Source organism: Anabrus simplex, chromosome 11 (genome assembly GCF_040414725.1).
Source record: "Anabrus simplex isolate iqAnaSimp1 chromosome 11, ASM4041472v1, whole genome shotgun sequence".
Taxonomy (NCBI): domain Eukaryota; kingdom Metazoa; phylum Arthropoda; class Insecta; order Orthoptera; family Tettigoniidae; genus Anabrus; species Anabrus simplex.
Window position 1 is genome coordinate 46,555,856 of NC_090275.1, and position 118,812 is coordinate 46,674,667.

Here is a 118,812-nt window from a genome sequence, read left to right on the forward strand (position 1 = left end):
TAGCTTTGGAAGGAGCAAAAGCCATCAGGGCTCATCATGCAGTGTTTCTTCTCTGTGTCAGGAGCAGCCTAGCTTAAACCTGGTAGCAGATATAAAATGCCTTTGGGAGTAGTGAACCCCCCCCCCCCCCCCTGCAAATAATAACAACCTACAATTAATTTTTATTTGTATTATTTATTCACTTATTACAATTAAGGGCTGCCTAAGTGGTATATAGCTCTAATATTCATCCAGCCTTGTCCTTTTATGTTTCCAAGTTTGTCCTCTTCTCCTATTTCTGTTGCTCCTTCTTCTTCCTACACTGATCTGCTATTGTGTTCCTTTCTTACTCCTCTCTCTCTTTCTTTCTGACTTATTTATCCTATTATGCATTCCTTTTCATGTTCCTATGTTATATGACTGATACGCCAGATATATTCCATTAATGATTTTGAGTAAAAAGATGTCATTCTCTCCCCAAAATAATGTGCAACTGAACACTTCATTCTCTTTCTTTAGCACATCGTAATGGGATCGTCTAAAGTTGGAATGCTGGTCCCCATGGCCATTATCATGCAGTTTGTGGGCATAAAAGCAGCCAATATACTCGCGATTCTAACCACACCAACTCGCAGCCACCACAACTGGAACACGCCTCTGATGCTCAGCCTGGCTAGTCGAGGACATCATGTTACCATCGTTAGTCCAGTGGCTCTTACGGTTCCTGTGCCGAACATAACTGACATTGTTCTGGAAGGATCTTTGGACTACACAAATGAAGAAGCTGACTATGCCAGTATGACTAAAATAAATATTTTAGAAAAGCTGAGTCTTGTAAAGGACTGGTATTTATCTTCATGCCAATACTCTCTTTCTACAAATGGTGCTAAAACGCTAATGGAATACACCAAGAATACAACATTTGACCTTTACATTATAGAAGCATCTGGTGGAGAGTGTTTCTTTGGATTTCTGCATAAATTTGGAAGAGCTCCCATTGTAGCTATCAATGGTTTTGGAAGTCCAGAATGGATCAATTATAATATTGGAAGTCCCTATAATCCTTCCTATATTACTAGCTCATTTCTAAATTATGACTACCCTTCAGGTCTTTGGCAAAGAATACAGAATACATTAATATATTCAGCTGCAATGTTCTTATACCATTATTCGTATCTACCAAGTCAGGACGCTCTCATCCGCAAACATTTCGGTGAAGGTGTTCCACCAGTAAAAGAAACTCTAAATAACGTCAGTGTGCTCCTGGTGAGTTATCACCACAGCTTCGACGGGCCGAGACCTCTCGTACCAGCCATGATACCTGTTGGTGGGATTCACATCAAGAAACCCAAGCCACTTCCAAAGGTGAGTTCACATTGTTATGACTAGACCCAGTAGCGTAGCCAGGATCGGCCGACGGGGAGGGATCTGTAGTTACAAAATGATGGTATAATATAATAAAGGTACATGAATGACTTGTCATTATAAGGGCAATGATACAAGTAGAACACAATGAAGGTACACGAATGACTTGTCATTATAAGGACAATGATACAAGTAAATTACACATCTCTTGGTTCAACAGTTATGTCTCTGAATGTTTATTTAGTTTATTGTCAGTTTATGTATATTTTCTTTCTGTAAAAGTTCCATGGGGGGGGTGTTCTAACTCCCAGTAACCCCCACCCTGGCTATGCCACTGCCTACACCTAAGATTTTAGGCAAAAACCTACTTTGTTCCTGAACAAATAACTTAAAATTGAAGTTGTATTTACATGTTACATATATTTATAAGGTTAAAAAACGGTGGTCTCATCCATCCCATCCATTATCTAAAGGCTAAGCCTTGTTGCTGCAGCCACATCCCATGGTCTTCAGCAGTCCTTTCCATCGCGACATAGGAAGCAAAACCCAGCTGAGTGATTATTGTTCATAAGGTATGAGAGACGTGGTCTTCTTCTCGACATCTTCCCTAGAACCTTTCCTTCAAAGACATTCTGGAGAAAGGTGTCATGTTGTAGGATGTGTCCAAGGAATTTAACTTTTCTCTGCTCTATAAAATAAATTAAGGCCTGTTTCTCATTAATCTCATTCAAGATCTGGATATTAGTTTTTTTTCTTCTGTCCAACTCATCCCTGTCAATTTTCTCCAGAACCACATTTCTGCAGCTTCTAGTACTGATTGTGCTTGCTTTCCCAAAGTCCAGGTCTCACAACCTTAAGTTAGCACACTCCAAAAAATGGTCTCATAGTGCCTAAAAATGCCTAAATTGACATTAGAACCATTATTTGCCTATACACCCAACTCTCGATTAACCAGGATAATGTAGAGTTAAGGCTTCTCAGATAAGTAACATCGCGGCTAACCCGCAAAAACTTAAAAATAGAACAGGCGTACTGAAAGTACAGTAAAAAATGATAATAAATGATACTATTGTATTGTTTTTTTTATTAACTTACCCAATACGTTACAGTAAAAGTAACACTCTGCACAAGTAATAAGTGGAAAAAATAAACAGCACTTTTCACAGAAATGAATAAGGTAAAAGAAAAATATTCAGACTACCTAACTTTACTGTTTCTGAAAACAATCAGTCATGGTTTTCTGCTTTTGTACCAAGAAACACTTTTTCTTTATTTTGCTCCTCAAGTTTCTCAAAACAAGTTTCTCGGTGATGAGAGCATCATCCTGGCAATACTATCCCGACCCTTTGTAATTCTGTATTACTGTAACTCCTAACACTTATGCATTTTTAGTGTTTTCGATATTGCGGTTAAGCCAAGACGCAGTTGATCCGATTACGGTAAATCAAGAGTTAAGTGTATTGCTATAATTCCTTCCCCCTCCCCCAAATTATTTCAAAATGTTTTTAATTTATTCTGAGAAACTGAAATATTTGCCAACTCGTTTTCAGTATCTTGAACAGTATAACCTTGAAATACTTTTCAAACAATATCTTAAAAGCAGGAAGCTGTAAACCACACTCTGTGGAGGTCCTTAAGAACCTCTCGTGGTAAACACAACTACAGTCTGCGTGTCACGAGGTGGAAGACAGTGTTCATTGACCTGCTGGAACATTTCACTGTGTCCGTTTGTTCAGTGTGTGCATTATGCAAGACCGACCGACCAACACTTATTTGCATTTAGGGCAGTCCCTTGGTAAATTATTCCAATCCCTAACTTCCCTTCCTATAAACAAATATTTGCCCCAATTTCTCCACTTGAATTCCATCTTTATCTTCATATTACATCTTACCTGCTTTTGAAAACTCCACTCAAGTTTACTCTTCTACTTACATCATTCCCTGGATCTCTCCACTGACAGCTTGGAACGTGCCAATTACTTGAAAAAATTGTTTAACAGGTACTCTGAGGTTTTACCTATTCAATACAACTGATATTCTTTATTTTCTTTTAATATTAGCATATTAATATAGTTACAGTTTAATATAATTAAACAATTTTTTCAAGTATTATTCTATCAATACGGACCCAAAAATGAAGTTGATAGTATGCACGTATCACTTAGTCGAGCAGCTCATCTCCCTTCTCTCAAGTCTTCTCAGCCCAATGTTTGCATCATTTTTGTAACACTACTTTACAATTGATAATCTTAACCATAATGATCAATAGTAAATTGATCCATATTTACAACCAGTATAGGTTATACCGTTATAAATAAGTTCTGAGATTTCTAATACTGTAGTAGTTTATACAAGTAAGTTCTGAGATTTGTAATGGTAGTTTATACAAGTAAGTTCTGAGATTTGTAATGGTAGTTTATACAAGTAAGTTCTGAGATTTGTAATGGTAGTTTATACAAGTAAGTTCTAAGATTTGTAATGATAGTTTATACAAGTAAGTTCTGAGATTTGTAATGGTAGTTCAAGCCGCTGAAGAAGAGAACTTTGGTTCTTGAAACATTTTCAGTGTATTGAAATTGTAATAAATTTCATATTAGTGTTGACAAGGTGGACATTTGTGTTGAATTGATCTTTAATGTGATAAACTACTCCTTTGTCGGAAATCACCCAGAATAAATCGTGCTGCCATTTTACATCAGATGGTAAAATTTATTCTGTGATATTTGCAGCAAAGAGGTGAGTGAAGTTGGTTTTATATTTCCCCCTAACGATTCATAATCAATTTAGCACAATAAAAATTGTATTTTAATTGATAAATGCCTAATAAAACACGTAAAATTAAAGCTGCCCAAAATATATTTTCAAAATCTATTTTTTCATATTTGAGAGCCTCTTTTCGGCACCTAAAACAAAAATTGTACAACTTAAAAATCTGAGGTCTAGTCATGAACAGAACATTAATTATGCGATTTGTGTCACAAAAATGAGCTAATTTTAACAAATTACAGAGGGCATCTTTTAAGTAAGGACCATCTGGAAATAACTACTGAAAGTCCATATGTTCAGGACTTGGCAGCAAGTCAGGGAGGAGGGAGGTGGTTTCGCGAATAAATCCTGTGACTCCAGTTTTAAAGACCTCTATCACATGGACAAAGTGGTGTGGTTGTTCCTGGAGTAGGGTATGTAGTTGATTGTTATTCATGTGGAAAAGCAGAAAAGTGTGCACAAAAAGGAATCTCTATTAAAATGTTTGAAAAATGAGTTCAAATTGGTACAATGCTATATTTGGATGTAGTAATACCGAAAGGAAACAATCCAGGCCAACATTTTTGTTGATTTTTGGAGGGAAGAATATGAGGTTAAAAATTAATATTTCTGCATTTATAAGGAGTAAAAGATGAAAATAAATAAGTCCAGAACAAAAGTAATGGAGTGCAGTCGAATGAAGTCAGGTGACGCAGGCAATATTAGATTAGGTAATGAAGTATTAAAGGAAGTAGATCAATATTGTTACTTCGGTAGTAAAATAACTAACAATGGCAGACGTAAGGAGGATATAAAATGCAGGAGACTAGCAGAGGCAAGGAAGGCCTTTTTTAATAAAATCAATTTGCTCACTTCGAACACTGATATAGGAATTAGAAAGACGTTTTTGAAGACTTTCGTCTGGAGCGTGGCATTGTATGGAAGTGAAACATGGATGATAACTAGTTTAGAAAGAAAGAGAATAGGTGCTTTAGAAATGTGGTGTTACAGAAGAATGCTGAAGGTGAGATGGACAGATTGAATCACGAATGAAGAGGTACTGAATTGAATGGGTGAGAAAAGATTGATTTGGCTAAATTTGAAGAGAAGAAGAGATAGAATGATTGGACACATCTTAAGACACCCAGGACTTGCTCATTTGATTTTGAGGAAGTGTAGACAGTAAGAATGGCAGGGGTAGACCAAGGTATGAATATGACAAGTAGATTAGAGCAGATGTAAGATGCAACAGTTATGAAGAAATGGAAAGGTTAGCACAGGATAGGGTGGCATGGAGATCTGCATAAAACCAGTCTATGGACTGATGACTCAAATAACTTAATAAAAATTTATTTACAAAATCGTCCCACAGTTGAAGGTTGCCACAGTGTACAAGACAATGAAATTTATAATTTTAGCTTACAATGGTAATTTTGGTTATTACATTATTCTTGTAATGTTGTTAAGATTTTCATATTCTAAATGTAACATCGAAATGATGCAAACTCTCTCATCTGTCATTTGCTATCCTTTTCAGTTTCATGTAATTGTCACATTCCAGTCTGTCCACATTGTCTTCTTCCAAGACTGTTCTTGGCCTTTCTTCCGCAATGCTTACCCTTTAAGAATGTTAATGATGATGTATTTCATTATTTGTCCAACATGTTGTTAAGATATAAAAATCATAATTGATACCAATGATTTCTCAGCAATGAAATTGAACCTCATAAAGCTAACAGTGTTATAGTTAGCAATTCTAGAAGTCAATTAAACCATTTCCGAAAATTCACTGTGAATTGTAGAATAGTCTCCCAAGCTCCTATCACTAATCCTTTCTTTTATGTTTCTTGATTTTCAATTCAAATTTATCTTTGTCATAAAGCATGTTCAGCTTTTTCTTAATCACTGTCTTCTGGCTGGTCTGTGGAGATCTCAAAACAAACTGTGGGGGTCAATATTTTAATATTTATAAAAAAATCATGGTTTATTTTATATGTCATAATACTATCGCAGTCATAAAGACGCACACACGAGATGTTGTCAACAGTGTGCACTGTTTTATTTACAAATTATACACTCACTCCACTCCGCTCCGCTCCCCTCCGCTCCGCTCCACTCCACTTCACTCCACAACCCAACCCAACCCAACCCTATCACATACCTTGCCCGGCCAGGCTTCTAGAAAAGTATGACACAACATACTTTCTCGTATCTTCTCGAGTCTCCAATAACCTATGTATGAACATTCTGTAAAACTCGAGTGACAAAGGTGCGTTGTTTTGGAATCTTATCCTGTATTGCACAACATTACATTGCATTTATACTCCATATTTACAGGCAATTATAAATTATATAATATTTATTTTATATTCGTACTTTAAATAAAGTCGTATTAATATACATACAGCAGAAGTATCGTGACATAACCTCACATGTTTTGTTACAGAAGACAGATCATACAACACACAAATACTAAATGATACAACTATGATTTATACCAAATTGAGCCCATACTGACAAACTGCCGTACATAACTACGTAGATAATAATAATAATCATACCTACAAATCGAGCTCAATATTTTCACTATTTACCCATGGGTTTAGAGAATTGTTTCCAAGTTATACCAGTCCATTATAAACTTGCATCAATACTCATTCTTTCTTCCTTTTTTTCATTTATACTTACTGCTTAACCTTTAATCCTCAACTATAGATCTGTCTGTGTGACTGTGGCATCAGTTATACCTCTCAGTGTTTACTAGCGTATAACACCTTCCTGACTTAATCATGTCTCTCACCCATGTTCATTTTGTTGCTGTTAGTATTAATGACTTCTTCTTCTTCCCTAAGTCGTAAGTGAACGGAAAATTGATTTTTGTCCTTGCGAGCGACGTGTCTGAACCACATCAACTTTTCTTCGACCATTTTATCAGTTATTGCAGAAACTTGCATCGAGTTACAAATGTGATCATTTCTGATCTGATCTTCCCATGTCACAATCACTGACCAACGTAGCATTATCATTTCAGCAACATGCAGTTTCTGATTATGCTTGACCCATGTATTTTCACTGTATGTCATTCCTGGTCTGATAACAGTGCTATAAACCACCTCCGCGGGCATTCTTTTATCATACATCACACCTGTTACTGATTGTTACTTTAGCCATACGACATTGATTTGGTGTCAAACATCAGCATCCACTGTTGTCTTGTTGTTGAGATGGATCCAAGGTACTTGAATTCATCTACCTATTTTAATGGCTAATAATCCAGGAAAACTATACACTGTGGACTGGAAGAGTTTATGTGCATATACACCATCTTTGCCCTACTCACTCGGAGGCTCTGTGCCTCCATCTCTCATGAACTTCTTCAACCTACTCTCTTGTTTCAGCAGTCATGGCTAGGTCATCCACACAGGAAATGCTGCATGCTAACTCATGCATGACCTGTTCAAGACCAAATTAAATAACAACGGGCTAAGCACTGAACCCTGGTGAACACCAACCTTAACAGGGAAACTCCCCAGCTTTGCTCTTGATCTTAGTAAGTGGCATTTTGTAAGCCTTTTTCACAGCATTTACCAGCTTCTCCAGCACATTTTGGCTTTGTAAGGCATTGCAAGCCAATTTTCTGGGATCTTGATCATATGCTTTTTCCTAGATCAACAAACACTTTCTTTAATTTCCCTCTTCTTTTCTGTTATGGTCTGAACTGCCTGGATCACATCAGTAGTTGACCTTCCTCACACAAATCTACATTGGTCTTTTTATTCAGCACCATTAAACAAACTTAATAACGATTATCATATGGCCTCAGTTACTGTGTTAAGGCATTTTAATTTGGTGCTATCTGGCAGCCTCCACATCAATTTTAATGTACGATTTTACTCCAGGCCTAGTAGATAACAGAGTAAACCGAATCTCTCTTGGGTATCTTCGCCTACATTTTAATTCATTTTGTCGGGTGAACACCAAACGTGTTACCAGAGATCTTTTATATGCCAACATCGTACGACATGGAGTGTCGATTGGACTTTGGTCCGCCCTTCAAAAACCTGACTACAGTACCTCTGCCAGGTCTGAACCCACTATCTTAGGATCCGGAGGCCGACACTCTACCACTGATCCCTGATCCACAGAGGGAGCTAGCTACTAACTTTTATTTTACAAATCCATTAATATCCAAGTAGTCATAATCAAATAATTTTTAGTTTTTTCTCAAATTAACTTGGGATTTTGCAATTAAAGGGGCAAATTTTTTCTGTTTTCCTAAATGTAGGGGTATTCTGTACCGTAGTGCAGGGGCTGGTGAAAGTCAATCACAATCTACCAGTAGATCATAAAATTAAAGGTGAGAAGAAAGGTCTAAAAAAAAAAATTTTTTTAAATCCCGCTCGCTGCAAGCGCTAGGAGAGTTTGATTTCCATTGTGATTTTCACTTCTTTGCAGATGAACAGGTTCTTCCCTTGCTTATGTAATGTGATAAGGTTGAACTTTATCCATCTTGCCTTAATTTAACCATTCTAAACAAACGAACAGTAAACAAAGCGTAATGATAAGTCATCCCATGATTTTTCATAGTGTGAACTGACACTGTGACTTTGTGATACTTTAATCTGTAACATGATCACAGAAGAACACAGCAATACTCGTAAATGAACAAATTATGTAAAGTTTTTCCTCAAGAGAAGGCATACTTCGTTAGCTTCAACTTTTCTTCGAGAATATTTAGAACAAAGAATTTCCACAAGGAATTTTTTTTAAAATAAACATCTACTGTTCAATACTGTACAACTGGCTTAGTTATAAAAATAGTCAATACAATCTCAAATTAGTACATGTTTCGGTCCTTGTATGGACCATTTTCAGTGGATATCAACAATACAAGATAAAATTAAAGCTTACAGAAGCATTCAAACAAAAAAGATACATTTTAAAAATCTTATAAAATAATTGCTGTTTTATGTCTTTGATGTTATTTGAAAGTCACAATAAACAAAGTATAAGGACAGTTAAATGAAGGACAGGTTCAGAACATCTTTTAACATTTCTTGCTGAATATTGTCTAGAAAGAAGATGAAAAGGGAGGATAAAAATGAATGCTTATGACATTCAAAACATTACGATCACAGGTGAAGAGATTGAAGCTTAAATGTTTCTTTGTTATGGCTAAACGTAATTGTCATTATGTAACACTCCTGCTGGTTCTTCAATATGGAACATTCGAGATGATCATTGTTTAAAATCCATATATAAAAAAAAAAAAAAAAAAAAAAAAAAAAAAAAAAAAAAAAAAATTGAGAATCCTAATTTTCAAACATAAACTTAAAACTTAATTTAAAAGAGGTGCAGAACTACGTTAACCAATTAATATTTATTATTGCACATTTGACTCCAGCGTTACCAGTTATTCACCCAACACAAAGGCTACTGTTGAGAAGTTGTGGCAAGTTTCACACTGAGAATGGTAATTATAAAATTGTATATTTTTGCAACATTTTGCCGTACAATTTATTTCCATGTATAAATCTTAGGATTTGAAAACAAATTATAGAATATGTGCAAGGGATGTATACAAAAATTGTCACGGGGACAAAGGAAAAATATGAAGACAGGGAGCTGAAGGTAATGCTGTTTGCATATTATGATATAGTTGTGTGAGGAGCAAACAGAGAGGAAATACAAGGGCACTTCAACACATTGAGTGTGATTATTGAAAATTGTGGAATGAAAATCAGCATGAAAAAGAGTGCAGACTAGAAGAGAAACAGAAGGGAAAGAAATGAATCACATTAGGGGATAAAACCATGAAATTGTGGAGAGCTTCAAGTACTTGGGAAATGAACGGTTGAAGGACGTGGAGATCAAAAAAAAAGATTCAACAGGGAAATACATTCTACCAGAATGTGAGAAACCTGGTGTGGAGGAAAGGAAGTACCAATGAAGTGTAAAGAGGTGATGTACAGTATAAAATGTACTATTGCTCAATACTAGCATATGCAGCAGAGACCTGATCACTGACAAAAAAAGACAGGAGAATAAAGTTCAGGTCAGTAAAAGGCAATCTTTAAGAAGTATGTTAGGGAAAATAAGAAAGAGCCGAGTAAGAAATGAGAATGTCACGAAGAAAATTGGAGTGGAAAAGCCATACAACAGAATGGAAAAAAAATAACTTAGATGGTCTGGACATAGAAGAAAGAAGGATACCGAAGTGGACAATGGAGACCCAGGTAGAAGGAAATATGGCCACACTAAGGTGGTTGGAAATGATCAAGAATTGTACAATTAGAAGAAACCTCGAGGAGGAGGAGGAGGAGGAAAGATAGTGGTTGGACAGAGGAAAATGAAAAGGTGTCATATACATCCCAACCCAACAGGAGCTGGACAAGGGAAATTGATGATGATGATGATGACGATGACGACAATAACGATGATGATGATGATGATGATGATGATGATGATGATGATGATGATGATGATGATGATAAAGAAAAGGAAGATGTAAAACTTAATTTCATTGTCTAGATATGTTATACTGTTTCATTAGTTGACTTTTTTTTTTAAGTTGTAATTTGCAGTTGTTTAAAAGGTAAAATGTAAAAACTTCCCAGTAAATCATTGAGATATCTAGGTTGCTGAACTCTGCCCTCCTGGCCCCTGAAATATAGAAAGGTACGGGGGCAGCTGAGGACAACTTTAACCCTGCCACCATGAATAATGTCTCCACCATCAATGCCAGTATCCCTTGCACAAAGACACCATTATTTTGTAGCTATGGTGGCAGTGCATGTGGTTGATACTGTTTTGTTTACTGCTGTTTCAGGATATACAAACTTATCTAGATGATGCAAAAGATGGAGTTATTTTCTTCAGTCTGGGTTCGATTGTACGCAGTGACAGGATGTCAGAAGATAGGATACAGCTATTTCTCGAAGCATTTGCTGAATTACCACAGAAGGTGTTATGGAAATGGGAGTCTGATTCATTACCTGGTCAACCCAAAAATGTGAAACTTGGAAAGTGGTTACCTCAGAACGACATTTTAGGTGAGAAATTATTCTTATTACTTTTTTTTTGAGTTTGTTTGGGACACCTAAGGACCACAGTGTTTGTGCTTTAGCTGTGTTGTTATTTTCGATGGTTGTCGCTTCTGGTGTTATTAATGGTAGACTTGGCTGCTGCTTTCTTCCAGGTACCTTAACCTTTTCTGTTGGCCCAGTAATCCTTCATTTTTTATTATTATTATTATTATTATTATTATTATTATTATTATTATTATTATTATTATTATTATTATTATTATTATTATTATTATTATTATTGGCTGTAACATTGTGAGAACAGCAAGCCATTCCATTTTGCTTTCCGGGACTATGAAAATGCCTTTAATGGTGTAATGCATAACCTCATATGGCTAGCACTGCGAGAGCATGGCGTACCAGAATACCTTGTCAATTCGATGCAGTGCTTCCTTGTTAGACAGGCAAGGAGAGAGGATGCACCACTGAGCTATTCACTAAGATGAGTTAAAGGATATAAACAGAATTTAAACATAAATGTTTTTACATTTCTGAACAATTTTCATTAATTTATAATACTTAAAAAAAACGGCATAATTTGATAGAATCTAAATAAGTGATGTAATTTCAATAGTCCACCTTGGTCAATACACAAAAGTTGATTAAAAACATGATTAAAGATAGGTTCATGTTTCAGCTCTATTTCTGTTCTTGTCATAAGTTATGGACTTTTAGTGTGGTGTTCTTTTTAGAACATTACTATAAATTTTATATTCTTTTTCAAGACAAACATAACCATTTCCTAACTTTTATACAGCATGATATTTCTGATACAATTGATACTTTCCTACAAGACTTCAAGAACATTTTTTTTTTTTTCCTTTTATATATTCTCCTTCAAGATTTTTTGTTATGTTCGTGTTTTTTTCATTATTACAAGTTGAAACCCTTCGGGAACAATTCTTTCTTATGGACTTTTAGTGTGGTGTTTTTTCTAGAGCACCCATTTCTATAAACCTTATATTCTTTTTCAAGACTGAAGAAGGATAAACAGGCACAAAACATGTATCTTTAATTCTGTTTTTAATCAACTTTTGTGTACTGGCCAAGGTGGACTGTTGAAATTACATCATTACTTTACTGTACAGACAATACGGAACAATTATGAGATTTTTAAACTGACAGAATCTGACGATGTTCTTTTAGGAACAAAACATGTCATTCTTTGTTTGATAGTTTTTTGTTTGCAGGTATGTTATAGTGTTGTAGAAGTTTTGATTGGTGTTTGGCAAACAGAAAAGCATTAAAGTTGCATTAACTGCATTGACACTGGAACGTGTGGCTTCAATTCTGGACTTCAGCCCTTTTAACATATAATGTAATATAATGCAGTAGCCACTAAAGAATGAATGCATATGGGTTCTGGCAACATAAAACGATGCAGCTATCGTCAAAGAACATATTTCAGCACAAAGGTGAATTTCAAAACAAATGTGACTTTGGCCCTTTTAAAAAATGGCTGTATGTCTATCTCTTAGCTCTGTTTCCTACTGTGGGGTCGGGGATGAGGTGAGGTGAAGCTGTATGGCAAATTTTTACATCCGGATGCGCTTCCTGACACCATAAAAATGGCTATTCAAATATATGGCCCAATTATGAAGGAAACATTGTATCTCAGGTCCATTTTGAATACCGTAATTAATGAGTTCAATATTGCTTATTTAGAACTAGTCTTTATAATGAGACAGATTATGGAAAAGAACTGAGAATAAGGGGAGGACCTGGTGATAAAATGAAATGGCGTATGGCTTTTAGAGCTGGAAGTGTCCGAGGACAAGTTCGGCTTGCCAGGTGCAGGTCTTTTGAATTGACGTCAGTAGGCGACCTGCGTGTCGTGATGAGGATGAAATGATGATGAAGACAACACATAGATCCAGGCCCTGTGCCAGCGAAATGAACCAATTATGGTTAAAATTCCCAACCCTTCCGGGAATCGAACGCGGGACCCCTGTAACCAAAGGCCAACACGCTAACCATTTAGCCATGGAGCCGGGCGATCTAGCAATGACTTTTATTGAAGTAGAAAAGGCCTTTGACAGGGAGCCCACAGGAAAGGTTTGGGAAATAATTGATGGAGACAAATCTGGGTAAAAATATAATAAGATATAATTAGAACAATGTATTACAAATGTTGGAGTTGTGTATAAATGAAAGCTGGGAACACAGAAGGGTTTAAAGTAGAAACAGGACTGAGGTAAGGAAGTATTCAGTTACCATTGTCATTTATATTGGTAATGGGACAAGATTTTGAAGGAAGAAATAAAAGCCTATAGGAGAACAAAAAATGAATGTAATGCTGTTTGGTGATGATAGTGTGATCTGGAAAAAGGATAAGTCTGAGGTACAGGAACAGATGGACATCATAAGTGGAAAAATTGACCAACAGGGAATGAAAATCAGTGCATAGAAGAGTAACCCCTCCCCCCCCCCATGGTGTAACAGCCCCAAAGGACCATGGCCTACCAAGATACCGCTGCTCAGCCTGAAGGCCTGCAGATTACGAGGTGTGGTGTGATCAGCATGATGGATCCTCTCGGCCGATAGAAGAGTAAAACAATGATAATAACAATAACCAGAGAAACTAGGAAAGAGGAAAGAAATAAGGGGAATAAAAGCTGATGGCAAAGATCAAGAAGTAATAGAGCATTTTAAGTACTTCACAAGTGAACTAATGGCAAATGCTCGACTGGATGTGAAGAATAGTGTTACAAAAATGTTTCAAACTTCGGACTGGGAAGACTTGGGAGTAAGGAGGCAAACTGGTTGACTAAGCAGTATGTTCCAAGTCGTCAATGGAGAGATGGCTTGGCATGACTTTAGTAGATGAGTAAATATGAATGGAGATTTTAACAGTAGGAAAGATTATAATATGAACATAAAGTTTGGAATTCAAAAGGACCAATTGGGGCAATTATTTGTTTGTCGGAAGAAGAATTAGAAATTTTAATAATTTACCATGAGAGATGTTCAATAAATTTCAAACTTCTTTGAAATCACATACACTTTCGACATATTAGGTTGAAAATTAAATATTCATTCTTTGAAATAATTTATGAAAAGACTACATAAACAACTGATAGGGAATCTGCCACCTGGGCAACAGCACTAATGATTGACTCGGCAGCAGAATATAAATGAGAAGTTCTATTACAGTGTAAGAAACGTACTGTTGAATAAAGATATACTACTGAAGGCTAAAGAAATAATTTACAGGACATATTTCATCCCTATAACAACAGATGGCTTATGACAAAAAGGATACGAAAGAAATGAAAAGAAGTTTTCAAGGAGCTTGGTTCAGAAGATGAGACAGTGTTAAAAATGAGAGCAAAAGAAAAGCAATTAAAGTGAAGAAGTTGTACATTAAGACAGAGAGGAACAGATTGAGATGGTTTGTACACACAGAAGAGATGAACAATGAAAGGATGACAAAACAGGGTTTGGAACTGCAACCAGAGAGGGAGAGAGCTCAAAGAAAATCAAGAACAAGATGGATGGATTTAATGAAAACACAACATGCAGTGAGTGGGGAATGGTGGAACAAATGAAAACAGTGCAGAAGAACCATATTAGCCCCAACCTTGAAACAAATGGACAAGGAAAAATAATGATGATGATGATGATGATTATTATGTCTGAAATTAGCAATCCTACTGTAAACTAGTAATTTTTTAATTTAATAAGATTCATTTCTGTAATATGTATTAGGAACCACGATTAAATAAAGTGATCAATTTTTGAAGCATATAACAACCCCATTAATAATGCTGTATCTATCTGTTATGTAGCACATCCTAACATTCGGCTGTTCATCTCCCACTCGGGCTTGCTCAGCACACACGAAGCAATTTACCATGCTGTGCCTGTAGTTGGCATGCCCTTTATAGTGGACCAACATACTAACATCGAGAAGATCGCCAGTCTTGGTCTAGGAGAAAAGTTGGACTACCTCACACTCACCAAGGATATGATTCTCTCAAAAATACGCAAGGTCATAGAAGACCCAAAGTAAGTAAAAAACTTATAAAATAGATCATATCTATGAAATGTTCATGTCAATGATACACTGATTTGAAGATGCATAAAACTCTCAAATATATGTATGGTATTCACTACATTCAATACATAAAAATTAAAACTTTAAATTTAATTTGGAGTGTCTGGAGTGTTGATTAGAGAAAGTCTTTTTGTTCGCTTGTATAGGCATACATGATACACTCTTGAGTGATGTGGTGGACAGTTTTGTCTAGCAATACCACATTCGCACTGTGGATGATATTTTTTTTAACATGAATATATCTCATGGCTGGGGGTCTTCCGAACATTTGTATAATGCAACGTGACAAAGGGTGTGACGGAAGTGATGTCACATTAGTTGTTACCGTAGGCCTTGGTTGCCAAAGATGGTGCGGCTATGGATTTGTATAAACAGAGTGTGATGAAATAGAAAGTGTACCATCAGTGACATTACATTACTCGTTATGTACATCATGATGGCAGTGCGTAGGCCTTGGTCGCCAAAGATGTTGCAGCTGCAAGTTAAATACCTTCGACACAGAGTTGCAGTTCTCCTTGATATAACATTCAGATTCATTTACTGAAAGACATAATCATGTTTACTTGCTTTTCACAACGGGAAACGTGATTTTTTTCTCCTCCCACCCCCACTTAAACAGAAAATCTCAACATCTCCATGCACAGTTAAGAGTTGACCAAATTCTTTGAGGTAGATCAAGTTCAAGGATATATTCCATGACGCAAGGCATACCATGAAGTTCCAGGGATAAGAATATTTTCCATGCACATGAACATTGGTTGTTTAGGCCCAAATTGTTGCCAATAAGGTCCTTACTGAATTGAAGCCAAGGATGTCTCGAACACAGTCTGCAAGGCGTATGCCTGTAAGATCTTCATGAATATGTTGAGTGCTCATCCCGGAAGCTGGTTTGAACCTCAAAAGCTCCAACATCACCCATCATAGGCGGCCCAGGCGTCACTGAAGAGGCGTACTCGGGAGATGAGGTTGTTTCCCGTTGTTTTCCTCACTGAGCCTGAAGTTGCCATTACATATCAGTCTGCCAAGCCCACTGAAAAGCCTGCACCAACTGACCTATGAGCAACATTTTCACATTATTCATAATAGGGACTGGCTGTATAAGGAATGGCATTACTAGCATTGCTCATACCTCAGTCACTTTCATATTGTCAAAGCCAAGGATGAGACTGAGACAGGTCAATGGAAGTAAAAAATTTGTTCTAGCCCATACAAGAAGACATAGTGTACTGTAAACACTAGGTCTTCCCAGAAAGGGCGTTTTTATGAATGGGGAGTTGTTATTGTTAATTATTTTAAGATATTCTGAAATTTGAGCATTGCTTCTGTGAAGGTACAGAGGAAAGATATATGCCAGTTCTTGATAATTCCAATGATCAAACACATGGAGTGTTTCAGCTGAGTGTCAACCTTCTTCACATAAGGACTGTTTAACCATATTTTTCAATTAGAAAGTTTCAATGCCATACGTGCAGTACCGGTAGTAGCTGATATAATCATTAAATTAAAAATCACTCATTTGTGAAGATTGTAACATGTAAAATTCCCCCTAATAATGTCGTATCTATCTGTTGTGAAGTTGGGTTGAAGTTGCTCGTGTCTATAGCTATAGTCTAAAGTGGCTTACACGTGCTATCTGAGCAACAACAATTTGGCACCCAGACTTGCAATCTCTTGGATACAGTAGGTACATCAGAATGCAATCCATAAAATGTTCTTTTCAGGCCACAAACAGTTGAGGACACTTGGTTCTAACATCCAAAATTTCCAGTTAAATGTAGAAGGCATGAGTAAACCAAAATGACAGTGTTGGTCAAAAATATTACTAGGATAGGGTGATTTAATCAAAATTGATTATAGTACATAGACTATATTTTTGTCACAAGTTGGTAGCATTCTCTTCATTTGTAATCCAATCTACCCACCTCACTTTCAGGATGTCTGACTCATTGGCTGAATGGTCAGCATACTGGCCTTCGATTCAGAGAGTCCCGGGTTCGATTCCCGGCTGGGTCGGGGATTTTAACCTTCATTGGTTAATTCCAATGGCCCGGGGGCTGGATGTTTGTGCTGTCCCCAACATCCCTGCAACTCACACACCAAACATAACACTATCCTCCACCACAATAACACGCAGTTACCTACACATGGCAGATGCCGCCCAGCCTCATCGGAGGGTCTGCCTTACAAGGGCTGCACTTGGCTAGAAATAGCCGTACAAAATTATTATTACTTTCAGGATTCTACTGTAATACCATATTTCAAAAGCTTCCATTCTCTTGCTTTCCTCACAAGTTATTGTCCATATCCCACTTCTGATCTTCTTCTTCCTCTTCTGTTTTGGCTGACTATAGACCACGTTAATTCAAACTCAGCTTAATCTGTTTCTAGGCTTTGATCCTTTCACTCTGCAATCTCCTCCTCTCTTCTGTCCACAGTGCTTGGGTACAGGATCTAACTTTGTCTAGAAAACTCTTGGTGTCCATGATCCTCAACTTGTGAGCATCCCTATTGCTGATTTCCATTCCTTGGATTTCCATTTCTTCCAGGTCCTTCTTCACCTCCTCATACCAAGGCACCGTAGTATTCAAAATCTTATTATGCTCGACGATGCCAAAATATAAATATTATATGCCAGAAAACTGAATTTTAATGAGGCTCACTATAGTTCAAGTTTCATTATGATACAGGTTCTCCACCAATCAGAGTTCAGATTTTCATTATGATTCAGGTTCTCCACCAATCAGAGTTCAGATTTTCATTATGATACAGCTGTTTGACCAATTTGGTAAGGATAGCATCGCACCTGCATTCAACGCACTAGCTTCGCACTTGTGATTACTTGGAAGGTTTCAAATTACTCAAAATCACAGTAACTCTTGTAGATTGGCATATGATATAATTAATGCTGGCAATTCATATTTAACAAATGCATTTCCTTGCTTTGCAGATATCGAGAAAACATGAAGAGGATATCAGCTCAATTCCGAGACAATCCCGAACCTCCACTAGAGAGAGCTGTGTATTGGACGGAGTACGTGCTCAGACATCAGGGAGCGGAGCATCTGAGAGCAGCGTCACTAGACATGCCTCTGTACCAGTATCTTCTGCTCGATGTGGTGGCTGTTCTCCTCGGAAGTGTTGTTGTGGTTCTGGTGGTGATATGGCTGGCAGCAAGAACCATTCTGAGAGCAATTCTAAGAACTGACAAAGTGAAGCAGCAGTGAAAGTGTTAAGATACATTCTTACTATAAGAGTATTGCAGACACAAAAAGATACACAGCATTATAGGCAAAGATTCTACTTCATGGTCTGTACCTTATTCCACACTACACAGAGCATGGATGGCAAACCTTTACCGACTAGCATGTCAATTAAGGTCGTGTATATTATTTTTTTCTGTCTAGTGTGCAATCGGTTATTTTCTTTTAAAATCATCATGAAATCCCTCATTTGTCTTCAGTTAGGTATTAGATTGGATAACATATAAATGAATGTTTCATGATATTATTTTTCAAAAATCACTGAAAAAACACGTAAATTTTAAGAATAAGGTATATTTTTGCTTTAACCTAATAGCATTTGTATAAACATCTTTCTTTCTTAATCTGTTTACTAGTGCGGCGTAAAGCAACTAGCAAGAAAATAATTTTAAAAAATCTGTTTACCCTCCAGGGTTGGTTTTTCCCCCAAACTCAGCGAGGGATCCCACCTCTACCACCTCAAGGGCAGTGTCCTGGAGCGTGAGACTTTCGGATAAAACTGGGAGGAGGACCAGTACTTTGCCCAGGTGGCCTCAGCTGCTATCCTGAACAGGGGCCTTGTGAGGGGATGGGAAGATTGGAAGGGGTAGACAAGGAAGAGGAAAGGAAGCGGCCATGGCCTTAAGTTAGGTATCATCCCGGCATTTGCTTGGAGGAGAAGTGGGAAATCCCGGAGAAACCACTTCGAGGATGGATGAGGTGGGAATCGAACCCAACTCTTGACCTCTCGAGGCTGAGTGGACCCCGTTCCAGCCCTCGTACCAATTTTAAAAATTCGTGGCAGAGCCGGGAATCAAACGCGGGCCTCTGGGGTGGCAGCTAATCATGCTAACCACTACACCACAGGGGCAGCATTTGTATAAAATACGGCCGATAATGAATTAAGACATACTTTTTAATAAAGCGTAATGTTAAAATAGGCTATATTGCTAAATCTTTTACCTATTTATTATATGTTAAAAACATTCAAATACATGGTATGTATGCTCTATCCCACAGAAGTCGTGTTCGCGTGTCACCTAGTGACATGGGTTGGCCATTCCTGACTTACTTGTTAGTGTCTCTTCCATCGCCCTCCGTTGTGGGCTACTTCAATATTCCACCAGATACACACACCCACTTGTTCTTTGTGATGGAAAGAACAATCAAATGCAAATCAAGTTATATATCAATCAATCAATCAATCAATCAATCAATCAATCAACATTTAGTCTGTCATTACGCAAAGAATATACAATAGATGTCGTCACATAAATGTTGTATAGGTACACATAAATAGCGTGATTGGCAACAACGCGAACCGGGTATGTGAGCATTAGAACGTTGGTCAAACCGATAGATATGATGATGATGATGATGATGATGATGACGATGATGATGCCTGTTGTTTAAAGGGACCTAACATCTAGGTCATCGGCTCCACTGATAAATAAATTGAAAAAAGTCTGTTGTCTCGCACCGTTGTTATTTTATCAGCTGAGGAACAAGATCGTTCGGAAATTGTCTGGAACCAATTGGGGTACACATCCAACATGACGAGAACTACAGTCCTGGCTCTGTGTTACTCCGCTGCAGAGTACGCTTGCCCTGTATGGTACAGATCCAGTCATGCTAAATAAGTTGATATTTCTCTAAATGAAACATATCGACTTATCACTGGCTGTTTGAGACCAACACCACGAGATATAATCTACAGTTTGGCTGGAATCGCCCCACCAGATATTGGAAGAGAAGTTGCATCCATGAATGAGAGAACTAAAAAGCACTTGCCTCTTGTGCACACCCATTGTACGGATATGAACCTGCCGACTGACGATTGAGGTCTAGGAGGAGTTTCCTCAATAAAACCGAAGATCTAAACGAATCTGCTCAATCCACAAGGTTGAGATTATGGGGAACTAGAAATCCTCAACTTGCTGGCTGGATGCTACCAATTGAACATCTCCCTCCAGGACACGAGGAACACTGGTCTACTTGGAAATCGTTGAACAGGCTTTGCACTGGGTTTGGTAGATCAAGAATCAATATGGTAAAGTGGGGCTTTCCTGGCACATCCGGGCTATGTAAATGTGGTGAAGACCAAACCGCAGCCCATTTCATGAACTGTAGTAAGTGCCCTGTAAGTTGCACAATGGAGGACTTGATGGCTGTGAATACCATAAATAACATGCCTGAAAACACGAATTGAAGAAAGCTTGCGTTGCAATGTAAGTCCAAGTCCACTGTACGCATGCAGTAAATGACCGATCGCCTAGCAGTTACCGATGCCGAGAAATCACCAGCAAACCCAAACACACTGTGGGTTTCAGTCGGAGTCACCGTAGCGCACTTGCTACGGCGAGATTCTGTCAACTCAGAAGCCCGTGTTCAAATCTCTACCATGGCTAAGTATTCTTCCTTCGATTGGTGTTCTCAACCCGGTCTTAAGCCATGAGCAGATTTAGTAACACGGCCTCGCAAAACCCATTTGAATTCACTGGCTAAGCGATCTGATTGGCTAACTTCAGTACCTAATAATATTACAATAGCGCGAGATATCGAATTATATTTTTCAAATTATTTATCAGTAAGTTCAATCGTCTAACACTCACCCGGTACACACTCCTTGTGACCACCCAGTATGGTACATAATATGTACAGTATTCTACGATTAAATACTGATTATATCCATTTCAACAAACTCCATTGTTGATTAAAAAGGATGTTGGAACATCCAATGCTTCAGTATAGTTTGAAGTATATTATTAGGAAGAAACTGTACCCTGATTGCTACTCTGTTGAAGAGCTTCAAAATGGATAAATTAGATGTTCTGCCTTTGTTTTCTGTAATCTACAATAGGGTAGATCCACCTGGTTTCTACTCCTCATGTTGTGATTGTGGAAATCGTTTTAAAATTTAATATCTATGATATGTTTTACTTAAAATATGCATTAAAATGTACAGATTAACTATGGTCATAATATAATTATCAGTTATCAATAAGCAAGAATTTACAGTGAGTACTGGTGGAGATTTGGATATGAGACGTAGAGCTTGCTTTTAGATTACAAGAACCTCTGAGATTCTACTGCAGTTTCCCCATAGTAAAATTCCATATTGCACAATGCTATGAAAAAAAATGCAAAGCATGCATTTATCAGGACCTTCATTGGGTCTGTAGAAGAAAGGGCCTTTAAAAAATACAAAATATTTGACAAATTCCATATGCATTCGAAGTCAGCTTGGCATCCAAATAAAATCTACCAACTGAACTGAACTCGCTCCCAGGAAACTGCTTGCGCGTCAGTATGTCCTTGCCCGACTTCACGCCGTCTGATGCGGCATGCAAAACCATGCATGCTGTTCTTATTTGTATGTCAAAAAGTAATTGTTCGATTTTGAAAATACTTGCATATATGAACTTGTACGCAGTTGAACTTTTAGGCCAGCTGTATGAATTTGTATCATTCCATTTAAAAATATGGAGTTAGTATAAATATCTCTGTTATCAATCACCCCATGAGACTAAGAAGCGCGTTATTTTACAAGATCCTGGGTACCATTAATGAATATGAAACAGAATGTCGATATCTTTAATGGTTTAGAAGTTATTTCCGTGTAATATGTTAGGTGAATAACCCTGTATAATGACAGTTCAGTGTGGGAAGATGAAAACCTAGAATGAAAACACAAAAGAGAAAGGACAATCTCCATATCTTCAAATAGATTGGCTCGCTTCTCATCAGTTCCTATTATTTTGCATCCATGTCTTATCAGACTTCAATGAGCTGTTTCCGCTTCTCAGTATCATTAGGACGGGAGGCTTCAACTCTCTTCACTCTCGCATCTTGGTAGATCTTCAGTCTTTGTTTGGGAAGCGTGAGATAAGGAAAAAATGCTGAATAAACACAGGAAAACGGAGGATACAAAATGATAGAGATAAATGCAGGTGGTTTAAGAGTAGGAGCATAGAATAAACACAAAAAGGGAAAAGGAATCCAACGGCTCAATAACAGCAACAAACAAGTGCAAATCACGTCATACATAGAAAGGTAGGAAAACATAATTGATAAACACAATGACAGGTCAGCGTGGACAGAAAAAGATAAAAGAACAAGGACAATCTCAGAAGCAGGAGGCTGAGCAGAAATTCGTTAAGAAGAACTGGGATTACTGAGAGGAGAACCAATCTATATAAGATGGTAGTGTATGAAGATATGGAGATCATCTTGCTTTGATTCCACTCCAACATCTCCATCCTGGTCTGCAATCGATCCCAAGTAACACGACTCAGTAACCATCTTGATGGCATCACCTTGCATTTCAAGGTCTTGAACTTGTCTCTCTTCTACTTTAAGCAAAATGCTGTGTGTTACTTCGGCTCTACTTTATAATATACACCTCCCTATTTCTTCTACAACTCTTCTCCAAAACATATTATTTGACAGTTCTGCAGTGCAGATGTGAAAAATATTATAGACTGTCGAGCGGTATTCAACCATTAGTCTTGAGTTCATATTTTGTTGTGGAAGGTTCGTTTAACGTTTTGTGCATTTGGCAGTTCATATATTTAAATAGAAACTTCATAGAGAGTGGATTCGTCATGTCAGTTGCTTTCTCCAGCCTTGGTGAGTTCAGACAGATAAAAAAGCCTTTATTTTCTGTGACTAAGTTAGGGCTCCTGGCCCTTTCTTACACTTACCACACACATATTATTACTCATTAATACAATGGCACTGATAAACTTAAAATACTAAGAACTACAAAGAACACTAATGTTTAGGATAAAAATATGATTATATACACATAAAGAAGAAAGAAAGAAAAAAGGAACTGCCTAAATAACACAGATTTGAAAAAAAATACTCATTTCAATACACAACAAAATACGAAAGTAAAAATACTAGTAAATTTAATTCAAATATTAAATGAAATTTAACTAATAGTGTATTCTTGCAATACTAGATATAAGTTAAATACTGTAATTACTACTATCTATGTTTACTTTTCATTGGTAAATACAGTACGGATGTTTTTAATTTAATTAAAATATCATATTAACCCAATATTTTATTTAATTGTACAATAATTTCATAACATCATTTTCACGCACAATCACTCGTTCCACTCATACAGGTACCTTGCTGGAAGCACTTAACGAGGAAGTGCTGGTAAGAGGTTTTACATATACTTTTTCATGCAGCATCCTTCATGTATTTGGGAAGAGCATTCCACCATCCCGAAGCGGTGATAGTAAATGATCGATGGTATGTGGTTGTTCGGTGGACAGGTATTTCTAAGAGGGACACTGAGCGGGTATCATGGAGATGTACAGAACCAAGGTGACGAAAATTGCTGGAGAGATAAGCAGGGATGTCTTTCGTACCTGGTATACAAGAGTATTTGAATGTAGTTTACGCCTGTTATCTAATCGTAACCAAGATAATTGTTTATAGTAGGGATAAACTCGAGCGACATACCGTAAATCCATAGCATATCTAAGGCAAGCATTTTGAGAGCATTGTAGTTTCAAGCTTAACTTATTTGTTATATCTTAAAAATTGCATCACAGTAGTTAAAAATGGGAAATAATAAAGACTGAACAAGTCGAATATTTAGTAATCGAGGGAATACATTTCTGAACCATTTTAAGGGGTGCAAGCCACAATACACCTTTTTACAGATATTCTTCACTTGCGCTGACCAGTTTAGAGTTTCCATTATAATAACTCCAAGGTTAGAAACTGATTCACAATAAGGTATAACAGTATTATTTAAAGTTACGAGAGGAATGCAATTTTGTTTTAAAATGCGAAGATACTTTGATGTACCGATGATAATGGCTTGCGTTTTATGGGGGTTTAATTTAAGGCTGTTTTTAATTGCAAAGCAATTAATTAGCTCAAGGTCAGCACTTCCATTACATATTGCTCGTTGTATATTATTAGTTATAGTGTAGTAATAAATATGCAGATCATCAGCATAAAGATGGTGCTTGCAGTGCTATTTGATCTGGTGATATAATTTATATATATTAAGTGAACAGGAGAGGGCCCAGGACTGACCCTTGTGGGACGCCAATATTTTTTGTTCGCCACGTTGATTTATTATTTTTGCAACCATACACTGCCGGCGGTTGTTGAAATAATAGAAAATTTCCAGCACTATCTGGCTAAAGTTTATTATACTTCTTACCCATCAGTACCTTCCAATGGACTCGTCCACACTTCTGTCACACCATTGTTATCCCTCTCCACTCCTTCAGTGAGTGACAAACAAGCTATCCGGTCGTTTCCTTCGCACGCGACTCCTCACGTTACCTGTATATGTTCTATTCAACCATACGCGACTCATGGAGTGGAATTATTTATATTGCGGAAAGTGCATTGTTAATATTTATTGTTGAGTAGAGGGAGAAGGAGCATGGCCTAGATGTGTCTTAAATGAACATCATTTTAAAAGTATTTTCCATAAATTATTTTCAATTTCATCAGCAAAAGGCAATTGCATAATTACTATGTTAAAAAGTGCTTGTCTGTGTTTAAATAGTATTATCTTATATTATTGTAACAATATATAGCGTACCGGTATTAAGTAAGAGTTTGGTGTGTTATTTATTTCCGGTCGAAACGACCGTACGCGACTCCTGACGTTAAACTCGGCACGCGACCCCTCGTGCGTAAAAATAACTTGAAATGACTATTGCATCCTTTAATTTAGTTATATTACAACATTTCAGTGCTTAAGAAACTACCAACATTTTCATTAAAACTCCCGAAATTTTTACGTACAATCTACCGATTATGTATTTGTAGACTTGGCAACACTGTGCATGCCATACACGCAACCTGCATTATGTCTATCATCATTTTGTAACTATAACCTTTCCTATCGGTACTGCTCAAGATCTGTCAGGGTGGCCACTCAACGAGTGTTGATGTCCGCCGTCTTCGAAAGGAGAAACTAGCTCGTCGGAGTTGAGAAGAAATGAGCTGGTTTAGGTGAGAAGAGTATCTACTATGCAAACACAGCGGTGTACGAAGATGCGGAGACGTTTTCCAGCTCTCATTCCTATTGTAGACTTAATTTGTCACTTGCTCTTTTGTTCCCATTGTTTTTGCTTATAAACCAAGTCACACGTGAATGAACTTCACTCTCTGCCCCCCTCTCTTAACCAAGGACTGCTGAGAACCTTGGAAGTGGAAGAAAGAGAGAACGATTATTGCAGTTTACTTTTTGCTCTCAAAGCAAGTAACTTTCCCATTCAGGAAGCACGTCACACTTTTCCAGTGCAACGCAGGAGCTCAGCCGGTGCAGAGTGTACATTCAGTATGTGACAGCTGTAAGTACAGTATTACCAAATATTCTATTACCTAGATCACAAACACACTGATCAGAATAATATACCACATCTTCATATAATTCATTAATGAGTTTAAGTGCAAGCTATTTTCTTTCCAGTTTTAACACAGTTAATATCTACTACATGTCCGCCTCTGTGGTGTAGTGGTTAGTGTGATTAGCTGCCACCCCTGGAGGTCCGGGTTCGATTCCCGGCTCTGCCACGAAATTTGAAAAGTGGTACGAGGGCTGGAACGGGGTCCACTCAGCCTCGGGAAGTCAACTGAGTCGAGGTGGGTTCAATTCCCACCTCAGCCATCCTGGAAGTGGTTTTCCGTGGTTTCCCACTTCTCCTCCAGGCAAATGCCGGGATGGTACCTCACTTAAGGCCACGGCCGCTTCCTTCCCTCTTCCTTGCCTATCCCATCCAATCTTTCCATCCCTCCACAAGGCCCCTGTTCAGCATAGCAGGTGAGGCCGCCTGGGCGAGGTACTGGTCATTCTCCCCAGTTGTATCTCCCGACCCAAAGTCTGAAACTCCGGGACACTGCCCTTGAGGCGGTAGAGGTGTGATCCCTCGCTGAGTCCGAGGGAAAAACCGACCCTGGAGGGTAAACAGATGAAGTAGTAGTAGAAGAAGAAGAAGTAGTAGTAGTAGAAGAAGAAGAAGAATATCTACTACATTATCCTTAAGTTTCCAGTCTGTCGAAACAAATAAATAAATATAGCCTGAAAGTTGTCCCAAATAGTTTCGACAGACTGAATATATTAATTAATGCATTATTATTATTATTATTTACTTGTCATCTCCGTACAGTCCATGAAGGCTCTTGGAGGGGTGGAAGATAAAGGCTTCCTCTATTTGTAACCTTGGCACTTGAAGGGGTAGAGTGGTTAGCTCTACACCCGGCCGCCTTTGCCCCCAGGAATTAACCCGGTACTAGTTTTTGGTGTAGGCTGAGTGAACCTCAGAGCCATATGCACCTGCAGAAGTGGAAATCCCGTTTCTTAAATTTTAGGACTTCCTGACGGGGATTCGAATCCACGTCCTTCCGGGCGAACCGAGCACACCTTTACCAACTATAATAATAATAATAATAATAATAATAATAATAATAATAATAATAATAATAATAATAATAATAATAATGTCCGCCTCTGTGGTGTAGTGGTTAGTGTTATTAGCTACCAACCCCGGAGGCCCGGGTTCGATTCTCGGCTCTGCCACGAAATTTGAAAAGTGATATGAGGACTGGGACGGGATCCACTCAGCCTCGGGAGGTCAAATGAGTAGAGGGGGTTTCGGTTGCCACCCCAGCCATCCTCGAAAAGGTTCTCCGTGATTTCTCACTTATCCGGGGAAATGCCGGGATGGTACTATTTAAGACTACGGCCGCTTCCTTCCCTCTTCCTTGTCTACCCCTTCCGATATTCCCATCCCCACACAAGGACCCTGTTCAGCATAACAGGTGAGGCCACCTGGGCGAGGTACTGGTCCTCCTTCCCAGTTGTATCCCCCGACACAAAGTCTCACGTTCCAGGACCTTGCGCTTGAGGCGGTAAAGGTGCCCTCGCTTATTCCGAGGGCAAAACCAACCCTGGAGGGTAAATAAATAAATAAATAAATAAATAAATAAATAAATAAATAAATAAATAAATAAATAAATAAATAAATAAACACTTCCTTCTTCTTATGAGGGGGGAGATGAGTTCACTGGCCATCTGAACTAAGGTAAAAGCAAACGAGTGGGGACATTTCAGTACCTCGGCGAGTGGATTGAACCCAGCTTGTCAGAGAAACCAGCTCTCTCTGCGAGAGTGAACAAGCTGGATGACTCTTAAGATACCTACAACAAGCAATGCCTGTCACGCATTCTGAAGTTGAAACACTAGACAACAGACATCCGCCGGGGAGACCCTATATGCCATTAAATTAATGAACTTATTTATCAACTAAATAAATAGAAAAGTCATGACTGAAAGACTGGAAGTCGAAGAGTGAATAATTCTGCGGCACTAAGAGTGATAGAGTGATTAGATCTATACCCAGCTTCTTTGCCCCCAAGATTTAACGTGTTACTCATTTCTGGTGCAGGCTGCGTGGACCTCAGGTCTAAGTGCCTCTCTGGGAGCGGCAGGTTCACTTCAAAAGCGAGAATGGAACCCATATCCTGCCAAGTGAACTGAATACATCTTCTGCCCCCTTGAGTAGGTACTACCGCTCTTCGATCCATCCATCTATCCACCCATAGGCGGCTATAAAGTGGGGATGAGGGGTGTCTCCCTTTTTGTATACTATATATTTATTCATGTGTAAGAGTGAAGTTTTTAAGGTTGTCGAAACTAATATTTGAAATGTATAACATTTTATTAAAAATATAATGACATGTTTCATTCTCGAAAGAAGATCATCAGATTCCATAAAATGTGCTTACCATGAGACACAGGATAATACACAAGTGATTTACATGCCTTTGTAATCAAGTTTCGAGCCATAGGTTCAAGAGGTGTGATATCCGTTCGGATTATTTCTGACGATTACTACTGTGGATTTTATTATGATTGTTAAAATCTGATACTGAAATTGTTTTTCCAATTTATACGTTTACCTCCACTCTACAAATCGTTTCAGAATCGTTCTTATGGCTCCTAAGAATAGGTTTATTACGGTTATTCTGTCGACGCTATGTTTATGATCTTTGAAAGAAGTGAATTATTGACTCATATACATTTTGACATAAGTATGTTTTACGGCTGGATGGGTGAGGATGGGGGAGGGGGGGGTGTCATTTAAAATTATCGATACAGAATGTTTGACGCGATATTACCTATAGCGCTATAGCTCATTCCACGTAAGAAAACAGTATTGCTCTTACAAGGAATGAACACACCCCCTCTTAGACACTCTTAATTCCTCGCGATTAAGGAATATTATAATGAATGCACTTTATATTGTATTATGAAAGAAAGAAAATGGATGGGGTATGTTTTTGTCCACGAGTTATTAAAATAACTACTGAAGATTTTCTATTTCATAAATACATTCGCAGGGAGGAAGCACAATGGCTGGAACAGCCATCGCTTTGTTGCCTTCCTTCATTTTCCTTCTGAGTTACTCTGGTACATGTAAACGTCTAATCCGTTACGCTGTGAATCGCCCGGAGCTTATCACTGTTGTAGAGAAGTCATCTATTCATTTGTGTATGTTTTCTATTATTCTCGTACTGTACAGCAGTGGTTACTGAAGTTTTTGATGCTGTGGTGTGCAGCGATACATCAAGGCATGACTTGTACTGATCCAGGCATTGGCTATTTTTTATAAGCGCTTGGTTTTGTTATTTCGCTTTTGTTTCTTACGTGCGTTTTTTTTTTTTTTTTGGCCACAGCTTTACCACTTCTTCATAAGCGCATTTAATTGTTATCATTCTTTTCGTGGGACGATATGTCGACACAGTAGCACACGGCGTTGCCTGGGCAAATTTATTAGATTTTATTAACCGCATCTTCCACCCCGAGCCTATAAAAATATCTGTTGTATATTTTCTACCAGTTTGACTTGAACTTCAATACTAAGGTTTTCTATATGCAGTAGTTTACCCATGTTGCTCTAAAAACACAAATAACCGCGTCCGAAGCCCTGTACCTTAGATGATTAAAAATGCTGCTTAGTTTTCCCCTTTTATTTTGAAAAATATTGAGTTTCATACCAATATGTACATCCCATCGTTTTCCTTAATGCTGTACAACAGAGCCGTTCGATATGGCAACTCTGTTGTCATAAGAGCAATACTGTTGGAAAGACCTTGTAGCACCGGAAGAGTTGGCCGAGCGGTTAGGGGCGCACAGCTGTAAGCTCGCACCCGGGAGGTAGTGGGTTCGAACCCCACTGTCGGTAGCCCAGAAAATGGTTTTCCGTGGTTTCCCATTTTCACACCAGGCAAATGCTGGGGCAGTACCTTAACTAAGGCCACGACCGCTTCATTCTCACTCCTAGCCCTTTCCTCTCCCATCGTCGCCATAAGACCTATCTGTGTCGGTGCGACATAAAGCAAACAGCAGTGAGTGAGGATACCTTATAGCAACCGTGCAGGCTGTGATGTGAAGTAATGATGGATGGCCATGACTGAAAGACACCTCATCACATCATATTGTAGAGAACTGAGTATTTGTTCGTAGAAGTTGTATAGGCCATAAATCAGTTTCCTCCACTCCCCCCTCCCCCACCCCACCCCTTTCGACGCTCTGAATACTACACTTGTCTACCCCAAATTCCATATACATGTCTCTCGAAAACGATTCGTTAGATGCAAATAAATTAATGGTTATCAATTTGAGTTTCATTTATTGATATATATATTTATGAACATTTGAAAACGATTCGTTAGATGCAAATAAATTAATCGTTATCAATTTGAGTTTCATTTATTGAAATATATATTTATGATCATTTGAAAACGATTCGTTAGATGCAAATAAATTAATCGTTATCAATTTGAGTTTCATTTATTGAAATATATATTTATGATCATTTGAAAACGATTCGTTAGATGCAAATAAATTAATCGTTATCAATTTGAGTTTCATTTATTGAAATATATATTTATGATCATTTGAAAACGATTCGTTAGATGCAAATAAATTAATCGTTATCAATTTGAGTTTCATTTATTGAAATATATATTTATGATCATATGAAAACGATTCGTTAGATGCAAATAAATAAATCGTTATCAATTTGAGTTTCATTTATTGAAATATTTATATTTATGATCATTTGAAAACGATTCGTTAGATGCAAATAAATTAATCGTTATCAATTTGAGTTTCATTTATTGAAATATAGTCTATATATTTATGATCATTTGATTGTCCCAAAGGAAAATTTGACACAATTTCTTTTTTCTTTCTGTGTCGACCTATTCAGATTGCAAAATTGAGTTCTCAAATTTGAACAGGAGGATGTATTATTTCAGCTGAACTTTCAGCTGGGCTAGTGAGGAGAGAGAAGCAGCATAACAGTAGTACATCATTAAGACAAGTTCAAATATTTCCATAATTATTAAGAAAGTGTACTCGGAATTTTAACGTGAATGTTTTTACACTTGTTCATAATATTAACCAATTCTTAAAAATATAAAAATTGTGATTTAAAATAAATAATAATTATAATAATCGTATGGCCTCAGCTACCGGGTGCAGACATTTCAATTTGACGCCATCTGGCTGTCTGCTCGTCAATTTCGACGTTCCGTTTTACTCTAGGCCCACTAGATGGCCGAGTAAACCGAAACTCTTTGGGCGTCTATGGATGAGATTTAAAATTGTGATTTGATATAATCTGACGATGTTCTTTTTAACTGAATGCTATATTTCTCTTCTATAATGTTTCCTTTTTCAGGTATTACTAATTGTATTAATCATGCATTAGTTTCAGTAGACTTAAGTTTTAAGACGAAAGTTAAAAGAAATGGCTTCCACTATAAAAAAAAAAGAAAAAAGAGTGAATTTACCATTTATATTTAGTCAATGTATTTAGTTAGGTACATTATTTTAAATATTAATTTGTAGTGTTTGTCTAAAATTTACGTGGTTTTCTTGTTAGTACAGTTATATCGTGATACCTAATCTCCCTCCTAAACACAGGCAGTGAGGCGCTTCGGGCAGATATGTAGTTTCTACTCGAGGGGCATTATAGGAAAACAGACACCTTCTGTTCTGTTGCTACATGACAGCCTGAGTACGTGTCGTTGTCTTGACAATGAAAGTCTATTCGCCATGTCGTAGTCTGCAGGTGGCTGAGACCCAGATTGAAGACAGTGGCTGGTAGAAACGAACTCATCTATATACATAAAATCGTAACGACCATGTGTCTGTATACTGAATATTTTGGCGAAATTTTCGTACAGTTATCCCTTTCAGGTTTAATAATGACCATCTGCATATCTTTTGGCTTTGGTGTCTGTTTGTCAGATTTTTTTGCTATTTGTTTTACGTCGCACCGGCACAGATAGGTTTTATGGCGTCGATGGGATAAGAAAGGCCTAGGAATGGGAAGGAAGCGGCCGTGGCCTTACTTAAAGTACAGCCCCAGCATTTGCCTGGTGTGAAAATGGGAAACCACGGAAAACCATCTCCAGAGCTACCGACAGCGGGGCTCAAACCCACTATCTCCCGGATGCAAGCTCACAGCTGCGCACCCCTAACCGCACGGCCCGGTGTCAGTTTTTCTCTTTGAGTTCTTTTAAGTAGAAAACTACTGGATATATTTCTACCAAACTTAATATCTACTTGTCCCTGGGAAGATTTCAGGGTAATATTATTTCTAAATCCCCGAACAGACTGGGGTGTATAGGAGAATCGAAATAGTGATTTTACACTCCCACAAAATATACATGACCAACCTTAATACACTGGCGGAAAAAATATCCAAACACCAAGACGAGATTGTGCTAGATTAACGAACGTTGGTGGACGTGCTTATACTGGAAGATGACGTGGATTCAAATTTCCCGCAAATCGCAGTAGCTTGGCGCTAGTAGGGGCCCCATGACGTTGAACAACAGATTTGCTTTAAATACGGGCTGTACTGTGAGACACCAACGCCCACAACAACACTTAACACTCTTTAACCAAAACATCGAATGGGTCCCCAAACATAAATACCTGGGAATCACACTAGACGCTAGACTTAACTTGCAAGAACACGTAAAACTGACACTCAACAAAGCTAAAAAACAAATTTTAACACTATACCCACTCATACACACCCGCAGCTCACTATCCAGGAAAAATGTACAGCTAATCTACACTTCATTTATAAGACCAATCATAACCTACGCACTACCAGCAATCGGTTTCCTCTCACGAACAAACCTTCAGAAATATCAATATATACAAAACTGGGCGCTAAAACTGGCAGTAAAAAAACTACACAACAAGCATTAAGGACCTACACCAGATTACGAAAATACCATACATACTAGACTTTGCACTTGAACAAGCAACAAAACTCTACAACCAAACACAGTCCCACAACAATCCCCTAATCAGATCTCTAAGCCAATATGAACCAGATAGACGCGACAAAATTCACCGCCTACCTAAATACATCTTCCTCATTAAAGACATTCTCAGAAATCCAGACTAATACTTAACTACACATTGACTACTCATTCACATAAACGTATGAACACACACAAAAAGATAAGGACCGTTTCTGCTACCTCTGCTACCTGCGAACCAAGGACCGCCAAGGCGGGTCGCACACATGCTAAACTTGATTTAAATAACATCCCCATGCTGTACACAATTCAAAAGTGTCACTAATAACTGACACGCAAGAATAAAATTAATATTCTTGAGAACAAACTAGCGCCAAGACCCGGGAGTACTTAGTAACACTGGGCGTGGTCGGAGACGGTTGGGTAACCAACAAAATCAGACCCTTGACGCAAGTCCTAACAATAACTTAAAACACTGCTCAATACATGGTCAAAACGGTCGCGAGTGTTGCTGTAAGGCTATTCTCACCACCGTAATTACGATACAGATCGCATGACTGCCACCTTCTTTATTTATTATTATTATTGTTATTATTATTATTATTATTATTATTATTATTATTATTATTATTATTATTATTATTATTATTATTATTGTTAGCGGCGTGGAGGTGTACCGCCCGGTACAATTATTATTATCATCATTAATATACTGTAATTAATATTATCAGTATAAATTTATTATTCTTATTGTTATTTTCCCGAACAGACCAGGTGAGGAGCGCAATAGCGCACCGGTACTGGTACTACAATAGGCGCCCCTCGGGGGTGTCCAAACACGAATCTGGCGAGAGCGTTAGTTACGTGTGAGACTGGACAGAGTGACTGTGAGTGGGTCAAGAATACCTTTACGACGACGACGACGAGGCCAGTATAAACCTCTCCCTGCGGTTGAATGAGGTCGAATGATAGGGTTACGTGAAGGTGGATTTTCCTTCCGCGCTATTGCAGAACGACTTGGCGGAAATGTCTCCACTGTGCATGCGTGCTGGCAGTAGTGGTCACGAGAAGGTACGCTCGCAAGAAGACCGGGCTCCAGACGTCCCCTTGGCACCACCGAGAAGGAGGACCGCCGTATTCGGCGTATGGCTTTGGGGCAGCAGACTGTGTGTGCAGCAGCAATTCGAGCGGCAGTTAGCACCACAGTGACGCAACGAACTGTTCGAAATCGGGCACTTGAAGGACAGCTCCGAGGCAGTCGCTCTGCGGCGTGCATTCCACTTAGCCAAACCACCGCGGTCTTCGACTTCAGTGGTATCAAGCGAGAGCTCATTGGAGGATGGAATGGAGGTCCGTTGTGTTTTCCGATGAAAGCCGGTTCTGCCTTAATGGCCGTGTGCTGCTTAGGAGGAGGCCAGCAGAGCGCCTGCATTCCACCTGTCTGCGGCGTCGACACACTGGGCCTACACCGGGAGTTCTGGTCTGGGGAGCCATTTCCTATGACAGCAAGAGCACACTCGTGGTTATCCCTCACACCCTGACTGCAGATGTGTACGTCCGCCGGTGATTCGACCTGTTGTGGTGCTATTCATGAACAGCATTCCCGAGGGTGTTTTCCAACAGGATAATGCACGCCCCCATGCGCTGTTGTAACCCAACGTGCTCTACAGAGTGTCGAGATGTTGCCTTGACCTGCTCGATCCCCCGATCTGACCCCAATCAAGCACGTATGGGACATCACTGGACGACAACTCCAGCGTCATTCACAACCGGTTACTAACCGTCCCTGTATTGGCCGACCAAGTGCAACATGCATGGAACTCCATCCCACAAGCTGACATCCGGCACCTGTACGACACAACGGATGCACGTTTGCATGCGTGCATTCAATCGTCAGGCGATTACACCGGTGATTAATGGACCAGCATGGCACAACTGCGGTGGCTTTTCTCACGCGGATATTAACCTGTAGTCTTGTACCTTTAATCAATTAAATACTTTACCTCGAGAAATATATTGCCAACATTTCCCTATTCTACATTCCTTATTTCATGGTGTTTGTTTTTTTTTTCTCCGCCAATGTATATATTTGTTAGATTAGTTCTATCAAAAGATTGTATATAACAAACGTTTAAGTATATATTATTTCTGTTATTTTACGTCGTAGACCTACACGTATTTAACGCACGACTGTAAATAACGGAAATGCTTACAAGAAACCGGATTTTTAGTGCAAGTCCCATGGAGTACATGGTGCATGTCACTTCAAGGTGCGTGAACGGGAAGAACTCAAGAGCCATTTTATTTTTTCGATAGAACAGATAGTAAGGGAGGTAATCATCAGCGATGGGTTTCATGAGCCATTAGCCACAGCGCCATCCCAGTGGTCAGAGAAACAACCCTATGTAACAAAGAATTTCCCACAAATCTAGACCAGAAACTGTAATCGTCGTGATTCTGTCTCTAGTTTGTTAATCTTTATCGTACTTCACGTTACAGCCACGTGCTTTCGTAGAAAAATATTAGTTTGACAGCCATATTGAACGTTTCAATATAGACATGTAACTTCGCATAAATTCATAAAGGAAACATGTAATCCATTGCAAATTCCCGTGCGAAGAGTGGGCACAACTGACTACCTCACTCCTCATTTCCCTAGTACGCCTCTTCAGTGATGCCTAGGCCATCTATGACAGCTGATGGCGGAGCTGTTGAGGATCCAACCAGCTTTCGGGCTGAGGACTAAACACACACACACACACACACATGAACATGGATATGTTTTTGTGTTGGGGTATATCTGGAATTAGCGTAAGCAATTTCCCCGACACTACTGTAACCATGGCAACCAGTGTTCGTCTATGTACACTGTAGTGAATAGGGTGTAGATTAAAATGAAAAGGGGGATCACTTCCAGTCAACTATGTGCTACCATTTGATTTCAAAGAATCTATATCCTGGATGCTACAACAACATATCCTAACAAGAGCACAAGTCACAGTCAGAGAGAATGAAAAGTGGATCAGTTTCAAACTCTCACATCCTCCCCACCCTGGTCGACCTCCAGTGGGATGACTATTGTCGCGGCCACCAAATTAGGCGGGTGAGAAAAACTGCGCTGTCGTCAGATATGGGAACGGCAAAGCGACATATGGTCGAGAGTCGCTTATCTCCGAGCACGGATTGGCAACGCTGATCGTGCAGCGTGCAGTGCTGTCTAGTTGAAGCCCATCCGCTCCAGGCCATCTTACCCATGCCATTCCCTGCCATGCAGCTGTTGAGCTCGCACCGTAAGTGCAGTTAAAATGGATAGTGAATGTGAATTGATTTGGGCTCAAGTCAAGAGAGAAGTGGCAGAGAGGACCAAGACATTAAAAATAAAGGACGTAGAAAAACTCACATCAGAAGCCATCGACCGTGTGACTGCTGCAAATTGGGAAACGTGCTTCAGTCGCACGGAAAATCTTCAATCAGACGATTGGGCCAAGGAAATAGTAAGGGAGCCATTCATCATCAGTGTAAATGACGACTCGACAGATAGTGAGATGTGTCATGACAGTGACTAAGAAATCTTAGACGGCCTTCAAGCTAGAACCTGATTCTTAATTCATTGTAAATTAATGTTAACCTATTTTTTAAAGTAGTTCTTTTTCCATATTACTCAGTACAATATACAGTATTCAAATATTAAAGTTATAATGTAATAAAACTGATACGGATTAATATGTAATCCGAAAGTATTTACGGCGTCCTGCAGTCCGTGCTGGCGCGCGCGCTCCGAACTGCCTCAGCCAGCGACATTTACATGATCGCTTTCCGGGCCATTTTCCAGGAAAATTACAAGACTCACGGAAATATGTTTCAGATAAAAAATATAAGTCAGGCAATTTTTTACATTTTTCCCGCAGACAAAATGTCATTGGCTGAAAAAATAAAAACTTGGCGGCTTACTGAAATTTTCAATACATGATTCTACGGATTTAAATTTACTCGTTCAAGATTTTATTTTTAATAATTATTTGAAGTGGTTTATATGGAAAATAGTTATACCACTGAAATCAGCAATATTTTCTGAAGCTTGTGGTATAATTTATTTTGAAACATTATATGAAGTAACATCAGGAGCTTGATAGAGAACAACTTGCCTCGCGCTCCGAAATGATGTGTTCAGTTAGACATTTCTTCGTCAGTTACTACATAACCTTGGCAACAGCGTAATTTCTCTGACCCGCCTAATTTGGTGGCCGCGACAATAGCTGCACTGGACGTGTAATCTGATGTCTGTGAGTCGTGCGGAGTATCAGCGTCCTGATGTGGCCGCCTCGTCCTTGTCGTAACTCTTGGATGAGTGCTTTCTGCCACATATGACGGCGGTGTGAGTATATCTCATAAACGTAACATGTTACAGACATGAAAATTGGTATTTGTAGTCTCCTTTAAAAAAAAAAAAAAGAAACACGTACTTTTTTTTTTTTGCTATTTGCTTTACGTCGCACCGACACAGATAGGTCTTATGGCGACGATGGGACAGGAAAGGGCTAGGAGTGGGAAGGAAGCGGCCGTGGCCTTAACTAAGGTACAGCCCCAGCATTCGCCTGGTGTGAAAATGGGAAACCACGGAAAACCATCTTCAGGGCTGCCGATAGTGCGGTTCGAACCTACTATCTCCCGAATACTGGATACTGGCCGCAGTTAAGCGACTGCAGCTATCGAGCTCGGTACACGTACTTTTTGTTTCCGGAAAATCAACTTAAGCTGGAGATCGATAAAAAAAAAATTGAAGAAGTAGTGGAATTATCTTTAGGAGGATACTTGTATCTCAAAAATGAAGATGTTACAGACGTGAAAATTGGTATTTGGGAATCTCCTTTAGAAATAAAGAAAACATTTTTCCGGTATAAAAGAGGACTGTTTTTCACATATAGAGTTCCATGTCGCATGTTCCAGATTCAGGTCTGCCAGTAGCCTGGTCATCTTAGCTCCAAAAGGCAATGCCACAAACGTGGTTTACAAAGAGGTTCTGGTGTAAATGAAGTGCAATTTTTCGGTGAGTTTTTATACTTTAGGGATTTACTGATAATGTCATAGTGCAATACCGAGGAACAAGTAATTTTTATCAAATTACGAAATCCTCGCCAGCGAAGCCGTGGGTAACAGCTAGTAGTATTATAATAATATGGTTTTAGTAAATCATTCTACTGTTTGTTTGGTTTTCTCTCATCCTTCTTGTCTTTATTCTAAACAGGTCATATAGACAATGAAGATCCTACCTGCCATTGGTACACTATGGTTATACTGTGCGAGTATAATTAATGCCGCCAACATCCTGGCTCTTCTGAGCACAGTATCACCAAGCCATCATATCTGGAACAGTCCTCTGCTCGAAGCACTGGCTAAACGAGGACATAATGTCACAGTGCTTAGCCCTCAAGCTCGACTGAAACCCGTCACGAACCTCACCGATCTTGTCCTCACCGGTATGTATAAGAAGAAAGAAGAATTCAACGAAGGTTGGACACCAGAAATTATGGTTGGAACATCTCGAGTTGAGAGCATTCCTATGGTAATGGAGTTCTTTGGCACAATGTGCGAGTTATCCTTGGAGACAGATGGAATGAAGACTCTCATGAGTTACCCAGATGGTACAAAGTTTGATCTAGCTATTACTGAAACCACCGGAGGAGAATGCTTCCTGGGAATACTCCATAAATTTGGGTTGGTAGAACTTTTACTAATTTTTTCTTATACTTTTTTACAAACTGAGGCATGCATTGCCATTAATGACCATACCCTGTAGGACTGGCTTAGTTGGAGCTGCTATAGAGTCTGTATAACGTATGTCTGCCCTTTTCCGTTTTAACAGCCTCTACCTTTATACCTAGTTGTGTGCAGGTATTTTCTTTCATTCTTCCTGCAAAGCAATTGGGAAATATCCCGGTGGCAATGGTCACTTACTAATGTGAGAATAAAGTAAAGTAAAAGCATAATTGCCCAAGAAAAACTACTACTGCAACAGGCAATTTCATGGAAAGAAAATATTACAAGAAATACTGCTAGTTTTTAACATTCTAAAACCAGCATTATCATACACAAGTTCACACCGAATTTAAGTATTTCCAGTGCTTGGACTGCGGCTTACAGCATTATAGGTATTGTGACGGTCTGGTCTGACTATATTTATCTTTATATTAGTTTTTCCCGTATTCATCCGGCTTTCCTCTTATCCTACACTTTCCACATCAAGAATGAAAATCTGTCCTGATAGCACCTCAATGATTGTTGAAGCGCATCCTTCTGATGGGTCCATGTAAACATGTTGAAGACAACTGGGCTGGATGAGGAGAAAATAAATATATTTCTTGGCAGCAGTTTGTGAAAACTGTCCTTTTGTGTTTTCATGTTTCTCTCCTCTTACTTCTGATCTCTCTGCACTCTGACTTGTCATTGTGTTCTTTTACGTCTCTTTATTTATGTCTTGAATTGACACTTGCTTGTTCCTTTCCAACCGTTATACACTGCGTTAGAAATGAGTCTCCGCAGTGATCTTGGTTGGCGGTGATACTGCGTATGTTGGCAACACTCCAGCCGAGCCAAGCGCGGATGTAATGCTGATAATGTGAAGCTTGGGGGAGGTGGTTAGCAGTGGCGGCTCGTTTGGGAGGCGCTAAGGCGCGCGCCCCCCACGGGGTTCCATTAAATTAGGGAATTTTAATCTTAAATGTTAACAAGCGAAATATTTTACTATTATTATCAAGGGCGCGAGTTGTACTGTACTGCGGCCCGATGCGCTGCTGGCCCGGCGCAGGAGGGCGCTCTCTCAGAGCGGACCAAATACTCCGAGTCTCGCTTGACTGGCCTTGAGGGAGCCAATCAGAGGCACAGTAGAGATGTGCTGTTCTAACGGAGATTCCGGCGCGTTTCTGCCGCGGCCCATGGTTGCAGCCAACCTACCCGAAACATTGCTGATTTGATTTCTATTTAACAGGGGTCAGTTTGTGCCATTTCTCTCCTAAAACTAGGAACTATTTTACTGTGGCACTTACCTGAGTTAAATGTGCCGGTATATATTTAAAATAGTCTTGTAGTTTTTAGGATTATTAACCAACGAAACGAGTAACGACTGTAACTACTGTTTCCTCGCACTTGACTCATGTTGGCCATACTCACTGGAGAGCGCGATGTTTAGCTGTGTGTTGATGAATGATCTCGTGCGGTGACTGTGACGAGGTGAAATTAGGAGAAAGGTTGTGATTTATATGTAGGCGTAGTGTTATGTTTGCATTTCGTACAGTATGATTACCATCGAACATATTAAAGAACTAACGTTTTCTTCTCTTTCTATCGAGAAGAAAGTCGAACTGAAGGAGTGTGGTAGGCCGACACCAGACTTCTCGTTGAAAAGACCGGAGACCAAAGGAAATGAAAATAGAGCTTTCCAAAGACAAATTAATTCTCCTGACGTATATAATAAGAACGCGCGGATATGTGGAAGTGATATCTCAGAAACCTTTTACTGCATTCCTTGCCTGCTATTCTCCCGTTCTGGGAAAGGAGATAAATGGATCACCACAGGGGTGATATCAATAGTACCATGGACTTTGAAATGCTTGGTAAAGTCAATGTCGTGTCTTGTTTGAGTGATCACTACAGCGAAACTATTCGTAAACGTAATTCGATCGTGGACAAGAACAGGAAAATGTTAATAATAATAATAATAATAATAATAATAATAATAATAATAATAACAATACAAACAAAAGCGGACATGAAGAACGCACAAATTCAACCCGAAGACATTTTGAATCGAAACATATATAGAAAGAAAATTGACACGTGGGAAGTTACTCCAGAGAATGAAGTACCAAAAAGAGCAGGTACCAAATGGACGTAAGAAAGGAAGAGGATCTTTAGTCAACAGATGAAAGCATATCATAAATAAAGCTTCGTGTGTTCCAAAAGGGACCATTCACGCATAATAATAATAATAATAATAATAATAATAATAATAATAATAATAATAATAATATATGCATTGCACCGTATAGTGTTCGAAGTGTGTATCTTGATGACGTGGTTTGAAGAACTTGAGATATATTATGGAATTATGAAACTAAGGCGCGCCCCCCAATGCTCATATCCACGAGCCGCCACTGGTGGTTAGTAGAATACGATAAGATGTTAACTACGGAGAAGCGACCGTTTTAAGTTGAATGGGTTTTCCGAGAAGGTGGCAAATACAGATGAAACCGTTTATTGCAACATCGCTTATTACGACATATCGTATACAATATTTTCTGAGAAATGTATCGACTATAACGTCTAAAGTTGATTTTTGTTTGTTTGGAGATTGCTGACAACAAAGTGTAGCTTATTTTCAAACTCTTGTTTCCAGTAGATTGTAGGTTATATTTCAAATCAGTCTGTTAAACAGTCAAGACAAGCATCGCTGTGAATATGTTGCAAAAGAAGGGAAAGTCATAAGTAATATGTTGATTGTTAAGGGGGGGAGACCCAGCTTAACAAAGGAAAAAAGAAGGTTAATATTCATTCCATTGTTAAATATGTTACAATTGTTGTTGACAATTCCTGCACATATCCCAGTGTTTACATGCTTCCTGGCAACCGGAAGCCACTTCGATGTCAGAATTTTAATAATTTTAATATTTTAAAATAAAATGTTCAAAATGTCCCGCTTTTTTAACAATATATCACATTCCGAGCACCAGAAAATATTAATATTTTTGTAAATAAATATGTTATATAAAATCTAATTTCAATCCCATTGATCTGAATGAGGTACAGATTGTAGTACAACACTACGGGAGGAAACTCTGGAAAATTCATAATTATCCGTGAAACAGTAAGGGAGTTATGAAGGAAACCGTTAAAAAGGCGGGAAATTTTGAACATTTTATTTTTAAATGTTGTAATTAGAATTTTGACATTGTTGAAGTTACTTCTGATTGCTCTGAAGCATGATAATACTGGGTTATGTGCAGCATTTGTCAACTACGTTTGTAGCATATATAACAATCGAATGAATATTGGCCTATTTTCCCTGTGTTAAGATAGGTCTCCACCCCTTAAATGGAAAAACCAACGTCAGCGTCGCCAATGAATGGGGTGTATCACACTTATCGATTTCTACAATTTGGAAGGACGGAGAGAACATCTCATTTATTAGCCAAGACCGTGCACGACTTTATTGGTCAATTTACATTGTTGCTACTTCTTTACTCTCTTATTATTTCATATTTTGCTGACATACTATTGCTGTACGTAGTGTGTAGACATTAGAAGAAAAAATCACTTGTTCAAATTCCGCGTCCCACGTAGCCAAAAAGTAAGGTTAGGACCTGTCAAGTTGGCAGCTATCATCTTGACAGCTGTTTAAATTCCGCGCCCACGTGGTTAAGATGGCAGCAGTGAGGCTATCCACGTTCACTTGTTCAAAAATGTAAGGTAAGGACCTGTTAAGATGGCAGCAGTGAGGTTAGTCACGTTCACTTGTTCAAAAAAGTAAGGTAAGGACCTGTTAAGATGGCAGCAGTGAGGTTAGCGACGTCCTCTTGTCCGAAAAGAGTGAGGTTAGGGTCCGCCTGACAGCTGTCAAAAGCACGTGGCTTTGTTTACTCTGTTAACATTAGAAGAAAATTTCCTCTCAGACCCACTCCACAAATGCTGTATCGCAAATAATGTACTTATTATACTTTTTTTAAATTTTAACTTTATTCTTTTAACTGACCATGCTAGTGTTCAGCCTAAATCTTACAGAGTTGACACTTTTAGCAACAAACAAGCCGGGTAGTACGACTATCACCTATAACAATTATTAATTAGCGGTCCCTTCGGAGTCGCTATAACCTATTTCAACTGTACTTGGACGCAATGAAGAGAAGATTTCGCGAACGGTTTCCTGACTCAGTTCTACCGCATCGTGATACTGTATGAGATTTCGTAAGTAAATTCCGTAGCTACGGTGTCATATCCAATGCTCCGAAGAGCAGTAGACCACAATTGAGGAATTAGAAGTAGTCATAACACATTTTGTGAACTCCATGCGTAGTGAAACACTGGTGAAAGTTTTTGATAATAAGTTTAAACGCGTTGCCCTATGCTTCGAGCTTCGTGGTAAACAAATTATCAACATCTGCTGTGAACCTGGTAAACGTAGAGCAATCATTAGGCTTTCGATTCGCACCTTTTCAAGTTGTTTTGTTAACTGTCTGTGTAATATGTTATTACAAAAACGTTGTTTCTCGATTCACTGTGTTTCGCAATCTCTCGAGCTATCCCCTCGCATCTGACCCGGAGCTGACACTATGCATTCGGATAGGCTGCAGCTGCACAGCTTGCTGCGAAGAGTAATTTCTAACGCACTCTAGTACTCCATTGGGATGCTTTTCCCGTTTCGTGTTTTTTCTTTGTTTCTAGTCCTCTGTCATATCTATTCATCTTTATATTTTTTTCTTTCCTTTTCCTGTGTTTATTTGGCATTCTTTTTTCTTCTCATCCTATACTATCCACATCAAGACTGACAACTTTCTAAGATGGCTCCTGCCCTCTGATGAAGGTAAGATGCAACAGATGTAGAACTGGCATCGATGAGAACAGGCTATCAATTTGAAGACACCAGTATATGAAGATGTGTTTCTGTGTTTTGATGTTTGCCCTTGTCGCCCCCTTTCTATTTCTCTCTCTTCCTACGCTGATCTATCATTGTATTTATCCTCTTGTGTGTTCCAATTCATGTTTCAGTCTTCCTATAAATAACTTATCAGTCAGTTGCTTGTTCATCTCCTTTACTGATTTAGTAAACATGTTAACTACAAATTTTGCCAAATATCGCACATATAAATATCCTTTTAAAATATAAATTTGTTCTTATGTGCAGGTTGCCTCCAGTTATTGGAATGAGCGCCTTTAGTAGTCCACAGTGGATCCATGGTTACGTAGGGAATCCACATCACCCAGCGTATATTCCAAATTTGTTTCTACCATATTCTCATCGGATGACATTCACTCAAAGGCTATATAATACGTTAATAGATATTTATATAGAATATCTATGGAGTTTCCATCATCTTCCAAAAATGAATGGTATGTGTAATAAATACCATTATTTCTCTAGTACTATTAATATTATAGTCCGACTCGTTGGCTGAACGGTCAGCGTACTGGCCTTCGGTTCAGAGGGTCCCGGGTTCGATTCCCGGCCGAGTCGGGGATTTTAACCTTAATTGGTTAATTCCAATGGTACGGGGGCTGGGTGTATGTGTTGTCTTCATCATCATTTCATCCTCATCACGACGCGCAGGTCGCCTACGGAAGTCAAATAGAAAGACCTGCACCTGGCGAGCCGAACCCGTCCTGGGATATCCCGGCACTAAAAGCCATACGACATTTCATTTCATTATAATTATTATTATTATTATTATTATTATTATTATTATTATTATTATTATTATTATTATTATTTCTTTCTTTCTTTCTTCCTTTCTTAATTTGTTTACCCTCCAGGGTCGGTTTTCCCCTCGGACTCAGCGAGAGATCCCACCTCTACCGCCTCAAGGGCAATGCCCTGGAGCGTGAGACTTTGAGTCGGGGATAACTGGAGAGGAGGACCAGTACCTCGCTCAGGCGGCCTCACCTGCTATGCTGAACAGGGGCCTTGTGGAGGGATGGGAAGGTTAGATGGGACAGGCAAGGAAGCGGTCGTGGCCTGAAGTTAGATACCATCCCGGGATTTGCCTGGAGGAGAAGTGGGAAACCACGGAAAAACACTTCGAGGATGGCTGGGACGGGGTCCACTCAGCCTCTGGAGGTCAACTGAGTAGAGGTGGGTTCGATTTCCGGCTCTGCCACGAAATTTGAAAAGTCACGCAGAAGGACGTGGATTCGATTCCCCGTCAGGGTCGAAATTTTTAAGAATCGAGATTTCCACTTAGCGTGCACCAAAAATGAGTAGGTAGCAGGTTAATTCTTGGCAGCAAAGGCGGCCGGGCATAGAGCTAACCACTCTATCACACCAAGTGCCGGGGTTACGTAACGTGGAAGTCTTTACCTTCCACTCCTCCAAGGGCTTTCATGATCTGTACAGAGATGACTTTGCTATGTAAAGGGAGAAGATGGTTCTGGGAGTATCCTCTATGTTGAAAATATGCTATCTCATGAATTTAAGGGATAATACAACTCATCTCTTTTTCAGCCCTGTCAAGACAATACTTTGGACCATCTGCTCCATTGCCGACAGAAATACTAAAAAATATAAGTATGATCCTTGCTAGCACACATCCAGCCTTTGATTATCCTCGGCCTCAAGTTCCTTCTCTGGTATCAGTGGCAGGAGTACACATTAAGGATCCAGAACCACTGCCAAATGTGAGTGTAGTCAAGCACCTTTCACAAGTGTCTCATCTCCAGAAATTACCTCTCTTTTCTTATGCCTGCTTATGCCATCTTTCCAGATTTAACTAGGGTCAGTAAAGCACCCAGAATACTTTATGACCGAATGTCCATCTAGTCGCCATACGCTAGTCACTGTAGTTCCGAAGGCACGACCTTGAGGACACCAATTATATGTAAATTGATTGCGTTCAAACAAGACCGCCTCAAATCCTCAGATATTAATGCTACTTTCGATCATTCCAAGATGGCGAATCTAGTAACCGGCGTGCTGGAAACGGGGGTTTGTTATTTTCGCAGTCGGTGTAATTTCATGAAAGTTGACGATAAATATTAATTTCTTTGTAAAATATACGTGAACGAGTGTATTTATATGAGTCAGTACACACTGAGGATCTGTAATTATACGCAGTGATGTGAGAATGTGTTTGTTTTGATCGTGTTGTGAACCGAGTCGAATTACGGCAATGCCTCTCATTCAACTATTCTTAAGTTTTCTAAGGAATGAAACACTAAGAGGGGAGTGGATTAGGAATACACATCGTGACAGAATCTCTTTGAAAAAAAAATAGCTCAATTGATAAATGTACATTATTACACAGAAGAAATAGTGAGTTGGAGGAACTGGCTGGGTTTGTAACGCAGGGTCTTACAGTACCAATATCTTCCGATTCATGACGTGCTAATCTGTTATCAAGCAGACTACACCAAACTGAAACTCGTCCATGAGGGTTAAAGTCTTGGATTCATATCCCTCAGTGGGTATAAATGCTGCTCTGCCGTATGTCAACATATGTTTTACTGCAAGAGTTTCCAGAAAGAAAATCTTAGCATCACCAGGGCCGTTAATTGGATTAGCATCATCATTTCGGGTGAACTTTCCTTTCATTGAGTGCTGAACATTAGAAATTGTTCACCACTTCGAAACTAATGCAACAAGTTAGGTTTCATAGTTCTCATGAGAGTGAATCAACTAAATAATTTCGCACCGTAATGTATTTTTAAACGTTCAAAATGATGTTATGCCTGATAGACGACTTTCACGTCTGTGAGAATGGGACCCATTCTAATGCTGAAAACGGCACACCCAGCCCCCGAACCATTGGAATTAACCAATGAAGGTTAAAATTCCCGACCCGACCCGATCGGAAATCGAACCCGGGACTTTTGGTATCATAGAGCAGTACGCTAATTATTTAGTCATGAAGCCGGATTTTACACGTACAGACAGTGTTTCTGGATAGATTGAGTCCAGCATTTCGATTCGAAGGAAAATGCAAATACATAGCCTGATATATTTTTACACTCATGTTGATGTTATATGGCCCCAATCGGTTCGCGCTGCGCAACAAACCTGCTCCAAGGAAACCACTGCTTTACAAGGCAACAATTTTCACTTTTTCACAACCCCTTCGTACATACTGTAGGAAGTGCTACAGAGAGATAAATCTTTTCCCTTCAAGACTGTAGTGAAGTCTACGTAGTTTACGTCTACGTAATTTACGGTGCATTTTCATTTCAAGTATAATTAATCAATAAAAACTGCAAACTCAGAAATTAAATAACAACAATAAATATTTCCATTAACAGCATTTTATGGTTCTTTCCAGGATGTACAAAAGTTCTTAGATGAAGCAAAAGAAGGAGTTATTTTATTCAGCCTAGGAAGTAATCTCGAATGTGATATTATGGCAGAAGATAAACAGCAAGCATTCCTAGAGGCCTTCTCAGAATTAAGTCAGAAGGTACTGTGGAAGTGTACAGCTGAATCTTTACCAAGACAATCCACAAACGTTAAACTAAGCAGGTGGCTGCCACAGTCGGACATTCTGGGTGAGTTCGAAGTTTAAACTATTTATCATTTACTCTAGATGGCCCGCTCCACTCCTTTAGGGTGGGGAATGAAAACTTTTGAAAGTAGTCATGCAAAATTCCACTGACTCATCCTATAGACAATGAGTACTGGCTGACTACAGTAACGTTTGGTTCATCTTTAATTCCTCAACAATTTTTAGGTGGTAATTTCCCTTATAAAATTTTATACTGTATTTATATTCTAATTGGCAGCAAATCCAAATGTACGTCTTCTCATCACACATGCGGGGTTGTTGAGCACACAAGAAGCAATACATCATGGAGTGCCTGTAGTAGGGATACCATTCTACGCTGACCAGTACATCAATATCCATAAGATGGTGGACCATGGAGTTGGGGTCAAGTTGGAGTATGAAGACATTTCAAAAGAGAACGTGCTTAAAGCAGTAAGCACAGTAATCAATGACCCAAGGTAAGTCTATATATATCAATGAATGTTTGTTTGTTTGTTTGTTTGTTTGTATGTATGTCTCGAATGGACTCAAAAACTACTGGACCGATTTCGCTGAAAATTTAACAATTTGTTCTTATTATCCCTGGGACGGTTTAGGAAGTAGTTTGAACGAAATCTGATAGGTAGTTCGGCGTAAGGGTTGAGAAGGGTGAAAAAGAAAAGAAAGAAAATAGGGGAAGGTAAGTAAACCGCATGAATAGTCACATCAGCGGATTGCCTAACAAACAGTACTTAAAGGTAATGATGTATTTCTTAAAACTCTTCTTCTTCTTCTTCTTCTTCTTCTTCTTCTTCTATAAACGGTATATAAAAATGAAAAGTCCAAGTTCAGTCCCCATGGAACAGGGGGTGAGGAGTGAAGAAAGAAAATGTCGAAAATGACAGATTACGGGTGAATGTATGTGTATGTTTCAGCATAGCTCTGAACCAAATTAGATGCACATACTGTATAACTTAATATCTGGACAAATTAGTGGAGGGGCAAGAAGCCCCTAGCACCCCTAAAGGAAGGGGCGAAATATAAAAATCCGAAATATGACCGATGTTAGTGGCGAGTTCATAGTCTTTGGGGTAGCTGAGATGAACCGTGACACTCTGGATTCCGTTTGAGCCAAAGTTCATTCCCAATCGGGATGGGGGTTAGAAGGGGTGAAAAGAATGCCAAAATGACCAAGATCATGGATGTGCGTGTGCATGTACCAGCATAGCTCTCAACCAAACATGATAGTCTTATGACTTACTGTTTGGGAAAGAAAACTGTAGGGTAAGACACCCCTACGGGCGGGGGTTGAAAGGAGGAGAAATATTAAAATAATAACGACCAATATTAAAAGTAAAAACGACGTATGTTAATGAATATAGTTTTTCTTTTGCATTTAATTAAACGCTTTAGAAAAATCTAACGTGGTTGAATTAATAAACGCGAGAAAAGCCGCGAGCACCTGCCAGCAGGCTACAAAACAGTAAAGAGAAGTTGACAGTAAGTATTGCAAGGGGGTGAGCAGAAATATTCGAATTAAAAAGAACATATCCTAGACAGATTGACGTGGAATACAAAAGTCTAAAGAAATGATGGTCATTATTATCAATGGATAGCCCTATGTAAACGGCTGCGGCTTCACAGCATATAGCATTTCTTTAATATTCATCAGTTTCTGGGATATATTAAAATAAAGAACACACGACTTATTTAAATAGATTTTTTTGAGAAAGCAACTTTTTCTTTTTTACAGATACAGTGAGAACATGCGTGAACTGTCGGCTAAATTCCGTGATCAACCAGAGACTCCTCTCGAACGGGCCGTGTTCTGGTGTGAGTACGTCTTGAGACACAAAGGAGCTCCTCACTTACGTTCTGCAGCCGTCGACTTGACGTGGTACCAATATCTACTATTGGATGTCATCCTTGCCAGTCTGGTTATAAGTTTTATTCCTATACCACTCTTATACTGTTGTTGCAAGCAGCTCTTTAGAAAGCCAACTGTGATTATGAAACGAAAACGAAGCTAGATAAGTTTGTGAGTTCTCAAAAGTTCCTATTCCAAATATCTATAAGTCTACTGACAAAGTTTTCTGGCAGTTCAAATCCTAAAGGCAACGCCTTTGTGGACGCAAACACTCACCTTTGTCATTTGCTGTCCTTTCCAGTTTCACGTAATTGTCACATCCTAGTCTCTTCTCGAAGTCTTCCAAGTACTTATTCCCAGGTCGTCCTCTTCCTTTCTTCCGCACTTTCCCTTCAAAAATGTTAATAATGTGTCTAGGCATCTTAATTAAGGCCACGGCCATTACTTTTATCAACCTTGGGTCACTGAAACCCTTTGATGTGTTAGTTCGGCATAAAATAAATAAATAAATAAATAAATAAATAAATAAATAAATAAATAAATAAATAAATAAATAAATAAATAAATAAATAAATAAATGTTTTGTATCTGATTATTATATGTACAATAAAATTCGTTTTTCACTTTTCCATTTCCTTTAATAATCTTCCCTCTTCATGGACTTCTCTTAAAACTTAAAACTCACATGACCTTAGGCTGGCTCTTTGTTCAGATTTAACCTTATACATCTTAGGTTCGACCCACGCTTCCTATTCGGGTCGACGATTTTTAAATTTCTTATTGCTCGAACGTTGGGTGTTTTTTAATTTAAAGCACGCTTTCAATGCGTGGACATTTACATAGCATGATGCTCAGCAGTCCAAAGGGAAGAGCCCTGGGTTCCATCACCAGTCGTGTAAAGCGCAAGCTTTTTTCGGTTCTGAACACAAAATTTTAATCGATAAGTAATGTCAGCATTACAGTAGCCAACTGAAGGTCTCTAAAGTTCAAATCTATAAACTCAAAATGTTACAAACAAAAATTCAGTGTTTCAAACACCAAAAACGAATAGCGCGTTACGCAACAGCTCACACGCTAGCATCTTTGACTCTGCAGCCGCTCAGCTTCAAGAACTTGAAGTAGCTTTCTAAAGTTATGTCCCTATCAATAAAGCACATTATTAAGCTTTACACTATCCCCCTAGTCTTAACAGTACAATGCGTAGCCGCTATATCCTTATGAATAAATCACAAGTATTAAACCTTACACCATCTTCCTAGTCCTGTGTCACCATCTTGTTCCAAGTTCAGCTTTAAGCCCTAGACCATAACCTCTTTCTTCTATGTCTATGAGAAGGAGAATAAGCAGGAGGAAGTCTAAGTCCTTGAGGAGGAATAGGTCGCCATTCGCTACTAGGTTTATGTGGAGGAGGAGAAGGAATTAATTTTAAACTGCTAGTTCTATGAGGAGGATCGACCTTTCTGTTAGGAGACGAGGAAGATGAGGAGGAGGTGCCCTTCTACCCTTTTACATTTTAGACCCTTTGTGCCGTTTAGCCCGTTTGCTCTTTTGTCCTTTAGCCATTTAGCCGTTTTTCCCTTTCGACATTTAACCCTTTTTACCCTTTTTGCCATTTATGCAGTCGCTCAGCTTTGAGACCTAGGGTCGCCTTTCTACGTTATGCCCCTATAAATAAAGCATATGTATTAGGTCTTACACCGTCTCCCTAGTCCTATTAGTACAACCTTATGGCGAAGATAGTATATTCATTAGCACGGTGAACTTTTCGTTTTAGGACAAGACGGTTATCAGTTTCCGTGTACTTGTAGTGAGGATAGTATGATCATTAGCACGGTGAAATTTTCCTTTTTAGGACAAGACGGTCATCAGTTTCCCGTGTACTTGTGGTAGGAATAATACAAATGCTAAACAGTTTAGGGTGTGACTGCTCATAGTAGAATGACTATAACAATACCATAAGTCTGGTAGATCATTCAATGAAGTTGTTTATCGAAAAATAATCATAGATATACACAACACGAATATTATTACATTACTGTGAGGTACATTGTAAACAGTCTTTGATCATAGGGTTTGGTCCATCCCAATCGTCGAACCCATCTCTTCCTCTCCAATTGTAATGTTGATTACGAAGTCAAAAAGCAGCGACTTCCGTTGCTATTTTAAGGTGAAGTGATAGCAGGTTTCATGAATATTCTACATCGTTAGAGGTATCGTTTGCCACAAAACTAGATGGCAGATAGGGTATTAAATGCCTTTGTCATATACCACAAAAACTTACGCTTATAAAAGACATCACTAGCCTCACTCACTAATGTGCTGTTCACTTGTTTAAAGAAGCTGGCCTCACACTCACTTGTAGAAGACAGGTCGGTAGGTAGACCTGCTGTGTTAATAAAACTTTGACTGTCTTCTTCCATAACCGTACAAAGGGAGCAGTTCATGTCTCTTTAAAGAATGAGATCTGCATTGTCTCTCTAAGTGATGTCAACATTACAGTAGACAACTGAACGTCTGTAGGGTTCGAATCTATACGCTCGAAATATTACAATCAAAATAGAGTGTTCCAAGCACCAAAAACCATTAGCGCATTACGCATCAGCTCACACGCTAGCATCTTTGACTCTGCAGCCACTCAGCTTCAAGAACTTGAAGTAGCTTTCTAAAGTTATGTCCCTATGAATAAAGCACATGTATTAATCCTTACACAATCTCCCTAGTCCTATCAGTACAAAGTGTATCCGCCATCTTGTTTCAACTTCAGCTTCCACTAAGATCAGCATTAAAGTCCCTTGCAAGGTTAAGCCTAGGTCGAATCCAGAGCCTGTGAGGTTAAGCTTGGAGACAAATCCGTGCCTGTTAGGTTAATATTGACTTAGGAGGAGGAGGAGGTAGTCATACGCTACTAAGTCTATGAGGAGAAGGAACCTTTTTGCTCTTTTGCCAGGCGAATGTGGAGGAGGGCGCGATCAAACCTAAGGTCGCCTTTCAGCGTTACGCCTATATGAATAAAGCATATGTATTAAGTCTTACACTATCCCCCTAGTACTATGTGTAGCCACCATCTACACGGGTTCCCCCTCTGCCCTATTGCCCTTTTGCCCTTTTGCCCTTCTGCACTTTTGCCCCTCTGCACTTTTGCCCTTCTGCCTCTCTGCCCTTTCGCCCTTCTGCCCGTTTGCCCTTCTTCTCTTCTGCCCTTTTGCCCTTTTCGTCCTTTTGCCCTTTGGCTCTTATAGCATCAAGTAAGAAAAACCGCAGCCTCCCACTACAGTTGCAGCGCGAACTGTTTTACAGTTCTGAACATTAAATTTCAATCTCTAAGGGATGTAAACAATACCATACGCAATCAGAAGTCTCTAAATTTCAAAATCTATCAGCTCGAAAAGTTAAAATAAAAAATTTAATGTTCCAGACACTAAAACAACAGAGCGTTCCACATCAGCACAAACGCTAGTGCAGTTGACTCTACAGTCACTCAGTTCCGAGACCTTGAGATCAGCCTCTAACGTTACGTCCATAAGCAATGCAAACCTATTAGACCTTATACCACCTCCCTAGTCCCCTACAATGTATTGTCACCATCTTTTTCGGAATTCCAAGTTCAGCATCAATATAAGCAATGCAAACCTATTAGGCTTTATACCACCTCCCTAGTCCCCTACAATGTATTGTCACCATCTTTTTAGGAATTCCAAGTTCAGCTCCAAGCACCTGAGGTTGCATTCCAACATTACGCACCTATGAATAAAGCAGAAGTATTAAGCCTTAAGTCATCTCCCTAGACCCGTGCCGCCATCTTGGTCCATCGATTGACACCTTGATACAGGGTGTACCTGCAGTTGTTTGGAAATTAACATTTTGGCACTTTAAAGGCTGGTAGCTTTGCCATTATGGTTCATATAGGCAATATGTTGACATATTTCTGATAGAATCGAGCCTCATGCGTCGATGACACCTTGATATGGGGCGTAGCTGCAATTGTTTAGAAGTCAACATTTTGGCACTTTGAAGGCTGATAGCCTTGAAGTTTATGAAAAATAGTAAATTTGTTGCGATAGAAATATCGATGTAAGGGTTGATCTTTCGAATGGCATATTTATATTGATGATCTGATGATGGGAAAAGGGTAAAAACATTTTTGATGGTAAACTTTCATGGCTGATAGCCTTGCCGTTATGGTTCATATTGGTAATATGTTGATATATTTCTGATTTAATCGAGCCTCCTGCGTTGACTGACACCTTGATATGGGGTGTAGCTGCAATTGCTCGGAGTTGGTCCCATAAGAGCCCTTGTATAGCGACGTTTACTAAATTCCGAGACCGACCTGAGACTCCTCTTAAAACATCCATGTCTTGGTGCGAGTATGGCATAAAACACAAAAGGGCATCTCATTTACATTCTGCGGCAAAGGACTTATATTTGTTCCAGTATCTACTACTGGACGCGATCGCCTTCCTGGCTGCAGCAACACTTGTACCAGTCATACTACTATGTAACTACTGTAAAAAACATTTTCAGAAAAAATAGTAATAGATCAGCTATGTATGTTCTAAAACAACGGGTGCTGAGTCAGCATTTTCCCCACGAGGTCACTGACCCCTAGTTGAATGGTAAGTCAATGTACATTCTAACACGAGGTCATTGACTCCTAGTTGAGTAGTAAGGCAATATAGGTTCCAAAGTACTGAACGCGAAATAACGCCATAACCTTGCGTACGAGAACACGCCTAACCTCATAAACTCCATTGGAGGGTCCTAATGGCCAGGGAATGATCTGGGGCGCTTTTGACCCCCTAGGTGAGGTTATGAAGTCATACGTACGAGGCCAATGCTAACCTCACAGGCCACTTTGGAAGAGCCAAATCGGACGGGTCCCCCATGGAAGAGCCGAGTGGGAAAGGTCACGGGCCACTTTGGAGGAGCCGAAACGATCGGGCGCCCATGGACGAGCCACAAATCGGTTAGGTGACCTGCAGATGAGGTTAAGATGTCATTATGACGTGTTAAACTAACCTTGCGCACGAACGCTAACCTAACCTCACACACACAAGCTCCCCATGGAATAGTCCTCGTAGCGAGGTTAGGTTAACACGTCATAACCTCAACTAACAGTCATCTAACCGATTTGACTCCTCCATGGGTAGCCTGTGTACTATATGTTAGGTTAGCGTTCGTGCTCAAGGTTAGGTTAACACGTCATAATGACATCTTAACCTCATCTGCAGGTCACCTAACCGATTTGTGGCTCGTCTATGGGCACCCGATCGATTCAGCTCCTCCAAAGGGGCCCGTAACATTTCCGACTCGGGTCCTCCAGGGGGCCCGTCCGATTCGGCTCCTTCAAAGTGGCCCGTGAGGTTATCATTGCCATCGTACGTAAGGGTATGACGTCATAACCTAACCTAGCGTTCAAAAACACTCCAGGTTGGCCAGTGAGGTTAGCATTGCCCTCGTACGTATGGTCATAACCTCACATAGGGGGTCAAAAGCGCCCCAGGTCATTCCCTGACCAATTAGGCCCCTCCAATGGAGTTTGTGAGGTTAGGCTTGCTCTCGTACGCAAGGGTATGGCGTTATTCCGTGTTCAATGGTTTAGAACATACATTGCCTTACTACTCAGCTCGAGGCAATGACCTCGCGTTAGAATGTACATTGCCTTTCCAATGACATCGTGGCAAAATGCTAACTCAGCACCAATTGTTTTAGAACATATATAGCTCAACTACTATCAGTACAAAAGAAGATCAAGAAAAACTTTTTAGTAAAACTTATGATGTCCATATACTGTATATACTGTATTTATCTTTCAGTATAAACAATGCAAAAATAAAACAGTTTCTTCGAATTCTGTCCTTCTAAATAATTTAACTAAAAGTGAAGCTCAGCAGTGGCGCAATGCAAGCCTTAACGTTGTTTGTTCCATACTGCAACCGAGACACGTTTTAGCATTACAGTCGAACCTCGATATCTCGAATTTTCAGTATCTCGAAACAACTTAAATTTCCCGGCCATTTGTCCTTTTCTTCATGTGTATTTATTTCTCTATTACTCGAAATTCGGTTACACGAATTTCTCGATTTCTCGAAGGAAACATTTCCTTCTGTAACTCGAATTTTGTGCAACATTAACTATGCAATACGGCATTTGTGGTTTGTGAGGAACAGTTAACAAGTAAAGAAAGGGTTACAGTGACGCTGGAAGCTAATATGACGGGAACATAAAAACTAAAAATTCTAGTGATCGGAAAATCGGCGAAGCCTCGCTGTTTCTCGGGTGTGAATTAATTACCGGTTTCGTACGAAAACAACCCCCGACGTCGCGGATGACAAGCTCCATTCACGAATCTCCGCTGCGTGGTATTGACGAGAAGTTTCCACGTGAAGGAAGGAAAGTTTAACAGTAACAAACAGAAGAGACTAAGAGATTTTTTCCAAAGGTGTTAACCGAGGTATGTTTCTTGTTTCACTCCTGTATGTACCGTATCCTGTCTTCTAAAATGTTACATTGATAAGGGTATATAATTAAAGTGATGCCATAAAATGGAGTTTGTTTGTGTATTTTTAATTACTGTTAAAATAATGTATTCAGTATAAGCTCGTAGATACATATGATTCAAGTGTGCGCTATACATGCTCAAAACCGGTATTATATTTATATAGAAATTCCGATAACTCGAAAAATGTAGTTCCTGAGGTGAGTTTGAAGTGCCATTGTCTAAGGAATAAAATTGCAATTTTTCAGTGATATCTTGTTGGGCAGTTCCTAAAGAATTTTAGCAGTAGGTTGTCACTATTGTAAGGGCCGCAGGATTTTGAGGGTTTTGTAGACTTATTTATTAGAAATAAAAGACAAATATCATGTGGATAGTAAATTTTATTCAATACAACGTCGTACACTTGGAACGTGGGTAATCACTCCTTGTAGTATGGGCCTGCGATATGAGAAATCTTTCTTTTCCAATATTACATTTTTGTTATTCTATACAACTGACCACGGTGTATTCAGAACAACAGCTAACCTCCTGTCTTCTAAAATGTTACTGAGTGCGCGAGTCAACACAGCACCACCTCATAACAGAGTATGCAGGTGACGTCACGTATTTAGAAAAAATATTTGCCTTACTTTGAAGCCCTATTTCATGAAAATTACTTTTCAGCTTTTTTTTTTTTTTTTTTACAACAGGTAGATTCTTCTTTCAACTGCCAATTGAAACATTGAACATAATCGTATTTTAAATACTCTCGGTGATATACGTGTTCTACCCAAACACTAAAAGCATCTTAATTTTTTTTTTCCATGTTCCCGTTGTCGAGCAACGTAAGTCCACGTTAAAACAATTCGCCGGGCTGAATGGCCCAGGCAGTTGTAGTGCTGGCCTTCTGACCCCAACTTGGCAGGTTCGATCCTGGCTCAGTCCGGTGGTATTAAAGGTGCAAAAATACGTCAACCTCGTGTCGGTACATTTACTGGCACGTAAAAGAACTCCAGAGGGACAAAATTTTGGCACCTCGGAGTCTCCGAAAACAGTAAAAGTAGTTAGTGGGACGTAAAGCAAACAGCATTATCATTATTATTATTAAAACAATTAAATATGGGTTGGGAGTGTAGAGAGCCACCTCCCCCTTTTTTTACAGTTATGAAATACACTAGGTCTCCAGTATTCCACTCGATTTTCTTCTAATTTTGAATAAAACTGTTTTCCCTTCCTCATTGTATATGCAAATAATAAACTACACATATAGAAGGCAGTGACTTGTGTTTACTAAGTTTCCATTGCTGAGTTCAGAAATCGCTATATTTACTGCCATTTACAGTGAATTTACTTCTTATAGTGAGTTTTGTTAATATTTGTAACAATGGAATTAAAAATGACTGGGAAAGTCGGAGTACCCGGAAAAAACCTGTCTCGCCTTCTCTTTGTCCAGCACAAATCCCACATGGAGTGACCGAGATTCGAACTACGGCGTGAGCCACGGAGGGACTACACAAGAACCTCGTTTATCAGGCACTCATTAATTCAGATCTCCGGTTTATCCGGATCGAAAATAATACAAATATATTTTTACTTATACAGTATTTCTTTTACGGGGTAGATTCTTCTTCATTGTCTTTTCCGCCAAGGAAAGTTAAGGACATGAATTGGAAGTAAGTCGGCCGTGGTCTATCAAAGGTACCGTCCCGGCATTCTGCTGGAACTGAGAATGGGAAACCATGGACTCTTCTGAGTTCCTTGACACATGTGCACGCATTCCCAGATGCTCAGACGTAGATGTGAACGACGCAAAATACCGGTTGAAAAATGACAGTAATTCAGGCTGCGGCATAATGACAGATGAAGAAATTATTGCCTCTTGTTCCTCGGCAGGTAACAACGAGAGTGATGGTGAATTCGAAAATAAAACCGGCGCTCCATCAGAAGAAACAGTAACTCATGGAGATGCAACGATGCAGCTGGAGAAACAGATGGCCTATTTAGAATCCCAGACTGAAACCCCTCCGGCAGAAATGACGTTAGTAAAACCTCTTTGTCATCGTGCTGCGCGCAAATGCTATACAAATGTAAAACAGAAAAAGCTCACACATAGATAGATAGATAGATAGATGTCTCTACAAAAATTGAGGTCATGCACTCTGGTGCAAGGTGGAAGAATGAGTGATTTAAAGAAGTTCAAACTTCTTGAAGTCCACCAAAACAAAACAAATAAATCCAATCAGTTTAGGGAACTTTAAAATAACATATTACTCAGTTATACAGTAGTGGCATCTTCTGATGCATTAGCATTAGCAGTTTCATGTTTTGTTCGATAGATAGTGTTTCTTAAGGCGCTTCTTTTAAATGTGCGGGGTTGAGGTGTACCTCCCATTACAATTATTATTATCATTATTATTATTATTATTATTATTATTATTATTCATAGCGCCGATGACCTAGCTGTTAGGCCTCTTTAAACAACAAACATCATTATCAATATTCTTATTCATCTAAAAGTATCTTGGTGCTGGTCAGTGAAAACTTGACCGATTGGGGAGGGAAAGAGATGACGGCACAGCCCTGCCAGAGTAAAATGTCACGAACCGCCTCTGTATGAGATAGGTTTCTCTGTTTGTCTTTTCCTTGTCCCTTGTCCCTAGATGCTGCAACCAGTGTTGCCAACAAAATTTTCATTTAATAAGCTAGATCATCATCCAATATATATGTTGGGTATTCAGCCCGAAGGCTGGTTTGATCCTCTGCAGCTCCGCCAACAGCTGTCATAAATAGCCTAGGCGTCACTGAAGAGGCGTACTGGGGAAATGAGGAGTGAGGTAGTTTCCCGTTGCTTTCCTCACCGAGCCAGCTGTTGCTATTACATATCAGTCTGCCAAGCCCAATGAAATGCATGCACCAACCGACCCTATGAGCGATATTTTCATACCATTCATAACAGGGACTGGCTGCATTAGGAATGGTGTTACTAGCATCACTCATACCTCAGTCACTTTCGTATTGTCAAAGCCAAGGATGAGACTGAGACAGGTCTATGAAAGTAACAAATTTGATATAGCCCATACCAGAAGACACAGTGCACTGTAAACACTACATCTCGCCAGCAAAGGCATCATCATCCAGTATTAGCTAAAAAAAGTTAAAAAATACGCAAAGTATTTGTAATACTGCTCTCCGGGTAGAGAATGAAATTGTTCTGTTCAATTAGCAAACTACTACAGTATAACTGCAAACAACGGATATTTAATTATGTAAACTGAGCTAGTCCTGACAGGTGGAAGTGGTGGTGATTATTGGTTTAAGAGGAAGTACAACTGGGCAACCATCCTTTATAAAAAACGAATCAGAGAGAAAAAGTGGAAGGGATTCGATACTTCGAAAAATGAGGATATCGGCCAAAGAAAGACAAGGACCACGAAGGGCGTGAAAGTAAAAGACTCGCTAGGCCTTGATCTTATACCGTCGGGATCGGAAAAGACAAGAGTTGACAAAGGGAGGTCGGATAGGATAGATGAAAGTGAGGAGCCTGACACACGTAAGGAAGTTTTGTGAGTTGATCGGACGATAGTAAAACTGAAGTATGAGAAGTGATGCCATAATATTACATTATAAAGGCACATTCCGTGCTCCCGCTGGACCTGTGGTGAGTCACCTATCATGATCATAACTACTTTCTCTGTTGCTAGCACATCATACAAGTAGAGAGAGATAGGTAGTGGTGATTATTGTTTTAAGAGGAAGTACAACTTGGCAACCTTCCTCTACATACTACTAAACAGGGAGAAAATATGTGAGGGGTCCGACACTTCGAAAAATGAAGATATCGGCCAAAGGAAGACAAGGGCCACGAAGGGCGTGACAATGAAAGACTCCCTAGGATTCGCAAACCTAATACTGTCGGGGTCGGAAAAGACAAGAGTTGACCAATGGAGGTCGGACAGGATAACCGAAAGTGAGGAGCCCCCACAAGTAAGTGGACGTGACGCCAGGACTCAGCTGAGGGCCCCGTGGTGGCCAGCCCACGCTCTTAAATTCATAGCCGCTGGAGAAAGAGAGAGAGAGATAGAGTGTTCGTTCATACTGGCGGGGGGCACATCACATGAGACACGTTGAAGGATATAAGCTAGATTTAGCGGGGAAGAAGCTATAGCGGGAATATTGTTCTTTTGCCGCTAAACGTTTGATATAAGCTAGATTTAAGGGTGGAAAAGCTAAGTTGGAAACACTGGCTGTAACCGCATAAGCCATTGGCTGTCCATAATTACATAGCTCTGCCATCTGTTGATAATATTATGAACTACAGTACTATGAAGCTTTATTAGGTGAGTACTACACTTTGGGAGTGGCGACCCCATCGTACTAATAGCCTATATCTGCTTCATTCATTACATCCCTGACCCGGTCAATGACTGGAAAACAGGTTGTAGGTTTTCATTTTAAAAAGAGCCTCCGTGGCTCAGGCGGCAGCGCGTCGGCCTCTCACCGCTGGATACCGTGGTTCAAATCCCGGTCACTCCATGTGAGATTTGTGCTGGACAAAGCGGAGGCGGGACAGGTTTTTCTCCGGGTACTCCGGTTTTCCCTGTCATCTTTCATTCCAGCAACACTCTCCATTCTCATTTCATAGCATCTATCATTCATTAATAAATCACTTTGGGAGTGGCGACCCCATCGTACTAATAGCCTATATCTGCTTCATTCATTACATCCCTGACCCGGTCAATGACTGGAAAACAGGTTGTAGGTTTTCATTAGGTGAGTGAGACACACTAAACGAATTTACTAATAAATGACGTAAGGAGAAGCTTTGTCAGGCTTCATTACTTCATTTGAACGAATCACAGCAAAGAGTGTGAATGAGTGAAGTAGTTCATACGAATGTACTGGTTCGACCCATCGCTATTACAGATTCCGCACATGGTTTTCATACTGGAGTTCCACCAATAAACCACTTCCTCTTTCCCCTCCCTTTTGCTGCCACACACTGTGGCCTTGAGTTACTGCGCTCATCAAGTTGTCTGGTTCTTGTTCTTGCTGCGGCTTCCACTACAGTAGTATTCATACTGATGTTCTCTTGGTAGCAAGGGTTAGACAGCCGCATAGGTCCTACTCTTCCGAGGGCCCGGCTCAGACTGATCACTGAATTAGTGATGGGCGATATTTCACGAACTGTGATTTTTTCACTGATATCAAGAAATCACGAGTAACGACTGTTACTTTCTACGCTATCACTGTGATCAGTCGTGATTTCACTTCAAGTGATCATCGTGCGCCCTCTTAACTCCATATACAGAACTAGAATGTTGCTATCTAACAGTAGCGTAGCCAGGATCGCCCAATGGGGGGGGGGGTTACAGTTACAAAATTAAGATATAACATAATGAAACTGCTTGTGCGTGTCTGGTACGCGCATGTATGACTGTCATAAGGATACGCCCCAAGGGCTCTGAACTTTGGAGCGTGGGTTGGCGACCACAGGGCCCTTAGCTGAGTCCTGGCATTGCTTCCACTTACTTGTGCCAGGCTTCTCACTTTCATCTATCCTATCCGACCTCTCTTGGTCAACTCTTGTTCTTTTCCGACCCCAACGCTATTAGGTTTGCGAGGGCTAGGGAGTCTTTCATTTTCACACCCTTCGTGGCCCTTGTGTTCCTTTGGCCGATACCTTCATTACCTTTGGCGCTTTGCTATACGAGGAATGGTAATTTGTGTGTCCAATTGAGAAGCTTTCTTGCTTGCTTGCATAAATATGTTTATGAACTCCTCTTCTGCGTTTCCTCTGATCTTGATAATTCTGTCCTCCACAACATTAGCATATGAAAATGCTTTTGCAATGTCCAACTCTTCACTTTGAAAAAATCTGCTAAGAAGAGCACTTACATTAAATACTTGATTTAGTATATGTAGAGCATTAGTGCAGGCTTCTTTATTACTCCATTGTACTATATTTTCAAGAACTGCAACGACGGCATCAAACAGTTCTAGAAATACTGCAATTGAGTCATGGCGCTCCACCCATCTTGTTAGACACAATGCTTTAAGCCTCGTTTTGTCACTTTCAGGAACAGTGGCATCTATCGATTCTTTAAATGCATTTAACCTTTTAGGAAAACTAAGAAATTAACAAATATTCCCCACAGTACCCAAACAGTTTCTGATTCCTTGGATTGAGCATGCATGGGTTATAGCAAGATTGAGAACATGTGAACTGCAGTGCACGTACAAAGCCAACGGGTAGGTCTCCCTTATTATCGCTTGGACGCCATTAAACTGCCTACTCATAGCGTTAGTTCCATCATATCCTTGTCCTCTTAAATAATTTAAGTTGACTCCTATCTTCTTAAGCACATCAATTATTTTGGCAGCCAAACCTCTTCCAGAGGCGTCAGTGATCGGTACAATCTGAAGGAAGTCCTCCCTGAGTGTCTGAGAGTCAGGGTTGACATATCGAACACAACGTGACATTTGTTCCATTCCAGAAATATCACTTGTCTCATCGGCCATTATAGTGGAACACTGTGATCTGTTCACTCTGCGCACGATGTTTTCAACAATAAAGTAATTGCATACGTGAATGATCTCGTTTTGAGTTTGTGGGCTAATGTACATAGCATTGCGGCTGCTTGTAAGCAAATGAGTTTTTAAATCCTCATCCCCATTTCTTGCACGAAAATGAAGGAAAGTACTAAAATTTCCATCATTTTCAGTAGGCTCTTCATCATTCAATATAATGGGTCCATCGTCTCTATGTCCTCTAAGGGGTAAACCTTGGCGGCCACACAAAATGATAGTTTCGATAACAGGAATAATCTTCTTTCTGTTGTCTTCAATTTCCTTTTTCATGTTCTTCTTACAATTTACTTTTCGTCGCACCGACGTAGATAGGTAGATACGTAGATGGGACAGGGAAGCAACCATGGCCTTAATTTAAGGTACAGCCTCAGTATTTGCCTGGTGTGAAAATGGGAAACCACGGAAAACCATTTTCAGAGCTGCCGACAGTGAGGTTCAAACCCACTATCTCCCGAATGCAAGATCACAGCTAACTGTACGGCCAACTCGCTCGGTTTTACGTACATGTAACCATGTAGTTACGAAAGCATGGTAAGATAGTTAACAACTAAGTGAACTAATTTTATGATTATAAAATGAGTAATTCATCTAAGAAGAGTCGAATATCGGTATTATTTTTATTTTATTTTCAAAATCCACTTGGTGGCTGCGTAAAGACAAAGAATACACTATAACAACTTCGTTAAATATAAGGATTTTTTTTTTGTAAATGATAAATCCATGATCTTTGTCTGGCGAATATAAGTGGTGTCTGAATGAGTGTCAGAAGAGAATCCCTGAGCGCTTTGAGGTCCTTGGTACTGATGTTGAAACTCGTCTTCTTAGGGATTGTCCCTCTTGCACCGATCATGAGACCCCTCACTTCTACGTCGTCAAGCTCGTATTTATTGTTGTTATATGGCTCTGTAGGCAGGTAGATATACTTCTTTTCTCTGTCTACTTCATCTGGTTGGTCGTACAGTAACAGATTTGGCCTAATCCAGTTTTAAAATCTAGTTCAATTTGAAGTTTAAAAACATAATTTTCGAAACGTTTGCACTTGACAAATGGGAGCATAGTATTGTAACGGTTCAAATCCCGTTACAAGATGATATCTGTATTTTTATTATTGTATGACTTTATCTGTATTTTATTATTATTATTATTATTATTATTATTATTATTATTATTATTATTATTATGTCAGTATTATTATTATTTTATCTGTGATATTGTACTATTATTGTAATTATCCGTTTTATTCAATTTTGCAATTGCCTGTTGCTTGCAAGATTGCACTTAGATGTATACATATATACGTATGTGTAGTATAACATTCAATACCTGTACAGTGAGAATTGTTGTATATATCAGGGATGGGATGTGACGTTGGTGCATTGTGCAATATTGTTGGCGATTCTGCCAAGTCATCGCCAGGCCATGGCTACGTCATCGTATTTATTTAGAATATGCGCGCACGGTGTCATCGCCGCGGGGCTATTTCACCACTGTATGTAATATCTGTCGCGTAGGTGGGAGTATGTCATTGTTATTTTTGGAGATTACGTAGCTGTGTCAACCAAGTCTATATAAGGTGGATGCACATTGTAGCGTCAGTCATTACTTATACGGATGCAGTACAGTGAAGTAGTCTACTAGATCAAGAGGCCTTTGTTGGCCAGTCAACCAGTGTGAACGAGAGATGGAGAAGACTCAGTGAGCCAATATTGGTCATTGAGAGAGTGAGACCAAATGGTTGGTCCGTCACTTAGTGGAAGACGCGGACGCAAGGCTTACCAAGGAGTCAGAGAGGGCAACCCTGGACCTACCAAGAGGTCATACCATATTGACTTACAAAGAAGTCAGATGATATGGAGAAGAAGCAGTCTCAAGGATGTATCACCACGTTAGGCGTGACACATCTACAGTAAACACCGGAGCAATGGATTACGTCGTAATTACACTCAAAGTGTTGAAGGTACAGTCAAGTGAATCAGTGAGGGAAATATTTCGTATAAATTGTTAAATGTCCGGTCAAGAAGAATTCAAATTCATGCCTAGTTTCTGTCAGTTGCAATGTCATAATTTCATATTCTCATCTGTTTTATCGCAACAAGACTCACTATTTTTTGATATATTATTTAAAGAATATATATTGTTCTATCAAACGAATTCAGAGTTTCATTTCATTGACAGTAAAATATCTTAACCTCAAAATTAATGGGGAAACCGAACGCCAATCTCCTTTTCCCAGAACTTATATGGTATGTTGTCAAAAGTAAGCTTATTACCCCACACCCTAGAGATGGTCAAGAGTCTCATTCTATTATTGCTGTACTGAGTGACAGCTGGCGCCCTTCAAATAACGTATGTGTAAGTAAGCAGGTAACTAGTAAGTGTGAGTACAAGGTTCGACGAGTGTGTATTTTATTTAATAAATGTTAATTTTCATAATTTCCATTTTAAATGCAGATATTCAGATTTTCAAGTTAAAATCCAGATATATATATATGTTTGTAAATTTAGTCAGCGAGTTAGGAAGTTCTCAATGTGTCGACGCAACGTGGGACTCGAATAAATTCAGAATTTGGTCTGAATGACAGCATATCATAGGTTCATTTGAGAGGAGTATGCGCATTTAAGCGAACGGAAATTATTACCGGTAAATTTCAGGACTATAATTTTGTGATATATATTTGTATTTTGGGGATATGTCAAGGGATTTGAAGAGGGAAATTAATTTGAGATCGCGTACTATCACTAGTGAACCAAAGATGGACAAGGAAGACAATGGCAAGTCATGTGAGGACGAGGTCATTGCTTCTGCGGACATCCAAGGTGAAATTCAGAGTAGGGAACAGGTGAATACGATGAAAGCTTCTGTGGTAATTCAGCAAAGTGCAGAAATTGAGAAGCATACTGAAACCCAAAAGGAAAGCGTAGGGGGAATGAACCAAGATTTTTTAAATTTTTTTAAGGCCGAAATGACCGGGCTCAAGGAACAAGTAGTGAAAATAATAAGAAAGAGATGAAAGAGATGAAAGAATTAATTAGTAATAGTAATGAAAATAGTAATAAACAAATGGAAAAGATGAGTGAAAATAATAAGAAAGAGATGAAAGAATTAATTGATAGTAGTAATGAAAATTGTAATAAACAGATTAACTCTCTAAGTAGTAAAATGGAAGAATTAATTGGTAGTAATAAAGAGAATTTTGATGGGATTAATGATAAAATAGATGGGCTAAGTGAATCACTAAATTATAAAATAGATACTAAGATAGTAGAGGTAACTAGTCAAATATGCAAGTTAGAAAATAAGTTAAACAAAGAGTGCGTTGACCGTAGAGAAGGTGAAATGAAGTTGAATCGGAGCAGTCTTCATATTCAGACCGAGCAAGTCAAAGAAATATGTACAGAGGACAGTAACAAGATCGTACCGGTAATTATTAAGTTGTCAGAAATGTCTAGTAATCGGGAAGAAATTCATGAGGTAGTCGAGAAAAGATTGGACAAGATTTGCAATGTAGTTGGGGAAAAGATGGGGGAACAGATTAGTAGAAATGAACAAATTGAAAGCAAACTTGTGGAGGTCACTGAACTACGGAACGAACAGGAAACGCTATCACAGCAGGTGAGAAAGAGAGAAGAAGAATTGCAGGAAGACGTGAGAATAGTGGAAGAGAATTCTGAGAGAGCAGCGGAAGAAGAAGAAGAAGAAGTTGTAAACTGCCAGGAAGTGATACGGCAGAAAGGTAGAGGTAAGACAGATTTAGACGTGATAGTAGCGAGTGGTTTGTTCAGTAGGGATCGTGATTTAACCAAGTTTTCTGGAAAACAGTTTAGTACTATAGAATTTGTAAAAGTAGTTGAGAAAACGTTTGCAAGTAAGTTGAGGAATAATGTTATTGAATGGGAATACGTGCTGAAAATCTTGTCGAATGTTTTTATCGGTGAAAGTAGAATATGGTTTCGAGTATACTGGAATAATATGTCTAATTTGGGAGAATTTAGAGAAAATTTCATTGACTGGCTTTGGAAGGAATGTGTGCAAGGGCGCGCGCGAGAGAGAGAGCGCATGATAGCTGAGGAAAGTAGCATAGTAGAGAGAGAGGGAAAAATGTTAGCCGTGTATCAGAGGAGAGGGGGTGATCATGATCCGCAGAGGATTAATAGTTGTGTTGATGGTGATAGTGGTCAGAAGAGTAAAGAGAGAGAATCAGAAAGTGGGAGGCGTATGGATTTGAGTTGTGAGAGAGAGGATCAGAAGAGTAATCAGAGAGAATCGGAAGATGGGAGGCGTATGTATTTGAGTTGTGAGAGAGAAGATCAGAAGAGTAATCAGAGAGAATCGGAAGATGGGAGGCGTATGTATTTGAGTTGTGAAAGAGAGGGTCAGAGGAGTAATCAGAGAGAATCGGAAGATGGGAGGCGTACGGATTTGAGTTATCAGAGGGATGATGATAGTCTTAATATGAAGGTTATCAAGGTGTCGTTATCGAGCCAGAGTATTTCAGATTCACAGGGAATCGGGTAAGTTATGTGGACAGGCTGAAGGTAGTAGTTGAACAGGTATTTAGTATAAGTAGTTATGTAGTGAAAGTAGAGTTAAGAGTAGTGTGATTGTGACCTAAGTAATGTTAAGTGAGATATTTAAGTAATGACGTAGTCGTAGGTGATGAAGTAATTAAGAGTAGTAGTAAGGTAGACGTAAGAAGTGTTCTGTTAAGTGATGTAATTACTTGTAATGCCGAGAATATGACATAAGTAGTGAGATAGTAACTCCGATGATGGAAATTGTGATGTGAAGAAGGAACTATTAGATATTATAACAGCCGTTGGGTAAGTCACAGTGAGTAAATATGATAGCGGTACCGATCATAATTGAAGATAATTGTAAGTTTCAGCCACGCCTTGTTGTACCAGAACTTGTATATTCAGTTGTTTTAGGAGCTGACTTGGTTACAAATCATGGAAGTAGAGTAGACTTTAATTTAGGTAGTGTGTGTTTGTTCTGTGAGGAAACTAGCAAAGAAGTACGTATTAATTATGATGGTCTGAGGTAAGTGGTTGGTGACGTGTGTTCTTTGAAATATATGAGAGGTAAGTGAAGTTGTTCCTAGTGAGAGGAAATGTTTTGTTGGGTGTGTTACGTGCCATAACGACCAGTATCCGCGGGATAGTCGGTATGAGGCAGTGACGTGAGGTAATTTGAGTGAATTACAGGAGGAGTAATTGTGTTCGATGTTAGGTAAGCATCGAGATGTATTTAGTGGTAAGTGAGGAAGAACACGTATATGAACATAAATTTGTGGTACATGACCATTCATCGTTTGTGGGAGGTAAGTACCCCATTCAACTTAAAAATGCTAGTGAAGTCTAAGAACAAATAAACATTATGCTGGATTACGGAATAATTGAACCATCTTGTAGCCATAGTATTGATTCTTTAATTATTGTTGCCAAGGAGGATGTGATTTCTTGAGATATGTAAGTTAATAAGGGCAAAATTGATTCAGTTGAGTGACAGAGTGCTACTCAGAGTTCCATTTCATCATCTGCAGAGGCGGGAAAATATGTTGAAGTTATACTTTTATCAGGGGTATTTCACTATTGTGAACCGTATGGGGAAGTGTGCATATTCCTTAAAAGATCAGGAAGGGGATATTGTCGGTATTTATAGTATAATGAATGTAAAGAAGTACGTCACGTGAGATTTGTTGAGATAATAATAAGATGATTAATTTTGTGAGAAACTGGCAAAATAAAATTAACATACATGAATTAGCGTGTGAACCAAGTGTCGTATTGGTGCATTGGAAGAATAAGTGCTACATTGTCATGTTCTGTGTGACAAAACTGAGAACAGGACATTGGACAGTTATGTGCGATAACCATATGCGAGAAAAGTTCTCATATAAGTGATATTTCACAAAATATTTTGATATGTTAAAAAAAAAAAGGAGAAGAATGTTGTATATTGATTGAAAATTATTTGTATGTGTTAAATTGAGTGCTGTACTCTTGTGATTTGTATGAGAGAAAGAGAGAGAATAGGACACTGGACAGTTATCTACGATGGCAATGTGCGAGAAGAATTCTCATATATGTGATGTATTATAAAATGTATGGATGTTGAAAAAGAAAATTATTGTTGTATACTCATTTAAAGTGTTTATCTGTGTCAGTGTTATATATATAATTTTGTTCATAAATCAATCGATTCTTTGTTCTTCGATTTATTTATGAGGGAGGCGAATTGTAACGGTTCAAATCCCGTTACAAGATGATATCTGTATTTTTATTATTGTATGACTTTATCTGTATTTTATTATTATTATTATTATTATTATTATTATTATTATTATTATTATTATTATTATGTCAGTATTATTATTATTTTATCTGTGATATTGTACTATTATTGTAATTATCCGTTTTATTCAATTTTGCAATTGCCTGTTGCTTGCAAGATTGCACTTAGATGTATACATATATACGTATGTGTAGTATAACATTCAATACCTGTACAGTGAGAATTGTTGTATATATCAGGGATGGGATGTGACGTTGGTGCATTGTGCAATATTGTTGGCGATTCTGCCAAGTCATCGCCAGGCCATGGCTACGTCATCGTATTTATTTAGAATATGCGCGCACGGTGTCATCGCCGCGGGGCTATTTCACCACTGTATGTAATATCTGTCGCGTAGGTGGGAGTATGTCATTGTTATTTTTGGAGATTACGTAGCTGTGTCAACCAAGTCTATATAAGGTGGATGCACATTGTAGCGTCAGTCATTACTTATACGGATGCAGTACAGTGAAGTAGTCTACTAGATCAAGAGGCCTTTGTTGGCCAGTCAACCAGTGTGAACGAGAGATGGAGAAGACTCAGTGAGCCAATATTGGTCATTGAGAGAGTGAGACCAAATGGTTGGTCCGTCACTTAGTGGAAGACGCGGACGCAAGGCTTACCAAGGAGTCAGAGAGGGCAACCCTGGACCTACCAAGAGGTCATACCATATTGACTTACAAAGAAGTCAGATGATATGGAGAAGAAGCAGTCTCAAGGATGTATCACCACGTTAGGCGTGACACATCTACAGTAAACACCGGAGCAATGGATTACGTCGTAATTACACTCAAAGTGTTGAAGGTACAGTCAAGTGAATCAGTGAGGGAAATATTTCGTATAAATTGTTAAATGTCCGGTCAAGAAGAATTCAAATTCATGCCTAGTTTCTGTCAGTTGCAATGTCATAATTTCATATTCTCATCTGTTTTATCGCAACAAGACTCACTATTTTTTGATATATTATTTAAAGAATATATATTGTTCTATCAAACGAATTCAGAGTTTCATTTCATTGACAGTAAAATATCTTAACCTCAAAATTAATGGGGAAACCGAACGCCAATCTCCTTTTCCCAGAACTTATATGGTATGTTGTCAAAAGTAAGCTTATTACCCCACACCCTAGAGATGGTCAAGAGTCTCATTCTATTATTGCTGTACTGAGTGACAGCTGGCGCCCTTCAAATAACGTATGTGTAAGTAAGCAGGTAACTAGTAAGTGTGAGTACAAGGTTCGACGAGTGTGTATTTTATTTAATAAATGTTAATTTTCATAATTTCCATTTTAAATGCAGATATTCAGATTTTCAAGTTAAAATCCAGATATATATATATGTTTGTAAATTTAGTCAGCGAGTTAGGAAGTTCTCAGTATGACCCTGCTTTGAGAACAATAATGTCATTTTTCTATGTACAACAAATACCTTACAATGCGGAGTACATTGTTCTTTTAGTAACTTGACTTGCGGTGCGGAATATGAAGCGTCTATTAACGAGTGTCAGTTCAACTTCAGGACAATGTCAAGCGGAGTGTTTCTATTGAGGCGAGAAGATAAACAAACCACCGTCACCGTTTCAAAAATCTTTTCTGTTTCAAAGCATCGATGTAGCTGACATGTACGGAAGGACTGAGCTTCTGTTCACGCAACACACGGTACATGAAACGTTGTGGTGTCGAGGCATCGAGACAGCTGATTGAGCCGGCGGTGTTTCGAAACACACACACACTACGACCAAAGAGCCGGCGCGGCAGTCATGCAGACACCTCCATACTGACTTTGCATATTCCAACAGTTAATAGACATTATCTATTTTCTATTATCTATTATCTATCTATTTTAAGCAATGTTTATTTAGTTTATTGTTAACTGTCAGTTTATATTTATTTTCTTTTTATCAAAGTTCCATGGGGGGGGGTTCTAACCCCCAGTAACCCCCCCCCCCTGGCTACGCCCCTGCTACCTAAACTGTGACTGTGATCGATGTTGTGATCAGTCGTGATATCACGACATGTGCTGCCGCAACGGTATCCATGCGAAGCGATGCTTTCAAGGAAGCAGCATCGCCATGATTACCAACAGTATGGACATTTGTTGATTTAATTTTTTAAGGACGTCAACATATCGTTCAGTATATAATGTATTTGTAGGAATTGAGAACATTCCTCCCGAATATATTAACAACTGAAACACTTATAATCCTCGGCATCGCTTACAATATCAGTTTCAGGAAATTGTCAGCTGACTCGCAGTGTGGTATTATTTTTAAGCGCGCGTTCAAAAAAATCGTGGTACACGGGACTCTCCTAGAATAGTAACAAACATGTATTTCTCCTGTATTTTGGAATGCCCGGGGGCATATTGTCACTGAAGCTCAGTATTAGGAGCAAGTTGACTGAAATGGCGTTTTCTAGAAAAAGGAAGAACAGTGACCTGTAGCAGTCCTTTAAAGAAGTGGATGAAAATTTCACAATATGTAATATGAGCAAACAGAAATTGTCTTAAAAAGAAGTACTTCAAATCTGAATAAACATTTGGAATGCGAGCACCTCTCACGTGCTTTGCCAGAAAGCAGTAGTCAACAATCGGCATGTATCTGATGATACAGACCTGGGATTTTAGACTCTAAAAAAATGTTTTAGGCACCTAAAATGGCTTTTTAAACAAGTAAATAGGTTTTTAAAAGAGAATATAGGCACTTCAAATATGCTTTAAAAATAGGCAGAAAATCGACTTTAAAATATGACAATATAGACCTACACTGTAATGTGATTTTTTTTTTACGTTAAGTACAGTAATGTGGTATAGGCTACCCTTTCTGAATAGGAATAGTTGCAAAATGAAGGCATAATTAAACAGGCGTTTATTACAAACAGCTATGGATTAGGAAACAAAAAATTTTCATCAGTACTGTACTAAAATTAAATTAAATGCGTAGTACTGGTATGCATATTTATCTGTGAGGAACATTCCTACTGCACTTTTCAGTCGTAGTTTGCTTTACAGCACATAACAATAATCTTCTCCAAATTTTCCACAGTCAGGCTGCATCTTTTGTCTGTTAAAACAATTTTTAAAGCAGAAAAAATGTGCTCTACACTTACAGATGTTGGAGGGGCATAGCAAAATTTACCTACATTTTTCAGTTCAATTTCACTAGGTAGGTCTACTTTTCCCCATCCATTACCTGATATATCCTTTCCTGCACTGAATTACCTAGATTCTTCTGCAATACACTAGCCCACCTGTCTTTTATTTTATCCCTTACTTTACCCCTAGTACTTTGTGTAATATTCTCAGCTTCCTCAATTACAAAATATATCTGTTTGAGACTCTACTTTTTTTCCTATTTTTGTAATGATTGACTGGAAGAAATGAAAAATTTGCCTGAATATATGCAATGTCTCTCTGAACACTGGAATAATCCTTTAGCAGATCTTTGCCCATACGACACACATGCAGAGTTGTCTGTTAAAGGCATATTGTCTATCACAGATGTTCGATATAATACAGGGCAGCTTCCATTGAGGAACCCCAACGGCTGTGGTGGAAAAGAATAGAGTGGAATTTCTCTCAGAAGATGGCTATTCTTGATGGAAGCTCACAGAACACTCTCTTCGTTGTTGAAATCAGATTATTTACTGCAGGCAAGTTGGCCCTAACTATTTCTGTGAGTCTGTGCAAGGCATGGGGCATGCAAGTAACATGGACATTAAAGAAGGGTAGAAAGTTTTAATGAGAGGTAGAGTAGCAATCATGTAGGAAGCAGCATTGGAGACAAGGAGAAGGTCTTTATAATCATCAACACTCCCAGGAATCATCAACACTCCCAGGATACAACAACTAGAACCCCTTGTTGATGATGTACACAATGCTTTGCTCTATTTTCTGAAGCTGCTTAGAACAAAGGAGAGCAGTAAATGCCAATTGGGTTCCAGTTTTCCTACTATAAGATTAGCCATGTACCTGCCCACAGAGTTGCTGGTTTTGTCCACATACAACTCTATGTAAGGACTCCCAAATATCCTCTGTGACTGGCAAAATTACCTCCTATATCTAAGTAGTTTTTCTTTAATGTAGATGTTGAAAGTATGTGTTGTTGGTGTATTTCTGTAAACAAATCTCTGAAAACATGACTATGCACAGAATTCCAGGGGATATTTTCAGCAACTAGGGCTCTAAACATATGAGCATAGAAACTACTGTGGATTGTGGGAGGTATACTTTGTGTGAGCAGAGTCTGTCCAGTGTTACTTTTCATGGTTGATTTTGCTTTGTGACTAGCACTATCAGCATGCTCTTGTGAAATCTAAAACACAATAATGTGATGAAAATTAGACTAAGATAAGGAATAGCTAATGAATAAAATTTGTAATTTTGAATTATTTCATTTAAACCACTACTACTCTAAAGTTAATTAAGAACAAGAATACTCCAGGCCTCGAAAGGTCTTGGCTTTCATTTACAGCTGCTGTGCTGCTTGCAGATATTAGATAGCCGTGTGGTCAGCACGTCACATCCCTCAAGTGTATTGCCGTGCCTCTTAGACCGCTCCTCATTGTAGCTTCCCAATTGCCCTCACGCAGCTGGGTCAACGCCTTTCCATACCATATATTTTTTTACTGCCGGTACTGGTATCTAGGGAAAGGTGCACTGGTATCGTTAACCTTACATTAGGTGGCTGGGAATAGTCATTCATCATTATATTTTTCACTTGTGCCAGATAAATGTGTAGAATTTCATTTCCTAGCACATACCAAATAATCGGTTACAGTATAAAACACGACTGTTACCAATGTTGAACCTGTTTTTTTCCTTGACATATTGGTTGAACTTCGGCATGTCTACAAAAAACGAATGTAAATAATAAAATGATTATGTTTGTACGCCTAGAAGTAAATTGGCAACGACCGTGTCTGTAATGCAACCAAAATGTAGGCTGTTTATTAAATGCAAACCCTTAGGTGGCTGATTTTCTTATAAATGTTTACACAGAGATAGCCTAATCACAATAACAAGGCATTCTCTTGATCAAAAGCTACAAATAACAAGCACCAAGCAGCACGGACGATGCGGTGATTGTGATCACGTCACGACTAAAAATCACTGATATCAAAAAATCACGATATCAAATCACGCTGTGACTCACAAATCACGGTATCGCTCATCACTACACTGAATACCTTAGCCCTCCACTCGCGTGGGTGCGCTGTTGTACATCACGTCACTCAACCTTAGCCCACGTGACGAATACGGCAGCTCCTATTGGTAGAAACATCTCCTGATTGCTATTGGTCGATTTGAGTTTGACAACTTGGACCACGTGGGACGACCACGTTTGTGACACTTTGCTTCACTTTGATTTGTATGCATTTATCTGTTGTCTTCGTTTTCGTGTTTGAAGAAAAAGTACAAGATATTTGAGGTAAGCATCCTTATGGTTCCTGTTTTACTAATCTCCTGGGGCCAGAACATGAAAATATGCCACACCTAGGCAAGTGACTTTCGGATAAATTGAATCATAATCCCCTAGTCCTAAATTTGCTATTTATTTTATTTAACGTTTGAATATTGTTTGCAGGATATTCCATTCTATTTTTAAACAAAATCGTATTAAAAGGATAGTAGGTCGCAGGAGGTTAAAAGTTACAAAGTTGATAGCTGCTCATGTTCCCAAAAATTTCTTTTTGGCTGTTACCTTTTTGCAGGGTGGTTGATATGATAGTTACATAAGCCTACTTGAAACAGACACCTTAAAATTCAGTTGATGTAATGTTATATTATTTATGATTAGCCACTATCGTTTTGAGGGTATTGAAATGAGCAGTAAAAATATAAACTGATACAGTGTCCTTAATTACTTTCTTCTATTTCCTTTCATGTCTCAGACCATGCACGAAAAGTGTCAGATCTGTGGCATTTACACAGATAGCAAAGAAGGCCAGCAACAGGGAATCTTATTTCATCATTTCCCTGTTGGTAGACCTGATATTTGCATAGAGTGGTTGGACGTTGTGGGAGGTCGAACGCTTGCGGCAGCTTCCTCCAAAGCAGCTGAAGAACCGCACTGTGTGTTCTAGGCACTTTCGCCACTCAAGATATCCAAGACTGCTATCAAAGTTGCTGTATAAAGATGCTGTCCCAGAAAGAGGTAAGTAGTAGTAGTAGTAGTAGTAGTAGTAGTAGTAGTAGTAGTTGTTGTTGTTATTCATTGCACAGTACTGTGACCTATCAAATTTTCCTCGGTTTCATTTCAAATTGCTCTCCAGAGGTAATGATGATAAATTCATCAGTGTCAGATGAGGGGGAACCTCGCTTCCCATAATGAAATTTAATATAATGCCTGTCACACCTGGTCTTGCCTTACCTGTAAGTTGAAATTTGTACATTTCTTAGAGGCAGAGTGTAGATGAAATGCCTAACATTTATTATTAACAGAATAGTGCACAAATGTGCAAATTTTATAATTTTATAATTTTTATAATCCATCAGTGGCTTTACGTTAGCTGACTTGTGATGGCGAGGTATTTAAATGAGCTCGCTATCTTAACTCTCTCTTTATCTGAAAACCATTTGTACCTTTTTGTCCAGGTTAATTTTAAGGGTACCTGGTACACATTTTTTTTATTTTCCACAATTTTTGAGCAATCACAATGAAACTGTTATGGAATATGTAGGACTATTATAGAAATAACATATCTTATTTTCAGCTAAATGTCCTTATTAGTTTATGAGATATGATGTACTTTGTGTTTATGACACTCGCAAAACAGGCAACTTTCAAAAAGTTCACTGTGGGATGGATTTTTACCTGAGAGTTTGAAAACTTCTTCCTTATGACATAAAAAAACTCAAGGATGGAATTTTCGATTCACCCTATGTCGCTTAATTAACTCCTGTTTCAATTTTGTAATTTTATTTCATGTAATTTTCCACTAATTTTCTGTTCATTTTGCCTCATAAAATGAGTATATTGAAGAAGAATGAAAAATCTATCCTCAATTTCCTTGGTAGGTCACATAGAAGCTACATACCAACTTTGGCAAATATAGGTTTAGATTTGATCTGCATGGAACAGTGCAGGTTACAAAAAATGGTGTTTTGAGTTAAATGAATTTTCTAAAACCATTACAAATTTTCATAATGGCCTTTCCAAATCTCTTAAAATTCATCAGCACTATAACTCCTATCCCCCTGCTTCTTCTTGGCTTCCTCCCTGTGTACCTTTAAGAGTTTCAGTTTTATCTGGCTGTTTTCTTTTGTTGGGTGACTGACCGCTGACTGTCAAATTTTCTTCTTTCATCTCTTTGTGTGGAAAGTTTGGTGGATGCTGGTGAAATTTATAATTCCTTACAGCCATTTTCATTTCTTGTGTTGCATTACATCCTATGTTGTATTCTGCAACTGCATTACAAACAGATATTCCAGGTCTTTTTGAGGACACAAAGGTCTCTTTTGGGCACTTTTTCCACATACATGCATGAATACTTTCATTGGCATTTTGAGTATCCCCTTTACAACATCTAGATAGAAGTTCTGTTGGTGCCAGCCTTTGGTATACAGGCACAATTTTCAGCAGCATTGCAACTGTGAAGTGAACTGACAGTTTTTGTGACTTTGAGGGGTTTGTCCAGTTGCGATACTCTTGTTGTAGAAGCACCATGATTCAGGTCCTTGGGGGCATTTCTTATGCTTAGGATCTTCATCTGTGGAGCAGGAATGGTATAGTGTGACATATATTGCAGATTTCATATTATCTACAAAGGGAATATTTGCACATATTGCCTGCCTATAATAATTTGTGAGCTTCGCAGTAGTTGCTTCCTTCAAACTTCCAGGCCCCCTTCCCCCAAGTGTAGTTCCTTCATGGTTGACTAAATTGTAGGATGAAGTAGTTCATAGCATAGCTAACAGTTGGCAGTATATATTGCAATATTCAAAAATAGTATAATCTCAATGCTACTGTAAAGAGGGAATTAATGGTAACAGAAGGGACACGGATAGCTGAGCATACTGTACCGGTAAAAGAGCCCGACTCTCAGATTAAATGTTAAAGTAGCATGACTATAGTTCTCAGGGCGAAAAACTGGATTAATTGTAGCTAGGGCTCGGTACAGGAGGTAGGTCCTATCTACAGAAAAACTTTGACTCTGATTGCACAAGAGTTTATTCAAATAAGTCATGAATTGGCACATCACCTCTAAGTAGAAATGGATTGTCCTTCTCGTATTCCAATAGTATGGCTCGGGTTCTCCAGCTCACCAAGCCAAGCTGGTTGAAGCACGTTCCAGAAGACTCCAGGGATTCCGGGGACTCCAGATACTCCAGACAGAGGCAGCTGGACTGTCTGGATTGGCGGCAAGTAGAGATGTCTCGAACTCTGAGGCCCGGGTCGAACCCCGGTGATCCAGGCGATGAGGCAATGAGGCTGAGAGGATTGATGTTCCCAAGGTCACTAGTAGCACTGAGTCCATGAAAACCTTGGATGATCAAATTATAAGCAGAGTTCTTGATAATCGTACATCAAGACTTCCAACACTCCTAAAACGATATGAGTGGTATTAATAATTTTAGAGTTCATCACTAGGAAAATCCCCTTCCCTGAATAACTTTTGGCAACGAAAAATACAAGTCCCTTCTTGTGAAATTATAGTTAAACTCAAAGTTCATTACTGGCGAAGGTGCAAGTCTTTGCCTAAACTCGAATGAAAACACAAGTCCATTCACTTGGAAGTTTGAATATATTTAAAGTTAATCACTGGTGAAATTCATAAAGTCTTTGAGTGACCACTGACGGAAACACAAGTCCTTCCACATAAATAAATTCACTGACGAAATTTATAAGTCTTTTAAACCAACACTGGCAAATGTACAAGTCTTTGAGTAAATGCAAGTGAAATCCTAACTTTGTTTAGAGCCGTTGGAAAGTTAAAGTTCATCACTAGCAATGTTAATCAATCATTGTCTATTAGAAGGATGAGATCCTCAACAGTCGCAAATATTCCACGTAAATAATACAAGTCCATTTCACGAACACTTAGAAAAATTCCAATCTCGAATACTCGTAAATAATACAAGTCCATTCAATGATCACGTAGAAAAGTTCTGGTCTCGAACACATGAAAATAATATAAGTCCATTCAGAGAACACTTAGAAAAATTTCAGCTTCGAAGACACGTAAATTATACAAGTCCATTTAGTGAACACTTAGAAAAGTTTCAGTCTCGAAGGCACGTAAATAATACAAGTCCATTTAATTAACACTTGTAAATATTCTAAGTTCATTTACGAAGACTTAGAAAATTTTCTACAACACACGAAGTCTTATGAGTCCACTTATAGTACTTGGAAGAATCGTCTTCCCACACTTGTATAATGACAGAGTTCCACAATGATAGTAGCAGCAAGAGTGTCCCCGCTGACTACTCAGCTGAGACTGTGTGAATAGGCTACAGTAGGTCCTCCTTTTATTCAATCCGGGATGTCTACGTCATAATACGGTTTGATTGAATATCTCCCGAATCCCTCGATGGATTTGCTTGAAACTCGAGCATTGGGACGTTTAGGTGATCCCAAACAAGATGACATATCGCTCGATTCGCTAGCATCATTATTATAGAAATTTCAAAATTTTCTCCATCGAACTCTCTAGAACAAGTGACGTGGAATCCAGAAAATACCAGTCAAGGCTGGTAACACGTGTTGAGACGAGCGGGCGGTCTAGCTAGCCCCTGTGGCTACGTCACAGTTCACAGTCGTCATACACTCGCTAGCTGGTCCTCGCTGCTGGTAAACAAACCAGGCGCGCTCGGAACATTACGCGTGGTAAATAAACGTAACTTATGCTCAAAAAATACTTATGTACAGGTCGTAACCGGTACAATACAGAGGAAAGGGGGCGTGGTGGATAATTAAATGACCGTGCAGAGCCATTTAAAAACGACCGTAACTACGTCAAAAACAGTCACAGCGGCACAAAACCACTTTTGTTATTTAGAGGAAGGTCAATATAATTTATTTATGCCAAAATTCAAATTTCGACAATTTCATCCATTTATCCAAAAAAATGTGTCTCAGGTCCCCGTAAGTTTGTTGTCTTCGGAATATTTTTCAAGCCTGACCACAGTTGCTTGAAGATCATCTTTGTTGTTAGAACCTATATGTAGGTCATCAGCATATACCGTTATACCGTTCTTAGTGTGTGTGTTTTTATTTTCATATAGGTGTGCCTCGACACAAGGCTGGTCCACGGCCAAGTCCTTCCGCTGCTATGACTGCTGCTGCTCCCACCACCTGCACCACCGGCACTCCTACTGCTTCTGCTACTACTACCACCGATGCTGTTGCTGCCACCACCATCTCCATGTCTGCTGCTGCTACTACTGCTACAACTATGGATAATGGTGCTGCTGCTATTACTACTACGACCTCCACTCCTGCTGCTCCTGCTTTCACATATAAATACTGTAAAACTGTGAATTTAAATGATAAATCATTAGCAAAATTGCATAAATTACATCGGAGATCAAATGTTTACCTTGACTACTACGTAGTCGCGAGCTGGGGTCTGGATTAGCGTGGAATCGCATGCAAGCCCTCTATTCTGCATAACATCACAAACCTGTATGGCAGTCCACGTGCCCACAGCAACTGAGTGGGAGGCCTAACTCCACTGTTACATGATTTGGAAGGAGCTATAGAACACTAGAAGATCAAAGTAGGCCTACTCTGTTATATCTTGTTTGTGGTGATAACATTCAAATAGTTCAATTGTGCAGTTAATGTTTACCTGTCTGATATTTTTGTAACGCCCTGAGGGGAACGAATTGAAATTTATTTTCATATTGAAGTTTTACGTAGTATTCCCCACCTGCCTACTCATTCTTGCCACCCGGCTGACAAACATTACTGGGGAGAACACTGGTGCTAATGTTATTATTGTTCATTTTACATTCAAATTAAACAATTTCAATTTGTGAATGCAAATGATTGTTTATCAAAATATTTAATTTTGTATTACAAAACACCCAGCACGTAGACTTGCAGTGGGGTCATGCATCTATGAAATTGCGCTTGGGCAGTGGTGGGTTCGAACCCCACTGTCCGCTATCTTGAAGATGGTTTCCCTTTTTCACAATAGGCAGGCAATTACTAAGGCCATACCTTAATTAAGGCCACAGTTGCTTCCTTCTGAGGCCCATTCCATCGTTGCTATGAATCGGTGCTATATGAGCCTCATAGGCAAAAAAATGAGATCATTATGAAGCCCAGAACATCATTATAATTGTTCATAAAGGTGGAAAACAAGTATGTTCAGTTCAAGTTCAGTGTTGTAATTCAAAATATGCCATACATCTGCATGTTTCAGACACCCATTTGTCTTAATTGCATTCCTAATGACTTTTATGAATTCCTGCCCTACAGTTGTTATATAATCAAACACTTTATTTAAACTTCATGGGACATGTATTATTATCATTAATATTAGTATTAATATTATTATAGGGGGATTAAGTACAGCAGGAAGCATATCTGCTAAATGGGAAGTGAAAAACTGTAATGTGGAGTTATTTTCAAGAGCAATGAACCTTTCAAACATGTGGTTTACTGTACTCATAGTCTGTTCCTTTATATGAACTCATCGTTTGTGTATAATTGTATGATAATAATCAAATACTGAAGTGGAAGTGTCGTGTGATAGTGTGAATTATTTTTGTAAAGAAATCATAGTTTTGGTTAAGCATCCATTTCTACCAAAGGAGGTTTCACTGAAAATCTTGTATTTTGGACACAATTTCTCATCAGAACACAGGAAATATATTATGCTCTATCCTCTCTTATTTGCAATTTGTAAGCACATCCTCCTATACAAAAGTATGTACTGGTATGTATGCAATGTCCAAGTAACTAAATTAATATTTGTGAATTTTGTGATGTTGGTAACCCATTCATTTGATGTGATGGTAACAGTTGTACAAACTTTCCTTATCATAGTACTGGGCGAGTTGGCCATGCGGTTAGGAGCGCACAGCTGTGAGCTCGCATCCGGGAGATAGTGGGTTCAAACCCCACTGTCGGCAGCCCTGAAAATGGTTTTCTGTGGTTTACCATTTTCACACCAGGCAAATGCTGGGGCTGTACTTTAATTAAGGCCACGGCTGCTTTCTTCCCATTCCTATCCCATCGTCGCCATAAGACCTATCTGTGTCGGTGCGACATAAAGCAACTAGCCTTATCATAGTTGTCCCCCTGTGGGTAGGGGCAGTAGAATAACAGCCACGGCATCCTCTGCCTGCTCTAAGAGACGACTAAATGGGATCCCATATAGGCTCTGCACTTGGGAGCTTGGGTAGGCGACCACGGAGCCCTTAATTGAATCTTGGCATTGCTTCCGCTTACTTGTGCCAGGCTCCCCACTTTCATCTATCCTATCTGATCTACCTCGATCACCAGCTGTTCTTTTCTGCCCCCGATTTTATTACGTATGGAGGCCTAGGGAGTCTTATTTTCAAGCCCTCCATGGCCCTGGTCTTCCTTAGCCGATACCATCATTTTTCCTAGTGTTGGCCCACTTCCATTTCTTCTCTCCAATTACTAATATATATAGGGGATGGTTGCCTAATTCTACTTTATCTTAAAACAATGACCTAGATGTTGGGCCCTTTTAATCAACAAGCATCATCATCTTAAGCAAGGAGATTTGTGGTGAGAGCGAGATGTTTGGTGGCCATGAAATATACTAGGAACTGTCCCATCATTCGCCTTACTGCAGGCAAAAGGAAAACCATTCTCAGGACAGCCAGTGGTAGGGGAACAGCCCGTTTCTGTGTCCCAAATGCAGAGGTGTAGAAACACGGTGGAACCATGGCCACCCCTCCTCTGCTTGGTTGGCCGGTTGGAGTGCATGCTGTCAGACCACCGACATAGATTTCTGCCTTCGATATACAGTAGGTACAAATGGCTCTGTCTGAAGTGAGTTTCCACTGTCTACAACTGGCATTTCGTCTAGGCAGCAAAGTCCCTTGCACACTGTAATGTTGTGGAAGGTAGCAGCATATTGTTCATAATACTGTACTAAATTAGCAAACAATTCCTTGGACGTAGCTCTTAATAGGTGGAGCTATGTTGTGACTTGGCATGGGAATGTTTTGTGCTGGATCAGCTGCCATATTATTGTACGTAGATCCTGATGCTACATATTTCTATCAATTTATTGGAACTCCTCTCCTGTGGATGGACTGAAAGGAAGCATTATTTGTACCTCCTGCATGTTGTAAGAGGGAACAATCACAGAATCTGTACGCGCTCTCTTGTCTTTTAAACCCATAAACATATTCATGATTTCATCGTTTTCCATGTAGCAGAAACATTTAGATACATCCTACTGTCACATAAAATAGAACATTTTTAAGTATTGTAAATAGTGCTGATCAATGAATACAAGGGATGCATACAATTTTGTAGCTTGACATTGTTTATCATCTAAATGCAGATGACTGATTGAATGATATGTTATGTTTTGGTGCAGTATCTAGGAACAGAGTATGTGCTATCTTGTTTTGGTTTCTTCAAACACTACTCTGCCAGAGATTTGCCATCCTCTAGTACAGGGATGACGAATCTATGCCACGCGTGTTATTAGGTGACACGCGAACGCGATTTCGGTGGCACACCACATGACCTTCTTAACATTTTTATGTACGTTTTGTACTCTAGACTATACATATCTCATCCATCGTATAGTCATAGTGTTTCAGCTTTAAGAAATAAATACCGAATATCTAAATTCTAGTTCCATTCGAACGTGCATTATGGCAACACTACAACACCCACAGGTTCGGAAGTCAAGTGAAATAAATGTCAGATGCAGCCGACGAGCCATTCGCTCACAAATACCAAGTGAATTAGTGAAATTTGGCTTGTGTGTGGTTGCCAGCATCGCGTAGTTTTTCTTAGTGAGTAACTGTTTATTGTTGTGAATTTTGTAAGACAAATAGTTGCCAAGAAATGATCCCAATATTGAGATATGGGGAAAGTATCGCACTTTATTTCCAAACCTCATATTGCACAAATGAGGTTTTTCTTTTTGAGTGGTTAGATATTGGCAGTTTAGAAATGGAGTTGACTGAATTTTAAGAAAGCATGTATGGGTGAAAATTTCGTACGACTTAATGAAGCATTAGTGAAAATCGGGTGTACTGTGGATGGTGAATACTCTCTCCAGAAGCCGGAGAACTCAATACTTGAACAGTGGAACAGTCTCCCACAAAAGTTTTCGGCCATGAAGAAACTTGCTACAGCGCTACTTACTTTGTTTGGGTCATCATAGCCTGCAAGTAGATATTTTCTACAGTGAACCTTGTGAAGACAAGTTATGAACCTAACATAAATGACAAAGCTACTAACTATTTTTGCGGTATTCGCAAAATACGACCATGAAACATGCAATCACATGTATTTGGTATTTTACAATATATATATGTAATATCATATTATGAAACACAATTTGGAATTAGGGATGGAAGTCGGTGGTGAGTAGGGGTGGAGGTTGTATCCATTACAAACGAAAATAACAAGTGGCACAGTAAACAGTTGAGAATAATAATCCAGACTTAAAATGGCACACTAGTTGGAAAAGGTTCGCCATCCCTGCTCTAGTAGATGCAAAAGAAGTACAAATCTCAATATTTCTCAGTGTGTGGCCCTAGGTGCCTCATCTGACAGACTGAAAGATGTATCATATAGTAAGTTCCTTGGGAAAATACAAATGGTGTTGCTGAAAACTTTTGACATGTCAGTGCAATGTTAGACTGCAATAAGAGAGAAAAGTATTATGTTGTAACTTGTCAGTTCCAGTCTTTCTTTCATAAATGAATGATTTTGTATTTGTGCTGTATTGAATAGTTTTCTGGCTGATGAATATTAATTGACGATTAACACTGCTTAATGTAATGTCATGAGATTATGATATACTATGATCACTAAAACTTTTGTGCAAATTTCTACACAATTTTATACCTGTAACACTGTGGATAGTAGGTAGAATATAGCTCCATAAATCAAAAGATCATGTTTCATTTCAATTTACCTTTGAATCCTACAAACTCCCTCCTTAGCATATGAGTTTCCTTTAATCATTTTGGTTCCTGTGTATGGTTTTCTTTCTTACATTGTATTTATATTTTATTTCCTGCATAAGTGGCATATCTTGATACTATTGACTGTTACGGTTGGCTTAAGTAGTGTTAAAGAGGACTGATGTACGAGGGGATGTTAGTGTCTATTTCTGTCATAGGTCTTAATCTGAGATAAGGATTGCCAATCCCACTCACCTGGTCACTTCCTTCCTCCCTTTGTGAGTTAGCTTCCTTTTTCCTCAGCAAAAACAAACAAAAGCAGCACAGGCAAGGCCAGTCACTCCCATCCTTCATAGCTTTGTGAATTAGTAAAAATAAAAAATAGTTCCATAAATCAAATAAGTATAATAAGCAGCACAAGCTGGTAAGCTTCTTTTTCCAGCAAAACAATTAATAATAATAATAATAATAATAATAATAATAATAATAATAATAATAATAATAAAGCACAGGCCAACCTCCAGGTGTATTGTTGTTCAGAATGCAGTATTTCAGAAAAAGGTAACAGAAAGAAAATGAAATGAAAGAAAAATATAAGAGAAAGAAAAAAGAAAAATATTTAATATAATAATTATGAGTGGAAGGGGGGGGGGCGAGAACCTGAGGACCCTCCGCGCGCTAAACGATTTAAATCGCCCGCCCGGTAATTTTAGTTCAGCCCTGTTTACACTAGAGGCGCTAGTGTGCAATTCCGGGCTCTCTTTGCGCAGCCGTTGCGTACAGAAGTGACAAATAATGTTGAGAGTCATCTCTTACTCATTCTCTTTGCTTGGTAGTAGATAAGAGATATCAAGGGCAACAAGATAAAACCGACAAAATATTAAGACTTCTACACTTTTCTCATTCACTCTCTGGCACAGCACAAAATATCAGCAAGTGCAGAAGCTTCTGAGTGTATTACAGAAAGAACGGTAAGGATTTATTTTCATATACCGGTATATATTATTTCAATGGTATATCCCTTTTGCGGCGCTCACAAGTAACCGATCGTGACAAATGGGCATTCAAAGGAAATAGAATAGACGTTAGCAGTGACGAATTGCACTCTCATTTCATAAATCGAAAATTTATTAAAAATGAGTTTAAAAATCGTACGAAGTGTGCGATTTGCAAATACTATTGCTGCAGGAAAATACGCGCCAACGTTGCCGGCCACTTCACATTTTGGTCGCTGGTACGCCTGTTTTATGTCATTATAATATGCTGTGATTATCAGTTAAGAAAAGAATGATAGTAAAATCAAAAATTACTTCCGGAAAATTCGTCAGTATAGTAATGCACTTGCATCTGCTTCCGTTCAAACATTACATTAGGTGATAAGTAAGTCTGTCTAATATTGTACTTATTTGTGCATTTCTTAGTTCACCAGCAGTTAGTACTCCACCACACACTTTATGAAGATGCAAGATTTCTCGCATGGGTCAAAAGTGGTCAAATTGATAACTGAAGCACAATTTAACACATTTAACTTTTATAGGATCTAAACTATGTTTTTCCTTCCTTAGTATAAAGGCTATCCCACTGACGTAATTAGCCCACTTGGTAACCTTGATCGTTAAGGCATCAATTATGTATGGTCTGACGCCGTGGTGAGCCGGTTCGTGTCCCGTTGGTGGAGAAAATGCCACCGTCAGAATGTTGGCCACCAGGGTAGGAGAAGTCGTGGCATACAATCTCTAATCACTAGATTGCGTGCCAAAAGCCTGGATTAAATTCCAAACATTTCCGCGTTGTTCATACGCCGTGAAGGCATATGACCCTCTTGATGGTGATTCGTCTGTCGGATGGAGACGTTAAGCATTGAGCAGATCCCTCGGTGTTATTCGTAGGAGTGGGCTACGTGCCGATACCGGGTTTCATTCCTTTCCTGCCTCATTATTACGGCTTCGATGTTAATGAAAAGTCATATTTCTTTCCTGAGCTCATTTTACCCGTAATCTGAAAAAATGTCTATGAATGATGTGTCCCTGACCGCGTTTAAAACAATTTTATGTTGCATATAACTGCATATTTCGGTCATTTTTGATGATATTTTGAGCATTTTTTGTTTAAATTGTGGTGTTATGTTTTAACAAGTTACTTGTTATCTGAGTCGAGTTTCTAACACAGGATTTGCAAATATTATAGTAGATGTATTTTTCTTTCTTTTCCCTAAACAGATAGAGAGCAGGTTTACAGGACATGATTCTGAGAAAGAGATGCTGTACAAAAATACGCCGACAGATACCAAAAGGCATGCTAATACTTCTTTTCTGGACTTTTTAAAGGGAAACAGAGTGAGAACAGCGCCGCAAGGCTATGTTATTGAATGAACATACAAAGTTTCAGCGTACCTACTGTAGCTCTGCCAGTCTGCATGATTAATTGAAGGTGCTCAAATACGTCAGCCTCGTGTCAGCAGATTTACTAAAAAACCAAAAACCAAACCCAAACCCCATGGCACTACAGCCCTTGAAGGGCCTTGGCCTACCAAGCGACCGCTGCTCAGCCCGAGGGCCTGCAGATTACGAGGTGTCGTGTGGTCAACACGACGAATCCTCTCGGCCGTTATTCTTGGCTTTCTAGACCGGGGCCGCCATCTCACCGTCAGATAGCTCTTCAATTCTAATCACGTAGGCTGAGTGGACCTCGAACCAGCCCTCAGGTCCAGGTAAAAATCCCTGACCTGGCCGGGAATCGAACCCGGGGCCTCCGGGTAAGAGGCAGGCACGCTACCCCTACACCAGGGGGCCCAGCAGATTTACTGGCACGTAAAAGAACTTCTGCGAGACTAAATTCCGGCACTTCGGCGTCTCCAAAAACCGCAGAAATGTAGTTAGTGGGACTTAAAGCACATAACTTTAACTAGAGCTTATCTACTTGCATACTTTGTCTTCTTCAGGTCACACTAAGAGCATATCTGCTTGCATACTTTGTCTTCTTCAGGTCATACACTTCCGCACCCTACTGATTACTATCATCTCACACCCGTGCATGTCTCCCATGGAAGTCAAAGAGAAAGTTCTGCGTCAGATGAGCAGATATTGATGGGCGATATTTCACTTATATCTAAAAATCACGAATAACGACTGTTACTTCCTATGTTGTCGCTGTGATCAGCCGTGATTTCAAAGTTTCACTCCAATGTGATTATCGCGCGCACATGTACCGACCTCGTGAATGATAAACTGTGACTGATCAGTCGTGATATCACGACAGTCCTGACGTAACTGTATCCACGCCAAGCAATGTGATCAATGACGAAGCATCACCATGACTGCCAGCCGTATCGAGATGGTGTCGTCGCGATTGCGAACACATATTTGGGAGATAAGCTTTCGTGAAATAAAGTATCTACGTATATTGTACTTGTATTACTTTTTCTTTGCTATTTTGCTTTACGTCGCACCGACACAGATAGGTCTTGTGGCGACGATGGGACAGGAAAGACCTAGGAATGGGAAGGAAGCGGCCGTGGCCTTAATTAAGGTACAGCCCCAGCATTTGCCTGGTGTGAAAATGTGAAACCACGGAAAACCATTTTCAGGCCTGCCGACAGTGGGATCCGAACCCACTATCTCCCGGATGCGAGCTCACAGCTGCGCGCCCCTAACCGCGCGGCCAACACGCCCGGTGCTTTTATTACTTGCGCAAGTGCGTAAAGGTTCATAGTTAGCGCTACCCGGGACTGCGTGCCCTTTTTTTTAGAGCACCTCGCTTATTTTCGAGGTAGGCCTGCCGTGTAGCTCCGCACATGAAGTAAACAGCAGGGGTTCGGAAGACCCACGGACGCCATGAACCCGCACGGTTAACCATACTCGGCCTTAAAAATAATTAAGACCTAGTCCCTTAATTAGCTGCTATTTTTTGCTTTGTCAGAATAACTGTTTGCACTTTTTAAGAAGTTTGTCTTTTTTACTATTAATTATTTACATATTAATTTAGGCATATAATTATTTCTCATGTATAAGATCGTCATAATTTTACATACATCCTGTTAATAATACACTCTTATTTACAACATACGTTTTTTTGAACGAACGTCACTTACGCTCACTCCATTCTGAGGACAAATGACATTACGTCCAAAAACCTTTCCAAGTTGCCATCCTCATTGTACTTCCTCGTGCTTCGAGCAATTCTTTCGTCCAGTTTACAGTGCTTTCTTTTCCTTTTAGTTCCTTCCAAATTTAAATCCATCCGCATAATTGAATGATCTGAATTCTCTGCTTACAGCTTTAGACAGGTGATGAGATCTCTCATTCTTGGGTGAGGCCTTCCAATTTTACTATTGATTTTGTAATTCCACCCTTCAATGGTATTGTTTGTTCTGTTTCCAACGTTAAAACAGTTCAACATCTCCAGCGGGATAGACTCATTCAGCAGCCATTGCTCAACAAAATAGTCGAAGAATTCTGTTAATTTCACATCCGGCGGAGCTTGACTGTGAATTAAAATCCATCCACTCTCTACGTCTTCAGGCTTCAGAAAAGCAAGTGCAGCACATTTCCTTACATTTCGTCTGATTTCTTCGTTTTTCTTGTAAAGAGTCGTCATTCCTATTTCCTGAACCTTCCTCAACAGACACTGCGTGAAATGGAAATAACATCCGTGAATCTCAGATTTAGGAAATGTTTCTCTTAGAGCAAAAATAGCACCAGTCTCAAAGTCTACTGTGAATTTCTCTGGTTTCCATTCTGGGACAACTTGCACAATGTTTTCGAGCATCCGAATATAAGTTCCCTTTTTCTTGTCAGGAAGAAGTGCAAACACAATAGGAGTGATGTTAGTTTCATTTTCACTACTTCCCAGGTCCACGTGTATCGTGAATAGTTGGGCGAACTGGCTGCTTACACTCTTAAATGTACCGTCAACGAAAAACAACGTTTTTTCTCGCAACATTTCCTTAGCTAAAGAACTGGAGAAAATTATCATTCTGCCATCTGTGCAGTCATCTGAAAGGAGAAAGGTCTTTCCGTCAAACATTTTCAACAATTCTTCACTGAGGATGATTTCTGACGCTAACTTCGGTTCTTTCTGGACTCCGTGATACTTATTCCTTCCATAGTACATTGAATGTTTAATATTTGCAAACTCAGGAATGTGTGTAACAAGTTCATATCCTTTATTATGCAAATTTTGAAATTCTTCTGAATAAATCTGAGGTATAGAAGAACTAGGCTCTTCTCTAGCCCGTTTCTTTGCATGAAATATTGCTTGTTTTACATCCAGTTGAGCGTCATCAGGTATGCAGTCATGATTTACAATTCTCACGACTTCATTACCTAAAATAAGTAAGCAAACAAATAATAATTAGTAATTAAATATTAATAACAATAAGAATAAAATATATTTAATAATAAAAACAATTACTTTGGTTGCTAATAAATACAGCCAAATTAAGTTAAAAACTTTTCTACACGCTTCATGACACGAGCAGAGACTTCAAGTTTGTCAATCTGGAAAAAAATATTTTTCTTTTTTTGCTAGTTGCTTTACGTCGCACCGACACAGACAGGTCTTAAGGCGACGATTGGACAGGAAAGGGCTAGGAGTGGGAAGGAAGCGGCCGTGGTCTTCATTAAGGTACAGCCCCCCATTTTCACACCAGGCAAATGCTGGGGCTGTACTTTAATGAAGGCCACGGCCGCTTCCTTCCCACTCCTAGCCCTTTCCTGTCCCATCGTCGCCTTAAGACCTGTCTGTGTCGGTGCGACGTAAATCAACTTGCAAAAAAATGGGAAACCACAGAAAACCATCTTCAGAGCTGCCGACCGTGGGGTTCGAACCCACTATCTCCCGGATGCAAGGTCACAGCTGCGCGCCCCTAACCGCACGGCCAACTCGCCCGGTAAAAATTACATTGGATCACAAATAGTAAATATAATGTATTTTAATATAATTTAATACAAATACAGTTTAAATGAAACAGAGTTGAAACTTAATCGAGAGGTATATATATTAAAATTATTAAAATCTGTTAAGAGTAAGTTCTGTTACATACCTTTAGTAAATAATTTTCCTTTGCACTTCTTCGTTTTCTCCTTCGAACAAATCCATGTGGTAACACCATTTTTACTAATTCTCAACTGTCTGTAACTATAACCATGCAATAGGGCACATGGCTTACCTTTCTCCGTCTCAATGAATTCCATATTAGCACAACGATTAATGAACAGAAACAAGCAAACGAACTAAAAACTCAACACAGTGGTAAAGCTAACACAGTGGTAGGGCTAACGTTCTGTATGACATCTAGAGCAGAACTGGATTGGTATTTTGTGTCCGCAATGGCGACTGATAATGAGGTGTCCGCAATCGACACTGTCCGCAATCAACACAGCTCCATGGAGTTTTATAATTTAATTGTCAAAATATAATCAAATTATTATGAGATTAAGTAATTAGAAAAATTGGGAATATTCCTTTCTAATTTAATATCAGTTTTAAGAAATTGGCACGTTGATTCGTAGTGTGGTATTATTATTTTTTAAGTGCGCATTCAAATTGCATCTTGATTCACGGGATTCTCCTAGAATACAAACATGTATAAATAATTGTTTCATTGGCATATTAGTGGTGATTTATGTACACTGACTGACAGAGCAAATGCAACACCAAGAAGGAGTGGTCAGAACTTTATGCCAATTGCAAGGTAGACTGACGTCACTGAGGTATGCTCATGATGTGAAATGCGCCGCTGTGCTGCGCACGTAGCGAACGATAAATGGGACACGGCGTTGGAGAATGGCCCACTTCGTACCGTGATTTCTCAGCCGACAGTCATTGTAGAACGTGTTGTCGTGTGCCACAGGACACGTGTATAGCTAAGAATGCCAGGCCGCCGTCAACGGAGGCATTTCCAGCAGACAGACGACTTTACGAGGGGTATGGTGATCGGGCTGAGAAGGGCAGGTTGGTCGCTTCGTCAAATCGCAGCCGATACCCATAGGGATGTGTCCACGGTGCAGCGCCTGTGGCGAAGATGGTTGGCGCAGGGACATGTGGCACGTGCGAGGGGTCCAGGCGCAGCCCGAGTGACGTCAGCACGCGAGGATCGGCGCATCCGCCGCCAAGCGGTGGCAGCCCCGCACGCCACGTCAACCGCCATTCTTCAGCATGTGCAAGACACCCTGGCTGTTCCAATATCGACCAGAACAATTTCCCGTCGATTGGTTGAAGGAGGCCTGCACTCCCGGCGTCCGCTCAGAAGACTACCATTGACTCCACAGCATAGACGTGCACGCCTGGCATGGTGCCGGGCTAGAGCGACTTGGATGAGGGAATGGCGGAACGTCGTGTTCTCCGATGAGTCACGCTTCTGTTCTGTCAGTGATAGTCACCGCAGACGAGTGTGGCGTCGGCGTGGAGAAAGGTCAAAGCCGGCAGTAACTGTGGAGCGCCCTACCGCTAGACAACGCGGCATCATGGTTTGGGGCGCTATTGCGTATGATTCCACGTCACCTCTAGTGCGTATTCAAGGCACGTTAAATGCCCACCGCTACGTGCAGCATGTGCTGCGGCCGGTGGCACTCCCGTACCTTCAGGGGCTGCCCAATGCTCTGTTTCAGCAGGATAATGCCCGCCCACACACTGCTCGCATCTCCCAACAGGCTCTACGAGGTGTACAGATGCTTCCGTGGCCAGCGTACTCTCCGGATCTCTCACCAATCGAACACGTGTGGGATCTCATTGGACGCCGTTTGCAAACTCTGCCCCGGCCTCGTACGGACGACTAACTGTGGCAAATGGTTGACAGAGAATGGAGAACCATCCCTCAGGACACCATCCGCACTCTTATTGACTCTGTACCTCGACGTGTTTCTGTGTGCATCGCCGCTCGCGGTGGTCCTACATCCTACTGAGTCGATGCCGTGCGCATTGTGTAACCTGCATATCGGTTTGAAATAAACATCAATTATTCGTCCGTGCCGTCTCTGTTTTTTCCCCAACTTTCATCCCTTTCGAACCACTCCTTCTTGGTGTTGCATTTGCTCTGTCAGTCAGTGTATCTTATTTGTTCTCATTTAGAATAATTCAGGTTCTTTTAACACGTAACTTTTTACTTTCGGGTAATATGATGCTTATATACTTGCTGAAGTGATAAATGACATACACTGCCACCCGATTCCAGGATTCCTGGTCTCGTAGCATCACAGAAATAATATTATCTGGTGTCAGTTCTCCCAATTCAGTTTCCACACATCTTCTCTTGATTATTCAATGGCCGCACACAAAGAAGGTGTTAAATAATAATAATAATAATAATAATAATAATAATAATAATAATAATAATAATAATAATAATAATAATAATAATAATAATGCAACTGTCGCCAGCCTGACTGTCCCCGACTGTCATGTGCAAGGACAGCTAGAGGGCTGCAGTAGTAAGAGTCTATAAATCAACTATGAACATGGAATTTTCCACTACACACGATTCCCGCTGTGGACAATTCCCCCACTCTCCCTTACCTTGAGTATTATCGCACCATTGTAAATACAACACGTTCATACATAAATTCACACATACCTCAAATAATCCAGATGCCTTAATAGCCTACCTTAACACTACGAATTACTGTAGACTGAACGTTACATAAAAATATGCACCATTATATAGAAATTTACACACAATTTTCAGAATACCTCACTCTCTGCTTTTGCCTGTTATTACGCATTTTCTTTTCCAGGCAGTCAGCAGCTATGAGACTTCATTTGTCACTAGTAAGCCTGCTGCTGGGCTGGGTGAGTGCTACTAGAGCTGCTAACATTCTGATGTTACTGAACGTCGCATCGCGAAGTCACCACATCTGGAACAGCGCTCTCGTCACCGCGCTAGCGGAAAGAGGCCACAATCTCACTGTTATAGACACGTTGCCTATGAAGAAGCCCGTTCCCAACGTCACGAGCTTTGTCCTGGAAGGAATTTACGACTTTGTAGAAGAACAAGATTTCGACATAGAAAATCTGAGTGAGGACACGGCATTCAAAATGATAGACCTTTTCTTTGACTGGGTTTTTAAAACATGCGACTTCGCCTTCAAGAACAAAGGAATGAAGACTCTGCTAAACTACCCAGACAATTTCAAGTTCGACTTGATTATATATGAATCTTCGTGTGGGGAATGTCTTCTGGGATTAACAAAAAGATTTGGGTAAGTACATAATTCTGTTAAGACTGGTCGCCATTTGTAACTTTACTTATTATACTTGACTCAAACTATATAAAATAATTATATCAAAAATAGAAAATATCGAAAAACAAGGCAGGAAGAAATTCAGAAGAATCTTTTTTTTTGGCTAGGGGCTTTACGTCGCACCGACACAGATAGGTCTTATGGCGACGATGGGATAGGAAAGGCTTAGGAGTTGGAAGGAAGCGGCCGTGGCCTTAATTAAGGTACAGCCCCAGCATTTGCCTGGTGTGAAAATGGGAAACCACGGAAAACCATTTTCAGGGCTGCCGATAGTGGGATTCGAACCTACTATCTCCCGGATGCAAGCTCACAGCCGCGCGCCTCTACGCGCACGGCCAACTCGCCCGGTTTCAGAAGAATCTTAGGACCAAAATGCGAAATGGGAATTTGCTTGAAAAAGAAACCACAGGATGTATATCAAATCACGGGGGGAAAATCACAAATATAACTAGAAAAACGGCGATTAAAATTTTGCGTTCACGTGTATAGAATAGCAAATAGGCTAAGAATGACATTATAAACCTACGACTAAACAAACAACCACCCAACTGGCCAGAGGACATAAAAAAGGCGTACAAGAAATTCGTATTCGGATTAACTAACAAACCATTCAAGATAGAACAAAACTCAGAACCGGGCCGATGACCTTATATGTTAGGCGCCTTTAAACAACAAGCAACAACAACAAATTCAGAACCCTAATAAACAAACATACATTTGCTGAAAAACAGAGACGTAAAGATGCAAATGAAATGGCGTATGGCTTTTAGTGCCGGGATGTGTCCGAGGACTTCGGCTTGCCAGGTGCAGGTCTTTTGATTTGACACCGTAGGCGACCTGCGCGTCGTGATGAGGATGAAATGATGGTGAAGACGACACATACACCCAGTCCCCGTGCCAGGGGAATTAACCAATTATGGTTAAAATTCCCAACACTGCCGGGAATCGAACCCGGGACCCCTGTGACCAAAGGCCAGCACACTAACCATTTAGCCATGGAAGGAAGGGGAAAGAGTGTGTTAATTAAGTTCAAACGCCCTCTCTAGTTTGGCATAACGCATTAGAATATTAATACCACTACTTTTACTTAAGGCACTGTGAAAGTGACTGAGGTATAAGCGATGATAGTAATACCATTCCCATGTATCATACAATTTTGCTAATTATTATTATTATTATTTTTTTTTCTTTTCGTTATGCCCAACTAAGGAGCGCGCGTGAATTTATTTAGCAAAACGTGTCTTCTTGTCCTCTCAACATCTCTTCATCCTTTCGCTGTGCTTCTTTTTGCGTTCTTCCGTCCATCCCGTAACTTGTCTTTTAGACTGATCAGCAAATTTGTGTTTATTTATGAGATTTCTGATTTTTTTCTGTCTTGCAAGATTTCTTCATATATACCAATTTCCGGAAGATCTTTGTTTATTTATGTAAACCAGCTGTAGTGATTTTTTAGAGATACTGCGAGATTTACTATTTTCTTTGTTAGCCTATTGTTATCCATCCTGATCAGGTGACCATATAATTATAATCTTCTCTTTCTAATGTTGTCTGTGATTTTTTCTGTTACTTGAAAAATTTCCTGTGATTTCCTTTTCATTCAAATACCATTTGTCATTTACGTCCTAGAATTTTCCTGAGAATGTTCCTCTCTTGTTTTCTATTTGTGATCTGCCACCAATTATCAGAGTTTCTGATGCGTAAAGGGCTTCTGGTTTGACAACTGTGTTGCAGTGCCTTAATTTTGCGTTTTGGGATATAGGTCTTTTGTGGTATCTGCTCCAGACAATATAGTATGCTTTTTGTAATTTTGTAATTCTTTCTTTCTTTATTTGCTTGCTGATTTATTATTTAATATTCTCTTTTCTGTTTTTCTTTTACTTCCAGGTCGCCGCCTGTGATAGGAGTAAATGGATTTAGTCATCCCCACTGGATTGACTACATGTTTGGAAATCCAAATAATCCTTCTTACATCTCTAATCTAATGTTGCCGTATTCAGACCACATGACATTCTCAGAAAGAATGCACAACTTTATCTTTAATCTGTGGGTGGATCATCGTTGGAATTCTCTATTAATGCCAACTGTTGATGGTAAGGATAAATTTTACACGTAACATTATTTCTAGGAAAGATTTGTATCCTACAGTGAGCTCAAGGACTTTCTATACAAACGGGAAACAGCAAAATAGTGACTGAATATATTGTTAATGTAGAGAAACTTCAGGTATATAGCCACCACCAAGACGTATAAATTCTACATCAGGGTTGCTTGCCAGTAGCCAGTGCCGCTTTGTGGAGAAAAATATAAATGCTTATTCCGTTATGGCGCAATTTGTACAAACCCTGCTATCTTTTCAGATAATTCTTGCCTTTGATTTCTTTTCTTATCAAGAAAAATACTTAGCGGAAATATGCAGAAAATGTCGTTCGTCGTGGCTAAACGATTTGTTTGTCGTTTTCTTGTGAATATGACCACTGAGATTTGTTGGGTGAAAGTGTGAGGTCGGTCCGCCTTACCAATTGCTTTCCATCGGTAAACACATCAACAAGTAACACATCCTCCCACCAAGCACTGGGTTTTCTTACGTACGTTTTTGCGAACTTTAAGCCGCTTCTTTTTATTTACTGCACTAATGTATGGTTTCCTTTTAACTCTTCTCCCAAAGAACTCATTCCTTCGCAGTGCTCTTCGCACGGTTTCAGCACCCAAATTTCAATCAATCAATCAATCAATCAATCAATCAATCAATCAATCAATCAATCAATCAATCAATCAATACTGATCTGCATTTAGGGCAGTCGCCCAGGTGGCAGATTCCCTATCTGTTGCTTTCCTAGCCTTTTCCGAAATGATTTCAAAGAAATTGGAAATTTATTGAACATCTCCCTTGGTAAGTTATTCAAATCCCTAACTCCCCTTCCTATAAATGAATATTTGCCCCAGTTTGTCCTCTTGAATTCCAACTTTATCTTCATATCGTGATCTTTCCTACTTTTATAAACGCCATTCAAACCTATTCGTCTACTAAAGTCATTCCACGCCATCTCTCCGCTGACAGCTGGGAACATACCACTTAGTCGAGCAGCTCTTCTTCTTTCTCTCAATTCTTCCCAACCCAAATATTGCAACATTTTTGTAACGCTACTCTTTTGTCGGAAATCACCCAGAACAAATCGAGCTGCTTTTCTTTGGATTTTTTCCAGTTCTTGAATCAGGTAATCCTGGTGAGGGTCCCATACACTGGAACCATACTCTAGTCGGGGTCTTACCAGAGACTTATATGCACTTTCCTTTACATCCTTACTACAACCCCTAAACACCCTCATAACCATGTGTAGAGATCGGTACCCTTTATTTACAATCCCATTTATGTGATTACCCCAGTGAAGATCTTTCCTTATATTAACACCTAGATACTTACAATGATCTCCAAAAGGAACTTTCACCCCATCAACGCAGTAATTAAAACTGAGAGGACTTTTCCTATTTGTGAAACTCACAACCTGACTTTTAGCCCCGTTTATCAACATACCATTGCCTGCTGTCCATCTCACAACATTTTCGAGGTCACGTTGCAGTTGCTCACAATCTTGTAACTTATTTATCACTCTATAGAGAATAACATCATCCGCAAAAAGCCTTACCTCCGATTCCACTCCTTTACTCATATCATTTATATATATAAGAAAACATAAAGGTCCGATAACACTGCCCTGAGGAACTCCCTTCTCAACTATTACAGGGTCAGACAAAGCTTCACCTACTCTAACTCTCTGAGACCTATTTTCTAGAAATATAGCAACCCATTCAGTCACTCTTTTGTCTAGTCCAATTGCACTCATTTTTGCCAGTAGTCTACCATGATCCACCCTATCAAATGCTTTAGACATGTCAATCGCGATACAGTCCATTTGACCTCCAGAATCCAAGATATCTGCTATATCTTGCTGGAATCCTACAAGTTGAGCTTCAGTGGAATAACCTTTCCTAAAACCGAATTGCCTTCTATCGAACCAGTTATTAATTTCACAAACATGTCTAATATAATCAGAAAGAATGCCTTCCCAAAGCTTACATACAATGCATGTCAAACTTACTGGCCTGTAATTTTCAGCTTTATGTCTATCACCCTTTCCTTTATACACAGGGGCTACTATAGCAACTCTCCATTCATCTGGTATAGCTCCTTCGACCAAACAATAATCAAATAAGTACTTCAGATATGGTACTACATTCCAACCCATTGTCTTTAGTATATCCCCAGAAATCTGATCAATTCCAGCCGCTTTTCTAGTTTTCAACTTTTGTATCTTATTGTAAATGTCATTGTTATCATATGTAAATTTTATTACTTCTTTGGCCTTAGTCTCTTCCTCTATCTCGACATTATCCTTGTAACCAACAATCTTTACATACTGCTGACTGAATACTTCTGCCTTTTGAAGATCCTCGCATACACACTCCCCTTGTTCATTAATTATTTCTGGAATGTCCTTCTTGGAACCTGTTTCTGCCTTAAAATACCTATACATACCCTTCCATTTTTCACTAAAATTTGTATGACTGCCAATTATGCTTGCCATCATGTTATCCTTAGCTGCCTTTTTTGCTAGATTCAATTTTCTAGTAAGTTCCTTCAATTTCTCCTTACTTCCACAGCCATTTCTAACTCTATTTCTTTCCAGTCTGCACCTCCTTCTTAGTCTCTTTATTTCTCTATTATAATAAGGTGGGTCTTTACCATTCCTTACCACCCTTAAAGGTACAAACCTGTTTTCGCATTCCTCAACAATTTCTTTAAACCCATCCCAGAGTCTGTTTACATTTTTATTTACCGTTTTCCACCGATCATAGTTACTTTTTAGAAACTACCTCATACCTGCTTTATCAGCCATATGGTACTGCCTAACAGTCCTACTTTTAAGACCTTCCTTTCTATCGCATTTATTTTTAACTACCACAAAAACAGCTTCATGATCACTAATACCATCTATTACTTCAGTTTCCCTATAGAGCTCATCTGGTTTTATCAGCACCACATCCAGGATATTTTTCCCTCTGGTTGGTTCCATCACTTTCTGAGTCAGCTGTCCTTCCCATATTAACTTATTTGCCATTTGTTGATCATGCCTCCTGTCGTTCGCATTTCCTTCCCAATTGACATCTGGCAAATTCAGATCTCCCGCTACAATCACATTTCTTTCCATGTCGTTTCCCACATAGCTGACTATCCTATCAAATAATTCCGAATCCGCATCAGTGCTACCCTTTCCCGACCTGTACACTCCAAATATATCAAGTTGCCTATTATCTTTAGAAATGAGCCTTACACCTAGAATTTCATGTGTCTCATCTTTTTCGTAGCTTACAAATTCTTCTTTCACCAGAATGAAAACTCCCCCTCCCACCTTTCCTATGCTATCTCTACGATACACACTCCAGTGCCGTGAGAAAATTTCTGCATCCATTATATCATTTCTCAGCCATGATTCAACTCCTATTACAATATCTGGTAAATATATATCTATTAAATTACTTAATTCTATTCCTTTCTTTACAATACTTCTACAGTTCAGCACTAACAATTTTATGTCATCCCTACTTGATTTCCAGTTCTCTGTTCCCTTATCACCGCTCCCTACGCCATCCCGTTTCCCTGAATGTACCTCCCTATTACCCTTCCAAACAAATTTCCTAACTTATACGTACCACTGCGGTTTAAATGAAGGCCATCCGAGCGCAGATCCCTATCTCCTACCCGCCCATTAGGATCTAGAAATTTCACTCCCAGTTTCCCACATACCCACTCCATAGTCTCATTTAAATCCCCAATCACCCTCCAGTCAGTATCCCTCCTACACAGTATTCCACTAATAACAATCTCCGCGTACCGAGCTCGATAGCTGCAGTCGCTTAAGTGCGGCCAGTATCCAGTATTCGGGAGATAGTAGGTTCGAACCCCACTGTCGGCAGCCCTGAAAATGGTTTTCCGTGGTTTCCCTTTTTCACACCAGGCAAATGCTGGGGCTGTACCTTAATTAAGGCCACGGCCGCTTCCTTCCAACTCCTAGCCCTTCCCTGTCCCATCGTCGCCATAAGACCTATCTGTGTCGGTGCGACGTAAAACAACTAGCAAAAAAAAAAAAAAAAAAAAAAAAACAATCTCCGCTTTCTTAAACTTCACCCGTGCTGCATTTACCAGATCCCACACATCTCCAACTATGTTGGTACCTATATCAGCTTGCCTTACGTTGTTGGTACCAACGTGAAACACTACCACCTTCTCCTTCCCCTCCTCCCTCTCTTCTACTTTCCTCAACATCTGCCTCAACCTAATTCTTGGATAACATTCTACCCTGGTTCCCTTTCCTCCACACACTTTCCCCACGTGTCTAACGATGGAATCCCCCATGACCAGAGCCTCAACCCTACCCACCTCATTTGATCCCCTCCCCTCCTGGTCAGCCCTATCTTTCCTGATAGCTGCAGGAGCTACTTCCTCCTCCCTTTTCTCCTTCCCATGACCCTGTTCCACCTGTCTTATCCTATCCTCTACTTTCTTTCCACACGCTTCTCTAAAACAGCTACTGCCAGTTTCGGGGCACTAATTTTCGGATTTCGTTTCACATTCCGAAGCATAAACCGCTTCTCTCGTTCAGTCAGCCTTCTTGGTCTGCCTGTCTGGGGAACTGAATCAATTCTGTCTTCATTTTCGAAACTCCTTATTATATCCCCAGCAGTTGTTCGCCGCATGTTAAGCATCTTTGATATCTTTCTATGCGATTTACCTCGAGCATGATGGAATATCACGAGCTAGCGTTCTTCAAACGTGGTACTGTGTTGTATTTTGCGCCCGATTTGATATCAGTCCGCAACACTGCAGCAAGTGACTTCGGCACGACGCACAGTGTTCTAAACACCTATTGTAGCCGACAATAAATCATATCATCTCTCCGGGTTTACAAAACCCGACGAAAATTCATAAGGGGGGTTTTCGAGGTCGCTGATTACGAATCCGTTAACGACTTTTCGATTAACGAAGTAGCGGATCCACTACGCGTCCGCTAACTCGCAAAACTTAAGGTAGGCGGACAAAATTTAGTATTCCGCGAATGGATTCATGTTAAATTGCGTGCTGCGCTCCCGTTAACTCTTTAATGAAATTGTGAACAGGGTTTAGAAAGAAAAACATATAGAATCCTTGTCAAATGTCATGATTTTATTTTCATAAGAATCGGTCGTCTGATTCTATGATCTAAAACATATCAACGATTGTAAAAATTAGGCCAGGTTGGCGAGGAATGTGACCTGAAAAAGGAATAAGAATATATTACGTTATATTTGAAATGCTTGGTTTTTTAGCGCCATGTTACTTATTAGTAAAACTTCTTACGAGCCATGCCTTGGGTTCAATATCTGTATTTGACATTTCAACGTCCTTTTCTTCTGCTTTGGAAGTCTCTTCTTCGGAGTCAATTCATCCGAAGCCTCCTCTTCATCTGTGTCCTCATCGAATACGAGCAAAGCGTGTACTTCAAGGGCCAGTTAATTCCAGTGAATTTCGGCTTACATGAGGTGCCTTGTAACTACTGGGTCCGACAAAAACAGGGGACTGTGTATTAGATCAGTTGTTGTGTCCTTTCTGGAAGTCTTCCCGGTTTGGTGCTCCCGGAAGAACCTGTAATCCTTGTTTCGGGATTCTTGAGCCTCCTCGGACAGCTTTCCGATTGGCAGAAGGTCGCATCTGATCGCCTGAACATCATGAATTAAGACTTTGTGGACGGTCGGAGGCATAAGATACCAATTATATAAGGACACGTACAATTTTGCAGTGTCTAAAGCGTGCGCGCTGAAAGCCTCATCGTTCACCTGATGACCACTGGACAAAATCTAAAACCCAGATAAGAGTATAAATATCGTGAAGCGAAGGAACTAAGTCCAAATATAGTTGAATTGGGTTTCGTTGTTGTACCTGCAATGTAACAGCAAATCTGTTGATTAATTCTTCGTTGACTCCGGTTGCTTCGGCTGCCTTTTTCGGATTGCGAAATAAATTTCTTGAGATGTTGCCGGTGTTCAAGGTCCCAGTCCCTTAAACAACCCTGTCAACTTTCCGGCCCAGCTCTTTCCACAAAGCCTCCTGAATAGTGGATTTTCGATTTCTGACATCTTACTTTTGTTCATCCGTGGTGTTTCGTAAACTACATTTAAACAACAAATTTCAGTGTAAAGATATACAGTCAGATCCATGGCATTCTTTTAAAGTTTACAGTTTAAATTACCTTTTTGCAACTCCAGTTTGTAAGCTACGCGGGGAATGCATTCCAAAAACTTGATCCATGCGTGCAGATCTGAAACTCCATACTTTAGGTTTCCCTCCCTAATACAAAATCTGGAATTTAATTGCAGATCATTCATTTGAAATAGTAAGCACCCGCAGATACAGCAGGTGGCACTCCCAGTATTTGTCAGTGTTGAAGTACCCTTTGTGTTTACCATGGTATAAAAGTTGCAAGAAGTGGCACTTGATTTTTGGTGTAAAATCTTTAGTATAGTGTATAACAGGGCCTCTCAAACGCCCAAACTCTCACGCGTGCAGAGCGAGGTGCATAGGCTCTGTGCACTGTGCATCGGTACGCTTCGCCTCAACTCGGCTTGACTCGGATGGTGTAGTGTGCTGAGAGCGACGAAGCGTTTGGTGGTAGACGACGTGTTTATCAGTGAAATAGACAAGCGCACGACAACAACATAATAATGGAGCAACCTGTTTCGAAGAAAGCAAAGACTTCCGAAAGTCCATTTCAATCGAACTGGGAACTTTCGTATTTTTTTGTTTTTGTTTGTTTGTCGTGACGATAACGCCAAATGCTTAATCTGTGGGACGATAATTACGTGCGTAAGAAAATCGTCTATTGAAAGACACTACAACAGACTACATTCGGAAAATTATTGTGAAATCATAGGAGACGTCAGAGAGAAAGAATTAAGGAAGTTGAAACAGCTTGAAGAAGAGCATTCTATATCCACAAATGAGGTTTGTTCCAGTACTGTAGCATTTTCATTTTGGTCACGGGTTCTGCATTTTTTTAAAATTATGTTTACATTCCTCTCAAACATGTATGTGTATTTCTAATTCACTTTTTTAATTTTTTTAATAACACTGGTAACCTTGTCCCATACAACTGTGCGTCTCCGCTCACCACACGTAAACATTTCGCAGTGGGGGAGAAACAGCAGTGAAGGTGAGGAACGCGGAGACAGGCCGAACGGGGAGACAGGTGTAGGGAGTGAGGAGTGGGGGGTCTGCACTCTGGTCAACCAAGCGAAGTCGTCTTTTGCACCGTGCACAGTGCATGCACCACGCGCATGCGCCCTGAGGGGCCCTGGTGTATAACATCGATTAAATCAATTAGTAACTGATAAGCACCTATAACTTCGGTTTCCGGCCCTGAAAACGCCGTAAAATCGGAGTACAGTGAAGTCTAAAATATGGAGAAGTTAACTGGTTGATACGGTCGTTTTAGCGCGTGCAGAAGGACTTGTCCTTGTGAATTTACTCAAGAAATACCCTCCAAAAAGGGGTTCTTCAATATCCTGGTTGGTCCCGATAAGGTATAAATGTTTAATTTTTTCCAAGTTTTTAAAATTGTCAGGTTTGTGATTCATTCCCCGCCACTTACACACTCCAAGCACATTATGAAGGGCAGATATGAGGTACCTGGGGTGTATAGAATGAGTTCCCAAACTGTTTTCAGCGACTTCTTGACTTCATTTTTATCGATTTTTTGTCGGCTAGAATCGGTGTTTAGATCAGTGTGCGACGTGTCTTTCGGCACCACGCTATTGAACTGAACGTTTTTAACGCTACATGGGTAGCTCTTTCTTATAATGGTCACCGAATACAAGGACTTTAGTAATGTAACACATTCTGTACTAACTAGCTTATTTTATTTTTCTAGCCATTTCAAGAAAATACCTTGGACCTACATCTGCCGTTCCTTCGCAAGAAGTTCTCAAAATGAGTGCAATCATGTTGAACACACATCCCAGCTTTGATGACCCAAGACCGCTGGTGCCATCAGTGGTCTATGTGGCTGGCATTCACATCAAAGAACCCAACCCACTACCAAAGGCAAGTACCTCCTTTATTTCAGTCACAGTCCCTGACACATTCCTAAATGTGAATGTACTAGTCACTGGAATCGCATTCACTAGTATAAAGCAAGGTAAGGAGCTGAGCCATGTTTATTCATGGGAATTACCTGCGGAATGTCCGGCTCCATGGCTAAATGGTTAGCGTGCTGGCCTTTGGTCACAGGGGCCCCGGGTTCGATTCCCGGCAGGGTCGGGAATTTTAACCATCATTGGTTAATTTTGCTGGCACGGGGGCTGGGTGCATGTGTCGTCTTCATTATCATTTCATCCTCATCACGACGCGTAGGTCGCCTACGGGCGTCAAATCAAAAGATCTACACCTGGCGAACCGAATATGTCCTCGGACACTCCCGACACCAAAGCCATACACCATTGGAATTGGAAGATCATGTTTAATACCAAGGATCGTCAAGGCTGAAGATGTTTCGTTTCTTTAAAAGCCAGATGAGTGAAACCATCACCCGTAAGTTTCATAGTGCTTCTAATTGTCCAGACAGCACCACGACTGTGTAGGCCTACGTCGGTGTAGAAAGTAACATCTGATTCGTGCAGTTGGTACGTTAATTTCAACGCTTAATGATGATAACATAAGGGTCGATCAAAAAGTATCAGTTCGGCGGCCGTACAGTCCCGAATCGGGATGCCAATCGGGCAAAATCACTGTGAGCATCGGGGCACTCAAGACTCATCCCCCGACGCACCAGGTTGAAGATCCCCTTGTGGTAAAACACCGTGTCCTGCTGCATGATAAAGTCTGTAACCGCCTGCTGTACATCCTTTTCCGGCAGGAAACGCCGAAACTTCAAGGCCTTTTTGAGGGGATTGAAGGCGTCGAGATCCATTGTTAGTGCCTGAATGGTTATGCGTCGGTCCGCTCTAATCCCCTCATCCACCGCCCGCTTGTTGTTGTCCGGAATGGATGAGGCTGGCCTCCCAGATAGACCGACGTCTTGTGTCGAAACGCGACCCGCAAGGAATTTAGTGCACCATTCAACAACGGTGGTTTTGGACAGACATGCTGCCCCATGCACAGTCTTCATTCTCCGACGGATGTCCACCGGTGTTTGTCCTTCGGCAACCAAGAACTGAATAACAGCGAGTTGGTCCTGTTTGGACGCATTTGGTAATAACGTCGCCATAGTGCACGTGGCTGCATTTAACGTACGCACCTCGACACGACACGATTGTCACACTAACCCCTTTGATAACTAAGTACACAAGTTTTCATTCCATCCCTGAAGGGGACGGCGGGCCTCCTAGACTGTGCGCCGTCCCTCACACCGGGAGATTTGCAGCGGTGAAGGAGATGCTCGGAGAAGGTGAGAGGGTTGGCGGCCGTGGCCTATACTAGGAACTGTCCCAGCATGGAAAACCACGGGAAACCATTCTCAGAACAGCCGACGGTGGGGACCAGCCCCTCTCCGTCTCCCGAATATAGAGGCGTAGAGCGACGGTAGAACAGTGGCCACCCCTCCTCTGCACAGTTAATCACTTAGCCCGCATCGGAGTCGCGCTACGTTACATGTCCGCTGCAGCAACGCCCTCAAACGGAAACTTTTTGATTACGCCATGCAATAATAATAATAATAATAATAATAATAATAATAATAATAATAATAATAATAATAATAATAATAATAATAATAATAATAATAATAATAATAATAATAGTGCCTGCTGCCATTTCTTGATGGATACAGTACTTTTGTATCCATCTCTTGGCACAGGCCAGAGTAAAATGTAGCTTCCCCGAAGTCCCAGTCTCATCCATGGCTGTGACAATATGGAAGCTGCTGGGGAATGGGTGGTGCTGAGTAATGACATTCAGAGCACGACTAGTGCATCTGAGTGCTCTGAAAGGTGTTGCTCATAGGGTCAGTCGTGCTGCAATAGCACTTGCTGACCCAGTGAGGAAAGCAATGGCAAACTACCTCACTCCTCGTCTTGCCTAGTACGCCTCATTTTGGTACTGCCATTGGTTTTTGCGGTTTCCTTATAACCGCATAACCTTTGGTGGTACTATTTGAGGATCCAACCAGCCTCTGGGCTGATGACCTAACAGACAGACAATAATAATAATAATAATAATAATAATAATAATAATAATAATAATAATAATAATAATAATAATAACCACCGAGTGGAGTGGTCGTGCGTGTTAAAGTGCTACGGCTGTGCAGCCAAACTCTGCATTCAGGGAGACGCGTGGGTTCGAACCCCATCGTCGGCTGTTATGAGAATGGTTTTCTATGGTTTCCCTTTCTCACTTCCAAGCGAATTCCGGGACAATTCCTATTCATGGGCCACAGCCTATTCCTTCCACTTCTGTACGGAATTTTATTCACCATCATTCATTTCATCTTCATTAGCTCCTCAACTGAGGTTGGCGTCAGAAAGGGCATCCGGCCGTAAAACATACCATATAAATTCACCTCATATCATCCTCGACTCTGTATCAAGAAACGGGACTAAGGAGTAGATACACAATAATAATAATAATAATAATAATAATAATAATAATAATAATAATAATAATAATAATAATAATATAATAGTTTGGCCTCAGTTACCGTGTGCAAGCACGTTAATTTGACGCCATCTGGCTGCTTGCTCGTCAATTTCAACGTTCCGTTTTAGTCTAGACCAGGGCCTCTCACGGTGCATGCACCAGTGCATTGTGCGGCGCAAGATGCAAAATACAACTTCGCTCGGTTGACCAGAGTGCAAATCTACACTCCTCGATTTGGAGCTATAGCCATGTCTCTCTCTCTTTCCCTACGCCTGTCTCGCTCGCTCTGCCGGTCTCCCTCTTTCTCACTTGCTCCGCAGTGCTCCAAATCTGAGCCGAGTTGAGCCGAGCTTAGCCGATTCGCCCCGAGACGAAGCGCTGGTCCGAGTCTAACCGAGTGGGACCGATGCACGGTGCACAGAACTTTTGCGTGGCTGTTGTAATGGCACCAGATCACCGGAGTGCTTTGTGCTATGAAAAAAATCTAACTACCTGAAAGGGAAAGCACGTCTCAGGTATTACGGGTTTAGGGTGTAAGTGATGCAATACTGTTTCTTTTATGTACACTGCTGTGAGGTATGGAGAATCTAATACAATTGGCTAGTAATGAAGTACAAGCGCATGCCATTGTGGCAGATTTGTTGGAAATTTGCTTTCTTTTATGGTTATAGGAAATTATTCTGTAAATTAAGGAGAAAAATGAGTACTTGCAGTGCGGTCCGCAGGCGGATGGAATCATTCAGATAGATGGCCAAGATCTCAATAAAGTAGAACAGTTTAAGTATCTTGATTCTTTGGTCAACGCCGAGTGTGACGCTATTCCAGACGCCCGTGCAGGAGTAAATTCGGTCTGAATGAAGTGCCGGCAAGCTACTGGTGCTCTCTGAGACCGTCGGACCCAGACCAGCTGAAGTCCAAGGTTTACAGGACTGATGTTCGCCCAGTCACTCTGACCAGCAAGAGTCAAACACAAACAATTACTTCATGGCATGGAAATGCGAATGCTTCGATAGTCACTAGGCCTGACCCACTGCCCTAGTGATGTCCAGGCCGTATTGTAGCTCTAATGACGTCACGCTTTGGGTGGGACTTGGAGGCGATACGCATTCGCTCCACTTGAATAAAACACTCGTTTAAATTACTTGAGAAACTGTTAACCAGGGGCGTATTCTCCTTGAATGCAAGGCATTCATTGCATGCGTTATGATAACAGAAAGAACTGTCTGATGTACGATTTTAGGTTGTTTCAAGTCAAATATTAACGATTTCATCTCTCAGAAGTTCAAAAGGTCCGCGTAACTGTACTGGTTCCGTTGTTTGACTACTTGTGGTGCTGGTGTAGTCTCGCCGTCTACACCACTCTAGGAAGAAAGAGACAGCGAATGGAGGAGTTAAGGATGTAAGGCATTCAATCTTAAAATTGCATTCGGTGGCAGACGTAGTTCTGAAACCCTCCGAACGATGTCGCTGCAATTGAAACTTGGTCAAAATTTGTCACCCCAAACCCGTGCTACCCTCTGCCATCTGTTAGCAACTTGGAGAAAGTCGGCATCTTGACAGCGAACGGGACCCACAGATTACCCCCCCAGCGAGAACCCAACGTGACGAAACTGACCAATGCCACTGGGGTGACTTACCTCCAGTGCTTGAGTTGTGGCTAACTAGTGAGTTAATTAATTGTGTTTTCGGTGTTTTATTATATTTTGCGCACATGTGGTATTAACGATGGATAAGTCTAAAACGGATATAATTGTAAATCAGTTTGAAAAGCCATTTACTGGCCGTTCGTTTGATGAAAAGATTCTAACTAGGGAGGATGACCAGTACCTCGCCCAGGCTGCCTCACTTGCTATGCTGAACAGGGGCCTTGCGGGGGATGGGAAGATTGGAAGGGATAGACAAGGAAGAGGGAAGGAAGCGGCTGTGGCCTTGATTTACGTACCATTCCGGTATTTGCCTGGAGGAGAAGTGGGAAACCACGGAAAACCACTTCCAGGATGGCTGAGGAGGGATTCGAACCCCCCTCTACTCAGTTGACCTCCAGAGGCTGAGTGGACCCCGTTCCAGCCCTCGTACCACTTTTCAAATTTCGTGGCGTAGTCGGGAATCGAACCCGGGCCTCCGGGGGTGGCAGCTAATCACACTAACCACTACACCACAGAGGCGGACCCTCGTAAATTTAAAAACAGAAAACAAGAATTGTGTACGCACGTTCAATCCAGAAACTTACAGTAAAACTGTTTGGCTCGAGTTCACCTACATGTAATTAGGGTGAGTAGAATTGAAATTTACTTAATACATTGTGTTAACTGCATGGTTACTAGTTGGATGCCTCAGTGGAGATTCCAGGATACGCCACTGCTGTTAACATTTTATAAAACCCAAAACTATTCATAAATATTTGTTAGTTATGACATACGTTCTATTTCTCGCGTATATCCATTCCTATCCGCGAGTACAGGATACCACTTTGAGACATATTCTTGCGATTTCTATCCATTTCTAGTCAACTGGAACATTCACATCGCACACACTGATATAGAACAAGCAACCAAGAAAGATTACGAGTAAGCTAACCTCCAGCAATAACAAAACATTTACTGACACTGTCACTGTCATGAAATTCAGTTATTGTTTAAAAAATGTAGATTTTTAAACAGCAGATAATGTCTATACAATTATTTTCATATTAAATTTTCATGGAATAACCCTGTTCCATTGCCTATGATATGAAATTTGATAGGAAAAATCTCAGCAGTGTTATTTCACAATACATTTCTACCTAAAATGGTATAATGGATACAATGAACTTGAATTTTCAGATAAACCGAATTCAAATAAGCCGTAAGTCTTATTACATAAAACTATATTATCTAATGTTACCCATGTTTTTGACACAATAAGAAATTTTAACTCACCATCTTGACGGGGCACTTATTTCCCTCAGGATTTACTCTTCAGGAAATTGGTTGATACACACAACTATGTGGTGATTAACTATTAATTTCTCCCTAGGAATAGCCTTCTTCCATAACCTAACTCTTTCGTCATCAGAAAGAAACACAAATACTGGAGTGTACTGTCCTCCTTTATTATTTGCTTTGCCCCAGGCACACAGCAACTCTTAGCATTAATTCATTAATTCATTAATTCAATTATATACACATCGTGGTTGATAATAAAACGCTGAATGGACTAACTCAATTCATTTTACACCAGAATATAAATAACATTACACAAATAAACTAAAAAATTAAAACACGGCAGAGCGATATTCTTAACCTATAGCCTCACATGAATATACGCTCACACTAAGTTTTCTTCACTAATTAAGTCGATAGCGACTCAGTCTGATATATATCCGAGTAAACATGCGGCCAACGTTAACAATTTCAATAACACAGCGAAGAATTCACATGTAACTAACTCACGTACTAAACTTCCCCCCTAACGATCTGCTGATTGCATTTCCGCGCTTGCTACAGTACGGCCTGCACTTCACGAAGGCAGTGCCTGAACCCACTAGAACATATAACCAACGCAGAAATCCGGATAATCATGGGATTTGCTCCGATTGTAGACAAGATGCGTGAGACTGCAGTAGTCATCATCATCATCATCGGTTTGCCCTTCCAGCGAGCCGGGTAGGGTGTTTGAAAACGAGCGTCTTCCAAAGTTGCCTATTCAAAAAAGATTTCGTTGTCCAAGACAGATTCCCAATTCCATCCTCTTCTCTCCACGTTTTCCCTCAGTTGGTCCATCCTTCTTCTTATTGGTCTTCCAGCTGGTCTTCTACCTGTTATTCTCTTTTCCAAATAAGCACATGATAACCTTGTGCTATTCATTCGTTTAACATGCCCAAACCATTTAAGTCTAGATGACCTAAGTCTTTCTTCCATCGATTCATTTAGACCAGGGCCTCTCAGGGCGCATGCGCGTGGTGCATGCACTGTGCACGGTGCAAAAGATGACTTCGCTTGGTTGACCAGAGTGCAGACCCCCCACTCCTCTCTCCCTACACCTGTCTCCCCGTTCGGCCTGTCTCCGCGTTCCTCACCTTCACTGCTGTTTCTCCCCCACTGCGAAATGTTTACGTGTGGTGAGCGGAGACGCACAGTTGTATGGGACAAGGTTACCAGTGTTATTAAAAAAATTAAAAAAGTGAATTAGAAATACACATACATGTTTGAGAGGAATGTAAACATAATTTTTAAAAAATGCAGAACCCGTGACCAAAATGAAAATGCTACAGTACTGGAACAAACCTCATTTGTGGATATAGAATGCTCTTCTTTAAGCTGTTTCAACTTCCTTAATTCTTTCTCTCTGACGTCTCCTATGATTTCACAATAATTTTCCGAATGTAGTCTGTTGTAGTGGCTTTCAATAGACGATTTTCTTACGCACGTAATTATCGTCCCACAGATTAAGCATTTGGCGTTATCGTCACGACAAACAAACAAAAACAAAAAATACGAAAGTTCCCAGTTCGATTGAAATGGACTTTCGGAAGTCTTTGCTTTCTTCGAAACAGGTTGCTCCATTATGATGTTGTTGTCGTGCGCTTGTCTATTTCACTGATAAACACGTCGTCTACCACCAAACGCTTCGTCGCTCTCAGCGCACTACACCATCCGAGTCAAGCCGAGTTGAGGTGAAGCGTACCGATGCACAGTGCACAGAGCCTATGCACCTCGCTCTGCACGCGTGAGAGTTTGGGCGTTTGAGAGGCCCTGATTTAGACCTAGGTTAGATCGGATATCATCATTTTTCACATGATCAAGTCGGGTCTTTTGGAGAGCAGTTCTAAGAAATTTCATTTCACAGGCTTGAATCCTACTACAATCCTTTGATGTTAGTGTGCAGGTTTCCAGAGAATATGTAAGGATGGGAATGAAATATGACTTGTACAGGGTCATTTTTGTTCTTTGTGGGACCTTTTCATCCCATAGTAGGTGTCTAACGATACTGTAAAAGTTAGAGCCTTTGGCCACGAAATGCGTAGAGAAGGTACATTTACTGTACGGACGGAACTTCGCATCACGCAATCTGGAGAAAGAACACGTGGTCGGTCCAAGAAACGCTGACTTCACCGCCTTCAAAGACATGCGCTATGTTCATCTTGTTCAAAACGACGTACTCAATAGAACAAAGTGCAGATTGGCCTGCAAAACAGTGGACCTTGCACCAATGCCGGACAAACGCTAAGAAGATGATGATTCTGAAAATTAAGGGACCTAATAGAGAACAAGTCTTGTCTGTTAAGCACATGCTAACAACCGCGTTTGTTTCAAATTTGCAATTTTTCTGCAAATTAATTTCAAATGTACACTGTGCAATATTAATTAAACATTGGATTTTACGTAACGATAATCTCCTTATTTGTTTATATTTCTACAGGATTTGCAAGAATATCTTGACAACGCTAAAGAAGGAGTTATTTTCTTTAGTCTGGGCAGCAACCTTCAAAGTCAAAAGTTAAAAGAAGAGAAGAGACAAGCTATTTTGAGTGCCTTTGCTGAGCTGCCGCAGAAAGTACTGTGGAAATGGGAAGCAGACACTTTACCTGGACAGCCAAAGAATGTCAAAGTGGGGAAATGGCTGCCACAATCAGATATTCTTGGTAAGTATTTACATTTGATATGATACACTCTGACCCCTTCAAAGTTTGCTAGTGTACTGTACATGCCAAAAGTAAAAATCGTATGATCGCAGATTAATATTTAAGATGCACTCATCATAGGTCGGCATTTACATTCATAAACTGATATGAAGCAAATTAAGAAATTCTCGCCACCACCACATAACATCGGCACCTTCACATCCGCCTCAGAGAGAGATTTCTAACAGAAATATGGAAGGCAGGGCAGCCTTCTACCAGATAGTTCTTCATCTGTTCATACAGTGCAACATTCAGTTTGGTTGCAATTGAGAAATTTCGCGAATTTAACGCATTTAAATCTGCACTGCCAAAAAAATCTGCAACATCCTCAAGGGCAATGCCATTTTATTCGCAAGCGATGTGCCAGATAGTTCATCATACGATTACAAATTCGGACCAAATGAAACGCATATGTCACAGTGAAGGGTGGGTATCCAAACAGTCACATCAATATACAGTACAAACAAACCCCCTCCCCTCTGGCGGTAATGCAGACGTATATTTGCGCATGCAAACTATCATAAAGGTGCCAAATGGCATCCTGCGGTAATTTGTCCCAAGCATCTTGCATCTTGTGATGTAATTATGCAATGGTTTTTGCAGGCTCTTGAGAACGCGTAAGTTTCCGCTTAATCATGCCCCAAACGTGTTCAATCGGCGAGAGATCCGGTGATCTTGCTGGCCAGGGCGGTTGTTGTACACCACGCAGAGCACGTTGCGTCGCAGCAGCTGTATGTGGACATGCAATGTCCTGCTGAAAAAGCACATGACCTTCCTGTCGAAGAAACGGCAGTAGTACGGGAACAGCAACCTGTGCAATGTAGCGAGCACTGGTTACTCCACCCGCAGAAACACCAACTGCGATCTCGGTGTCGTGGGCGAAAGCACTCTGGAATAGGCCGCTCACCAGGTCTACGCCAAACATGTGTACGTCCATTACCTGCATACAGACAGAACGTATTCTTGTCACTGAAGACAACAGAGCACCATTCCTCTGTCCAGTCGACGTGTGCAGCAATCCGTCGGTACGTCCGTACAGCTTCCAGCAGGCGCACAATGCGACTCCGGAAAATGGCTGCAGCTGTCAAACAGGAGCACGTACTCGTCGGAGCGGCATGCTTGTACCCTAAAGTGAAGTCGCAAACACTCTTCACCTCTAACCTCAGCAACTGTCTGCAGAGTTAAAATAGACTGCGCACGGACAGACCTCCTGAACGCCATCTGATCACCGATGTCCGTGACAAACTAATCACTGACACAACAATCCCTCAGTCTGCTGCCACTGAGCACAGTCCTTCAGGATGATGCATGCTTTTTGGTCCGCAGTGTATTTGATAAGGCATCCCCAAAAATAAATATTTTTCATTAAATTTGTCTGTTAGAAGCCCTTTAACTCAAGTACGGTTGAATGGTTTAGAGTATAAAACGGTATTACATAGTGGCATTACAACTGTTTCAAAAGTGACATGTATTAATAATTATAATGGGCATTTTGCTGTTCTTGTGTCCACCAGCTCATCCGAACGTTCGTCTCTTCATCACACACTCTGGACTGCTAAGCACACAAGAGTCAATCCATCGAGGAGTGCCCATGTTGGGAATTCCGTTCTTCGCAGATCAGCGAATCAACATTGAGAAATCAGTGCGTCATGGAGTTGGACTCCGGCTGGATTACAAAGACATTACCAAAGAAAATTTAGTGAAGGCAATACGCACTGTACTTGATGACCCAAGGTAAGGTATATTGATCAATATTATGTACAATATTCTTAACTCTTTAAAGTAGACTGTATCTATTTACTGATGGATGCAGTACTTTTCAATTATCTTTTAGCACAGGCCAGAGCAAAATGTGGCTGCCACTGAAGCTCCAGTGTTTTTTTATGGCTGGGACAGTATTGAAGCTGCTGATAAGGGAACTATTAATTAGCACACAAAGGAACCTACCTTGAAATTTTACAAAAATCATCTACGCACTGTAGGACTTTGGCTAACAAAAAAAAAAAAAAAAAAAAAAAAAAAAAAAAAAAAAAAAAAAAAAAAAACAGCTGTGAATTTTAACTGAAAGGTTAATTAGCAGCAGTTCAACATGTCTTGGGGAGCCCGCTTGACAGCATTATGCGTGAATGTATTCCACCAGAGATTCGGGCTGTCCAAACGTAATTGTAACGCCCCACTGAGTTATACTACTAAGCTTTTCCCCATACCCGTAGCCGCATCAAAAATGAAACGGAATACGGGGTCAACATACATACATACATACATACATTCATACATTCATTCATAAGTCTACATACACTGAACTTATTTTCTTGAGTCCTGGCAAAAATGAAATGGAGTGGAATGCGATTTCTATGAACTTAGCTATATGTTTCTTCCATTCAGACATATCGTTTGTCTTAAAAATGATCATTTTAAAATCATATTCACTGCAGTTGAATAGGTTATTTATAAAGGGGCATAAGTCAAAACGTCAACTGCTCAGAAAAGTGAAGAAATAACTTAATAAATCTCTCGATCATCATTAATGAAAACTAAGTCCGTAAACTTTTTCCGCTCCGTATGTGGCAAGTTTGCACTATGAAAGTTTGTACCTCAGCAATGGAGTTTAATGAAAGATGCATACAAACATTTTGGAAGGATAATGGCAGAAGCATATACCGGTAAACGTTTTTGAAGAAGAATTGACTTATGCGTTTTGATAAATAAAACTGTAAGAATCCATTAGAATCTATACTTCTACACAATTAGTAAATTTAACAATGTTTCCCTCCACATTAGAACAGATTTAACAGTACCTCCAACTGCGAAACGAAGAATTCAGAAATGATCTTCCCAAAGATGAGCACACACATGCGTTTATTTATGTAAAACCCTAAGTCTGTTGACTTACGTTGTTATATAAACGGCAGATGGTTTCATGCACTTCTAAGGGTCAGGCTTACATCCTTTCGCATCTAAAATATTCATCTATACCCAAGGAATTGTTTATCACCATAAACTAATGTTCGCCAAAATATGACTTTAGTCCTTTTGTAATAACCGATTCAATCATTTCCATTCTCCAATATCTATACAGCTATGATATAATTTAAACGTGTAACACAAAATTGCGAGAAAACCGCAGTTGTAACGCCTGTGTGTTATACATCAAAAGAAAGGTCTCCATCTCAGGATTACTAGAAAAATGTCATGTATATCATTAAGTCCTTTATTTGCATAAAATAGTCATTAGTCGAATAATATCATACCTAGGTCATTGCAGTTAAATGTATCGCCACTGCCTTTGTAGTTGTCTCCGCTGATCTTTCTATGCCAGCCCGTCAGAGGGCTCTGTAATGTCGTCTATGCAGATCTTTCTATGTTAGTCCGATAGATGACTGTGAAATCAAGTTATCACCAGAATGAAAGTTGTTGCTCCATATGACAAAAGTTAGAAGTCATTAAAGGTTCTTGCTTCCAAGTATGAGGTAATTTATCTACCTAGGATTGGTTTGGTGTCTGCTGGCAGTAAGCTGCATTTCAGATTCAAATGGAGGCAGTTCCCGTTACGTCTTGCTTTCGCAATGACCAGCACAGCGTCACAGGTTTTACGAAACAGGTATTTACTTAATAATAAAACCGGGGGCAAGGGATATATTTCCATATAATAACTGTAAAAACAATACGTTGGAGACAAATCATCACTAACACAGCAAGGAGAATTAAAAACGTAAGACCAAGATTAACAATGTTAAAAACAAATTGTAAAACACCAAAATTGTAAATTGTAAATATTCTGTACATACTGAAAAAAATCAATAAATACTTAGCCAAGAGGTCGAAACCCCCTCCCAACTCCGTCACCGAATCAAACCTATCCCCTCCACCCACAAACCCAATCAATCCTCCAAACCCGCCAAATCTCCTGGCCAGAGAGAAGGCGTTACCTTCTAGGTGGCCCGCCCCTCCCCGTGGGGGAGGGGAATGAAAGCATTTCCCTTTGTCCTTATTTACTTATCTCGGCATGTTTTTCAGCCATGGTCAGTTTACATACATACATACACGGATGCATACTGTACATTACGTATACATATATTGAACTGAAGTTCCTGGCAACAGTGAAAAGAAATGAGATTTTATCCCCTCCTCTATTGGTACAGATGTTTCTTCCCACTGACATAATTTTAGACTTGGAAATGGTCATTTTCATCTCATATTCACTGAAATTCATTACTTGCTCCAAGATATCATATCGTAGAGTTTCAGCGCACGATTCCACCGGGTACAGGTCATCGGCACAGATCAAACCGCTTGCTATATTTACACCCAACAGGATTTCTCCCTGTCATTTAATATCTGTAAATGATCCATGTAGACTATGATATTATGTTAACATTATTTTAGAGCTCAACACTGTAGAAAATAACAAGTTTCATTATTTGTTCCAGCTATGCAAAGAACATGCGAGAGCTGTCCAGTAAATTCCGAGACCGACCTGAGACTCCTCTTGAAACAGCCGTGTTCTGGTGCGAGTATGTCATGAGACACAAAGGGGCATCTCATTTACGTTCTGCAGCAAAGGACTTGAATTTGTTCCAGTATCTACTGCTGGACGTGATCGCCTTCCTGGCGGCAGCAACACTTGTACCAGTCTTACTACTATGTTATTGCTGTAAAAAGATATTTTCAAAAAAATCTGCACAAAAGAAGATCAAGAAAAACTAACTTTTAAGAAACACGTGTTTGTAATGTCCTTTTGTATGCATATATTTATCTTTCAGCATAAAAATATAAAAATAAAACAGAGTCTGAAATTCTTAATTTCAATTTATTGTCTTTTTACATGGTATATTATTTGAAATGGGGGCGATGGTCTCCGGCGAAAATTCAATTGACGTCTTTCATATAACACAAACGGTAACTGACCGCTGCCAAGTCAAAATGTTATAAGTATCAAAAGGAGGCGAAACAAGTTTGCTTGTGGTTGTATTAGTAAGTGCCTCGCTTTACAACACACAAGATCCTAATATAGATAGTGCTTCTCCAAGTGAACAAAGACTGAAACTCAGTGGTGGTTCAAGCCATAACGTCGTATGTTCCATACTGCAACTGAAACGGGTTTTGGAGTTGTTCTCATTCCACGTTTTGGATATTGTAGTTATGTTTTCTATCTGTAGTGCTGAAAAAATTTGACTCATGGATAATGATAAGGATCATTGTAGGAAACTTATCTTGTTACCCAAAGGAATAAAGGACGGTCTGAAATCCCGCAAGGAATCTAGTATGTGAGTACTACTCAAAAGTTTGTAAGGGCAAATAAAATGAATATCCTTTCATTTTACAACTCGCAAAACCAGGAATAATCCGCCCCTTCATATTCCGTATTCCCGCCTCTCTCTCGGCCAAATAAGCTTATCCGCAAACCAACCCTCCTTAACTCTTTTATCTTCTGACAGGAACTTGGACGTTTTCTCTTCGTATGCCTCCTTTAATCGATTCCTCCTTAACTTAACCCAGTTCATTTTCTTCATATTCCTTTTTTCCTCTCCTCATTGCTGCCCCCTCTTTTGTATACTGTACCGGGCGGTACACCTCCACGCCGCGAATTCAAATATTGCGCCAGTTGAAATCCCTCTACAGGAGGAAGCCTGAACTTTAACAATCTGTATTAAATCAAAGGTTTCTCGGAAGATGTCTCTACTGTAAATTTTGAAGTGTTCTGAACTATGTCTGTTTCGATTTGTATTTGTTTGCTCTGTAGCAAGAAGTGTGGACATTCTCTTCTAGATGGCACTACTTAAGAACTATAATTGTGCACCCTAGTGCGAAGTGAAGGAACTGTTGTTTTGAAGAAATTTGGTATTCATAAGTTTGTTCTTTGTTAAATTTCTTTCAGTCATTTTTTGGGTTGGCAGTATAACCCTTCTCTTTCCGCCAGTTTTGAATTTAACCAATCTGTAATTTCTGTAATTAATTTTCCTCCAATCATAGCTTTCTTCCTCAGGTTTCCATGTGTAATTCCTTGTCTACCAATAAAGTTGAAGGGGTGTGTCTTTTTCATTCTTGAAAGGTCTCGAATTTTCCACGAGGGTATAAAAACTCCTGATTTTCTTGTCTCGGTGCCACTTCAGTAACATCTTTCGCAGTGTGTGAACATATATAGCAGGGGGCGGGAAGCGCCTCTTTCTCCAAGCAGCAGTTCATCTACAAGGTAATGGCCTGTTAACATCTTTATTTCTTGCTAGCTCAGCAGTTTTAACCCGCGGGGGAAGATTCGAGTCCTTTTAATGTAAACCTTACTGTATTCATGTAAATTAGCCGCAATTTGGGATAGAGAGTGCTTAACCCTCTCGAACTCCCCTTCATTTTGAATTTGAGGTGACTATGTTTTCATAACCGTTTTTCTCTTCCTTCTTAAAGTCTTAAACTTATTTGCCAACTAGTCACCTCCCTAGTATGGGATTAGCCCCTGTATAACTGGCCGAGTGCCACCTAGGTTTTAAGAAGTTTCATGTAGGAGTGCAAGCTACGCCTCCAGTCAATTTGTTTTTTGGGCCATTTAATTAACCCAGTGTTTGTTTTCTTCATGTGAAGGCCCTGTAGGTTGGGTACAAGATACCCCTGTTTCACTGTATGTGTGCCTTAAGGGCAGTTAGGAATAAAGGTGGTTGTAGCCTTTGACAGGCTTGTAAAATTGAGAGCGGGCCTGCTCTTTTCATCTTAACATTGTAATTAGGAGCAAGTGCTCCTTGTAATTAGGGATTTTCTGCCCTTTACCTATTGTGGTGGTGAGCTGAGAGCTCAGAAATTAATCTTGGGGCTCGAAGCCCAAAGTTTGTAACAATTGTAATTTCTTAGATTGTTTTCCTGCTACTTGGTACCTGTTACTCTGTTGTCGTTATTTGTTGATTTTGAAAAGAAAATACAACCTTTGTTAAAGTTTTAAATTAACTTTAATCTCGTAAGTTGAGACCTATTCCCGCCCGCACCTTCTTTCACCTCTAACTACCACGGATAACTCCGTAACATATATAATGTAATATTTATTTGTTTATTTATTTATTTATTTTTTATTTATTTATTACTGTACTATATCGTTACTTCAGTGTTAGATCTGTATTTATCTTACTGTGCCTAGCTATAAGTTCTTCTTTTCGTTTTACGTTCAATCTTCAATTTTCCTCGTTGTTTCCTTTGCCATTATGTATTATTGTTAATTGTTGCGTCTCTACAGTTATTTTTTATGTTTGCAATGTGCTACTGCATTGTAAATATATTTTTCATTGCAGAACTCGGCTCCTCGCTGTTTTGGTTTCCTAAATAAATAAATAAATAAATAAATAAATAAATAAATAAATAAATGGACTGTATCGTGTTTGACCTATCTAAGGGATTTGATAGGGTAGATCATGGAAGATTACTGGCAAAAATGAGTGCAATTGGACTAGACAAAAGAGTGACTGGAATGGGTTATTTCTAGAAAGTAGAACTCAGAGAATTAGAGTAGGCGAATTTTTATCTGACCTTTTAATAATTAAAAGTGGAATTCTCAGATGGGCACCTCTGTTCTACACCCTTCACCGGTCACAACAGCTGAGGTCAACAGCGCTATCATCAGGGGTAAAACATCAATGCTCTCTAAAAGATACTTGCACACTTAAGAAAATACTTTAGCCTTGAGTGAAGCACGTACATGGTGTTGCCAAAATGTATTATCTTATCAAAAACGAGCGTTATCACATCAATAAAATCTTCTTATCTACCGCTGAAAGTAGTAAGTAGAGTATTACATCACCTCGCACTATATAAGGATCTCAACTTCATCAATCCAAATATTCGCGGTGAGGTAATAAGCGTCTCAACATATAGTGACTGTTATCTATGGCCAGAAG

The 118,812-nt window shown here is 39.8% G+C and overlaps 2 protein-coding genes across 2 annotated transcripts; both read left to right on the top strand.

The window, feature by feature from the left end:
- Positions 1-507: 507 nt before the first annotated feature.
- On the top strand, positions 508-18,703 carry LOC136883120 (UDP-glycosyltransferase UGT5). The gene is made up of 4 exons (XM_067155302.2): positions 508-1,344; positions 10,919-11,141; positions 14,963-15,182; positions 18,179-18,703. Exons 1-4 carry the CDS (start codon positions 508-510, stop codon positions 18,453-18,455), a joined length of 1,557 nt encoding a protein of 518 aa, XP_067011403.2. The 3' UTR covers positions 18,456-18,703.
- A 19,057-nt stretch (positions 18,704-37,760) lies between these two features.
- LOC136883121 (uncharacterized) lies at positions 37,761-116,043 on the top strand. Its single transcript, XM_068229601.1, has 17 exons — positions 37,761-37,860; positions 38,059-38,528; positions 43,708-43,913; positions 45,022-45,194; positions 46,829-47,051; positions 47,286-47,505; positions 48,780-49,051; positions 57,265-57,409; positions 74,376-74,446; positions 78,520-78,762; positions 84,259-84,344; positions 92,110-92,570; positions 94,497-94,702; positions 102,572-102,744; positions 110,677-110,899; positions 112,453-112,672; positions 115,369-116,043. Exons 2-17 carry the CDS (start codon positions 38,071-38,073, stop codon positions 115,643-115,645), a joined length of 3,657 nt encoding a protein of 1,218 aa, XP_068085702.1. The 5' UTR covers positions 37,761-37,860; positions 38,059-38,070; the 3' UTR covers positions 115,646-116,043.
- The last annotated feature ends 2,769 nt before the right edge of the window (positions 116,044-118,812 follow it).

Excerpts from the sequence above, each read along its gene's own strand:
- LOC136883120 (XM_067155302.2), top strand. The coding sequence starts at position 508 with ATGGGATCGTCTAAAGTTGGAATGCTGGTCCCCATGGCCATTATCATG. Across the intron at positions 1,345-10,918 it reads AACCCAAGCCACTTCCAAAG|GATATACAAACTTATCTAGA; the intron begins GTGAGTTCACAT and ends CTGCTGTTTCAG. Across the intron at positions 11,142-14,962 it reads ACCTCAGAACGACATTTTAG|CACATCCTAACATTCGGCTG; the intron begins GTGAGAAATTAT and ends TCTGTTATGTAG.
- LOC136883121 (XM_068229601.1), top strand. The coding sequence starts at position 38,071 with ATGAAGATCCTACCTGCCATTGGTACACTATGGTTATACTGTGCGAGT. Across the intron at positions 38,529-43,707 it reads GGAATACTCCATAAATTTGG|GTTGCCTCCAGTTATTGGAA; the intron begins GTTGGTAGAACT and ends TCTTATGTGCAG. Across the intron at positions 94,703-102,571 it reads ATTAATGCCAACTGTTGATG|CCATTTCAAGAAAATACCTT; the intron begins GTAAGGATAAAT and ends TTATTTTTCTAG.